This window comes from Colias croceus, chromosome 24 (genome assembly GCF_905220415.1).
Source record: "Colias croceus chromosome 24, ilColCroc2.1".
In the NCBI taxonomy this organism is placed as follows: domain Eukaryota; kingdom Metazoa; phylum Arthropoda; class Insecta; order Lepidoptera; family Pieridae; genus Colias; species Colias croceus.
This window is the reverse complement of record NC_059560.1, coordinates 6,144,349-6,264,543: the sequence shown is the minus strand read 5'-3', so window position 1 is coordinate 6,264,543 and position 120,195 is coordinate 6,144,349. Positions and strand designations below refer to the sequence as shown.

The 120,195-nt window shown below is 32.8% G+C and overlaps 1 protein-coding gene across 1 annotated transcript; it reads right to left on the bottom strand.

The window, feature by feature from the left end:
• Positions 1-1,417: 1,417 nt before the first annotated feature.
• LOC123702669 (octopamine receptor Oamb) lies at positions 1,418-114,684 on the bottom strand. Its single transcript, XM_045650431.1, has 10 exons — positions 114,576-114,684; positions 46,468-46,667; positions 35,295-35,437; positions 19,249-19,485; positions 6,021-6,228; positions 5,425-5,572; positions 4,901-5,174; positions 4,087-4,304; positions 3,368-3,526; positions 1,418-2,539 (listed from the first exon to the last, which is right to left on the bottom strand). Exons 2-10 carry the CDS (start codon positions 46,583-46,585, stop codon positions 2,536-2,538), a joined length of 1,509 nt encoding a protein of 502 aa, XP_045506387.1. The 5' UTR covers positions 46,586-46,667; positions 114,576-114,684; the 3' UTR covers positions 1,418-2,535.
• Between the last annotated feature and the right edge of the window lie 5,511 nt (positions 114,685-120,195).

Here is a 120,195-nt window from a genome sequence, read left to right as displayed (position 1 = left end):
TATATTAAAGTGATCAGCAAAATCAAAGTGTTAATTAATTAATATAAGGTCAGAAGTTTCACTTCTTACGTGTGTACTCTAGTACACGCACACATTGTTTTGTTAAAGAAAATACTTATGTTTAAATAAATTATGATTGAACAAAAAATTTGGCAATGTGTACACAGGTAAATAAATGAAATAAAACATTCAAATTGTAACATCTGATATATTTTTACATAATTCTTCCAAGGAAATTTCATGGACACAAATTATTTTTAGGTACATTGACTTAGTTACTTACAACATTGGGACATTAATTAATACTTATACCATTAAAATTAAGACGAATTTATATCATGTAAATAGTTACCTACTAAATAGTAAAATAAAAACAAAGAAAATGTGATCGATTACATTTAGGATTAATACCTACTAAGTATATGTAATAACGTATGCTAATATTAATTAAAATGCATGATAACAAAATATACCTATTTTGATCTGAAATTTAAAAGTGAGAAACAAAGAAGTTACATATAAAATTTTATAATTGCGAGTTGAAATCATTAATCGCCTCGCTATTCGCACGAAAGTGTAAATGCGTCTTAAACTTATAAAACGCTTAGACAGAGATGGAATAAAAACATCGCGTCGCAAATATCTTCTTTCCTTGTCTCACAATGTTAATATATATGTACATAATATTATGTTGTAACTATAATGAGCTCCTAGTTTCACTAAGACATTTATTATTGCAAAATGTATATAACTATCATTTTATATTATATACTTACATAGTTGATTAGATTATCTATGAGGTAGTCATTTAATGAAAATGAACCATTTCATATAAATTCTATAATTCTCAATATACATAGGTACAGTACTATACTTTACATTTTAATAAGTAAGTACCTAATAGTTCTACAAATTTTATTCATGAAAATCACTGATAGGATTACAATTATCACTTATAACAATAATTAAGTGACAGACAGTTTATTTACAGTCATAAGTACGAAATCTCAGAGATTAAACATCGATTTACAAAATGTTTACAATTTACAATACCTATATTTTACTCACTAATATTTTTAAAATTAATACATACTTAGCTAAGACATAATTATTTCACAACAGTCTTTTCATTAATGTAATTAAATGTTTGAGTATTAATTACTATGATAGCAATTATCTTAATATAATATATCTAAGTAACTATATGGATACAATTAATATATTTTTAATTTTCATTAACTATATTGTGTGTTTAATGCTTGTTTAATGTGATATAATACTTTAGTATTTTACAGAACAGGCAAGTGTAAAAATTAATAGGTACGTTTTTTTTATTTTTTTCATCAAATTAAATTAAATTCAATAATATTATACTTATTGGGTTAAAAAATAATTTTGTTATAATTTTCCTATAATATTATATTATTTTATTTATTCTTTGGTTATCATAAATAGACTAGAACCATTTTAGTTGTAATAATTTAAATTTAATGTGAACTAAGTACAATGTATATGTACCTACTAAATAGTTAAGCTCAGATAACCTGTCCACAATAATCAGGCAATTCAGGACTTTTTTTTTAATAATAACCAGGCCGTAATTTACAGATAAATATTGATTATTGATTTATTATTAGTTATTAGGTACCTACTAATGGTAAAAAATTTACGCCTTCGCAAATTTACTTGGTTTTTTTTAAACTTGCCTATATAAAACAGGCAGGGGCATTGTTTTTAATTTTATCATTAATAATAATCTTCAATTTTGATAAGTTCAACATTTAAAAATTAAAATTAAATAACAGGCCAAAAACAAATGCTGTTTACTATAACATTAATTTAAGTGAAATTAATATATTATTAATTATTATATTCGATGTTAACTACTTTTACAGAACTTTCAAGCAATCTCGATATAGGACTATTTGACTAGGTAAGTACTAAAATAATGCATTCAAATACTAAAGTAACAATGCGCTGTAGAAAATAATAATTATAAAGGGACTAGGATTTACTTCTAAAATTAAAAACACGAACAAACACATACGGACACACTTTTTACCGCTCTCTGAGTAGACAATTAATGTCAAAATAGGATTTTTTTTGATATTTTGGCTTATAGCATTACCTATTCCAGAAGTTAATTCCAACATGATAATATTGCAATTCAATTGCAACAATCATATCTTAAAACGTACATTTACGTACGTCGTACACGTACATCAATTGAAACGCTATAACTCATGATAGTGATCTAATAACACCCATAAAATTTCCAAAGACCACATCTTTAGTGAAAAGCAAAATTGGCTCGAAGCCATTTCATTCATTACAATAAAGGACGCTTTAACAATAATATTATACCTAACTACCTAGCTCTACAACATTTAGAATAGTGCTTTACACATGATGCATTTTAGTTCATACAATAAAATTTATATTATTATCTCTATATAATATTCATAATTAAGTTTTTAACTAAACACACGCGACGGAAGTCTTAAATTGAGCATTTTGCCGTCGCAGAGCTTGACGTCACCTGAAAAGAAAATTATGATATAAATGACTATTTAGTAAATGTTTAGTTCGTTTAACATTTTTGTATGTGTTAATTGGTTGTTAAGGAAAATGTTTCTTGCACGTGTGGTTCTGTGACATGTGCATACACTTATTTTTATTTATTTAACTCTTTAATAGTTGCTCAGATAGGTAACCTTAAAACTACTTACAGATAGAACAGATTACAACTATTTTGGCGGCCTTATCACTTAATAGTGATCTCTTCCAGGCAACCACGGAAAAAGGTAAACAAGCAAAATGATCACTAAGACTGTAATTTTAAGTGGATGATTAAAATTGATCGTGTTTAGCTTAGTTTCCACTTTCCAGACAGTACCCGGTAGCTATAAGAATTGTTATCAGGAGATTTTTAAGCTAGAGAAGTTAGTGCGATAAACAGCACTATAAATTGAAATCTTAAAATATAAAAAAAATTGATGTAATTTTGTTTTTTAAGTATTTTTTACGTGATCGGTGTACGCAAAACTACAAATCCCTTCGCGCTTAGTATACCAACAGTGGGACACTCTGTATATAACCTACGGAAATAATTAGATTAGCTTTATCACACAGGTATCATTAATTATTTGTGTATGTGATAGTTTACTTCTAACTCTATCTATAACACAAGATTCTACTGCATGCATTATTCTACTAATGCCTAATGTTAAAACATAAAATAATTTAACACTAGCCACTAGGTGTGTATTCCTAGCATAAAAGTTCACTTCTATATGCATCTATCACCTTAGTTTTTACAGGTTATATGTAGACTGTAGAGCCTTAACAAGAAGATATTTTTATATACCTATCAGCACTAGAAGTAGGAGCTTCTTCGTCCAGCGAATGTGAATGACCATGTACTGGTCTAGGCCGTCGGTTTATTGCATTATCTGTTCCATCTGACTCCCTTCGCGACCCGCCACCCGCGCAGAAGCACTTGCATATTATTCTCTTGAATGCGAACCTGAGAAAGAGTATTATATTCAAATTTATTTGGCTCTGATACAAATATGCAATAAAGATGGAACCTTTATTAAAAAATTAACTTTTTTGAAGGATAAAGAAACATTATAGGGTCAAGGAAAATATTGCAAGTAGAGCAAGCTGTAGAGCGGAGAGTAATCAAATGGTGCTTTTTATAGGTTAAATAAAATCATTGGAAAATATATTAAATGTTATAATTTAAATAAACTACACAAAGCTACCTAAACCTTGAGGAGATTTACGTATAATAGAAAAGAAAATAAAATTAAATAGCAAATAGCGTTTAGATATTAAAGACTTTTTAACGGATTTTAAACGCGATTTATTTATTTTACGGGGAGACTCCCCGTGACCACGCTCGCTGTAAAGTGTTCGAAACGTCGGGAAAATAATAGAATGAATAAATCGCGTTTAAAATCCGTTAAAAAGTCTTTAATTTCTAAATGTATAAATAATACTCGCGTAAAATCAAACCCTAGAAAATACTAGCAAAAAGCGTATCCAACGATTGTTCTCAAAATAACTGAAAATAAATCTCACCTGAAATCCTTAGAAAACAGCGCATATATCAAGGGATTGATGGCAGAATTACAATAACCAAGCCAGAATAGAATCGAGAAGATGATGGGCGTCACGCAGTCACCACAGAATGCTCGAACCACGTACACACTGAAGAAAGGAAGCCAGCAGAACACGAAGCCCCCGACGATGATGCCGAGCGTCTTTGCGGCTTTTGTTTCCATACGAAATCTTTTGACCTGTAAAGCAGATGAAGCAGGCTTTAATTACTGATTTGACAGGCATAAATTATGGTAATTCACTTATATCAGTTATAATTCGCACTGAAAAAGGCGAAATCTATACTAATATTATAAAGCTGAAGAGTTTGTTTGTTTGTTTGAACGCACTAATCTCGGGAACTACAGGTCCGATTTGAAAAATTATTTCGGTGTTAGATAGCGATTTATCGAGGAAGGTTATAGGCTGTATTTCATCACGCTACGGGCAACAGGAGTGGAGCCACGGGGGTGAAACCGCGCGGAGCAGCTAGTATTTAATATGATGTTACTTTTTTCTTGATGGCTTGTTCCCGTAGAAGCAATTAGTATTCAAATGGTTTAGGTATAGTCTTTGTGGTCTTTATACTTTATAATATGTTTGTATGAATCCGGAAAACAATGGCCGCTATTCACAGCTGCATAATATGTTCTATAATATGTTCTATTTAGTTCGCATTTTCAATTAAATTTTCGTCAAAAACTTTACTCTATCAGGAAGATAATCAAAGCAATAAGTGGTGAAACCTTTATAGTAATATTTTTCTATCCTACGTAATATATGATTTTATAAATACCTGAGCTTTAATATTTCTCTTTCCCATACGCCGTGTCCTTGGTTTATCCTCTAACTCATCATACAGAGACCCAGGTGTGAGGTGATGAGGTCTGACCCTCAATCTGCTTTCCGTTAATTCCCTACCATCTCTCTCATAATGAACAGCATATAAGGAAGGACTTGGTGAACGACTTGGTGACCTGGAGTTCTCTAAAGCTGGACAAATTTGTTCTGAAGAAGGATAGGAGATGGAAATTTTGATTTTCTCGTGTGCTCTGCGGGCGCTTGAATGCCTGGAATTTGGAATTAGTAAGTTATTGTAATTTTACAGAACAATTTGATTTTGTACTCTGTATACAATATGTTCGTTTTATTTTTATCATCAATTTTTTGTCATTTTTCAAAAGATTTAATTTACAATCTTTTTACATAAACCCAGTTGTTTTACATCTTGTTCAATTTAAAGCTTGTACGCGTGTGTATTTATTTAAACTAATATAAATGAGCAACAAAAAAAAAATAATAATAATGTATGTAAAATACCTTCTAATTCTTTCAGGAGATGCGCTCAAAGAAGTGCTAGTGGAATGATTAGATGCTGTAGACAGCGGGGAACCGTGCGGCCTTGCGGAACCTCTACCCCGGTGTATCCTGAGAGTAAGGCGGTTGTCGTCGAAGCGGTTTCCTAAACCTGAAGAATAAAATAAATAAAGAACATAGAGTCAATATAGAAATAAAGAAAACGGTAAAGATAAAGGGCACAGCAGAATAAGATACAGTTTGTCTTGCATCTATTATTTTAAAGTGACATGACATTATATTTTTAATCGTAGTGAATAGTATCAAAACTAACTCCACTTTCCATTAGTCAGAAACATCTTGTGAACAATTAATGTGCATTTGAAATAGATTAGATCTATTATATTATAGGTACGAAGTGCCAGGTAAAATGTCACTCTATGAAAATGTAAATAGAAACTAGCTACGTAAATTTGCCAAAAAGCAAACATAACTTCTTCTTCGAAATATTAACAACAATACGGTTTCTATCCAAGAAAAAGAAAAGTCCAAATTATACACGCAAACATTATTCATTACAACATACACAAACAAAAAGCACATAATATTATCTCGCTAACCTTTAGTAGTCCTAAATCCCTGGTTAATAGCCTTCGTGGTCCTCACGGCTGCTTTGTAAATCCTCCAATAGAAGAACAGCATCACGAACATGGGGATATAGAAGGAACCAAGTGCGGAGTAGACAACATAGCCAGCGTCGTTGGTCAGCTCGCACGTCCAGGGGCAGGGCGGGTGGATCTCTTGGTTACCTTTGAGTTCATCTTGTGGCTGGAATGAAAAATATTATATTGGTTATTGTGATCGTGGAAAATGAAGTATACAATTAATTACACAATAAAATAAATTAATTATAAATAAAATACAATAATCATCATCATCATCAGCCCAATTATGTTCCCACTGCTGGGACACACAGTCTTTTATACATTGTAGTGAGTAAAAAAAAAAACGATAAATTTCCTTTTTTGTTGGTTAAATATATATTTTAATAATATATTATTTTATAGCACCGACAGAATTTTTTCAAGTTGTAATTATTTATATGAAATTCATATTTATATCAAACTAGAGGTCCGCCCCGGCTTCGCCTGAGGTACATATTTCGCAATAAAAGGTAGCCTATGTCCTTTCTCGAGTATCAAAATATCTCCATACAAAATTTCATGCAATTTGGTTCAGTAGTTAAGGCGTGATTGAGTAACAGACAGACAGACAGAGTTACTTTCGCATTTATATTAAATAAGTATGGATTCTATGATAGTTCATTGTTCATCAAAGTAGATTGTAAATACCTTAGGTAAATACATTTTGGATTTTCATAAAGTCAAGATAATTAATTAATTTTAATTTTAATCCACTGCCAGTCATAGACAAAACAAATAAATATTTTCGTAGGTAATATTTATTTTCATTATAATTGACGACTTCGTTTGGTTATTTGATAGGCGTCTTACAAAATTAAATTATTTTCATTTTTTTCGATTAAGACTAAAAGGCTATTGTATTTTTTGCAAGCCATTGTTGTGTAACAGATTCAGTTCTTTCTCAACCCCTTTCTTTGTAGACAAAAGAAAAAAGTACCGAAGTCGCTTTTAATTATTTTTAAGATGCATATGTAAATAGGTCATGTTTTGAACAAAGCAGTATGAATAGTCACAATATTTGATTGATTTTAAAAGCCGAATAGTTCGTTTTGATAAATATTGTAAACATAAATGATTTTTGTATAAAAAGTGTTAATTTACATTTTGCAAAACCACGGGAGCAAAGCGTGGCAAAGCCTTGTAGTCAAGTCTTGTTTCATATAAAATATTATGTCTTCCCGTTCTTAATTTGTTTAAATTTCTGTATAAATCACTGGTATAAATGGTCGGATTTGACGTCTAAGTGTGCTTATTAAAAAAAGAGCGTGTATGCCGAGCACTCGTGTCAGAAGTGAAACTTCTTTGTCAAGATTCAAAGATACCAAAATCGTCGCTACTCCATGATGTGACCGGTATTGCCATGACGCTACCTTGAAATTTTACTCTCAATGCGCCTAAAGAAGTTTCACTTCAAAAAAATATTAGTGAAGTTGACAACTTGCAAACTATAAGCACATTATCTATTTATATTCAAGTAAGCTCTTATATTTACGAACATTGGTATTATGGTTGAAAAAATTAAGTTCTACGATATGTATTGCATAACCAAAGTTAATTTCGTCCTGAAATCGATGTCAATGATACAATTATACGTATTATACCCATTAACGTAGTGACGTAGTTTCATTCAGTTTAATAATGCATTAGTTTAGTTAAAGGTAATTTGTATGGGATTTTATAACGAATTGTTTAAGATTTAATTGTATACCTACCTAAGTATTGTTTTTAGCTGAGGTTATAACAGTGTTCATAAATTCGATGGATTTTTCATTTTTAAATCAATTTAAAAAAAGAGAGGATCGAAGTCGTCTCTATTTTTTAGGTGTTACAGAACTTTCGAATAGGTGGACCGATTATGATGATTCTTTTCTATTTGAAAGCTAGTTTCCTCCGGTTTTGGCATTATGATGTATAAAGTCTTGTTCTAACAATAATTTTAAGGCGTCTTGAGTGTTTTATGAGAAAAATTATGTTTTGTATGTAATAATTGTCACAAGTATAGAACTACACCAGCACATAATTGACGACAAGTGACTAAGTGAGCAAGGCACTTTCCTTAGGGTAAGAACTATAATATATTTCTAGAAACACGAGCGAAGCCACGTGCGTGCTTGTATAGAATAAATGCGGTGATTTCCAAAAGTCGTTTCAGGCAATTTGGCAACACATTGACTTCTCACCCTCCGATATTACAACATTATGTAAATTTTCATAACTAGTTTGTTGACCGGACTTTGCTTGTAAATGTGTTTTATTTTCTAGTGAAATTTGGTTTGATATTTCATAGTTTGATCGTCTCTAGCACAGTTCAGTAGTATTTGTGAGAAAGAGTAACAAACAAACACACCAACAAATATATCCATCCTCACAAACTTTCGCATTTATAATATTAGTAGGATTAAGGATTTAATATGAAACTATCTCTACATATTAGTTACACCTAACATCTGATTCCAAATCCCCATATAACGAAAACATATTAAAGTGATAATCAGGGTTCGCGAAACAACTCGATTAAAAGTGAAGAATAAATAAATAATTCATGAAAATCATAATTTTCACCAGCTTATCCTCCTCTCCATTGTGGTTCGCGAAAATCTGGGATTAGTCGCCTCTTTACATTATACTTTAGAGCTTAAGTTATATTCAATGTTTTGAAATATGTTACGAAAAAAAATTATCACAAAATTTTATAAGAACATTCTTTAAAAACGTTACTTATTTAGTGATTTGTGTTTGGACAGCTATTTTTGTAAATAGGTACACATAAAAAGACGTGTGGCACTCGGGGACTGCCGCGGTAAAGCTAATATTGCATAGCATGCCTTCAAGCCACACCTCCGTGCCCGTCGGAGTGGGGAGCGTGAGGTTTTTCGTTACGCAATTTCTGGATTCGGTCCCCGCGCTCAAGGCCCGCGATAGAAGTTATGCAATAGCTTAAAAATTACTCAATTAAATTTCGGGATTTTATTACATTACATTATCAAAAGAAATATACACATTTACACAATTATAGCAAAATTTTTAGGATATAATACTGAACATCCAAATATTATACTTCGCGTATAGGGTCATTGCGCCTGTTCGCGTCCACCTGCCTATTCGCGTCCATTTTGCGGATATCTTTTAGAAAATTCACGAAAATAAGTATACTTTATGTAAAATTGTAATAAGAAAAATTTCCGATAATACCTCAATGTATAAGAGACATGCACACATATTCAAAATATGCCTGCGCACCGCCTATCCTATTTAAAAAAAATATTTAATTTTGGCTATTAAACGAGAGAGCTAAAACGCGCGGGATTTTGAGAAAAAAATAGTGCGCAGCGTCGCGTTTGACGGTAAGTATCTTATTGTTAAATGTGAATTTTTGAATATGTAACTGTTTCTTTGCTTTGCTAACAAAACATGGAATAGTATGGATTATAAATAAGCTTATTTCTTTTACAATTAATAGCTAAAATAAGGTGGACGCGAATTACTACACCGAATTTGTACAACTTCCATTTTGCGTCCACGGTGGGCGCAAACTATACCTGTAGTGCATAACAATAGAACATATTGCGTCCACATTGTTTTTCATTACGTAGCAATGAATTGTTTGTTAAAATATGTAATTTAAAATAGATTGTAAATTTTTGACTAAGACCACAAGTTGATAATTTAAATTTTCATTCAAATTAGCAAATTTTTATGCTATTTTTTCATTTTAAAATGGGTATTCTAAGAACAGAATGAGACTAGTATTTTTGAGAATGAGAGTCTGTGGTTAAGAAAATAATATACAAAAGAGAAATTTAATTCTTTAGAAACTAAAAAATAGGGTAGGTAGGTAATCTTAATAGAACTGATTATTATTTATTTACATAACGTAACTTTGTTTTTTGTTAATTTTTGGTTCTAAGAATGATGAGAAGATAAATATAATTAAGTTTTTCCAGTTTCCTTACACAGTGAATTATATTAATAATAATGTTGATTTTAGGGTTCCGAAGTTCCGAACCTAGAAAGGAAAAACCGGAATCCTTGTAGGATCACTTTGATATCCGTCCGTCTGTATGTCCGTCTGCCGGTCTGTCTTTCTGTCAAGACCCTTTTTCTCAGTAACGCGTAGAGGTATAAAGCTGAAATTTATTTTGAATACTCAAGTCTACGGTCCCTTGAAGCAGTGAAAAAATCAAACTTATAAGCCAAAGCAATCAAAAGATACAGCCGTTTATGCTGCCAATTTTCGCAAATTTCGACATTCGCAAGGGAATCAAAACCTACAGGGTACTTTACGTGAACACAGACACTTGAAGTTTGGTGCGAAGCAACGTCTTATAGCACAAATAAGGGAAACATTGAAAAAATAATCATTTACAGTTAAAACATATAAAAAAAGACAGGTTAATACGGAACCCTCGGTATGCGAGTCCCACTCGCATTTGGCCGGTTTTTATTAAATAACTGTATTCGTAAATAAATAATTTATTAAAATCTAATTTTTATTTGCATTTATCTGATAAAATATCACCCAATACATTCTTAATTCCTTTTCTAAGCTGGTGGACGCGAACTGGTCCACGGGTGGACGCAAAAAGGCATTTTTGGACGCGAACTGGGTAAAACGCCAAATTCTGCTATTTGTCTAGATAAATAAAAACCACATGATATTTCCAACACAATTGAAAGTACATCTTAAAATAGACTATGTAATGAACACGTTACATAAATTTTGCGTTGCAATTTGTTCTGGAACATTTTTATTTTCTCCTTCAGACTTTCCAACTGCACTAAGTGGACGCGAACTGGCGCAATTACCCTAGAATACCTCAAGTTTTATAATACACAGGACCTGACAGTTGACAGTTGCAGTGATAGTTTGTTCTCATACATTTTTTATTATTAAAAATATTTTAATTAAGTTTTAAAAGTTAAAAGTGAATAAAAGTGAACTTATATTACCTAATTGTTCTAATAAAAAGTTATCTTGGTTGTTTTAAGTGCTTAAACATAACTGTGAGTACTCTAAGTAAACAGCTGACGAACAGCTGATCTTACGTGTCCATCCGAACAGCTGATCCCTTTAAAAATAACAGTCACTTTTAATCTCTGGTGTTCTTCCTTTCGTCCTAATGCTGGTGATATATTAATTCATGAACACTGTATGTGGAGCCAAACGAAATAGAATATATTGGATAATATAAGAATCAAAATTAAAATCAAACTAAGCACTGCGAAGCTTCCTTTCTCGCCATCTGGATTAAGGTTGAATTATTCTTAATCAAATATCAATACCATTATGGCTAATAAATGCAATGCATGCGGCAAATTTTTTGCGTCGGCAGATGGCGCTAAATGCAATAAATGCTGCACGCTGTATCATAAGCCATGTTGTAGCCCAGATGCCCGTTCGAATGCAAAGTGGATCTGCAAAGCGTGCAAAGCTAAAGCCAATAAAGCAGCGGAGACAGTATCTGCTCCTGAACGAGAAGCCGATGTTTTTCTGGATGTCGAGCCCCCCCAACAACAGGGGTCACCTTCTCTTGTAAGGGAAATAAAACTGCTGCGGTCGGAGCTGTCTAGCTTTAGACTTGAGATGTCTAGACTAACAACGTTGGTAGCTAGTTTCGGTACGCGTCTCGACGGCCTGGAGGAACGGGTATCGCAATTAGAAAGTAAACCGTGCTGCGAAAATCTCGAGTCTATAGACTTATTAAAAAGGCAATTAAATGAATCCCAACAGGAAAACCTACTTAACGATGTCGAGATTACTGGCGTAAGTGAAAGTAGCGGAGAGAATCTCTTACACGTTGTGATAACCTTAGCACAAAAGATAGGTTTATCTATTGAGGAGCGCGACATAGTAAACGTGCGTAGACGCGGTACACGGCGGCAAGCGGAAACCGACGGCGGAACGGCGCGCGCACGGCCCATAGTCGTACGTCTGACTCGCCGGCACCTGCGCGACGAACTGTTGCATGCGGCGCGCGTGCGCCGCGGCGCGGATACCGCTGGCACGGGAGTCGGTGGCGAGCCGCGACGATTTTATATAAACGAGCATTTAACATATGCAAATCGGAATCTTTTCTATATAGCACGAGAAAGGCTTGGGGGTGAAAAAAATTGGCGTTTTATCTGGACGCGTGGCGGAAATATTTATGCCAGAAAAGATAGTAAATCTGAAAAAACTACTATAAAATCACAAGATGATATCGATAGGGTTTTTTGTTTATAATATTGTTTGTATTATGTAAACTCGCAGATTGTGTTAATTTTAAGTCTAGTTATATTTTTATCAATACTCAATTTAATAACCAGTCTTACTCAGCGTTTATATTATTTTACATTATATTCATTCTTTCCTCTTCTCTCAAAAAAATAATGCATTTATTTTTTATGCACATAATTAGCTATGTCTGTGTTATATTAATGGCAGTGCAATATATTGTAGGTAGATATTTCTTAGTTTTTATATTCTTAAATTTAGATGCTTACAGTTATAAAACAAATATTGTTAGTTACTCTCAATGCTATTTAAATACATTTCCTGTGTACTCAATGAATGAAATTTTATTTTATTATGTACGTTGTGTCTCGGTTGGTACTTCATACTTTATAGGAACTATAATTATTAATATTCTTTTCTATTGGTCACGGAACATATTATTATATTATTTCGTATACAATTATTTCATTTCATATTGTGTAAACTGTGAGGATAATAATATAAAGTTAGTTCGGTTATTTATAATATTATATAGATTATATGCACTTGCCATAAATATGGTTTGTGGAAATTTTATATTGTTTTTGTTAAAACTAATATTTAGACTTCATGACAGTGGCGGGCTTTTACACTTCTTTAAATATTTCATTGAAACTTTTTTTCGTTATTCTTTCATACATATATATACTGTATATATCTTTACAAATTACTGTGATCGTCTTTATCTATCTACCATTTATTATATTGACATATTTTATTTAGTTCATTATATTATTTTGCTTGAGAATTGTGTTATATTATTGACTTAACAATGCCTATTAGAAAAAATCTCATAATTGGTTTCTTGAATGCTTGCTCACTGGGAACTGGACATGAGGAGCTATTTATTGCTATTAAGCGACACAATGTTGATGTTTTGGGGTTGAACGAGACCTGGCTAAGACAAGGAGAAGAGGCCCGTGCTCCCAGATTCTACGAGTATCGTCTAATACATAGCCCACGTCCACAGCAGATACGCAGTCGCGGTGGAGGCGTTGGTTTCTACATCAGAAAAAGTCTAAATTTTAGAACTTTACAGCATCCTTGTTGGTCTGATGTGGAGCAAATGTGGGTCGCAATCAAGGTGAGGGGTAAAAGTATTGTCATTGGTACTGGATATCGCCCCCCATGGTTTTCTGTCGACACCTTCTTTAACGCTCTTTACGATTCCGTAGTTAGTTTCTCATGGGCTGACCATTTAATTATTGTAGGAGACTTCAACGTAAATTATAGTGACAGTAAATCTTTAGGCTATCGGAACCTAAATGAATTTTTAGAACTCACTAAATTATCCCAATTTGTCAACGAACCAACGCACTTTACCACGCATAATGAATCATTACTTGATCTGGTGTGTGCAGATATTTCTGCAGAACAAGTCACTGTCGATCACATCAGTAATCTCAGTGACCATTCATTTATAGTATGTGAATTTAGTTTGGTCATAGAAAAACACATACCAAAAAAGAGTATATATAGGCCTTTAAAGAATATTGACTTATCTATTTTTAAAGATATTATGACTGGGATTAACTGGGACCTTATTATAGACCAAAAAGATGTAAATAAATCTGTTTCTAACCTTAATGACTTAGTTATTTCTATTTTTGACGTGTTTGCTCCGTTTAAAACAATAAACCTAAAAGATCATAACTATCCATGGGTTACATACAATATTAAGCAGTTAATGAAACGAAGAGATGAAGCTCATTACAAGTATAAAGTTTCGAAAATTAGCTCCCACCAAGAGTATTATAAAGATTTGAAAAGGGTTGTAATTGATGCTATGGAGCGCGAAAAAACTTGTTATTTTAATACTTTCGTTAACACTAATATGAGTAATCCTAAGATCCTTTGGAAAACTATAAAAAATAATGTTAATGTAAATAATGGGAATGATGCTGCGTTACCTGATCATCTTAGAAAACCTGACGAAATTAATAGACATTTTCTCGATGTACCTTTCGATATCACTGCACCCGATTCCGCGGTGGATTTCTTTATGCAGAACAAAAAAGGAGACTTGCAATTTTCTCTGAGAACTGTCTCACAAAAAGAGGTTTTAGAACATTTCAGAAGTTTGAAATCCAACGCGGTTGGCTGCGATGGCATATCGCTAGAAATGCTGAAATTATTGTTGCCATACATCATTGATATAATGACTATGATTTTCAACGCTTCCATCACATCGAATACCTTTCCTTATCTTTGGCGTAAGGCATTAGTAACACCGCTGCCAAAAAACAATAACCCAGTACATTTCAAGGATTTACGACCGGTTAGTATTTTGCCGTGCCTGTCCAAGGTCTTAGAGAAAATAGTCTGTGACCAGCTTAGAAAGTACTTAGAGTCCAACGATATTTTACCTAACCTTCAATCTGGGTTTAGGAAGTATAGAAGTACCACTAGTGCTTTGATTGATGTCGTCGATAACGTACTGGAGGCACAAGATAAAGGAGAAGGTACCATACTAGTCTTATTAGATTACTCACGTGCCTTTGATTCTATTAATATAAAGTTACTACTCTCAAAACTTACATATTACGGGTTTGATCCGAACACGGTTATGTGGTTTGAAAGTTACCTTACAAATCGCTCACAGGTCGTTAAAATAGGTGGAGATGATGCATGTACTTCTCAGTGTGTCCGGGTTACTAGAGGCGTTCCGCAAGGCTCCATACTCGGTCCACTGCTATTCATTTTGTACACAGCGGATGTCACGAATATCATAAAACATTGTAAATATCACATATATGCTGATGACATACAATTATACATTTCTTTTAAAGTGAGTGAGATGGACGTTGCCTTGATAAAGTTTCAAGAAGATCTAAATAATATTGTTTCATGGTCAAAAACTAACTGCCTCGTTTTAAACCCAAGTAAAAGTAAATACATGATCTTAGGAACCAGGTGCCAAGTTAATGCCATTGCAAGCCAAAAACCATGTTTGTCAATAAGCGGAGAACAAATAGAAAGGGTTATGGAAGCACGCAATTTAGGTGTAGTTTTTGACGAATCCTTACGTTTTCATAATCACATAATTAATATATCAAAAAATTGTTTCTATCGTCTTAAATTATTGTACAGAATAAGAAATTATCTAAATGTAAACGTTCGAAAACTATTATGCGAATCGCTGATCCTCTCAAAATTTAATTATGCTAGCACTGTCATAGGTCCCCGGTTATTAGCATCAACTAAAAAAATAATGCAGAGGGTACAAAATGCTTGCACTCGTTTTTGTCACAATATTCCACCCCGAGCCCATGTCACCCCGTATTTGAACAGTAGTAACACTTTAAAAATGGAGTATCGACAGCAAATACAACTAGCTACACTTTTATTTAACGTAGTTAAGTACAAAGTACCAGCCTATTTGTACAAAAAGCTGAAGTGGTTGTCGGAGTCAAACACGAGTCACTCAACACGGTACAGGAATGTACTGATGGAAGTGCCCCTCCACAGAACTGCAGCATTTAGGGGTAGCTTTAAATTTAGTGCCTCTAAGTGCTGGAATGACTTGCCACCACCGATCCGCAATAGCAACAATGTATTGGGCTTCAAAAACAGACTGAAGTTCCATTTGCTCTGCTTACAAAAAGGTTATGAGGTCGGGGCTCCAAACACGTGACTCGGTACGGCTCTGGTAATAATTCTATTTGTAGTTGTTGTTTATTAATTAAATGATGTATCGCGTATTAGTATTGTATCTTCTTTTAGAATGTATTATTGTCTGTTATGTAAGTAATAATTCTTTATAATATATATGATATGTTTCCTATCTACTATATTATATTATTATATATTATATTATTGCTTTTATTTTTATTTTTTTCTTTATTTTTTTCATAATAAGTACACTGCCACTGTCAGGATGTCAATGTGGTGTCCACTGAAAATCAGTGGAGAATCTAAGTGTCTTATATGTCCTTAGATTCTCAAACCACTGAGTGGATATTATCCATTTTGTGCCGTTGTAACTAGTTATAAGTTAATTTTATTTATTTTTTATGTATTAATGTGCATCGGTACAAATAAATGTATTTTCTTTCTTTCTTTCTTTCTTTCTTACACAATAGAAAACCAGCACAATTGTCCTGATTTCAATTGAAAATAAATTTTCCAGTAATACATTTCGTTGTAGAATTTTTTATATACCTATAGTAGCGGATCATGGAATACATTTAAAAAACCTCTCTAATTAATCTGTTGTGTAAATTCTTAGCTATAATAATAATTATGTTCTTACCAATTTGAATCTATACTAATATTATAAAGTTGAAGAGTCTGTTTGTTTGTTTGATCGCGCTAATCTCAGGAACCACTGGGGCCTTAGCCAAACGGCAAAACGCCAAGGAATAGAATACGCTATCGATAGAAATTGACATAAGCGTATGATGTTTTGCATAAGGATTCGGTCACCCTACCAACGACAACGACGACCACGAACAAAATTTTCATCCAGTCGCAATTAAATAAAATTGTGCAAAACACAATTAAAAATGAAATTTAAGAATTTCCTGTCGTATTGGTGTTTGGAAAAAAAAATTTTGAGATCAATGGATAAACAAACAGGTTTTTCATAGAAACGGTGGCTCCTAGAAAAAAATGTATTTAACCTTTTTTATAGATAATTAGATTATATACAATTTTGGTTCAGGTGATTGTATGATAAACTTACCGTCTCGGCGAAAATCGCAAAAAACCCTATTTCTTTTTATTAATTGACCTCGAATCTTTTTATTCCTGAGTACCACAATGACGGGAGATTTTAATATTGATTTTGAACAAATTTCGGCAAGATTGGAACTTTGGTCGTGGTCGTCTGCGTCGTTGGTAGTGTGATCGAACCATTACCAAAATGTCATGAGCTTATGTCAATAATTAGCGTTAGCAGTTTCTATTCCATGGCGTTACGTACGTTTGTCTAAGGCCGTCCGATTTGAAAAATTCTTTTGGTGTTCGATAGCCCATTTTTCGAGGAAGGCTATCATCATAGAGGCATTTAGGCATCACTCATAGAGGCATATTATAGGCATCAAACATTCATCATCATATTATCGGGCGGTAAAAAGTCAAGGAAACTTAATTTAGTAGCGTCAAAGGTAAAATCATAAATAACTAGGTCTTTTAAACGTTTCTTATTTTTCAGAGGTTTATACAATCCATCTAACTTTCTGAATCAAACTTTTTTTACAACTGCCAGGAACTGCATTAACAGGCGACCAAAGTCACGAACTTGAACCAACACGTGAAGAGGGTTGACAGCATTTCCCGTGATAAATTATCAACAAGCGATTACTAACCCAAATGCTAAAGGTCAAGATCGAAAATTGAATAGCAATGGAAACATTGAAATGGCTTTTGATTCGCTTGATTAACAAAATAAGCATCGATTACCGCTTTTCTATTTTCATTCTTTGCTTTCTCATCGCTTTTATCTGAATACTCATTTACTTTATCTTTTATGTGCCTTTACTTTTTCTCCACAGTTGAAACAGGGCTGGATTAAAATTTCTGTCCGGCTTTTAATGAAGGCCTTATAGAGAATTTTACTAGGGCTCGACTGTGAATCATTATTAACTACGATATTTTCCAGCCTTTTGAAGCTTGGGCTCCTAAGCTTTATTCGACTAACGGTGCATTTACATTAAACGAGCGAATGCTTATTCTAACACCACTATGTAAAAAAAAAATAAATAAAAAATTCTTTATTCTTTAAGACACGTACGTCGTACATCAATCATACATACATTACATAGTGCTTTATACAGTTTCATTTTTTTTAGTGTGAACAGTCAAATTTTTTTAGTGTGAACAAGCGTAGAGCATTCTTTCGTTGTTCTTAGTGCTTTCGAAAAGATTCTATGCAATGTTCTAATACTGAATACCAGTTTTCGTTTACACGTGCATACGAAAGAATGGTCTTGCTCTAGCTCTAGCTCTATGTTCGTTTGGTCTAAATGTACCGTTCGGTACTGGAGTGGCCTGATCAGAAATGCTTATTTAACAAAAGATGTGTTTTTTCTCCTTTTTGATTAGCGTCCGTAGCCAATGATGTTCTTTGGTATTTTACTTCAGAGACTTCGAACTTATCTCTATCTCTTTTATTGCGTTTAATGATATCGATTCTGTACAGAATATGTTTGTTTCTTCCGAAATATAAATTATATATTAGAGATGAAAAATATCGTGAGAGATATTAACTTCAACAGAAATTATTTTTCTTCGCAATAGCTAAAATAGTAAATTCCCGTAATTTGGGTAAGTATATTATGTGTTTGTAACAAGATGTGATCTTCTTAGCTTAAGCTCTGGGCAACAATCTTGTGATTAGAACTTTAACTCAAACATTTATTTATTCGACTGGACTTATTTTAAAAGCGCAAATACCTATCGCTAGCTAATCAAGCACCAGCGTCGAGCATATATAATTTATATCTGTCAAATGTCAACATAATTCGTTTTCCTCAACTTTTTCCTCACAAACATTTGCATTTAAAACAACAGCACGATTTCTAACCTCACCACTCACCCCTTACTAAAATGTCAAAGCCTCGTACAGGTGAATTACTTCCTAATAATACCTTACCCTGCGGCGGTAAGCAGATGACAAAGTACAGAACCCAGACACCCGCAATCAATGCTCGTTTCTTGCTCATTATAGACGGGTATCTAACTGGTCTGGTGACTGCTACTTCCTAATTAAAGGATTCAAACTCACACTTCTATCTTTCCAGCCAATCAGCGGCGGGAAGCAGATCACAAAGGACAGAACCCAGACACCCGCAATCAATGCTTTGGCTCGTTTCTTGCTCTTTATAGACGGGTATCTCAGATCAGTTGGTCTGGTCACAGCTACTACGTAATTACAGGATTCAAACTCACCCTTTTATCTTTCCAGCCAACCAGTGGCGGGAAGCAGATCACAAAGGACAGAACCCAGACACCAGCAATCAATGCTTTGGCTCGTTTCTTGCTCATTATAGACGGGTAGCTAACTGGTCTGGTGACTGCTACGTAGCGGTCGAGGGAGATGGCGCAGAGGTTCAGTATGGACGCTGTACACATCCACACGTCGACTGCCAGCCAGACGGAACACCAGACGTCTCCGAAGATCCATATCTGGAACATGAAATGTTTATTTATTTATTCACAAGACCAGTGGGAGATTAGTAAGAATAGAGGCTAAAGATGATTATTTTGTGAGATGATAATAAGAAGTAACATCGGGAACAACGGATGTAAATATTTTATGCAACAATATTACAGTCTCTTTACACAATAAAAACAATACGAAAAATAAGAATCTGTAAACAAATTATATACAAACGAATAATAATTGGAAAATTATCGACGTACTCAATAAAAATCCAATCCGAAGAGTAAATACAGTGAGAGTCCTCAACAGTTTAATCTATTTTCTGAATGCAAAATACGCTTTAACTAAAATTACATTGTAAATTACGATCGTGTTTAACAAATAAATAATATTCTCATGTTCAGACACGAAATATCTTTAAGAACTTTCATGCCTTTAATATCTGTATTATGCCTATTTATCGCTACATAAAAAATAGTTATTAATACTAGAAGAACGACAATATACACAGTGATATTGTCTATTCCAAATAGTCCTCCTCCAATTGGTTTAATGCTCTGAGCCTGTATACCTAAATATGATTTATCATTTAAGTCATTAAAAAATAAACTTTATTTTACATTTTTAAAACGTTAGCAAAATCGACAACAACAACATACTTCAAAAATACCTACAGGAAATATCTTACTTCGTTCGTTTAAGACAAAACACAGAAGATGAATTTCATCACTATTTTTAAAACCTATTTCTATTTAAAGTTAATTAAACATTGCTCTTACGAACTACAGTTTCCAATCGAACGTTCTAAAGATACGGACAAATTGAGAACAGGGAAATAAAATCTATCTCAATGTTATAAGACGTCTGTTGCGGTTAGGGATCTTTGGTGTATTTTCTATTTTGAGATCAGAAAAGAGTCTGTTACATTATTATTAGTTTTAAGACTTGTAGAAAAATGTGTATTTAATTTATTATCTTTTATATTATGTCTTAGTTTATTATGTATAAAAATTATAATGTTACTATACAATTTTGTGAACATCTAGATCTGTGTTTTGAATTAGCAATCAGAACTCGACTTTTGTCATAGTACTTATTTATATATTTTATAATAAAATTATATACTAATATATCGAAACAAGTACTATCTGTGTCTTAAGAGGGCTTATTCAATTTAACGCAAGTCAAAATCTCCGCGATCTATTACGATAGATCGCGGCTTGCGCTATCCTTTTACTATGAACAGCATAAGTCCACAGGAGAGCGCCGAGCAACATGTCCTCTCTCTGGAAAGGCTCGCTGCCGACTGATTTTAATCGGGTCGCGCGCAGTGTTTTATAGTACTTTAAAAAAAATTGTAGAAAAATAATAGAGGTACCTTAGTTGATTTTTTAAATTTTATCTTATAAGTAAGACGTTCTTTTATTGCAATATGTAAAAATTATATTAAACTAAGTCAAATATCTTGGTGAAAATAATCATTTTGTCGACTATAATTTCTAAAAAAATTCACATTGTTCGGATTTTAATTTCGTAAGTTAGGAGTCCAAAATAAAAAAATCTTTTAACTAACTATTTTAATAAGGATTTTTGCAGTTAGTTAAAAAAAATTGTGTGTTAGATCTGTCAGCGATTTCAGATATTTTTAGCTTCGAAATTGACACTAAAAGCGAAATCAAGTAATCATCGGCTCAGTTATCTTGATGGTATTCACAAATACTGTATTAATTGAAAAAAACTCTTAACTAACTATATAGACAATAAAATTTCCTAAAATTATTAGTAATTCATATGTTTGTAAGATAAGTGGTTGATGGACAATCTGGTTTGAAAAATCACATATTTGAGCCAAACAGCGCACGGACCGCGTACACGGCCTTAAAGTCCACCGAAAATATGAAAGAATTTCGCAAATTTAAAAAAAATTACACAATTAAAATACATTTCGTTATAACCTTTACAAATAAGTATTATAGGATTTCTTTATTAAAATTATAACAATAAAAGAAAATGCTCAATCCTGCTATTCATGTTTCGAAAATTTAAGTTGTAGTAAGTACTTTTGTTTATACTTCAATAATGCGCTGATTCCTACAATTTAGTATTGCCAAAGATTAACGTGTGACTAGATGGCGCAAAATAAAATAAACCACGAATTTAGCAGTTTTGAGATCTATGGATATTATGGCTTCATTGACTATATTATTTTAATCTACACTTTATAAATTTGACTACTATTCAGTTCTTAGCCAACACGAAAACCTTTCTGCATTTATTTTATGAGTCATTATTGCTTAATTTGTTGATAGCTATAATGCTGTGTATCATAAAATTTTCCATACAAATACCTTGACGGTATCAATATCTATACGAAAATGCCTCACGGGGAATAAGCTTCACGGGGCTGCTTGGTGTGTGAGGACTGAGGACCCATCTATTTACTTATTTCGTTATACGCAAGCATTATATTATTATATTTTAGAGGTTTATTATAGCCTTTTAACGGATGTTAAACCTGTCACGCTAGTACCTACTACGCTTGCTCTATCATAGTTTTCGAACTTTGTAAAAAGTGTAAAAAAAAAACACGTTAAAAATACATTAAGAATATTCAATGCGACATCTAGTATATCTAAGTTCTTGAATGACGCAGTAACTATACAAAACAGCCCCGAAAGTGTTATTTTGTGTTTTATTACCCGCCCACGCCGCTGTAAAACTGTACAATCGTTTTAAAATGTTTTACTACATTCGACTTTATGAAGTTTTAAGTAATGTTTTTAACAGGCTTTTATTAGCTTCACCTGTATGTTTGTGTGTGTGTGTAACCACATGTAACCGACTACTTTAATTTTTGACACACTTTAAACCGGATGAATTAATTGAAACTTTGTACACTTATCAACGATCGGTGACATTACAATATAATAATTTTATGAGGATAAGCGAGTATTTTTTCACTATATTAATTATTATAGTCAAAACAAAAAGGTCAGATCAAGTCTTGATAAGGAATAAAGAGTTTATTTTTAAAGGGATTAGAAGCGACTCTATGAGGAAATACTTATAAGTTCATGGCCAAATGTCGGAAATATTAATTGTTAAATGACCTAGTAACAAATATATGATATTGTTTCAGATTTTGTAAAGCAATAGCTTTTATAACACTTTATGATTTGGTTACATAGAAATAGAATACATGTCTATACAGGGTTAGTTGTAAAACACTGGCAACCTCGCAGGACAAGATAGCTAACATCATAAGCAACAACATTTGTTATACGACTTTTGATAATTTGTTAGAATTTATTTTCATACAAAAATAAATATTCATTTATTTTTCCGTTTGAATATTATAAACTCTACGCCTCCCAAAAATTACGTAAACAAGAAGCGAACGAGAGGGGGAATCGAACGTCGCGTCGTCTATCCAATAATGAATAGAACATAGACAAATGAACATAGACAAATATTAGGAGAGTACAATAAAAGTTTAAAAAATCATTTAAAAATAATTAATTGCGTTATGCCAAAAGTCGTAGAACAAATGTTGTTACTTATGATGTTAGTTAACTTGTCCTGCGAGGTTGCTGGTGTTTTACAAGTAACCCTGTATATCTGTGTTTTCCCTTTTTTTATACTCTATCTTCTCCTAGCTCCATTCAAGATCCATTAAGCTACTTATAACATTAGATTAATATTCATATTATTATAATATAATATTATTATGCTTAAACACATAATAATCACATATCGAATTCATAATATAACATTGATATTTTCAGCTTTACTTCCATAACGATTATTAAGTATACCCATCCTTAATAACAACAAACTTTTACTACTAAAATACTCATTTATTTCGCTTAACACGTTCACTGCGGCACAGAAATATCTGTACTTTCCATTACTGCGTTACGGGTCGTTTTAAACCTTGTCCTATACCAGAGATTGTGGCGGCACGAGGCATATTAAACCCCACCGCCCGTAGGAGACCAAAATCGTTTTTTTGGCGCCAAATAAGACAAAGTGTGCGGCTTTTGTCGTGATTATTATTAACAATGAGTTCATTAACCTAAGTCTACCGTCGCCCGTGGTTAGATTAGTTAGTTTAGATTCTAGGGGTAAAATAAAATGTGGGGTCTGATGTACCCCATACCGCACTGAACAATAGCAGTTTTTCATATAATTTAGTGATGGGAAAAGAAATATCGATTTTATTTAATTGTATTTATTTATCAAACTTATGGATGTTTTTCATTAAAACAGGCCAAACAATAGGTAATATTGTTTGCAACCAGTGCATTCTGTGAGAATTTTCTTTACTTTTTTGTCAGCCTCACGACTTGTTAAGAAGGTGCGGAGTTTTTAGTAACATCCTACACGTCTCCTCTTCTTTGATCCCTTTAAGAGATGATGTGCCTTGTTTGTTGTTGGCTTGTTGACTTGGGCAAGAGTTAAATTTTGATGAGCCATACACCGATTGCCGGGTGTTTTGGATTTGCCGCTAGTTGATTCAATGAACAAACACACTAATAGTAATCATGATTATCAACCTATTTGAAGAAAGTTACTCAACATGTCACATTCACGTTTCTATTAACGATATTTATTATAACGAGTAGTTAGGATGTTTGTAAATTACCTGTATCTACATTCAAGTCATTCTTTGTAAAAGCTTCAATAAGTTGTTCCACAAATAGTCTCGAATGCGTTGCACAACACTAACCGCGTGAGCTAGCTTAGGGTGCGGTACGAGGTGCGCGGTGGTACGAGGTGTTCGCAACCTCGTTCCGCACTGTGTTAGAATTTTTATTTGTTCAGTGCGGCACGAGGTCTAAGAAACCCGGTATTAAGGTCGGTATACCATTGAACTAGGAATCAATAGCACATCTCAGATATATAGATATCACTTTCCTACACTGAACCAGATGGAAGTTATGCCTCCCGCACGACAGAGAAGTTTACGTTTTTTCCTACCGCTATAACGACGAGACACGGACAGGGTGTTTCAAGCCCTGTTTCGCAGCTAACGTGTTAAATATTTTACGAAGCATTATCAGTAGTTGAATATAAAAACAGGTCATATTTCAGGCTGCCCTAATGACTTTTTTATCGATACAAATTATACGTTTACAAGTTTTGGGTCATTTCGCTTCGCTGACTGAATGTGACATTTATAGCGTTGTATCAAATGACCATTATGATGTGTGCTTTTATAATTGTGCTGTTTTCAAGTAAATATAGCAGACATATTATGAAATTTTCTGTTTTTGGCTTTCGTTGTATGGACGAGTGAGTTTTAAATTTATTTTCATATTGGGTAGGTACTGTATTTATATAAAACTCAATTGAGATATTTCGGTATATAATCTATACTATAATATTATACAGCTGAAGAGTTTATTGTTTGTTAATTGTTTGAACGAGCTAATCTCAGGATCTACTGGTCTGATTTAAAAAATTGTTTCGGTGTTAGATAGACTATTTATCGAGGAAGGCTATTGGCTATAGGCTATACAGTATACACATCACTAAGACCAACAGGAGCGGAGCAATGCGGGTTAAACCGTGGGCCACAGCTAGTGACGTATAAGATTATAATTTCTTTATGTACAGCTATTTATTAAACTACATATTTAAAATAGATACAATTTAAAGTTGTTTTTACCACTTCAAATTTACTGCTGTGATATAAAAAACGAAATTTAACACCCTTTTACGTACAGTTTAAGAATTTTATGCAAATAAGATCACTTCTAACTTCTAAGTGATAAGGCCGCCTAATAAACTATACTGTTTTTTTTTTTGTTCTGTATATTAGCAATAAGTTTTCTATGTATAGTTTTATTGAAGAGTAAAATAAAATAAATAAATAAAACACCACCATGAAAAGTAGGTATCGTAAATCTTTCTCAAACATAATCAAAGAAAACAATCTTCAATTCTATTGGTCCTGCTTTGGTGATATTTTTAGTTATTTAACCTAAAACAAATAAAATAGGGAGACAAGATAACGAGGAAATGAAATCGAAGGAAAATAATACTGGATTTCCGCCTACGGCTTCGGTCGTGTTTTCAAATAAAAACCCGCATAGTTCCCGTTGCTGTGGGATTAATAATGTAAAACTAACTGATTTTTTTGGAATGAAAATTGAACTTTGAAAAAAATTAAATACGCTATCTGAATACAAAACATAATATTTACAATGAATTTTAACAAACTAAACTTAAATGATGAATAACACAACAAAATATTACTTAGTTCAAAATGCATGGAAGTTATTGGTCAAAGCTAATAAAACACTGTCCTGAAAAGAGTCTTAGGCCGGTTGCAGAGCTTCAACGACCGTCAGTGCGTACCATCGGTCCTGACGATACGCATCAACAATGTGTATGACTATGACACTAATACGCATGACAATACGCGTGCGTATGGTCGCTCTAGCTATGAACGGTTTTATGAATTTCCATACATATGACAAGCGCGACTGACGTACGCACTGATGGTCGGTCAAGCTCTGCAACCGGCCTTAACCCTTAATTTGGTATAGTCCGGTGTGACGGACACTTATTTAAAATAAATCCTGTCAAGTTTTTATTTCATGTTCATCGATTTTTAATCGATTAAATGTTTATTTATACCATAAACAAATAGTAAAAAATTAAGCAATGATTGTGACAACATTGCATATGTCAGTTGGGACGCAAAATGTCTGCGAAAAGGCGGCCACCTGTTTTCCTCAAGGTATTTATAATTATTTTTCTTATTTTTTGTCGAAAAACGAATTGAATTTTATATTTATTTATTAGATCATAAACATATCAATCATTATTTACAAAAACATACACACTTTATTACATTTTTATGGTGTTTATTTGTAACCGAAATGTTTTGTCCGTCACAGCGGACATTGCTAATTGTATAGAAAAGTACCACTTTATTACTATGTCCGCTGCGGCGGACACCGTCAAAATGTGTGTGTGTGAGTTTGGATTTTTTTTCATTGCCAACAGCCTAATCGCGCAAGTACAATTATTGATTTAGTGCCGAATGAACATACACCTTCCCATGCTAGCGAAATATCAGATTCGGAAACTCAATTGCATGAAGCACGTACTAATTCTTCCACCCCCCTGTTTTCTCCTGCACCATCTGCACCATCTTCCCTTGCTAACGTAACAATACGTCCGTCGATGAAGAATTACACTCCGAAGATTCTGATAGACCTGCTGATGACCAGATTCTTTCGTGCGTGAAATTGGCGAGTCCATTTTTGAAAATGTTCAGTCCCTATCTGCTATTCCTTGATTGCTTGCAACGCCTATAACACCAATAGCTTCTTGATTAGCACCCCGAAAAATAAGATCTAGGAAACCACCTACACTCAAAGCCAAAAGACCAAAAAAACAAAAAAATTCAGCTGACTTACAATTATTGGAGAGTAACTCAATTCCGTCACCAAGCGACAATAGAAGAAGGTGAGGAGGATGATTACATAGACATGCCAGAAGATGATTCACCTTTGAGTTTCCTTCACCTTTTTTTCTCTAGATATTTTACTAGTATCGTAGAGCAGACAAACTTATATTCAGTTAAAAAAACCGGCAAGTCAATTAAACTAACAGAAGAAGAATTTAGAGACTTTTTTTTTAATTTTCATACAAAATAAACTTGAATTGGTTTTTTTTTAACTTCATACAAAATAAACTGTACTTCGGTATCAAATAGTTCTAAAATTTTCATTTCTGTATTTTTATTTAGTAAAAAAACATAAAAATAGCTGTGGTTTTTATTTTCCGTAATTTGGCAGTGTCCGCTGTGACGGACACAGGTTTTCCCAGCAGTGGGCTATGGTAGATTTTTTTTTTCATTTTTCGAGAACTTTATGACATACTCCTAAAACCACAAAATTGTCAAATTCATATATTTTGAATATTTTTATCGGTGCCAAATTAAGGGTTAAGGTTAATCATGTGGTTTTAAAGCAGTATTAATTCCAGTGTGGAAAAGTGATGGCAAAAAACGACGTACATAGCTCTGTCCTTTTTCCATGCTGGAAATAATACTGCTATAAGAAATCATGGTATAGATCTGTCTTCGATATAACCGAAGAACACAATCAGTTACAATTGCATTGTCCAATAAAACGCTATTATTAGATACTAAAGCTAAAAAGATAACGTAAATTATTGCTTTGTTAAATTTCTACTTCAATGCACTTTAGCTTGGAACTGGGGAAAGACGTTTTGTCGAATACTTTTGCTTTAAACATAAAATTATTTCGTGTAGGGATAATTTTATTTTATTCTTCTTTGGTATCGTTATGTTTTAAAGTTTGTTTTAAGTGATTTATGTAATAGTAGCTGTGCCCCGTGGTTTTACCCGCAGTGCTCCGTTTCTGTTGGCCTTAGCGTGATGATATATTATAAGCCTATAACCTTCCTTGATAAATGGGCTATCTAACAACAAAACAATTTTAAAAATCGGACGAGTAGTTCCTTATATCAGCGCGTTCAAACAAAAAAACTCTTCAGCTTTATAATATTAGTATAGATTTTAATTCAGACTTTGATGTTTAATTCAATTCGTTAATTATTATCATTGTACATTTTTCTGGGATATTATAACACGGTAAAATTACAATATTATAAATCTGAAGAGTTTGTTTGATTGTTTGAACGCGCTAATCTCAGGAACATATAATAAAAGTTTCAAAGTAAACACGAACAATGGCCTCAAATGATGCTTAATGAATTAAGTCTTGGTATAAATAGTACAGTTTATTTTAATATTTTTAATCACCGCATAAATCTCTAAGGAATTCATTTAAAAATAACGGAAGATTCCTTTCAATGCGAATCTGAGTACTAAATAGTACGAGAGCAGTGGTGGCTCAGTGGTGAGACCTCGGACTTCGAATCGATAAGTCCGAGGTTCGAGACCAGGCGAGCGCGCAGGAAATAAATTGATTTTTCAATTTATCTGCGCATGTTGTAACTTCACCACTGCTCGAACGGTGAAGGAAAACATCGTGAGGAAACCGACATGTCGAAGAATTTAAAAAAAAAGTTCGACGACATGTGTCATCCGCCAACCCGCACTTGGCCAGCGTGGTGGATTATGGCCTGTACCCTCATAGGAGGCCCGTGTCCCAGCAGTGGGAACGTATAATATGGGCTGATGATGATGATAAATAGTACAGTTTATTTTAATATTTTTAATCACCGCATAAATCTCTAAGGAATTCATTTAAAAATAACGGAAGATTCCTTTCAATGCGAATCTGAATTATTCATCATTTGTTATTCAACTGAAACAAGATGATAATTAAAAAAGGGTGCGTGGATTTTAAAAAAGCGTTTGACATAAGTAGTATATTTTTTTTTATACATACCTACTTAGTTTACTTACTGGAAATTTTTAAACTATAGAATGGTGTTGCTTACGAAGTACAGGGAAGTTTCTTGGCATTATCCGTGTAATCCATGTTTTGTACAACTATCACAGAGTTAAATAAATAAATAAAGTTGACTTGATATTATAAGAAATCTAGTTCAACAAATAAACATTTTAGTCCAGGTTTACATCGTATTTTTTCTTCTTATAAAATTGCTCTTTAAAAATCCACCTATCCTATTTTTAGGAGACTTTAATTAGGAATAGTTAAGTACTAATTAATAAATAAATAAATTAAAGAGAATATTCAAGAAGTATCAACAACAACGACAAATTCCAAAATGTCGCACAAAACAATTTTACACGTGGAAAAGTTCATCACTTCAATTCACTTTGTATAATCAATGCAATCGTAACAGATATTCTAATGGAACGATTGATAATAAAAATGGAGCAGAATATTCAATAAAATATCCAATAATATAATCACCAAGATACAAGAGGAAACGAAATCGTTACGTAATTTGTGAAACGCAAGACTTTATATTCCACTAGCTTTCGGCCCGCGGCTTCGCCCACGTTTTCAAATAAAAACAGGCATAGTTCCTGTTCCCGTGGGATTTCCGGGATAAAACCTAATGTCTTAATCCAAGTTACCCTCTATATGTGTGCTAAATTTCATTGTAATCAGTTCAGTAGTATTTGCGTGAAAGAGTAACAAACATACACACACATACAATACATAATTAGTAGGAAGGATAGGACTAACTGTACACCCCGGATTTTCCTGTGGTCGAAGAACTGATCGTACCAACTTAGAAACCTTCGTGGGTTCATGCACAACACTTTGCTGAAAATCATCACGTGATCATCATTGCAGTTTAAAATACTATAAGGGAACTTAGATAAATTATTATTTGCCTTATCTGCCTTCCTATTCCTATCAACAAGTCCAAATTTAAATGACCTGCATGGAAGGCACCAGCTTTCAAATAATGAAAAAATAGTCGAAAGTTCTAAGGTAAAAAACAAAAGGTTCGTAAGTAAAAAAGAAAATGAATAACGCGCGAAATTACTAAATACTCAAATAATGATCTGAACATCGTTATATTACCGAATAAAATAAACAAAGATTAAAATTACCTCCATAAAGATAGCTGAAAAGGAAAAATACAATACAACATCAGGACGTAAACGACTTACCCCAGGTAAAATGGAGCCTGAGAATGTAATTCAAATATTTACGATTCACGTAAAACATTAGCGTTGAATAAATAAACGGTCCAGAGTTGCGTCTCCCCTTGAAGAATACTTTGTAAAGTGCTTTATAGGCAACAGTAAAAAAAAAAAACATGGAACAGCCAACAGTATAAAAAAATTCGATGAAACCAAAAATCATTAGATTCAGATTTAGATGTGATTTATTAGTGACTAGCTTACCGCCCGCGGCTTCGCCAGCTTTGTCTAAAACCTAATAAATTATATACTAAAATCTTTCTCTTGAATCACTCTATCTATTATAAAAACAGCATCAAAATCCGTTGCGTAGTTTTAAAGATTTAAGCATACAAAGGGACATAGGGACAGAGAAAGCGACTTTGTTTTATACTATGTACCTACCTAGTGATGATGTAGTGACGTAACTAACACGATATTTAAACTAAAGCACTCAGCAGTGTGTTGCAGCAAGTTGATGTACAATGTACATATCCAATGGTGAAAGATTTTTTAAAATCATTGAAAGGAATAACACGCGTTCGAATCCCTAAAAAATAGAGCCTATAGGCCTACAGCCATCTTCTAGTACAAGTCTTGTAAAAATTAATCAGTTGACGAGACTTCATGATACATACAAAATAGTATCCAAACTTATACCCTATATTATACAATTAAAATGTCTTTATTACATATTATAACTTTATTCTAAACAAATATTATGACGACTTTTATTACATACAGAAGAAAAAGCATGGGTAGGCTCCGTTGAAATTATACAAATCCATTTAACTACGGCATTTAATCTGGTTTTAATTTCATTAAGCTATGCAATGAGTTTTCATTGTTATACGCAGTAAACTATGTATAAGATAGCTTCATTTAACTGCTTAATTAAAAGAAAACCAGTTCATACAAATCCTATCCTACTATCCTTTCTACAAATATTATAAATGCGAAAGTTTGTGAAGGATTTGTGTGTGTGTTTGTTACTCTTTCACGCAAATAATACTGAACCGATTACAATGAAATTAAGCACACATATAGAGGGTAACTTGGATTAACACATAGGGTAGGTTTTATCCCGGAAATCCCACGGGAACGGGAACTATGCGGGTTTTTCTTTGAAAAAGCGGGCGAAGCTGCGGGCGGAAAGCTAGTAATAATATACTTACTGCGCGGATTGTGCGACTGGCTTCGAAAGTTTTTAGCTTATTTTGTAGACTCAAAGCAATGAAAGTAGCTTATTTAAATGAATTTGTGTTGAATTGGACAGAAGGACAGACTTTCAAAGTTATATGGATGTTTTACCTACTTTCTTCTGTATTTCAATTTATTATAAACTAGCTTACCGCCCGCGGCTTCACCCGCTTTGTCTAAAACCTAATAAATTATATACTAAAACCTTCCTCTTGAATCACTCTATCTATTAAAAAAACCGCATCAAAATCCGTTGCGTTAAAGATTTAACATAGGGACATAGGGACAGAGAAAGCGACTTTGTTTTATACTATGTAGTGAATATTCTACACAAAACTTTAAATTCAATTTTATTCACTAACCAACATCGACTTTTTGTTAAAACTTTTTGCACCTTATCACCAATTCGAAAGATAATCACTACATTTACGCCGTCTGTGTGTCTGCATGCTTAAATCTTTCATACTACGCAGCGGATTTTAATGCGGTTTTTTAATAGATAGAGTGATTCTCCAGGAAGGTTTTAGTATATAGCGGTCGAAGTCGCGGGCAGACAGCTAGTCACTAATAACAAAACCTTTAAAAACACAGATTTACTAGCCATGTAAGTATCATAAGCCAAACACTATGAAACTATCATTATACAGTCAGTGATTTTTCGACCTACCCCTCTTAATATTAGAGGGAGGAAGCGAATAATGACGTCACGAACACCCCCGGAAACCCCGTATTACCATAGACGTACCTAGACGGAAATTGAACCCGTAAAACCCTTGATTTTGTAATAAAAAGAACACGTTTTGCACCCGTTTATGCTTTGCAAGTGAGAAATGTGATTCGGTTAATTTTTTATAAAAGGATTTAAATGTTTATCTCGGTATATCACCCATACATTATTACAAATCATATTGTCAAATATAATATCGCCAAAAAATTATTATTTAATTAATTGAAACGCAAGCTTTATCTTAGAAATATCTGATTCATTACTCTATTTTACTTTTTGTATATTTATTTACTTTCATTGAAACGCTAATATAATATACTATTCTCCCACGGATTCTACGAATGATAGTATGTTTCAAAGCGGTATATTATTACGACGTGAAAGGGAGACAAACAAACACACTGCCCATTTATGTTATTAACTTACTACCTAGTAAGGATTTATATTTAAATATATCCGCCTGCGGCTTCGTCCGCGTTATCAAAGAAAAACCCGCATAGTTCTCGTTTCTGTGGGATTAAAAAGTAGCCTATGTCTTATATTGGGTCTTCAGCTACCTACATACCGAATTTCATTGTAATCGGTTTAGTAGTATTTGCGTGAAAGAGTAACAAACATTGGATGGATGTTCTCACAAACTTTCACGTAATTCTCTTGATCCTCGACTAAAGGTTGCCTGGAAGAGATCGCTGCTAGCGATAAGGCCGCCTTTTGATACGTGTTTGTTTAATGTATTTTTTCGTATTGTTTCCTTGTTTTGGTGCAAAAAAGTATTTTTATTCATTCATTCAACTTTGGCATTTTTAATATTAGTAGGATATTATCCCTAATCCCACAAAGTGCTGATACGTAGTCGGAAACGTTTTATCTGTGACGACAATGCAAATAGCTAAGATGTAAACGTGTGGTGTAAGAAATATACGTATTAGGGAAACTTCACGATAAGGAAAAGTAGGAATATTGGATTCGAATCAAACGCACTAAATAGTCACATATTATAGCTTTAAGGAATATTTTTATGAAATTCACTTATGTTTGTTAAGCAATACATAGAGGAAACTGGAACAAACACACAAATATAAAACAAATATATAGAACTACCTTATAATGTACACATTCTCAAATGTATAAAGTAGATAAGAATGCATAATTATATGATAATAACTTCAGTAATTTAAATAATGGAAACCCAAAAGGTAATATCAAACCCGTTTTAAATTATATTTAGTTTACAAGATTGTCAAAACATAGATTACGGCCTAATAATACCCTACCTTTGGAACGTATAATGAACAATTAAAGATTAATATAAGGTAAAAGAGCGATCTATCTCATCGCCTAGTAAAGTTACCCTTAATAAATCGTTGAGAATTTATAGTTTTGTAAGACAAGGGTTCTCTTCTCTATCCAATTTAAAATAGGGCTTTGATTATTCTCTATATTAAAAAAAAACACTGTTACACATCTATATATTATAATATAACTCAAAGTGGCTGACTGACTGACTGACATAGTGACACAATAGTGATCAACATACAGCCCAAACCACTGGACGGATCGGGCTGAAATTTGGCATGCAGGTAGATGTTAAGACGTAGGCATCCGCTAAGAAAGGATTTTGAACTATTCTACCCCAACGGGATGAAAAGTTAGTATCATGAAAATTTCTATTTTCCTCGCAAGCGAAGCTGCGGGTAATAGCTAGTTTTCACATACAACGAAAAAATATTCGTCAAAAATTTCAGTCAAATTCAAGCATTGTACTTTATTTCCATTACACTTCTTTTTGAAGTGCCTTAAGTCGTTATGTTACAATTTGGTAACTGGTTAATAGGACAGGAGCAACGCTGGTAAAACGTTTAATAATAATTTATATCACTTGTAATAATCATTTTAAATGTAAACTAATTTCCTCACTATTAACAAAAACATCCCAAAATCTCAGAAAATGAACAAAATTAAAAGTCTTCAAAGAGGAAATTCGTAAGGTTCGTATAAATATTCATTATTACATCTTCAATTGAATTAAATTGTGGTAACAGATGTTACAAGTACTACCATTGTTCACTCGATAGTTTCTCGAATCGAAACTTCGAGATTCCTTGAAATTTCAATACAATTTTAATGGAATTTTGAACGAATGAGTTTCTTGGGAGACATTTCATGCGATTTTCCAGTAATTTACCAATCTTTGTATGTAATTGAATCTTTAGATAAAGTGTAGTGTGAAGTCCCATATCCCCTAGTGGGGTAAGGGTCAGATGCATTATTACATCTGTTTCACTGATCGATTTTCTTTAGGGACAAGTAGGTGATCACTGATCAGCCTTCTGTGTCCTGCCAGACCGAGACATTTTTTTTTCTTCGTCTCCACCGGGAATCGTACCCAGGACCCCTCGGTTCTACGCTCACGCGTCAACCACTGTACCAAGGAGCAATCTTTAGATAGATAAGTATAATTACTTGAATGCCATCTCATATTTAAACTGATAAATAAATTTAAATTAAGCTTGTTAAGAGCTTTAGAGCGTTAGTGCGAATTCCTGTATTAGATATGCAATCGAGATTGGAGATATCTTACATTTGCCAGAACAAAATCTTTTCTTGATAAATATTATGTAAAAATATATATGAATGCAACATATAGAAAATACAGAAAAAAACTTTTCTCCATAAAAAAAATATCTGAATGCAACATATTATAGTTTAGTAGAATCACAGAAAAAATATTATTTATTTCGCTGCATTACTTAGATCAAATAAATACACAATTTAGTTCAAAATAATTAAATAAATGTTTTTCTATTCTAAATTCCCATAGTAAGGGATGGTCTGATTAAGTTGTTTCCCTAATGTTTACTCGTCTGACATACGTGACGACTACCAATGTATAATATAAATGAACACTCATTACAAAGGTAAAATAGTAAGTTAGGGGATCCCATTTGTGGCGGAGAATTAATTTAATGATATTTTAAACGCCACAAATTATGTATTTATCATCGCTGGTTTAGTTTTGTTTATAATTAAGTAACTTATAGTAAGACTAGCTGTGCCCCGCGGTTTCACCCGCTCCTGTTGGTCTTAGCGTGATGATATATAGCCTATAGCCTTCCTCGATACATGGGCTATCTAACGCCGAAAGAATTTTTCAAATCGGAACAGTAGTTCCCGTGATTAGCGCGTTCAAACAAACAAACAAACAAACTCTTCAGCTTTATAATATTATAGTATAGATAGCACTAGAATATAATATTAAGTATAGATCAAAGTAATTAATTATTATTTACCTTAAAAACTTCCCTTGTCGCGGAGAAAGGCAGTACAGCAAGGCCCACCAGCAGATCCGCAACCGCCAGCGAGACTATGAACAGGTTCGTCACACTACGCAGCTTGGAGGAGCAGAGGACCGCCGCTATGACTAGGCAGTTGCCTGTAAGAGAATGTAGCATTTATTATCATTGTCATCACCATAATCATAATTATATTCATTGGCATTGTTAAAATGTTGTATTGATCATCATTATCATATTTTAAATTTTTATTTCGGAACAATTTTCACACACGGCACGATCTGATCCCATACTAAGCTTTTCGCTTGTGTTATGGAAACCAGATGGCTGATAAACATACATATATAATTTTAAATAAATAATTATACAGGGTTACTTGTAAAACACCGGCAACCTCGCAGGACAAGATAGCTAACATCAAAAGTAACAACATTTATTCTACGACTTTTGGCATAACGCAATAAATTATTTTTAAATGATTTTTTAAGCTTTAATTGTACTCTCCTAACATTTGTAAGTCTATGTTCTATTCATTATCGAAAGGACGACGCGACGCCCCCTTCCCCCTTTAGTTCGCTTCTTGTTTACGTAATTTTTGGGATGCGCGTAGAGTTTATAATATTCAAACGGAAAATTAAATGAAAATTATTTTTTTATGAAAATAAAATCTAACAAATTATCAAAATTCGTAGAACAAATGTTGTTACTTATGATGTTAGCTATCTTGTCCTGCGAGGTTGCTGGTGTTTTACAAGTAACCCTGTATAGATAATTACCTACCACCCAGACACAGAGCAAACATCTATGTTCATCACACAAATATTATTTGTCCCGGGTGGGAATCGAACCCACGACCTCTGGCTTGGAAGGCAGGCCCACTACCAACCAAGCCAATCGGTCTGTCGATATTTATAGTTATTTTCATAATTATCAAAAGAAAATTAATATTATTTCTGACTCAGGTCCTTTTATTATGTCTGCAGATACAATGACAGTTTAGTAATATACAAAGATTTCGTCTTTATATAGCTAGCTAGCAATTTTTATGCCTAAAGTTACTTTTGTTAGGGAGTGAACCTTCTGGGCGTACTATTATATATAATATATTTTATGCTACTTGTACCATACGTATAATACAACTAGAAAATGGCTATTCCCAAATAATATTATCCAGTCATGGGGATTGAACCCACATCATGTGATGCAAAACTCATCAATCGGCTCGCTTCCTCTCAAAGTTTCGGGAAGTCGGAAAGTTAATTATGTTTTGGTTAGATCTTCGTGGAAACGATAAAGAGGCTGATTTATTTTGTGGACATTTTGTGTATATTTAAGAAAGTTGAATAACAATGTTGATAGGTCCTGATTTATACACTAATAAATTAATAATCTTCGTAAAATTTTCAAATAAAAAAAAAACTTAAAAGCCATTTTGAATAAATTTTGTACAGAATTACGACGGTAGTTTTATATTACCATCAATCTTCTATACACATTATTACTTAGTAATTTATTGTATTACACGTTCCATTTTTCTAATAGAGTAATAATACTTCTATAGTATTATATATCCGCCAACACGCACTTGGCCAGCGCGGTGGATTATGGCCTGTACCCTCATAGGAGGCCCGTGTCCCAGCAGTGGGAACGTATATGGGCTGATGATGATGATGATGATGATGAGTATTATATTATCTGTCATGGTAATAAGAAATTATTAACATCAATCGAACGATAGCGAATATAATTTTATTTTGTTCCATGCAATTAATTATTATTAAAAAAAATTGATTGTTATGGTGAAGTTGAAATAAATTTACTAAAGATATCGCTAAAAATATAACTAAAAACTTTGCGAACAATATCTTGCAAGAACAAAGAAGAAATAGCGACACTGCCATCGATATTGTATCAATTAAACTATTTATAGAACCTTTACATGAAAGACATTTTAATTAAATATTAAATGAGTACAACGATTAAAATCAATACACCGTTACGGTGCATTTACATCAAACGAACAAAGAGCTATAGCATGCAAGAGCATTCTTTCGTGATCTTTTAGTATAAACGAAAACTCGTATTCAGTGTTATTCAGTTCGAAAGCGTTCGAAAAGATTCTATGCAATGTTCTAATGAATATTGCATAGAGTCTTTTCTAACGCACTAAGAACAATGAAAGAATGCTCTACGCCTGTTTACACTAAAATAATTTGACATAGCGGTGTTAGAATGAGCATTCGCTCGTTTGGTGTAAATGCACCGTTTATACATTGACAATAATACATTCTAAAGATGTCGGTTGCAGTCTCGGTTTTTCTTTATTCATGTCTATCATATTTTTAATCGAGTGATATGAAGACGATGTGAAACGATAAAATATGACTTGGTCATCTTTGATGATTCTGAATAATTATGCAACATTTTTTTTTATAACAATACAGTTTTGTTATTTACCTATTATAGTCTATGGCCTATGCTATTCTATTTTCAGATATTCAACTTTACTGTGTAAGACAGTTTTATAAACGCATTACGCTAACCATCTAAATTAAAAAATTGCATATGTATAAAGATGTAGGCAATTTTCTCACCTCACAATGTATGCATTTGTAGTAAAGAATATGTTTAAAAATAATTTATTTATACTACAATGTTTAATTTCCAAATACAAATAAATCCTATTTATTAAGATACTGAATCTGTAGATTCAACTTTTCGCGTAAACTTATTTACACAGAACTCTAGTGAAATTGTCAAAGCACTTTATAATTTATCTTCAACATTATCATTTGTTATCTCACAAATGCATGGATTAGATTTGATTGAAATAAAGAGGGCTTTTAGAAGCTCAAACATGTAATATATTAATAGATTATGATGTAGGGTTTAATACTAAAATACCATTTCCTCCTTTTATTTAATAACTAGCTGTGCTCTGCGGTTTTACCCGCAGTGTTCCACTCCTGTTGGTCTTAGCGTGATGATTTATAGCCTTCCTTTTAGATTTGAAAATTTATTTCGGTGATAAATAGCTCATTAGTCATTTATCGCGGAAGGCTTAGGCTATATTATATCATCACGCTAAGACCAACAGGAGCTGAGCAATGCGGGTGAAACCGCGGGGCACAGCTAGTTTAAATATAAAATTCCTTACACTATAATTAATCAACAATAGCTTTATACACGGTACTTCATAAATGTACAATAAATAGTTATTAAATAAATCAAAAAGCAACATTAAAATAAAAATTAAATTGTAATAGCGAACAAAAGCTCGGAAAACAAAAGAACAGTAATCATAATACCTATCTTGTTTAGTCGGTATTTCTGAATACATATGTGGTTTATATTTTTTATCTTACTATGAAAAGCAGTATTTTTAATTAAGGGGCATTCGGAGCGAGCGTTTTTAACGCCGCGGTTTATATTACTATATTTTTTAAGTTCACTTGAGATTACATATACAATCGTTGTCTTGATTGAAAAGCGAGAATATGTTTTTATGAATGCCCAATCGTATGTGTTAAAAGTACATAATATGTATCAATGTATATTTTTAAGTACCTAGATACTGTTGATTAAATATAAAGAATGGTAATATTGAAGAAAACCAGATAATCTACACGTATAGACAACTGTTAATAATCTGACAACTAACGTACACTTGCTATTTAAAATTAATTATATTTTTTGCATTAAATCTATATGATATAAAACATACTTCAATAAAAAACACCTCAATCTATTAAAAATTTATCTATCTATGTAAAAAAAAAATCAAAAGCAAAACAATGTTTTCGGTGCGTGCAATTTTTCGTAATAATTAAAATTTGCAGGAATAGGATATATTTTTGCAACTCTAACTTGATGTCGGAGGGCCTATTACTATCTTCTGTACTAAAATATTCGTAGAATAAAATAAAAAATACCACTACACAATTACACTGATTCATACAATACGATTTCATTTTACGCAATATAATTCCAAATAGATTTTATTCACCAAAGAAATATAGACCTATTTTATTTGGACTGACGTCATGTATCTTATACAAGGTTAACCTTTTCAGTGAGCCTACTGGGAACGGATAGTCAAACAACTATTCGGTTGATTGCTCAGATTTAGGTTGAAATCGTTGATTTTTTGCGATGTAAAACTATTTATTTTCATGAATATGAGAAAAGTTTTGGTAATCTAGCGGTGATGGATTATGATAACGGTTTTATATATACTTATATACGATTAATTGGACTATTGGGATTGGAAAATATTTATAAGGACAAAATATTTATGTAAGTAAATAAAGTTTATTATATTCAATGTTGAGTCCACAGGTCTACGGAGTCACCGTGCCAGCTATTTTGGATTGTAAAGTAAGTACTTATAGTGAAGGTAGTGTATTTCATGGATAATTTTAGAATAATCTACTTGAAGGTATCCTACAATAACATAATAATTTAAATAAAGCTGAACCCTATACAGTTTCCTTTGCGTACTGCTTACAACATAAAAAATACTTAAATTTTTGTAAGGTAACTGATACGTATACATTACAGTATATTTTATTTCATTCATGTAAAACAATTGACGGTTGATAGAAAACTAAATAAATTCACAATTTGTCGACGATTATAATTAATAGCAAATAACAAACGATTTGTTTAAATAACAATCGAATAAACAAATTGAAATTTAGTGATTTACTACTACTTTACCTTCGTGATAAAAAACTTGGCGAAACCTGCTGCAAAGGGAAACGAATTTATCGACGCTGAATGTGCTTCACAATACATTTCTTAAAATCCTCAGAAAACAGAAAAGCAAAGAAAAGGGGATTTGATAAATTCGTTACAACGGAGGTCGACTGGAAAATTGTAATTTCATACCATTGAGATATACATATGGAGACGACACCGCCTACATCACTTATGTTCCGCTCAACATACGCCCTATGGCGTAACTGCACGCTCATTTTTTATTGTTTTAAAGTGAAACGCATCAAATATGCCTTTGTGTGTGTTACGATATTGCACAAATAATACGGAAAAGTGCAAAGGAATTACTTTCATCGGTACGTACCTAACTAGATAATAATTTTTAAAACTTAGTTAAAGCAAAAAAAATGGCGCACAGATTTTGTTCGTGGTGTCTCCTCCATACGTAGTACTATTATCTCAATGTTTCATACCTTTGAAACCTTTCTGTGTTTACTCTGACTATGTTTGAATAGGATTTTATTTGTCACTCGTCAGGCTATCGCTGAATAACCTTTGTTGATCAATGGTTTTGTTTTGTAAACAATGCGCACGGTTTTGTAATTTTAATTCGGACAAACTCTTGTTACTCTTGGACAAAGGAATCCCATCAGAATATTAAAATGTGAAATGTGGGCTTGCTTCGTTTTGGAAATAATTAAAAAAAATAATTCTGGATTTAGAGATCAGTTTGTCATCACTTTCTTTTATAAATATAATATATTTATAAATAATAGAAAAAAAATCGATCACTTTATATTTATTAAGCACTAGCAGTCCACCCCGGCTTCGCCCGTGGTACATATTTCGCAACAAAAGGTAGCCTATGTTCTTTCTCAGGGTCTAAAAATTGTCTGTGCCAAATTTCATCAAAATCGGTCCAGTAGTTTATGCGTGAAAACCATACATACATACATAATTACAAACCTTTCCTCTTTATAATATTAGTATAGATTTATATGCCGTAAAACCAAAAATATTAAAATCACTTTCTTGTTTTAAATCTGTTTAATGTAATACAAATGTCAAACGTATCTGGAAAAGTTAGAGAGATATTCTTTGCCTGCTTCTGTTTATTGGCAAAAATCGAAAAATCTGTTGTATTTTAGTTTATTGCCAAGATAATATCGTCATCAAGGAGTAAGCTTATTTAGTAATATGGAACTGTGGACTTTGCTTTCAAAATTAAAATTCGAATAGAAAACCATGACCTATAATGCGAAGGTCTTGAAGCCATTGAGTCATCGCTTCTATAAAAAGCGTCTATGCCACTATCTTTATGCTCCCTTACCCCCGACCTACGATTATAGCTCGCTCTAATAGAAGTGAGACGTGACACTGTAGAAGTGTTGTAATTTATCCTATTATTTATGTATATTTATGAAATCGAAGTTAAGTATACATTATTCACAAGATCACCTTCACAAGAATCTCCTTGATTATTGTAATATTATTTAATTATGACCAATGAATAACAATAAACATTTTTGAATTTGACGACCTGCTAAAGAGATATTATCAAATACAAATTGAGCCACAAGAATAATAAAAAAATGTTTGACCAATAAAAAATTAGCTAAAAACTTATAATCTGATGAAATGATTTGTATTTGAGTTATACTTTGAAATGAATGAATGAAAAATACTTTATTGCATTAAAATACATATAACAAAGACAAGACTACAGAAACAGCAAAGGGTGGCCTTATCGCTAGGTAGCGATCTCTACCAGGCAACCCAACAATCAGAGGAAACATAACAATATGATGTGGGTGAGCAAAAATAAACTTTGATCTGAAAATAGACAATTCCGATATTTACATAGGTAGATATAGCTGGTCACTACGTTACATAGATAGATGACGTTAATAAAATTATACGACGCAGTAAAAGCGATACAGTGGATAAAACAATGTGTTTTAAATAACTTTATTAAACATCAAAGCTGATAGAGTGCTATCAATTGGTTACTATTTGTATCTCCAATATCGAGGTATATTCTGACTGCGTGCATTTTACTTTTTTTAATAAAAAATAAATAAATTACACTACCGGCATGCGTATCTGAATTCAGATTCAATAGGCGATTTATAATCTTAATTCCAGTGTGTTTTTGCATAAATAAATATACAGAAAGGCGTTTTGAACTAATATTCTTCATTTTTCAGTTCAGAATAATTAAGAACGCACGTAAGATATATTTTGTCACATCGATCTGATAAAAATCATGAATATGAACATAATGTACCTAATTTAACCTAACGCATAAACAATAAAAAAGATCCAAAATTATAATCTGAATCTAAATTAGAAAACCTAGACGAAATGTAATAAAATAAAGTCGCTTTCTCTGTCCCTATGTCCCTTTGTACCTATGCTTAAATCTTTAAAACTACGCAACGGATTTTGATGCGTTTTTTTAATAGATAGAGTGATTTAAGAGGAAGGTTTTAGTACATAATTTATTAGGTCTTAGACAAAGCGGGCAAAGCCGCGGGCGGTAAGCTAGTAAAGGATGAAACATACAAATGACCATATCGACTCGAAGATTCCAAAAACTACGACCTCAGCAAACAGTTCACCCAGACTGCGTCGCAAATATTAATAAAAGCATTTATATTACAAAAGTCTGAAACGTCTCAACTTACTAAAACCACAACGAAGAAAGTTTCAAAGGAAATTCGCCATAAATATACGAGAAACTTTGTTTCGTTAAGAAGTCGCTTGAATTGTGGCATTTCGGTAGACTTTGGTAAGTGAATGATGATTTATGGGAACTTTGATATTGGATGTAGACAGGGTAGGTATAGTGAAAAACGACTTTAAATTTGTTTTGAAGTTTTTGTTGGTTAAAGATAGGTACTTATTTGGAAAATTTGGTTATGAAAAAATATTCTAGAATGTTTGAGGTTAATAGGAAAAGTTGTTATTTTATAATGGTTAAATTTTTTTTTCAAATACATAAAATAATATATCACAATATTATCTATTATATGAAATTATACATTTTTAAGTTTTGGAGTAATAGCCACATAGGAAGCACGCTTCCCAGCAGTGAGAACGTGTATATGTGCTGATGATGATGATGAACATATGTAGTCATAATTCTAGCTGCGGTTTCCATACAATAAATTTTGTGGGTCATATTTTGTAACAGGATGGCGGTTCTACAGGGGTCTTAGTACGCAATGACAAAAAGAAAAATGATGGTCAGAACGCTGATACCGGATACCTTAAGATACTATAACGTTTTATATTAGAGAATCTTAACATAAAATATTATATAATCTTCACCGTGTGTGACGCGCTTAAATGTCACTTATATATTTAACTAGTTGAACACCGCAGATTCACTCCATTCATCCATAAACATGCGTATACTTACACCGTTATAATATTAATAGCGTTAAAAATACTTATACGATTGTAACAATGCTCTGTTTATATTTTTACATTAAACTAACATATTATAAGTATGTTTCTGTGTACCTCATGTCTTCTGAAATATAGTTAGGGCATCTCTTTGACGGATTATCGGAAGGAAATAGCTTTACGAAAATAACTTTTATCCTCTTAATACGTAAAACTACTTTATGTATTTCTTTTTTACGTTCATGGTTTCAAAAATATTAGGAGCATGTTCAAAGTAATAAATATTGTAATCCATACTAATATTATAAATATAAATGCGAAAGTAACTCTGTCTGTCTGTCTGTCTGTTACTCAATCACGCCTTAACTACTGAACCAATTTGCATGAAATTTGGTATGGAGATATTTTGATACCTGAGAAAGGACATAGGCTACTTTTTACCCCGGGAAATAGGATAGATTAATCCCGGAACATCCCACGGGAACGGGAACTATGCGGGTTTTTCTTTACTGCGCGGGCGAAGCTGCGGGTGGAAAGCTAGTATGAAATAAGTCATTACTTTACTGACCCATAAATTTAAATTTATAAAATTTCCTTTAAATTCATGTTATTTCATACATTAAGCAACAATGGAGTTTCTTGCCGGTTCTTCTCCAGAGATACTGCTTTCCGAATCGGTGGTAAATGTTAAAAATACTTTTGTAATGACGATTCGAAAGTGCTACTAAATAGTAGTCTAATTGAATAAATAAATGTTTGAGTTTGAGTTTGAATTATTTTCAACGAGTGTTCATATAATATTATCTATTGCTAGGTACACATTTATAAAATGAAGTAATTCATATCATACTTTACCAAAACTGGAACATTCGCAAAAACACAAAACAGTATAAAAATACTAACAAAAAAGAATCACCCTATATACACCGCGACGCTAAAGTTAAAAAAGCGGTAACATTTCATTCGCTTACGAATCGCACATGTATAAAATATGAGGCGCAAAAGCCATTTAAGAAAGTCTATTTACCTTATTAAAAATTGCCTCTTGTGCAAAATTTATCAAAGTGTTTCTATACCTACAGCGTACAATCTAATGTAATTTGCTAATGGTTCTCCCACTTCGGAATAAATGAATACGTTCACCGTTTGTTTAGAGAGCAGGCGTAAGGCGGAAAGATTCGCTTTTACTATATAGGTACATCGTATTAATTAGGCTCTTGTATCAAGAGCTATATTGAATACGTCTGGAGATCTTTCGTTTTTAACTCAATTTGCAGTCCATATTGAATACTTTTTGTGACGTTGTTTCGCTATACCTACTTGTAATTTTTGGTTGCTGAAAAACTAGGTAAATTTATGTTTTATCTGTGTTGTTTCCTACACTAATATTATAAAGAGGAAAACTTTTTTTGTTTGTTTGTAATGAATAGGCTCATAAACTACTGGACCGATTTTGATGAAATTTGGCACAGACAATCTTTGGACCCTGAGAAAGAACATAGGCTTATAACTTTTACTTGCAAAATTAGTACCACGGGCGAATCCAGGGCGGACCGCTAGTAAGAAATAAAGTCTTATACCAGGTAGTCAGATAGATGATACAACAAAATGTAAATCCAGAAGCAAATTACATTTCGCTGGAATTGTTCTTTTAAAGCCGACTAAAGACGCCATTTCTATTTGAGATTTTTACAGTGCAGCCTTCTTAACTATATTTAGAGTCGCCGACACGTTTAATAAATAATGAAACTTCAGAATACAAATAGTATGGATTTCAATTTACGTTGAAAATACTGTAAAGAGTCATTAAAGTAGTATAATTTTTATGAGGTTTACAAATTTTCACTTCTGTAAGCGGTCTCTATAATCATTTATTTACCCATCTGCACCAGAAAGATAGAATGATTTTTTATAATTTATATAGGAAATAATTACTGTATATATTTTCTTTGGCACACAATGCAAAAACGGCTTTATAGATTTTAACTTAAAGAACATATTTTCGTTGGTCAGAAAGAATATCAAACTAAGTAAATAATAAATAAATAAAAACACTTTATTGCACACACAAAACAAAACAAAATCAAACAAAAATAATACACAAACAATGGAGCTGTACAAATAGGCGGCCATATCGCTAAGAAGCGATATCTTCCAGGCAACCTTAGGATATTGGAAAAGTTTGAAAAAAATGAACAATTGGATAGTAGAAGGAGCATAGCGAAGCATTATAAAAGGTGCAAATAAAAATAGGAAATAAAAGTACATACACTCAGAATGTGTTAATACATATGGAAAGGTCAGATTTCCACACACCAGTTTTTTCGTGTTAAAAAATTTACTATCCACTTCGTTTGGTTTCACATACGAAATTATTAATACGATTATTGAACAACAAAACGCTACACGCAGTGACTCAGAACACACATCAATAGTGGAGTATCAACGGTTTTCCGTATGCTATTGGCATTTGCTCCTCTTTAGTTATTTTGAAGTAGAGAACAAAGTTTGCGTTACGGGAATAGTAAGTTAGTATTGACGTAACCAACTCGTTAATAGAATGTATTTTTGTGACTGAAGTTCATTCAATCAAAGAAAGGCTTACTGAAAATATTTTTTTTATGGAAACGAGTTATTACAGGCAATTTTTCTATTTCATTTTATCTGCATATGATATTCTAGCTTTCAGCCAGACAAGAGACAATTGAATGCTTACATAATATGATGAGTGCTGAGAAAATAACGCAACGTATAAATGTTATGCGTTGCTTAGTTTATTATTAGAAAGCGTTGCATACCATTTATTTTTATTTAACTTTTATTGCAGCTAGTTCATTACAATAAACGTGAGTATATTTTACCGCATCATAACTATTACGATATTCTATACTGCTAGCATATGTATCTGCGAATCGTATGGAAATGAAATATGGTGTTCTTTGGAAATCTAAATTCCTCACTAATGATAAAAACACAGACTTGAGGCAGCGCCGCGCACGCAGTCGACGCAGATACGTTGTTAAACTTCTTCGTATCTTACCGGTTATAACCAGTACATCGATGAGGGCGAGCACGGCAAGGCTCGCGACGCTCGTGGGTTCGTCCCAGCGTACGTCTTCCAGTAGCGCCGCGCACGCAGTCACGTTTAGCGAGCGCATGGTACGCGCTTGGCACGTGAGTGCGCGCGCGCGCGGCGCATCGCCCGTTCTTGGTTATGTTGCGCGCATTTTTGTGAACACCCTGTGAACAATATGGATTTTTCTTTAAACATTTTATAGTATAATTTTTTTTTGGTTAACCAATTATTGTTTCGAATAGATGTTTAAAATATTGTTGAATAAAATTAATAACACAGTTGACAGATATATATGTATTATACGTATTAATAAATACTTATCTAAAAACGGAATTACGCTGTATTATGGACTGTTCAACATCATGTACTGTATTGATAATAATAATTTATATACAACGTTAATTATATACAAGGTCGTATCATATTTATTTTATAACACAGTATATTTAAGATGTATACAATACAGAATAGAACAATTATTCAAATAGGTATTTATTTAGTTAATCCCTTTAAAACAGTTCAATCAAAAACCACAGTGCGGTCAGTGAAATAACGACGCAAAACCAATTCACTAATGGTGCATCAAGCAGTAATGAAACGTGTCCTTTTATTGTAGCTTTGAATAATAGGCACAAATGTGAATGGCTAGGTTGGTATAGATTTACAGTGGGTTCGATGCTAAAATAATTTATTTCCCTAAACTAAGACAGTTTCGAATCGTTGTATGAAATAAAAATTAGATCCTGTTCGAAAAAAAAATGAAAGCGTTTTCTATAGTAAATGCGAAATACAGTATGTATCACTTACTCGAATAATATAATAAATAACCTATAAATCATTTTAAAAAAAATCTTTATCCTAAGTCAAGAAATACCCTAAATTAATTAACTTATCAATCAACAAAACAACCTCAATAATATGTCTGTTTTAAAGATGAAAGATTGCATATTACAAACCAGAGGCACGGATACAAATAACCCCTAGTTTTTCATTAGTATATTGCGTTTTCTCTATTTACACTTCAGAAAAAATATTGCATAATGAACTTATTGTTTCAGTAACATTATTATACGCATGACATTATGTTAATACAATGCAATGTAGTTTTTTTAGTACCTACAAGCTTTGATAATTACTTAGGGATAGTATTATGCGCAAATTTCTATAGTATGAAATATAATAGAACAACATAAATACCGCACATATTTAACAAAGACCGACAATTAGACCGAGTTAAAAGTTTACATAAAACTTAATATTTACAAACATACGTATTTAATACTAGCGGTAGCCAATGCTCTTTCTCAGGGTCTAAAGATTGTCTGTGCCAAATTTCATCAAAATCGGTTGAGATGTTTAAGCGGGAAAGCGTAACAGTTACTTTCGCATTTATAATATTAGTACGGATTTTAATAAGCATTATTAACAAAGTCAATCTTCGTGAAGTATGTTCCGTGTACAACAGATATTATGAACAAACACACGAATTCCAAAAGGGTTACTATGTATTGTAGTTTGTATGAGCCGAGATGGTTATCTCTTCTGTTCAGAACACCTTGAATATAACGTAATATAAAGCCTATTGTGTTGGGCTTTTCATTTCAAACTTTACTATTCTGTTGTCTTAGTTAAAGTAGTTGGAGGAATATTATTTTAATGATTAGTCATATGATCCTATCCTACTATCCTACTAATATTATAAATGCGAAAGTTTGTGAGGATGTGTGTGTTTGTTACTCTTTCACGCAAATACTACTGAACCGATTACAATGCAAGTTAGCACACATATAGAAGGTAACCTGGATTAACACATAGGATAGGTTTTATCCCGGGTTAAATCCCACGGGAACGGGAACTATGCGGGTTTTTCTTGAAAACGCGGCGAAGCCGCGGGCGGAAAGCTAGTTTGCTAGTTATTTCCGATAAAATATGATTATTCCAGCATAGTAGAGTTTTCTTTCAGGATCACTGTTACATCTTACAAATTAATGTTTATAAATATTGAATTAAAATATTTTATACCCAACACTGAATTAAACTATTTTCAACGCATAGTAAAAGAAGCAAAATATTCGTCCAGTCTGTTATATTAAGCTATTAACTATTATGTACTATGTCCATATTCTGATTAAATCTATACTAATATTATTAAGCCGAAGAGTTTGTTTGTTTGTTTGAATGCGCTAATTTCGGGAACTACTCGTCCGATTTGAAAAATTCTTTCGGTGTTAGATACCCCATTTATCGAGGAAGGCCTATATATCATCACGCTAAGACCAACAGGAGCGGAGCAATACGGGTGAAACCGCGGGGGACAGCTACAGTTTAATATAAAATAGACGAAATTTGTTAAAAATATTGAAAATATCGAGATTCATACAGGGATAACTAAAAAAGATAGGAAAGGATGAATATTGTGCATTAGTTAATTGATTGATACTATCTGTTATCAATCATATTTTCAATGTATGTATGCAGTCTGAATAAGCTTTTGTATTGAATAAATCAAAAACTAGGTGTATATTATGTGATTTTTCCAATTTGTGCTACGAGCTTTTAATCATTTTTCTTAACATTATACTATCTTAACTATCTACTAGCTAATATTATAAATTAAGAGGTAAAGTTTGAAAATTTATGACGTTGAAGGTGGGTAATCTCTGGATCTCCTGAATAAAAAAAAGAATAGGAAATGTTTAGGATTTTATTCAATTACTGCTACGAGTGTGCTACGAGAGTTAATTATATTTTTTTTACGAAATAAAGTACAATTTCGATCACAATCTTGTGCTCTGAATAAACTTGTGTACTGAATGCATGTATAGGTACTAGGCGCACATATAATAGAAGAGGAAATGTGTTTTTTTTTTCAAATTGCTGCTATGAGGTGGTACTAAGCGCACATAAATAAGGGGAAGTGCGATTTTTTTAACTGCCATGATTGATAATTATTTATTTAAGGCAAAAGTACAATTCAATTGCAAATGTTTGTGCTCTGAATAAACTGTTGCATTGGATGCATCTACATGCATTTGGCGCATATAAAAGAAGAAAAAATGATTTTTCAATTCCTACAACGAACAATAGTTATTTTTTTTTGTGTAAAAATACAATTTCGATTACAATGTTTGTGCTCTGAATAAACTGTCGTACTGAATGCATCTAGAGGTACTAGGCGCGCATAATAGACGAGGAGATGTATGTGAATTTTCCAATTAACACCTCAGTTAATGGACGCGACGCTCGAGCGACTCAGCTGCATTTATTTTGTTTGATTCCATTTGATACAAATAATTGGTTTCGAACATTGCGATTCAGTAATAGAGATACTTTTTGGGTATTGGATTTTGAAATGAAACTAGAATTTTATAATGATTTGAGTTTTAAAATGTTTGAAGTATATACTTACCTAATTTATGTGTTTATACTTTGTATTGTGACCTCTTGATGAAACTGCATGTTTAGATTTCTTTAAAGAAAGACAATTCAAAAGGTGCTCGAGTGAATTGTGTGTGTGTGTGTTTTTTTTAAATCTAAACTCACTATACGTATAGTGAAATTATCAATCTTTTAGGTTTTATGTCACTTATTTTTGTAAGTTCCTTCATAATTAGTTATGACTTATGATAAGAATGTGGCCTGTTTATTTATAATAGTTTTGGAACGAAGTTCCTTATCGCGCATTTTGAAAGGGGGCTAGACGGAAAAAATTCTTACGAAAAGTTGTCACGACACTTTTTGCTAAGCCGTGCGGCCGCGGCGTGCACGTGGCTCTCTGTCTGTCTCTCTCTTAACACTTCGTTCCACCTGGATGTCTCTTGACATCGCTCAAGTTTTTTTAGGTTTTAATTCAATATATTATCACAGTATTACAATATTATTTCCCAATTGTAATACTGTGATATTATGTTGTGTTGTTGCTCATCTTATGAAGGTTTTCATTACTTTGAAGTATGAGTTTCTTGAGAAAACTGTTAATCATAATATTCACATCACTATGTTATATTATATATCTATTCTCATTTAAATTTAAAAAAAAGTAACATCTAATTTAGTCTTAACAGTAAATAACAACGTAGTGTAGGATGCCCTGTAGCAAGGTGGAGCGACGATATACGCAAGATTGCTGGTACAGAATGGCGGCGAAAAGCCGAAGACCGAGCCAAATGGCGTGCCTTAGGAGAGGCCTATGTCCAACAGTGGACGGAGAAAGGCTGAAGAGAGAGAGAGAGAGAGAGAGTAAATAATCTCAAGCCCCTAAAATAGCGAAATTAGTTAAGCTGTCACTGAGTTAACAATAATTCTGAGCATTATAGTTTCGTTCACCTTGCAATGGCATCGCGTGCTAGGAGCAATTCAGCTTTTATTTAGGCTATATCTAGGCACTAAGTGAGCTATATTTAGTTTCACGTGACCTATATTTAAATTGTAATGGCGGTAGAATACAATAGATTGTCACATTAGTACTGGACTAGTACATTTTTGTAAGAGGTATTTTTGTTTGTCTGTTAAAAGCTACGAAATTTATTAAATGCCATTTGGAAATTTCTTCTTCTCTTCACTTTTTTAGTGTGTTGTTATTCATTTTCGCCAAGTTATTGATTTACATCCTATTTCAAACTCAAACATTCATTTATTCAATTAGACTACTATTTAGTAGCACTTTCGAATCGTCATTACATAATTATTTTAACATTTACCACCGATTCGGAAAGCAGTGATCTATGGAGAAGAATCGGCAAGAAACTCCATAGTTGCTCTTTTAAAATCATGTAAATATTACAATATATGAAACTTATATCTAACTACATAATATATCATAATATGCCAATGAACTGTCTTGTGGTTTTTACGCGACAACCCTCCATGGGTTTTTATCGTCCATATATTCCTGAATATTGTAGTACGCTCTCTGAACTAATACATTTTTTATATAAGTTTTAAATTTAGAACTACTAAACTCTTTAATATTGTGAGGAATTCTATTGTAAAAGCGTATACCTTGACCCATAAATGAATTTTTAACTTTAGCTAATCGGAAAAATGGCATTTCAATTCTATTCCTGTTCCTTGTGCCATAATCGTGTCTATCTCCTACTCTTGTGTGTAAGTCGGAGCTTTTGTGTACATGCAAAATATTATTAAATATATACTGTGATGGTACAGTAAGGATACCAGTATTCTTAAAATGATCTCTTAGTGAATCCCGAGCACGTAAATTATATATAGAGCGAATGGCTCTTTTCTGTAAGATAAATATAGTTTCTATATCTGCAGCCCTGCCCCACAGTAGAATTCCATAGGACATAATGCTATGAAAGTAGCTGAAATAAACCAGTCTAGCCGTATCTTCATCGGTGAGTTGCCTTATTTTTCGGACTGCATATGCAGCTGAACTGAGCTTACCTGCAGCGGTGTTGACATGGGCTCCCCACTGTAGTTTCTCGTCCAATGTTAACCCTAGAAATACAGTAGACTCAGTAGGATGCAATACCTCCCCGTTCAAGGTAATATCTCTGTTCAACTTTTTTACGTTAGGAAGTAAAAATTCAACACAAGTGGTTTTTTTGGCATTTAATAATAAATTATTGGCATTAAACCATTCAGATATGTGTAAAAGAGCACTGTTCACTTCGTCAACATTTGGGTCATGCCTATCCACATTAAAAATTAATGAGGTATCATCTGCAAACAGAACTATTTCACACCTATCCTGCAAATAATAGGGAAGATCATTGATATATACCAAGAACAAGAAGGGACCTAAAATTGACCCCTGTGGAACACCAATGTTAATTGACGCACCGCTAGAACGTTCTCCATTAACAACTACAGTCTGTGTCCTATCATGCAGGTATGACGCTATGAGGTTCTGTGCTTTTCCTTTAATTCCATAGTGATTAAGTTTACGTAACAAAGTACAATGTTCAACGCAGTCAAATGCCTTGGAGAGGTCACAAAATATCCCCAGAGCATTTTTTGAGTTTTCCCATGCTTTATATATATGTGTTAGAAGTGCAACCCCAGCATCTGTGGTTGAGCGCCCCTTTGTGAAACCAAACTGTTTGGTGTGCAGTAAATCATTAGATGCAAAATGACTACTCAGTTGGTTTAATATTAACTTCTCGAATACCTTACTTAATGTTGGTAAAATAGAGATAGGTCTATAATTGTTACAGTCTTCTTGATCGCCCTTCTTAAATAGAGGTATAACTTTACTAAGCTTTAGTAAATTAGGAAATGTACCATAGTCACAACACTTATTAAATATAAAAGCTAAATTTTTCGCAATATTTTCTATGATATTATTAACTAAATTTACGGACATTCCCCAAAGATCACAAGTATTTTTTAGATTAAGCGTCTTAAAGGCAGTAACAATATCACTAGCAGTTACGTGTCGTAATTCAAATAATGCACTGCACCCCGCAACATGGTCCCTCAAAAAGGTTTCTGCAAGTGCTGAAGACGAATTTAAACTATTAGTAATAGTAACAGGGACACTACTGAAGAATTCTTCAAAAGCAAGCGCAACATCAGCACTTTTGTCAATAACCCTGTCATTATTTACAAGTTTTATAGTATTACTTGATTTGCTTTTACCCATTTCACCATTAATAATAGACCAAACTGTTTTAACTTTATTATCCGATTCGCGTATTTTATCTCTGATATACAATCGCTTCGCAGTAAAACAAACAATTTTAAAAGTTTTTGAGTAATTTCTAACATAACTAAGAAAAGATGGGTCTTTATTATATTGCTTCATACCATATAACTCATAAAGAACGATCCTACACCTATGTATGCTAGGTGTCGCCCATTTACTAAATGGTAAATCCTTGGTAATATTTAAAGATTTAACTTTGAATATTTTTTCAAATTCATTATGAACTAAATTGAAAAGATTTTTAAACATTTCACAAGGATTATTATTACAGGATTGATCATTCAGTACGGGCAGGTTTTTATTAATATTATCTCTAAATTTATTAATGCCTTTTTTACTTATAGGCCTAACATTAATTCTTTTAAATTCAGGTAAGCAATCCCATTCAAAAACTACTTTCTGGCCACAGTGATCCGAAGTGAGTGTATTGAGAATATTTTTCTCTAAATAGAAGCAGTCGCAGTATATATTATCAATACAGGTTGCAGAAGTAGGTGTAATTCGTGTGGGTTCATTAAAAAGTTTATACAGATTAAATGACTGAAACAAATTAACAATTCGTGTAGCCGTTTGTGTTTGTAAAAGTATATCAATATTAAAATCACCACATACTATAACTTTTTTTTTACTCCTACTTAAACGCTTTAATATTTCTTCCATGACTGTCTCAAACATATTATAGTCACTGGAAGGGGGTCTATAAACGCAAACAATAATGTAACGCTCCAGTTCAACACAGGACAGTTCAATGGTCCGTTCTACAGAAAGACTAACAATGTCAGTTCGTTCTTTACATTTTACACTATTGTGTACAAAAATAAGAGAACCTCCATGAATAGCATATGTCCTGAAGTATATACTTTTTAATGTATAATTATCAATATTTATTACCAACTGACATTGTTTAAGCCAATGTTCTGTTACACAAAAAACCTTAATTCTATTATGATTTAAAAATAATTCTATTTCTAATAATTTGCTAGCCAAGCCTTGAATGTTTTGATGTACAATAGAAAAAGTCTGCTTAGCTGTTGTCTTATATACTAGTTTAAATCTAGCTTAGGGCTAGATTTTCTGTCAACACAAGGTTGGTGTATATAATTATTATTACTACTACATAAAATTATAGTAGATCCAGGGTCTGATAACAAACATGTACCAGACTGGTTAATATTATATGCTATTAACATAGCAAGTTCTCGCTTATATCTAGATGGCAGATACACTGTATTCTTTGTCAAAGTAAAAGATTTAATACACAAATTAATGTCAAAGTAAAGAAATGCATCACGATGATGATTTGTTACATTATACAATTTTAAATTCATATTATGAATTAATCTATTTTGTTCTTGTGTCAAACCAGGTAGGTACGGCAATGTACACAACATAAATTTACATTTAGTCTGACTACTAATTTCCAACATTTTTTGAAATCCTACATCAATATCCTTGTTTTTTATATTTAAACTATCTCCATATAGTATAATTACAATATTATTCTTATTAAAGCTAAAATGATCAAGTGATTTGATTATATAATTAAATGAACTGTTCGGAGTGCAAATATTAGTGACTTTAAGCCCTAAATTGTTGAGCATAGCGCCAAAACCCTGACCAATACTATCTGACAACACAATAATTTCCTGCTCGGAAAGGTGTTTAGTTTTACTAGTTGAAATTGTTGTCACTGGTTTAACACTATGTATGTCTGTGCAGTCAAGCTTAAGGGGCGACGTTTGCTCATTGTCACTTTTTGAACACTGACATACATATTTATTGGTCAGCGACTCAAAGCGATCCATATTTTCATTACTCAACTTAATTAAGTCATCTGCCTGTTGTATATGCTCGTTTATTTGCATTTGGGCAGCAGAATACTTCTGGTTGACATCATTTAACATTTGACTTAAAGAGTCTATCTTCTCCTTTAATTCATTTGTTTCTACATCATACAAGATTTTATAATATTCTAGATCCCTATGATATTTGTCTAACTCTTGAACCAGATTTTTATTGACTTTCTCTAATTGAACTACATTTTTAAAAGAACTCTTTCTAACAATTGATTGGGTACGCTTGATAAACTTACTTAATCTAAGGTATTTTTTCAACTTCTTATGTGAAGAGAAATTGATTTTTTTAAAGTTTACAGAGCCACTTAACTGTCCACATTCAACTAATTCATCATGAAGACTACTTGGTGTGTTGCATTGCCGCTTGGGATTGTCCTCTTGCACTTCCATTAGGCTACATTCCAACTTAGCGATACGGCTAAGAGCCATCTCATGGTCACTAGAGCACTGCTGGAAGCTGTCCACAATGTCTTGGAGGGCTTTGCACTTGTCTTCACTATAAATGTATTTCATGTGTAGTTCTGCCAGCTCGGCCTTTAGAAGAGAGTTCTTTTTAATTATTTCTTGAATCTCTAATTCACTTTCATCCCGCTCTTGTATGAGTTTTTCACATAAAGATTGTGAAGTTTTCAAATCATGGAGTGCAGCTTTTAATTTATTCTCCATGTCCTTAGCTACTGCCTTGCGGGTCAGCATATTGTATTTTGTAGTTGCTGAAACAGATGAAAGAAAATGTATGAGATAATTATATATTTTGAATACTATTATGGTAGTACTGAATGTTGATAAGTGATTAACGGTATGATGTAGTAAAGAGTAAAGAATAATATTGTCTGGGGCGATAAGTTTTTGTCTTCTAAATTGCTTCCAACTTGTCAAGCAAAGTGAGACGGTAACTTTTGTGCCAATGTATTTATTGTGACGTAGCTCATTAAATATGAGCGGTGTTGGTAATACAAATGAATATAGGTGTTGTTTATAATTAAATATGAAAATATAAAACTAGTACTCCCCTGGTTTATCGAAGATATTTGAATTGGGATAACCGTTGACACGTTGACCTCCGCGTTAAAAAGTTAAACGTTGCGTAGATCCCATAGAAGGTGTGTTTCACAATAATTTTCACTTGTACATCAATGTAATGGTTAATAATTAATAATATTTTCTATTTAAGCACTATATACAATTAGTTTTAAATAATTTTATATTTTAAAATCTAACAGCTGATGTTAACTTTGCTGTTGACACCTGTCAAGTCACCTATTGCCAAACTGATCGAGTTTTTAACATTAAACACACATTTTTGTATCCATCTATGTGATCTGACTATAGATCAAAATCATATTCAAGAGTCTGTAAATACATTGGCAACTTATTACTTTGTATTCAAAATAAAAACGCTAAATTGGAAAACAAAAAATAACTAAAAACCAAAAATTAATATTTCACAACAGACCCCTAAAACATCCCGCATCAAGTTGCAAACCGAATTATAGTGTCTTTATTTTTTGCTTTTCAAATCGTTTGTAGCATCGATTCGTAATTTATGGAAATTGAGAACCGAAGAGCGATGCTTGCAATCCATTCGACGTTCTAGAAACAAGATTTTTATATAAGCTACGGAACTCCTGTGTAGTAAATTCTTTCTTTCTTTCAAATATCCATACTAATATTATAAATGCGAAAGTAACTCTGTCTGTCTGTCTGTCTGTTACTCAATCACGCCTAAACTACTGAACCAATTTTCATGAAATTTGGTATGGAGATATTTTCATACCCGAGAAAGGACATAGGCTATTTTTTATCCCGGGCAAATGACGCAATCCCGGATATCCCACGGGAACGGGACTACGAAGCCGCGGGCGGAAACCTAGTATGGTATATATTTAAAGAAAGAGACAATAACAATATTGACTGACCGGTTGGCTTGGTTGGTAGTGCAACCTTCCAAGCCTGGTCGTGGGTTCGATTTCAAAACGGGCGAAGCCGCGGGCAGAAAGCTAGTACATTATATTCCATCACTCTACCAAATTTCGTTATGATCTTACAAACATGCATCCATAAAAATATCAGGTTTTACAACCCAATAACTTTAACCGTCTCTTCCCAATATTTTCCCATCTTATATATATTTACACAATTCCCTTAATGCTATGAAAACAAACATAAATTCCTATATTCGTTTTAACATTTTTAAAGCTAAAGGAATCTTAGAATATTTACGACATTTGTACTATTTTTAGTTCAATACGTCTTGACCACACCGGACATTACGAATACATTTCGGAGAAGTCATAGATATCGGATATTAATCATATAGATTTAGTTTGAATTTCGTATTCGATAGATTTTTCTTAACCTTTGATAGAACTCCATAAATTGTATAAATTTGCACATTATATATCGCAGAATCAAGTAAAAAAACAAGAGGTTTACTTTTTTATGTTTCATTCTCATCGCATGGAAACACCTTTTATATTATACTAGTACCTAGTTCCTGAGATTAGCGCGTTCAAACAAACAAACTCTTCAGCTTTATAATATTAGTATAGACTAGAATGAGAATGGAATATTGTAATAAGCTTATGTAAGAAGCTTTTCTAACAATCTGAACTAAACACGAAATTATGTTTTTGTAAACTCTTATTATTTTACTAGCTTTCGCCCGCGACTCCGTCCGCGCGGATGTCGGTCTTCGCGTGGATGGTTTATTTCTCCGTTTTGAGTAACTCTGACATCTTATAAATATCTATTGGACCCAAATACGGCTAGGCCTATAATAATACGCAACGTGTGTTCGCGGTTCTACAGAACAACGTCTATGGATAAAACTGAAAAATTAAGTTTAATTTTTTTCTACGTATTTTTCCAGGATAAAAAGTATCCTATTTTACGCCCAGGATAATAAGGTATAATTATACCAAGTTTCATCGAAATCCAACCGTTAGTTTTCACGTGATGCCTTCACATACAGACAGACAGACAGACAGACAGACAGACAGACAGACAGACAGACAGACAAAAATTTTTTTAATCACATATTTGGGTTTGGTATCGATCCAGTAACACCCCCTGGTATTTATTTTTTCAATATTTTCAATGTACAGAATTGACCCTTCTACAGATTTATTATATGTATAGATGTCACGTTGAAATTATAGTTTAATTTCTATGTAAAAAAAAAAACATTCTTCAAAATATTAATACCTCTATAAAGGTAAAATGAAATACCTTCTTAGCAATTTAAACAAAAAGGCCATAAGGATTAAATCCTTATGGCCTCATTATAGTACAAATAATTTTAATGTTCATGTAAAACAATTATTCTAACATTCAATGAAAACATTTTATCCCGGTTGCTATTATGTTCTCTCCAAGGTCAAGTACACTGCGTGTACTCACAAATGGTCATTGCTTTTGTATAAGAAACGGACCCACTTTGATGATAATAAAATATGAAAAGTGCATTCAAGATATCGCTAGCAAACGTTTATTCATAGAAATTCTATTTCTATGCATATTTTTGCTTCTAAGATTTTTATTGAGTTCAAATTATCGTACTAGTATGTATTGGAATCTATACGGCTAGTTATGTAAATGTATAAATGGCGAAATCATGTTAAAAAATTTTCTAAACTACTATGTTTTACCCGAATTGTTCCGCTCCTATTGGTCTTAGCGTGATTATATATAGCCTATAGCCTCCCTCGATAAATGGACAATCTAATCCATACTAATATTATAAATGCGAAAGTAACACTGTCTGTCTGTTACTCAATCACGCCTAAACTACTGAACCAATTTTCATGAAGTTTGATATGGATATATTTTGATACCCGAGAAAGAACACAGGCTACTTTTTATCCTGGGAAAATGACGTAATCCCGGAAATCCCACGGGAACGGGAACTATGCGTGTTTTTCTTTGACTGCGCGGGCGAAGCCGCGGGCGGAAACCTAGTAGTGAAATAATTTTTCAAATCGGATTCGTTGTTCGTGAGATAAGCACGTTCAAACAAAACTCTTCAGCTTTACAATATTAAGCTGTTTCATTCCGTTAAAAGTATTTCCGTCAGATCAATCAGAATGAAAATATTGAATAAAACAACATTATTATAATTAACCTCATTATTCGATACCATGATTTCATTATTTATACTGCAAACATGAATGATGCACTGCGATCCAAAAATATATTGAAATTGATGACGTGTCCGATTTTAATCGTATAAAATAAAATGCCTGATATTCTACCGTTTTATATTACTTATTTTAGCTCCCTGATTTTACAGCATTATGTTTCATAGCTACTGGACATAATATTTCTTACTAGGGGTCCGCCCCGGCTTCGGCCGTGGTACATATTTCGTAATAAAAGGTAGCCTATGTCCTTTCTCGGGTATCAAAATATCTCCATACCAAATTTCATGCAAATTGGTTCAGTAGTTTAGGCGTGATTGAGTAACAGACAGACAGACAGACAGAGTTACTTTCGCATTTATAATATTAGTATGGATTTAGTTTAAATTTTATATAATTTAATATTGTTCCTTCCAAGAGCAAAACTACAGAGTCTCTTGCCGGCTCTTCTTTGTAGAAACTGCTTTCCGAACCGATGATGGTTAATATTAAATTATGTATTTTGACGACTCAAAAGTGCTTCTAAAGGAAGTCTTGTTGAAGGAATAAAATGTTTGATTGTAAGAAGTGCTGGAAAAAGAAACACGTTAAATAAAATCGTATGTGTCAGAGGAGGTATTCTACCTTGTATTCTACTAATATTATAAAGGATAAACGAATTGATATGAAACTTTAAAAATATATAGCGTGACTAATACATGAGCTACCTATATTAATACTTGTTTTGTTTCCGCGGGTCATTAGTTGTTAATAATTTCCTAACTATATGATTTTGTTTAAAGTTTAAAGTCAATATGAAACTTATTAACTTGCCTAATTCTTAATAGTTCATAGGTACAGTTTTTAATCTACAACATTATACGATGTATTCCCCAGAGGCAACAAACACTTGTATTAGAGGTCTTAATGAGAGTACTCTTTATTTTATCAATGTCAGGTCAAGAGAGTAATGACTCGTGAAAAATACACGTTTATTTATACAAAAAAATGAAAATTTTCCTTAAGAAATTCCGGAGATTTTTTAGGTTGGGCACGTTTTGTGGTAGATAGTGAGATTTAGATGGGAGCAAATATTCGTGGAGGTCAATTTTTATTTATCTGTGTAATCCGTTTAAAAAAATTATGAGAACCATTTCATTGTTTTGTCAAGGTCAAATGGTTATTCTGTTTTGTGATCAGGATAGAAAAAAAAAACAAAGTAAATTTACGTTAAAAATCTACGCAGGTAGTTCTATATTATACAGAAACTATAGATAGGGAGGCGAAGAGAGGAATTTTCTGCAATACTCGAGCGTGGCAGTTTAAGATATGAGAGATACCTTAGACCTAATAGAACAAACTTTTTCACTATTTAGCTCTATATGTAGTGACGCGCGCCTAGGATAGACGATCAGATTAGTAAAAAAAAATCGATAGTCTGAAATACTCAAGCGCGTCAAATTAAGATATTGGGGGTTGATTTTAGTGTTTTAAGACTAAATTTAATTAATCTGACCATAAGTCCTTGACGCCGCCGAGTTATAGGGTCTCGAACTTGTAAAAAAAAAAACGTTAACCCGGCATTCTCGAGCGCGATTTTTTTTATTTTTATTTTGAAGAATATAATCTAAAACTTACTAAAAACACAAAATCTGCCGGTTTCCGCATGACCGGAAGTCTGGAGGAGCCATTTCGTCTTCCGAAAAACGCGTTGCAGCATATAAGTCGCGAACTTTACTTTTTCAAAAAAAAAAAAGTTTAAATAAACAAAAAAGCTAATTTTATTTTACAAAAAAAGGTCTCTTTTCATTTTTGTCCAAAGTTTAATTTTTTTTTACTTGAAGCATCATAAAAACTCAAACTCCCGGTTTTTTGAGTATATCTCGAAAACTGAGGGCGGTAAGAAAAATTGATATGAAATAACGATGATTAAAAAAAAGAAACCCACAAACCTTTTTCGGTCAGATTATGAGAACCCACCAACATTTTTATCAGATTAAGAAAATATGCTTTCAGGATACCTAGATAAACCTCCCCTATGAAAATCTGACGCGCTCGAGTATTTCAAAAGGACTTTTTTTTTCTGCATTTTCAAAAATTCATCGTAACTTATCGTCATGCCGTAATCGTCAGTTTTTTTAAGGGGAGCTTTCTTGGGGCCTAATTAACACCCCTTCCGAAAATCTGACGCGCTCGAGTAAATTTTTTTTGTGCATTTTTGACGAATTTATATGCCTAGCCCCACCACGCAAACCGGCAGATTAGTATACCGTTGTTATCAGAGGGACTTGGGGCATACGTAGTATGAATATCTGACGCGCTCGAGAATGCCCAAGTAACTGTTTTTTTTTACATTTTTGAAAATCCGTACACGCCAAACCCACCGCTAAAATGGTTTTTACCATAGAAGCTTTTCTTTTCGAAATTATTTTCTCTTTCGATTTTGATAAGTCTCGACGACGCCGTTGAATTACGCCATTTAGCTACCTCGCCTCCCTATCTACTAAGAATTTCCGTCGTAATTGTGACTGTAAATCTTAATTGTGACTACGAAAAAAATAAAAGATAAAGTAAATAGTTTCACCAACTAATAAGTAGGTAAGCAAAATAATTCAACTCAAAATCTACGCACATCGTTTCAGATTTTGCCGAGCCTTTAATAAGTGTCATAATTTATATAGTCTCAATTCACGCGAACGTAGTCAAATACCTAATATGATAAAGATGTTTTCCCATAAATCCAAACTTTAATATGTAAACAATTGTCATTAAAATAGCATATAAGTTCATTGAATTATCTAAGAAGCTAGGTGTCTCCTAACCGATCAAAGGAGAAGGTTTAGATATATTCCTGTAACAATTTAGGTTCAGTGAATACCCTATTATGCCTTTGGTTATAGGAAAATATTTCATACTCTTCAATACACTGATTTTGGGCCTAATGAGAAAAATATTTATATATATATTTACAGGTATTTTCCCCAATTTGGAGGGACATCGCTTGGGATATAAAATTGATATTGACGCACAACGTTATAATGCTTTTAGGAATAGACTTTTTAAGTGATTTCGTAAACTAGCTGCTTCTCCCGGCTTTGCGTGTGTTTATTTGGATATTAATAATATATGACACACAGAGAAGATTATGCGTATCAAAAAAAGAGCGTGTGTGCCAACTGCCTATCACACGTATCAGAAGTGAAACTTCTTTGGCAAGATTCAAATACTACAATCGTTGCCTTACACCACGACGTGACGAATTGCCATGACGCGACCTTGAAATTTTACCCTCAACGTGCCTAAAGAAGTTTCACTTCCAAAAAAAAAAGAAACAGATGCAAAATCACGGTTTTCCGATACTCAATATTATTTTAGATTTTCAAGGATCAATTTATACCCAACTAGCTAACCGCGAACCCGCGGCTTCGCCTGCATGGTCGAAGGGAATTCCCATAGGTATTTTCACTGCGGTAAAAAATATACTATGTCAATCTCTAGCTTCTTCACTATTTCAGGCACGTAGTTTTGAAAATCGCTGGACTGTAAATTTTTCCTTGGATATAAGAAATAAAATGTTACAAAGAAAAGCGTAGAATGTTAAGAATGTTGTTAATAAAATAGATCGTTTATATTAAAGGTCAAACTAAATTTTAATTTAATCCCTTGAAATAGGTACTTAATATTATAGAGGTGAAAAGTTTTTTTGTTTGAACGCGCTAATCTAAGGAGCTACTGGTCCGATTTGAAAAATTATTTCGGTGTTAGATAGCCCACTTATCGAGGAAGGCTATGAATTTATATCATCACGCTAAGACCAGCAGGAACGGAGCAATGCGGATGAAACCGCGCGGCACAGCTAGTTTTACATAGAAACAAGCACTAATTCTTTTTATAACCAAGTATATTTTAACCCTTAGCAGGTATCGTGGGTCAAATTTGACCCAGAAGCGAACTTTTTCGGTTATAATTCTTTAAATATTTATGCAACGACTGTGCGCTTCTAAGTATTCTCAGTGCGTCGCTAGCTGCAGCGGGGGGTAGATGTGCAGAACTGTGACTTTCTTAGGAGCGGAGGTAAGTAGCTTTCTGGGTCACGTTCGACCCACGACACCAAATAAGTAACTTTTTTCATTGAGTGTAATTACTTACTTTTTTGGTTTTATTGTTTATTTGTACTACATTGGAGGGCTTTTTGAACGACAGACAAATCGAGGAGTTGATGAACGACTTAAGTGATGATTTGGAATTAAAAAATGAAAGAATACCAAATGTAAACTAACTTTGTGACGACGAAATCATCAGCGATCGAGACAATCCCTAATCTGTTAGTTGCTTAGAAGACAGTGTATTTGGAGTAAGTTCTGACGACAGTGAAAACGAAGAGGAGATACGAGAATAATAGAAAATATACGAGGAACGAAAATACGAGAGATGAGAGTGAATAAGATGAGGATGATAGTTGTTGGTAGAAGTCATTTTGGTTTTGGTTGTCATTTTTTTTATTTTATGCTGATTTCAGAAGCAATTTGTTTTTTTGTTATAATAAAGATATGAGAAGTGCCATAAATATATTTTAGTTAAAGTTTTTCTAACATTTTTATTTTTTTTTGATGTTTTAAGTTCACATTAACCAAAAAGTGCCAAAAAATAAGGTTATTTACAAATGCGTGTAAAACATGATATTTTTTTATATTCTAAAATTAAATAAAGTTAATTTTGTAAAAAAATATTGTTTATTTCTTATCTAACCATATTTTATACAAATAATAAAAAAATCTACGTTCTACAACAGATTGTTTGGTATGGGTAGAATTTGACCCACGATACCGGTATTGTTGCCAAAAAAGGCGATACCAGCTAAGGGTTAAAACAGAAGTAAAAAATGCGTAATAAAATATCCGCAAAAGACAAATGATCCCTTGAAATATGACGAAAAATCAAGAAGAAATAGGAACCGTGAATATTGTGTTTTATATTTTTTAGGTTAAGACATTGTTAGGCTTTTTGTATTCATTGTTATAATGAGGGGAGTAACGAGGGTCCAGGGGATAATAAAAAATGTATGATGTCCAGTTTAGAGGTTAAGGTTTCATGGAAAAAAAATTGTAAGGACGTTATTCACAGGCTATTCTTTGTGTCTCAGCTTCGTAGAATATATTTTGTCGTACACGCATGTACTGTATGTACAATGTATTCAGTATAGTAATACGGATAGTGGTATATTATTCTTATTTCTTATTCTTACTAACTTCCGCCCGCGACTCCGTCCGCGCGGATGTCGGTCATCGCGTGGATGGTTTATTTCTTCATTTTGCGTAACTCTGACAATGATATCTTATAAATACATATGGGTCATTATACAAAAATGGGGTAACTCAATGTCACCAGCCAATTTATACAAAGTCTTATTATATTTTAATCAAATAACAATCTATTTTAAAACAATAAAGCGTCCTTTATTTGGTCACTCACTTTCACTTCTTTATTTAAAATACAAATTGATAAAAAAACAAAATTAATACTTAAATAATCAGTACTTTGGCATGTCACAACTCCGAAAACCAACAATCAAGTGACTATTTTATAAACATTATCATTGATTAGAGAAAACTTACTAACTCAGGACAATCTTTGATAGACATAGTATTATATAGTATAACTTTCATAACGAAATGTTTAACATTTTATTTAAAAAATAAAAATAAACTTTGTCATCGTTTTTATTGGTCAGTCCGTTGTGTGTTTTTTAAATTTGAAATTCTCGCTAAATATCACCAAGTCGAGGTCAAATCCCTGTCTAAATATTAATGTTGGTAATGAAGTTACTTGTGCATCCCATATTTTGATGGCCGTCATAACTGTACCAGCGCTAGGGTTGTGTTTGTCCTCTAAATTCGTGCTGCGCCAGTCAACATTTCAGTCCTATGGTGAGTCGTTATTTTATTGTTAAACTGATTTTTATTTTCATTCATACATGGTTAAGTATGATTTGTAAAAATATAGTTTGTTGATATAAGAAATAAGGCAAAAAAACATAATTTGTGATTATAATCTCATATTAAGTCCCTTTTTATCAATCCGCTGGCATCAGTCCTATGTCAGATATCGCGCCAGTGGACTGACGCGACCCCATAGTACTGATGATTCTATCGTTTTTGAGAACTTTTACCTTGATTGCTATTGGTATAAGCATTTCTATTTGATATTTCAGTTTAAAACATCATGCGCCACGCTAAAAGAAACCGAATTTGACTAGGGAAGAAACATTTAAAAAAGAGTAGCAAAGAAAAGAGCTATAGAAACAAACTACTAATAATCTTATTTAAAAGATCTTATTTTATTTTAATTATTGATTTTGATGCTTTCAGGGCATAGCTTGTTATATGAATTTATTAGATAAATACGTAAACGTATAATATTGTGAAGTAAAATTACCTCAAAATAACATAAAAGTTAATTATTTTAATAACATTATAAAAATGTCAAAAGGCTCTTATGAAAACTCAGATGAGACTTTCATTCAAGCCTTTGGTTAAAAACCATGAACCATTTTATGAAAATTATTACTTTTAACATAAATAATGTTAGATTTTTAGGGCTCCGAACCTCAAAAGGAAAAAAACAGAACCCTTATAGGATCACTTTGTTGTCCGTTTGTCTGTTAAGACGTTTTTTTGAAGCGCGTGGAGGTATCAATTTGAAATTTATATTGAATACTCAACATTAAGAACCCTTGGGGCTGTAAAAAAATTAAACTTATAACGCAACGCAACTAAAAGATACCTACATCCGTTAATACTGCAAATTTCCGCAAATTTAAATATTCGCAAGGGAATAAAAAAATACACAGGATGCTTGCCGTGTATACAGTCTTAAAATATGGTAAAAAGCAACGTCTTATAACACAGATAAAGGAAAAATTGCTAAAAGTATAAATTTTAAGTTACAAACATAATAAAAAATAGGTTTGTTAGGAGTCCAACTCGCACTTGGCCGTTTTTTTGTTTCTATTGTTTGTGAATTACTTGAAATATTAAGTAAAACTAAGTCAAAGTAGTAAGTTAAGTAAGAGAGTAAGAATATTCACGTTGCGTTAAATGTCAGAAGGCTGTTTTGAAAATTGAGACATTGTTTTTTCCCAGTATCACAATATATTATCAATTATCATTTTTAAATGTAACTAAGTGATTTTAATACTTAAAAGACATGTGCCATTACTAAAACTGAGAGATTTGTAGTAATTTTCATTGAATTTCTTTAAGAATATTACAAAATTGTGTTTTTTATCAGTACTATGTTAGCCTTGTCAGTCCCCTGGAGGCCAAATCCATAAAATTTAAAATATCTCACAATCTACTTAAAAAAGTGGCTGGCCCGATTTGGAACAATATATTCATTAGATTAGCTATCACATACACCCTAATTTGTAATAATCTGATATAAAAAATATAGTAAACAAAATATCCTTAAAAGTTACCCCATTTTTGTATAATCACCCATATATATTGGACCCAAATACGGCTAGGCCTATAATAATACGCAACGTGTGTTCGCGGTTCTACAGAACAACGTCTATGGATAAAGCTGAAAAATTAAGATTAATTTTTTTCTACGTATTTTTCCAGGATAAAAAGTATCCTTTTTTACGCCCAGGATAATAAGGTATAATTATACCAAGTTTCATCGAAATCGAACCGTTAGTTTTCACGTGATGCCTGAACATACAGACAGACAGACAGACAAAAAATTTTTTAAACACATATTTGGGTTCGGTATCGATCCAGTAACACCCTGGTATTTATTTTTTCAATATTTTCAATGTACAGAATTGACCCTTCTACAGATTTATTATATGTATAGATAATACTATTGATAATACAGTTTCTACCGATTCTAACAAAACGCTTGCAACATTTTAAACTAAATTTTGATGCACTTGTAGTTTACTACTGAATCCTGGTTGAGACAAAATTTCTCTATCTAAATATAGATACATAAAAAAAAATCACTTGTAACCTATGATATATAAAAAAGCTAGATACGTTACCCGCTCTCAATTTTGGCAAGAAAAAACTCAGGTAAGTGCCCGAGTTTCACTTAGTCACGCACCATTCAGCGTCGTGGCTGGACGTTCTTTTTGTATTTTAATCGGCAGTTGTTATTACGAAGTACATGAGTGAGACATGTATTATGTCTCGTGCGTGAGAGTGAAAGAGAGAACAACTGTATTGGTGATAATGCGTTAGTAAGTAGGTATGTATTAATTACGCTGTTTTTTAGTGCAATGATGTTGGCGTATGCCGCGTCTACTAGTATAATAGGTCATTGCTTGTAACAAAATATGTAAACCACAGCTTATAAACAACTAAAAGAACCTAATACTCTTTGCAACAATTCTATAATTATTAGCTTAGTTATCATTTCTCGTATAGGACAAGCAATTTCCTTGTGTGTTAAGCACAAACATGTACTCTCAGAGCACTATTTCCTTAAGTGGTACATAATTCACGACATCGGAGACCACAAACCACTATTAGCATACATTATGCCTTATAGAAGTTGCATTATGGTCTATGGTTACTTATGGGAGTTCCTGTGGACATGGAACAGATGCATTAGAATAGTATGAATTCAATGTCTGTCTAAATAATAAAAATGAATCGCCAAATGTGTTGTTAAGCGCAAAACTCGAGAACGGCTGTAACGATTTCGTTATTTCCTCTTATAATGTTCCTTGAAGTACGAGGTCCTTATGGAGAGAAAACGTAGCCATGTACCACGAGCGAATCCGGGGCGAACCGCTAGTGTAATATAAAACAAAGTCGCTTTCCGCCGTATGCGTGTATGTATCTTTAAAACTAAGTAACGGATTTTGATGGTTATTTTTATAGATAGAGTGATTCAAAAGGAAGGTTGTTGTATATTATAATTTTTTAGGTTTTAGACAAATCGAGTGAAGCCGTGGGTGAAAAACTAGTAAATGGGAAAGACAAGAAACATTATAAATAGTTATTTTCGGAATATTAAGTACCTTTGGGATCATGACAGGTCAAGAGAAATTAGACTCGAAGGCACACCCCGGACACTCCATACAAAATTATCGTTTTGACAGTCACACTGTAGAGACTGCAAATGTGTGTGTTAACGCTTTATGGTTGGTACATTTTTGACTAGCGTAAAAAAAATTCGCGTTTTTCTGATGAAATACATCCGTAAACAGCACAATATCTAACCATTTTCTACGAAAAACGATAATCACAAATCCAAAATAATAAAATTACTTTAAGTCAATTTGATTAATGTTGTCAATCTTCGTTGCGTATCGTCCCTGTAGAAAAATATGGACCATTTTATGTCTGATCGTGCGGGGTGAGGTAAGTGTTTAATTTTGGCGGGAGGCGGAGAGTGTCCGTTCTGTAGCGTTTAGCTACTATTATGTATTCTGTGTCGAAGGTACAAGTCCCTTTAATATTATTATGTTAAACTTTACATTATATTTTTACTGTAAATATGTATATTTATAAGAAACTTATATTTGCAGCTAGCTTTTATCCTAAGTCAAAATTGTAATTAATATCTTTCGTACTCAAAAATATACATAGGTACTATATACATAGGTATAATTATGTATATTTCAATCATGTATACATATCTCTATATAATAGCCCATGTGTTATTTATATGCATAACCTTTTTACTGTAAAGTTTCACCCACATCCGTCTAGTTTTGTTTGTGAAATATGGAGTAACAAACATACATACATACATCCGTCTTCACTGACTTTCGCATTTTTAACATTCGCACAGATGAAGTTAGTAAGTATATTAAGTAGGATTAATATGAAAATTCTTTGTTTTCCCTTTTACATTATAAAAGTATAGAAAATATCAGATACAAAAATGCCTATTTCTTCCTATAACAACAATATTTAATGAGTCCCAAAGGGCCAGGTTAGGGTTCGTTTCTCTTATAACATTACAATAAAAGATAATAGAGCGTTATTATTGTAAACTGTTTCGCTTTTGCAAAAACTAAATAAAAATATATTTTCTGGAGCCCTTATTTCCATAATATTGGATTTTTTTACCAACTTGTATTTATGTAAAATACGATCATTTTGATAAATATATATAAATAATAAATATTAATGTTTTTAAACTTATTGCCCAATTTTCTATTTAATAATTTCATGAAAATAATTTCCTTACTAGATAGAGATTACCGTGTAATATTACGAACAATGGAAACATGGGTTTATTTTATTTTCTAACTAGCTTACCACCCGCGGCTTCGCCCGCTTTGCCTTAATCCAAAATTATATACTAAAACCTTTCTTTTGAATCACTCTATCTATTAAAAAAAACCGCATCAAAATCCGTTTCGTACTTTTAAAGATTTACACATACATATTATATAGGGACAGAGAAAGCGACTTTGTTTATACTAGCTACCTATGTAGTGATTACGTAAATAAAAAATTCAAACTCTTTACATCGTAGACGAATAAATAACCTTTTACATGACTGAGAACTATTAAAACAATGTAATATTTAGTGTAAGTACACACCTTACATAAAAAGTCTGATTTATACTAGACATTTGTATGATAATTTTTTTTTTAATTGTTACTTAATCGCGGCCTAAATTAACATGTTTTTATTTCTTAACCTATTTCTACAACTAGCGCCATAAGAATATTGATTTATCGCGTAGGTACATTATAAAATATCGACTATAAGCTATTGCTAGCTATTGTCTTTTACTAGAAAAGGTATTTGCTTGAATAGATACTTGAGATATTTGCTTGGAGGTTCTATATTTTCTATTACTTTTGTTGTTTTTCTAATATTGACTCACTTAGGGAGTGGTAAGTGATGACAAAACATCTTTATATCGAGAAAATAGGTGTGTTAATGTGAGACAAGCGTAATTTTTGTAGATATATATCTGCTAACTAGCTCTGCACCCCGGCTTCGTTTGTCACTGTCGAAGATTGGTAGTACTAATACAGAAACCTTAGACTCATGCAAAATACTATGCTAAATATCATCATAATATAATCAAATGCATGGATTACAATTCTCTAAAGGACATATTATATCATTTTTATTTCCTATCATACAAAAATTGATCACCAAAATATGTAATACGCGTAAAGACGCAAGCGTAAAACTCGAGAAAGGATCGACAAATTCGGATAAGTATTTTTTTTGTTATGGCACATGGAAAGATCTCATGGAGAGAAAACATTAAAAAGGGTTAGGGCAAAAAATGCCTGCCTGGGCAGCTAGTATATAATGTATACCTACTTTTAAGAAATAGCTCTGTATAATTGGCGCATGCTGTGTTAACCTCTAATTATTTGTTACTTTATCGCAAGAACTATAATATGTTATGTAATATTTATATTTAAGAATCATTGTTAACAAATGTTGGTTGACCTAATAAATAAATAAATAAATATAGATGTCTCCTCAAACCAATTATCGTTTTTAAAATATTATAAACCTACTTGAATGGAAATAAAACAATAAATTGTTTTTTCCCAAATCTTTAATAAAATCACTTGATATACTTTTGGCACGGTAAGAAACTTACAAGCGCAGTTATAAAAGTTCAATGTCTCTTGTTAAAAGTTTGTAACTACCATCATGTAAAGAATATCCTCGATATAAAGAGATATGGAAGATTTGTAGAAAATACATGACCACCTTTGTTTTATTTTATTTTGACTACGCTGAATATATAATTAAAAACTATATTATGTAAGTATGTGTAATCAAAATAATCACAAATGATACCTAATAATATAACTGTGATTAGTGGAAGACTTTTAACATACAGGAGCAAAGTGTATAACGTACAAACTAATTATATAAAAAAATCAGACACAGACAATTATGTATTACCTAGTTAGTCATTTTAGCTATCAACAAAAAAAATCGAATGTCACTTTTTCCCGCCTTTCACAAATTTTCACGCATCATTTGAAGTAAAACTTCTTTATGCACGTTGAGAGTAAAATTTCAAAGTCGCGTCATGGCAATACCATCATGCCATGTAATGCGACGATGTTGGTATCTTTGAATCTTGCCAAAGAAGTTTCACTTCTGACGCGAACTCGGCAAACACGCTCTTTTTTTCCATAGTGACTTGTTAAATTATATAAAGGAACGTTCACATACAATGTTGCCCTGCGGCGTCGCACGTGCTCTCGCTGAAATGTCAAACGGGTGCCTGGAGCGTATTATTCGTTATTGTTTTTATTTGCGTTTTATTAATGTAAGTTTTTCTTTGTGAAGGATGGGGAATATCAATGAAAACGCATTGTTACTGTATATTTACATGTTTATTATTTCTTGGTGAAGAAGTATTGCTATAGTATGCTATATAATATTTTTGAACTGAGAGTGATCGTAACTTTAGTATTTTTCTAGCTTAGACAGACAGAGTTACTTTCACATTTGTATTATTTATTGTTTATTTATTTACCTGATGACAATATTTTGCTATAAATTATTCACATTATTTTATTCGTTTTAGGACCAATTTAATTTTTCAATCCTTAGTTAAAATTTATCCGTCCAATAAAGTAACACGAACATTTAAACAGTCAAAAACGGACAATTAGAATATATTTTTGAAATGGTAGTTTAATACGTTATTCGATGAATAAGTTACCAAACCTAACCAAGGATTGAAAAATTAGCCGTAAACCTAGGTTTTATTTCACTGACAGATAAAACTAAAGAAACATAATTTAATGTAGAGAAGTAGTGAAACCGGACATTTCTGTACTATAATGTATTAAAAATCGTTACGTAAAAAAATACTCTTTATTCAAGTAATTATTAATATTCCTCAAATGATTTTTGTAGAAGATTCCAAAAGTAATATATTTTATTTGTATATTTTCTATACGATTCCACTGATACATTTTTTTTAAGTTTCAGGACGTTTGTTATCTTTTGTGGCTTGAAAATCTTTTGATTATTCCAACAAAAAGTAACCATAGAAATAAATTGTAAGGATTTAGGACAGATTAATATCGTATTTTTTTCATTATGTCCGCTCTAATTGAAATGAACGTTACAATAAATATATATATTTCGTATATTAAAATGTCGGTATTGAAAAAATCACGAAAAAATAATAATTACATATATACAGTAGGTATAATGAATTAAAGTGATTTACTTACTATAATATTTTTACCTTAGAGCTTTCTAGGTTTAAATATTTTTTGCATATGTGACACGATTACTTATAATGAGAACCTGTAAATGTGTTAGTGCACTTAATCTTAACTTACCTTCCTATTGACTGACCGATTGGCTTATTAGTGACCCTGTCTTTCAAGGCAGAGGTCGCCGGTTCGATTCCCACCCAGGGCAAATATTTGTGTGATGAACATAGATGTTTGCCAGACACAGATGTCTGGGTGTTAATTATCTACCTATATAATAGTATTTATATGTATAAAATTATATATGTATATTTATCAGCCATCTGGTTTCCATAACACAAGCGAAAGCTTAGTATGGGATCAGATCATGCCGTGTGTGAAAAATTGTCCTGAATATTTATTTATTGTTATTTATTATTTACCTACTGGTTCTACGATACTTAAAATAATCGTGACAAAACCTATTTTCTTATACCTCTACCATGTAGTCTATTAGTTTCTGCTACGCCCACCCATCAATTTTCTGACCACGAGTTAAGCTGCTTAACTCAAATATCTTCCCAGTTAATAAATATACCTAGGTCTCTTCATTTATACTGTAGCGTCGACAAGCCAATTTATGAGTTATCGAATTCTAAGTGAACGCTAAGAAAGTTCACACGGTAACTCATATATAAACAGTTCGTGCGCTATGCACAGACAGTTACGGGCTTGTCGGGACGCGGGTGGGTCGCATTAGGTCGAATATTAATTACATACGGTTAAATATATGTAGTTAACGAAATATAACCTTTGCGTAGTAATTTCATCTTTTATTACACCCGCACGTAACAAGACCCTCCATTGGTGACTCCCGGCGAAAAGTGAACATTATTATAGTGAATTGCATAGATATCGTTTGTTAATAATTAAAAATGAATCCGGCAGTTCCAGTTCGAGCAGTTTCGTCGGTACAGTATACCCTTCTCGAGCAGTTAGCACAACTAAAGCAGCGGGTAAACCAGCTGGAATGTGCAGGCTCGAGAGGTAAATCGTTTAGCGGTCGAAGGTATGGAAATAGCACGCATCGTTCCGCATCTCAAAATCACGATCGTGCAGGAATATCAAAACAGAGAAGACCAAATTGGTTATGTTATTACCATTACCGCTATAAGAACAATGCCAGCAAGTGCTTTCAACCTTGTGTGTGGCGGAAGCAGCATCTATTAAGTTTTTAGTGGACACCGGCGCAATCAGAAATGTTTTAATTTTACCAGTGTCGAAAAATAACCGATCCGCGAGTGAGTGTACTGTGTAGTGATTATTACGATAAAAAATCGAGTTTAGAAATAGATAGCAGTCTAGAGTATGTAAGTAAATTACGAGATACTATTAGGAAATATCAGTCAGTAGCTATTAGGCAGAATGTAAGACGGAACATATTTATTCACCCCGATTTAGAAAAATGCGATTATGTTTTTGTAAGAAACGACGCAGTGCGTAAGCCTTTACAACCAACATACGACGGTCCTTATCGTGTGCTGAGTCGAGAGGAAAAGGTATTTTACATTCAAATGACTGGCAGGAAAGTTAGAATATCTGTAGACCGTCTAAAACCTGCATATTATTTGAATGATGATAGTGATACGACATCTGGGGCAGATACTGAGGTTCCATTACAAATTCCAAGTAGCGAATTGCCTAATACACATACCACGCGTAGTGGAAGAGCTATACGATTACCAGTACGATTTAGGTAATAGTATTGTATTTGTAATTGTTTCAACTATTTTAAATTTATTAGAATTACGATGATTATAAGTATTCATATAAGACTTCATAGAAATGTATAATAAATACTTAGTAATCAACACATCGTATTTAATAAATAATAGCACTTATGAAATTTGAAACGAGTTCATTGTTAATGTTTTAACGTTTTAAGTATGGTATTTCAAATTTATGTTTGTGTTGAGTTTTTATTGAATTTACTACTTACTTAGAAATTTAAGTATACTTTTGATTTATGGCTTTTGAGTGTATGGTAATAGTTTTTGTAATATTAAACGACACAAGTGTAAAGAATGTATTGAGATTTGAAATGTTGATGTTACTAAGTGTTAAATGACGTGTAACAATTATCGCACGCAACTTAGAAGACCCAACCGAGTTTTTGTGATAACATAAATAGTTTAACGAAATTAGGTGTTAACTGTTAACCACTTGTATACGTTATGATTGATTTATATTGTGAACATTTTTTTATACTTTATATTGTAAACATTTTGTAACCTTATATAGCGACACTTTATATACACCCATCTGTTTATTGTTTAGTTTAGTTTTATTGTAAGTTTTTTTACTTGTATACCCTTTTTTATTTTTAAGGGGGGAATGATGTAGCGTCGACAAGCCAATTTATGAGTTATCGAATTCTAAGTGAACGCTAAGAAAGTTCACACGGTAACTCATATATAAACAGTTCGTGCGCTATGCACAGACAGTTACGGGCTTGTCGGGACGCGGGTGGGTCGCATTAGGTCGAATATTAATTACATACGGTTAAATATATGTAGTTAACGAAATATAACCTTTGCGTAGTAATTTCATCTTTTATTACACCCGCACGTAACAAGACCCTACAATACTAATATCTTGTAATTGAATGTCCATTTATGTTAAATCCATGTCACTCCACTGTCGTTCTCAAAGAAAAAACAACATTTTAAACATTCATCATCAGCCCATATACGTTCCCACTGCTGGGACACGGGCCTCCTATGAGGGTACAGGCCATAATCCACAACGCTGGCCAAGTGCGGGTTGGCGGATGACACAATATGTCGTCGAACTTTTTTTTTTTTAATTCTTCGACATGTCGGTTTCCTCACGATGTTTTCCTTCACCGTTCGAGCAGTGGTGATGTTACAACATGCGCAGATAAATTGAAAAATCAATTTATTTCCTGCGCGCTCGCCTGGTCTCGAACCACGGACTTATCGATTCGAAGTCCGAGGTCTCACCACTGAGCCACCACTGCTCACCATTTAAACATAGCACCTAATAAAATATAAACTAGGGGTCGATTTGATTTTTAATATATAACTTTTAAAATGATATAGCTTTTTGCTATTAGCCAACAGGAGATTTTTTGAGTATTTGAATTATATAAAACTAAACATTAAATTAGCTAGAATAAAAAAAAAAACATGAAACCTACCCCACTGACACATACCCATATAACAAAAAAGTCACAAAATCAATATTTCATGAAGGTTATAAAAAAAGTAAAAACAATTTTCTGAACCCAAGTCAAACTCGCGGGTCGAGAGGTGTCAAGTGACTTTATTTTTAAACCTTTTACATCTCTTTTGTCCGCTTTATACATACATATATATTATATATAGCATAAGTTTATAGTTAAAATATTACATATTATATTATGAACGTATGATCTTGAAAATATTTAAAAAAAGAGCGTGTGAGCGTCGAGCGAGCACACCTATCAAAAGTAAATATTCTATGGCAAGAATCAAAGGTACCAAAATTGTCACCTTATTCCATGACGTGACCTTGAAATTTTACCTTCATCGCGTCAAAAGAAGTTTCTCTTCAAAAGCTCAAGCCTATTATTTCATTTTTTTAAGTACTGATGATGATGAAAAGAAAAAGATGTAAATTTTAGACTTTTTATTATTTAAATCGATGTAGTTAAAAAGATAATTTCTATGTGTACAGAACTTCAAATTAATAGACGCTCTCGTCAACCGAATACTAACGAAATCTTTTGCTAAAAATAAATTTAAAATCTTTTTAATATAACAAGAAAAAAGATCAACAACCTCACTCAGTCAATCACCTGTGTATTGTATAAAGTTAAACTTTACTTTTCAGCATGGCTTTTCAGTAAGTTGATATTTCATAAAATGGAAGGAATTATAAATTTATTATAAGTTTAAACATCTACTATTAACTTGTTATAAATTTTAAATTGTCCAATTATTAATTATGACAGGGTTTATTTTTACTAGCTTTCCGCCCGCGACTTCGCCCGCGTTTTCAAAGAAAAAAACCCATAGTTCCCGTTCCCGTGGGATTGCCGGAATAAAACCTAATTTCATTGTAATCGGTTCAGTAGTATTTGCGTGAAAGAGTAACAAACATACACATACACATCCATCCTCACAAACTTTCGCATTTATAATATTAGTAGGATAGGATAGGATAGCATAGGATAGGATAAATTTTTCGTTCTGTGATAATATTATAAAAATGAGAGGGTAGAGTTAAGAAAACCTTCTCTATGAGTATCTCTCAAAAACAGCCAAAACATATAAATAAGTATATAAATATTAAAATTATCAATAGCAATTTAAGGCTGTGTTTATTATGAAATAAAGTACTTTTGCTGTTTTCATACTATTCGTTTTTCATCCATCTCCACCTATGATATTTCTGTAACATATTTTTAAATATTTTCTTGATTTTATCCTTCCGTTAGTATTAATAAATGTATTCACATGTAACGTTATAACATATTATAATGTGCTCAATTTTCTTTGATTAACGTTCTCAGGATGGGGTCTAGGGGCCTGGAATCTCGAGATTACGTCATTTCCGTGACATAATAACCTATGACGTCACTCAGTGGAGTGGAATGACAGATACGGTGTTGGGTATTTTGGCATTAAGCTGTTAAAGTGTTCTTGTGATTTTATGAGTAACTAGCTGTGCCCTGTGGTTTTACCCGCAATGCTCCACTCCTGTTGGTCTTAGCGTGATGATATAATATAGCCTATCTTGCTCGATAGATGGGCTATCTAACATCGAAAGAATTTTTCAAAACGGATCAGTAGTTCCTGAGATTAGCGTGTTCAAACAAACAAACTCTTCAGCTTTATAATATTAGTATAGATTTACATGATACGTATAGAATGACTGGTAAGTTACTGGTGTTCAAAGTTTGTTTGTTATAAACAGAGAAGTGCGTTTGATAGGTTATACATTAAAGAAACTTCTTTCCGAACCGATTTCAAATGGTAATATCATCCTATGACAATAATTATAAAGCTCTTCTAAAAGAAATAAGATAAACTTATGTAATACGTTCCCACTGCTGGGACACGGGCCTCCTATGAGAGTACAGGCCATAATCCACCACGCTGGCCAAGTGCGGGTTGGCGGATGACACAATATGTCGTCGAACTTTTTTTTTTTTTAATTCTTCGACATGTCGGTTTCCTCACGATGTTTTCCTTCACCGTTCGAGCAGTGGTGATGTTACAACATGCGCAGATAAATTGAAAAATCAATTTATTTCCTGCGCGCTCGCGTGGTCTCGAACCACGGACTTATCGATTCGAAGTCTGAGGACTCACCACTGAGCCACCACTGCTCACCATTTAAACATAGCACCTAATAAAATATAAACTAGGGGTCGATTTGATTTTTAATATATAACTTTTAAAATGATATAGCTTTTTGCTATTAGCCAACAGGAGATTTTTTGAGTATTTGAATTATATAAAACTAAACATTAAATTAGCTAGAATAAAAAAAAAACATGAAACCTACCCCACTGACACATACCCATATAACAAAAAAGTCACAAAATCAATATTTCATGAAGGTTATAAAAAAAGTAAAAACAATTTTCTGAACCCAAGTCAAACTCGCGGGTCGAGAGGTGTCAAGTGACTTTATTTTTAAACCTTTTACATCTCTTTTGTCCGCTTTATACATACATATATATTATATATAGCATAAGTTTATAGTTAAAATATTACATATTATATTATGAACGTATGATCTTGAAAATATTTAAAAAAAGAGCGTGTGAGCGTCGAGCGAGCACACCTATCAAAAGTAAATATTCTATGGCAAGAATCAAAGGTACCAAAATTGTCACCTTATTCCATGACGTGACCTTGAAATTTTACCTTCATCGCGTCAAAAGAAGTTTCTCTTCAAAAGCTCAAGCCTATTATTTCATTTTTTTTAAGTACTGATGATGATGAAAAGAAAAAGATGTAAATTTTAGACTTTTTATTATTTAAATCGATGTAGTTAAAAAGATAATTTCTATGTGTACAGAACTTCAAATTAATAGACGCTCTCGTCAACCGAATACTAACGAAATCTTTTGCTAAAAATAAATTTAAAATCTTTTTAATATATCAAGAAAAAAGATCAACAACCTCACTCAGTCAATCACCTGTGTATTGTATAAAGTTAAACTTTACTTTTCAGTAAGTTGATATTTCATAAAATGGTAGGAATTATAAATTTATAATAAGTTTAAACATCTACTATTAACTTGTTATAAGTTTTTTAATTGTCCAATTATTAATAATTATGACAGGGTTTATTTTTATACTTTCCGCCCGCCGCTTCGCCCGCGTTTTCAAAGAAAAACCCGAATAGTTCCCGTTCCCGTGCGATTTCCGGAATAAAACCTATCCTATGTGCTAATCCAAGTTACCCTCTATAAGTGTGCTAAATTTTATTGTAATCGGTTCAGTAGTATTTGCGTGAAAGAGTAACAAACATACACATACACATCCATCCTCACAAACTTTCGCATTTATAATATTAGTAGGATAGGATAGGATAGCATAGGATAAATTTTTCGTTCTGTAATACCTAATATTATTATAAAAATGGCTAGAGTTAAGAAAACCTTCTCTATGAGTATCTCTCAAAAACAGCCAAAACATATAAATAGGTATATAAATATTAAAATTATCAATAGCAATTTAAGGCTGTGTTTATTATGAAATAAAGTACCTACTTTTGCTGTTTCATAGTATTCGTTTTTCATTCATCTCCACCTATGATATTTCTGTAACATATTTTTAAATATTTTCTTGATTTTATCCTTCCGTTAGTATTAATAAATGTATTCACATGTAACGTTATAACATATTATAATGTGCTCAATTTTCTTTGATTAACGTTCTCAGGACGGGGTCTAGGGGCCTGGAATCTCGAGATTACGTCATTTCCGTGACATAATAACCTATGACGTCACTCAGTGGAGTGGAATGACAGATACGGTGTTGGGTATTTTGTTAAAGTGTTCTTGTGATTTTATGAGTAACTAGCTGTCCGCCCCGGCTTCGCCCGTGGTACATGTTTACGTTTTCTCTACATAAGATCCATCCTCGTACTTTAAGAAATATAATAAAAAAAGAATTATCGAAATCGGTTCAGCCGGTCTCGAGTTATGCGCTTACCAACACATTTTGCGATTCATTTTTATATATAAGACTAGCTGTGCCCTGCGGTTTTACCCGCAGTGCTCCACTCCTGTTGGTCTTAGCGTGATGATATAAAGCCTTGCTCGATAAATGGACTATCTAACACCGAAATATTTTATCAAATCGGACCAGTAGTTCCTGAGATAAGCGCGTTCAAACAAACAAACAAACTCTTCAGCTTTATAATATTGGTATAGATTTACATGATACGTATAGAATGACTGGTAAGTTACTGGTGTTCCAAATATGTGTGTTATAAACAGAGAAGTGCGTTTGAAAGATTATACATTAGAAACTTCTTTCCGGACGGATTTCAAATGGTAAATATCATCCAATGACAATTATAAAGCTCTTCTAAGAAATAAGATAAACTTATGTAATAAGTATGTTTGAGTTTGAGTTTTGTTGTGACGTTTATAGTACTCCAAAAGTGATAATGCACATAGAAATCTTCGTCACAGTTCGGTAACTGTCATATTCCTCGAGCATCTGAAGACAATATGTATATAGAGTGGTTAAATGCATTTTCTTCATGCATAATTTAGTAAAATTTGTTTAGTCAAATGAAATACATTTTGGAAATACGACAATTAATGAAGATTTGCATGTGCATTATTACTTTTGGAGTACTGTACCTTAAATGTTTGTTTCTGCAGAGAGTCTACAGAAAACAAAAATTCATGTAGCATTCGGGGACTGTCGCGGTAAAGCTATTGCCAAAGAGTATAATGTATAATAGCTATTGCATGCTATGCATTCAAGCCACACCTCCGCCCGTCGGAGTGGGGAGCGTGAGGATTTTTTCGTTACGGAATTTCTGGATTTGGTCCCCGCGCTCAAGGCCCACGATACAATCTATGAAAAAGCTTAAAACAAATATGAGCTGATGATTCTTTTTAAATAATGCATAAAGTATGTATGTATTATATTTTGTCTGTGGTTATGCCTATAACATTATTTCGTTACATGCCATCGTCATATTAGCATGATGAAAGCTCATAAAAGCAACAACATTTTCTATAAAATGATGTAACTTTATTATACATTGATTAATTACATAACCTTGTTTGTGAAGAGCAAGAATTAAATGTCAAATAATAATAATTTTGAAGACGAGCGTAACTCAATTAATACCCAAAGCAAACTGTGTTATATTTAAGAGAAAAAACCTTTTTTTTGGTAATAATATTATGGGCCGCTTTTACCATTTGCTTATATTGGTGTCTGATAGCATATTTAACAATTTTTGATTCATATTTTCATACGTAACTTGTTTTTAGCTTACATATAAGTTAAACAGATAATATAGGGAATGTAGCATTTTCTTGCGTATGATTTAATGCGAGTATTGTACATTATATACATATACTTTTATAAGTATTTTAAACACGATTTATTCATTACTAGCTGCTCCTACCCCTGTTGGTCGTAGCGTGATGATGATGTAGCCTACCTATAACCTTCCTCGATAGATGGGCTATCCAACACCGAAATAATTTTTCAAATCGGACCAGTAGTTCCTGAAATTAGCGCGTTCAAACAAACAAACAAACTCTTCAGCTTTATAATATTAGTTTAGATTTTATTTTACCGTCACAGGTCTCTACGTCACCTTGCTTATTGTAAAGTGTTCGAATCGTCGCGTCGGGTTAAATAATATTCACTACATTATAAATCGCGTATAAAATCTGTTATACAGTATTTAAATCCTTAATATAATAATTATAGATAATATTAAATATATTATTATGTGTTATTAATTATTGTACTTTGATCACAATTCCTACAAACCTCTTCAACAAGCTAAGCTCTTAGAAAGAAGAGAAGCTTACAGCGTTACATCTCTATTTATTAAAATACAACTACTTAATATTTAAATTAATTTAATCACAAGTTTTAAAACTCATAAAAACGCGGCCGAAGTAAGATGGAATTTTAACCTGCCAAGAAAATTTGGGCGTTGCGCCAGACGCATAAATAATTACTATTGCATAATAATCTTATTAATTGATAATCAAATTGAATTGAATGAAAATGAATAGTAGATAGTAGATAAATTATTAATATGGAATAATAAATTATTACGGTGTGTTATCTAAAATAATATTACGAAAAGCTACCTGCAAATTGATTCTTTTGTTTATTTTAGGTATTCGAATTAAGTCGAAAACTATACGGTCGATCTTAAAAATTATAACTAATATTAAGAAATATAGAATGATACCGTAACAACTATTATTTTATTCAGTAGGAGGCTTTTTAATTTAGTCATATCAATCTGAATTTAAATTCCTGATGTATTAATATAACTGTTGGAAAAATATTTATCAGTTAATTCACGTCTTTATTAAAATAAAAAAAGACGTGTGGCAAACGGGGACTGCCGCGGTAAAGCTATTGCCTTCAAGCCACATCTCCGAGCCCGTCGGAATGTGGAGCGTGAGGTTTTTCGTTACGGAATTTCTCGATTCGGTCCCCGCGCTCAAGGCCCGCGATAGAAGCTATGCAATAGCTTAAAATTATTATTCAAGGTCCTGTACAGACAATTTTGCGGTAACAATTAACATTCATTCATCTTAAGAAAATTTTGCATATAAAATACTATTACTGGTGCTATAATAATCATTATTATTCTAGGTATAAACTCCGAAATAAGTTCAACAATCTTCAAGAATATGTACCTTCAAAACATCTCCAGACTCCACAGATAATAAATATATATACAAAAACTTTCTAATTTACGATATTAATATGATTCCAAAGAACGTGTTCGATGAATTAATTCATTAATTAACGAATAAAGTAATTAACAAATAATTACTTAACGGTTTTCGTAGAAAATTTATTTACTAAGAACTCGTTAAAGCTTAAAGGGTGAATAAAACATCTTGTATCTTAATTTAAAGAAAATGCCGTAAACACGTATACTTTACTAATTCTAAGAATCATTCTGAAGTTTATTTATAAATTGATGACCTTTTAAGTGGATTCGTATTAATTGAATTACTTTTAAAAATTCAAGTTTTTTAATCGATCCCTTAAGAGTTGATATAGTGTGATAATAAAATTACCAGTAATGTATCTAATGAACAAGCTGTGCCGCACGGTTTCATCCGTGGACGAACTCGCGGTAAAATCTAGTATTTCTATGGTTCATGTCTTTGGTACATAAGCTACATAACTTTCAAGTAAGTATTATCAAAATCAGTGCGGTGATTTTCCTGTAAAAGAGTACACAACGAGAACATACATACATCCAAAGTTATACATGTATTTATTGAACTTATATTCATCATCACAATCTTTTGCATTTGTAATATACTAGCTTACCGCCCACGAACCTAGTAAATTATATAAACCTTCCTCTTGAATCACTCTATCTACTGAAAAAAACTGCATTAAAATCTGTTGTGTAGGTATAGAGATCTAAGCAAACATACATACAGACAGACGCGGCAAGCGACTTTGCTTTATACTACACATGTAGTGATGTAATTATACAAATTAATTATTTGTATACAATTTGCGTTAAAATGAAGGTATAGCATGTGTTTATTTTAACAAATATGAAATAAACCAGATACATAATATAAGCACATATAAGACAACATAACATTTCGAGTGGCATCCGTTTGATCCTAACATACAAATGGTACATTTCAATAAATAATTACAATATATTCCAATTTGATATCAATATAACAATATTGTAATATGTATAATAATAATTTAGGATCTGTGATGACAAATAAAGACAAGTGATAACTGCGTTAAAAACAACCGACTTCAAACTTGCAACAAATTCACACAAAAATGCCCATAAAATAAAAACTACTGGGCCTATCCGAATAAAATTTTTATGGGACCAATTCGACACCATCCCGCATCGAACAAAAAAAGAATCACGTAAATCGGTTCATAAACCTCGGAGTAATCGGTATACATACATAAAAAAAAACATACCGGCCGAATTGATAACCTCCTCCTTCTTTGAAGTCTGTTAAAAAGTTCAATTATAACATTGCTAGATTTCCGCCCCCGGCGTTTCAAAGAAAAAAAATATTTTCTAAATATTTAGAACTTAAAAAAACACAAACACAAATTGTTACAATGCCTTTTAAAATCCACAACGGTAAAATGTTTTCTGTCAAGTAAAAATAGCAACGCTAAAGCGTTTCTTAAAACCGTTTAAAAAAGAAACTTTTAGCCAAACTAAAGTAGCGGTTTCGACGCTATTTAGTAGGAAGTTAAATCCAAGTGCTTTAAAACTTTCTTAGCACTTCAAAACTGTACGGTTAAGGAGTTTTCTCTTTACTACAAAATAAATGTTTGGTATCCCAAAAAATAGGTAGAAGATATACTACGTAGATCCATTTATTCATTACTAGCGGTCCACCCGGCTTCGCCCGTGGTACATATTTCGCAATAAAAGGTAGCCTATGTTCTTTCTCAGGTTTCGCTATTTTCCGACGAGTTCGACTAACGCCCACGCGACTAAGCCGCCGGTACCAGCGTTCACACCATCGTTTTTTTTTGTCATTGCGTACTAAGACCCCTGTAGAACCGCCATCCTGTTACAAATGACTCGAAATTTTGTGTCAGTATCTCCCGGTCTAGTACACATTATACCAAAAATAAAGTCCCCAGCCGCATCTGTCAGTCTGCTAGCGAAAAAATCAAAATTATTGCACCGATTTTCATTCTACTTTCATCAATGAGAAGTATGGTTATCAAGGTAGGTTTATCATAATTTACTAGCTGTGCTTCGCGGTTTTACCCGCAGTGCTCCGCTCCTGTTGGTCTTAGCGAGATGATATAGCGTTATAACCTTCCTCGATGAATGGGCTATCTAACGCAGAAATAATTTTTCAAATCGGACCAGTAGTTCCCGATATTAGCGCATTCGAACAAACAAACAAACTCTTCAGTTTTATAATATTAGTATTGATTAAGTTTGGACATCGCGGGTAAATCCGTGGAAAGACTGTAAATAAATATTCTTGCAATAACGACTTTGCCCTATATGCCGCTTTCACGTCGGAACATACGGTTTTCTAAAATCGTTGTGTACGTGGCCTAGTTCGGCTTAACTAGATAAGGCCTAATGCAATTTATCAGACGATGTTCAAAGTAAGTTTACCCGGCTTGTACATCGCGATGCAGGCTGACTGCATCGGAAGATGTTGCTATTTGATATACCTAAGTTTGAATAAATTTTGTTCAAACTGCCTTTTTGATCGCGATAAGGCCGTGTACGCGGTCCGTGCGCTGTTTGGCTCAAATATGTGATTTTTCAAACCAGATTGTCCATCAACCACTTATCTTACAAACATATGAATTACTAATAATTTTAGGGAATTTTATTGTCTATATAGTTAGTTAAGAGTTTTTTTCAATTAATACAGTATTTGTGAATACCATCAAGATAACTGAGCCGATGATTACTTGATTTCACTTTTAGTGTCAATTTCGAAGCTAAAAATATCTGAAATTGCTGACAGATCTAACACACATTTTTTTTAACTAACTGCAAAAATCCTTATTAAAATAGTTAGTTAAAAGATTTTTTTAATTTGGACTCCTAACTTACGAAATTAAAATCCGAACAATGTGAATTTTTTTAGAAATTATACTCGACAAAATGATTATTTTCACCAAGATATTTGACTTAGTTGAATATAATTTATACATATTGCAATAAAAGAACGTATTACTTATAAGATAAAATTTAAAAAATCAACTAAGGTACCTCTATTATTTTTCTACAATTTTTTTTAAAGTACTATAAAACACTGCGCGCGACCCGATTAAAATCAGTCGGCAGCGAGCCTTCCCAGAGAGAGGACATGTTGCTCGGCGCTCTCCTGTGGACCTATGCTGTTCATAGTAAAAGGATAGCGCAAGCCGCGATCTATCGTAATAGATCGCGGAGATTTTGACTTGCGTTAAATTGAATAAGCGCTCTTAAACTTAAAAAAATATATGCTAAAATCTTCTTCGAGAATCACGTTATATAGCGACAACCGAATGGCTTTGTTGTATCATTTTATTATGTAGTTAGGTTTTTGTTGATAGTAGGTACAAATTACTAATTATACCTACGAATAAAGAATAAATCGAATTAACTTTGAATTAAGTAACTACGCAGAAAATTAAAGGAAGAATTAATAAAAATTTAATCATGTTTTTTTTTCAAAGTAAATTTCAAAACTGCAATATACTAACTTTAAATCACTTTCAACAAGTATTAAAGTAAACTTAATCATATTCTCAAATTCAGCAATAAGGTTCTTTTAAATTACGGGTAGTATTAGCATACAAAAATATAGCTTATAAACTGTCAAGCCAATTTCAACTCTATCCCATGCGCATAAAGTCCCAAATCGAATGAAAGTATTGTGTCAAATGTCCATACTAGAAATTTGAAACTCGATGGAGAGATATTTCATAGATTAAAGATCTCGTAGACAGTATAAATGAGTTTTTACTTTGATCCAGGCATTAATCATATTTATCGTGCCCTTCTGTTTTTTAGTTTTCTAAACTTTTTAATAAACTGTTGAGAACACGAAACTTTGATTGCAAATACTGTTACATAAAAACTTTACTTAATATTTTTTTCCAAACAATTTAAAAACAATAAATATTTGTTAAAAGTTTGCGTATTTGTGCTATTTTTAATTTAATTTCCTATTAGTATAGTTGAATTTTAATTTAGTGAAATTTCCATTCACAGTCCAATATAAATTACAGTAGCTAAAGGCATATAAATCTGTTATTTTATTTATACTGTTCCCGAAGGTATTCTGTTTTCCATCGCTAATAATATCAAGCTATATCGGGTATATTTAATTAGGTTTAGCTTACATCATCGTTTCTGCTTTCTACTTGTTTACTGTAAATGATGATATAAGTACATTATAATAATTATAGTCACTTAGGGATTAAAAATAAGCATGAAGAACATTAGTAAAAACATTACAAATTAGGAGGAAACTTTAAGTTCGGTTATTTTGTAGTTAAACGCTAACATTAATGAAAAGTTAAGTGTAAAAAAGGATAGCTCCTTTTGTAAACTTCAAAATGGTTGTTTTACATACTTCACTTTCGCTTTATGTTATGGAAAGTTCCCCGACAAACATACCATCTATTTCTCATATAGGTCGCAAGAAACACGCAAAAATTCCGTAAATAATCAGATATAATATTTTGGCATTAAAAAAAACGGCTGTTATAGAAATAAATAATTTTTATGTATGTACAATGTATATTTTTATGGGATAAAATTCAGTTCTTCCTTCATTCGTTTTTAATTTATGAATTATTCCATTTCTCAATACGGAAGTCACCTAAAAGTTGGATCAAATTTCCGCGGAACAGAAACGATAGGCTTTTTACATTAAGGGTCGAGAATTAAAAGGACCTTTTATGAAAATTAAAATTATTATATATTTATTACTTTTTTTCCAGGAACAATATCAATAATGGATTTATATTGAAAAGAAGAAGAAAGAATAAATATTAATGTTTATTTTTTGAAGTGAAACTTATTTAGGCACGTTGAGAGTAAAATTTCAAGGTCGCATCAATACCGTCACGTCCTGGAGTAAGGCGACGATCTCGGTATATTTGAATCTTGCCAAAGAAGTTTCACTTGTGACATGTTTGCTCAGCACACACGCTCTTTTTATTTCTTCTCGGGTCAGTTATATTTTCCAATGAATGGCTTTAAAACTAATTATATTTGTAAGAAAAGTGAATTAGTATCATTCTTGGATGTTAGATGTAAAATATGAAACAAACTTGTTAGATCGTTGATTTTATGAATGATTCAAGAATGTAATAATACAGATATGTGTTGGACGCTATTAATAAAAAATAAAATATTATCACTTATCTTAAGTGTTGTATAATAATAGTAATATTCAGGTGCTTTTACTTATGTTTATACATATAGTTCTATTACCTACAGGTGTTTAGTCTTCACAGGTATAATACTTTTATTTATTACATAAAACTTTGCCCAGTGTACACACGTCCTTATAATTCATACAAATCCCCGTTTGACATTAGTATTGGAATCAGATAGGCCCATCTGACCTACTTTGATATCCGCTACAAATTCACCATAGGTATATGATAACTGCATACAAATCTCTAGCAATAACTATTGATGGTTTAAATGCGTTTCAATTTAACTACATATTGCTACGTTGCAATGCTACGAAGCGTGGTTACGATATAGCTACGAAATGTCACCACAAAGTATTGCTACGAGATATTGACTACGAGGAAGTGCTACGAACGGTTCTAGAAAAACCATTCAAAACTGTGTAAAAATAATGAGTTTTACATATTGATGTCTTCGGTCTATAATTTTTATTAACTCTAATTATGTGAGTCTGATTACTTTGGCATTAGGTATGACTAGTAATTATGACTACTATTCTAATAATTACATTATGAATCTTTCATTATACGATAAACGTGAAAGTTTTTAGAATGTATGTACGTTTCTCTTTTACGGGAAACCCATTAATGATGTAGCTTATGTACCAAAATAGCACATAAACTATAGAAATACTTGCTTTTGCCCGTGGGTGAAACCGCGCGGTACAACTATTAGGAATGTAAAAGTGTTAAATAAATAAATAAATAAATACACTTTATTCAGCACCAAGTAAATACATGTAAAAAAAAGAAACAGACAATACAGTGTTAGTGTGTAAAGAAAAGTATATTATACTAGCTCACCGCCCGCGGCTTCGCCCGCTTTCTCTAAAACGATTTGAGATTTAAACTATCCTATCTCTCAAGTTGGATCGAACTGCACATGGTGTGCGAATTTTATTATAATCGGTTAAGATGTTTAGGAGTCTATTGAGGACAAACATTGTGACACGAGATTTATATATATTAAGATAGTTTTTGACGCAAATCAAGACAACTATAAATCATATTGTTTGCAGATTATGCAATATTCTCCTTAGCTCAGAGCAGAATAACAATAATATGCATCTTATTAACTTGATGTTGGCAGAATTTAACCTTAATAAGGCAGCTCTATAAACAGATGACGGAATAAAATATAATGCAATAAATAACTAAAGTTACACCAAGGCTGCGTTTCTGTAGATACCAGGCAAACAAAGCTCATTTTAATATTAAATTTACATAACTATCCTACTAATATTATAAATGCGAAAGTTTGTATGGATGTATGGATGTTTGTTACTCTTTCACGTAAAAACTACTGAACCGATTACAATGAAATTTAGCACACATATAGAGGGTAACTTGGATTAACACATAGGATAGTTTTTATCCCGGAAATCCCACGGGAACGAGAACTATGCGGGTTTTCCTTTGCAAACGCGGGCGAAGCTGCGGGCGGAAATCTAGTAGGTACATAAAATATGATAAAGAATTCTTATATATAAATAGTTTTATAGTGTCGGTTATTAGAAGCGCTTTCATGCTATTGTATACGGAATTTCCATGATAATAATAATTTGCACTTTTATGTATCATCATTACATAGTATAAAACAAAGTCGCCTTTTCTGTCCCTATGTCCCTTTGTATGCTTAAATCTTTAAAATTACGCAACGGATTTTGATGCGGTTTTTTTTGACATTACATTACAAGAAAGATTCAAGAGGAAGGTTTTAGTATATAATTTATTAGGCTTTAGCTAAATCGGGCGAAGCCGCGGGCGGTAACCTAGTTATCCTATATATTAATCCTATATCTTGCCTTTGAATAACTCTTGTTGTATTATATTAATTTTGAATGTACCTATGGTATTATAAATATCTAACTATTAAATTTTTTGAAAAAATCGTTTTGATATTTATACAAATCCTTGTTTGACATTAGTATTGGAATCCGTCTGAATAGCCTCTTCTGTGTATTTAGTACACAAAATATTTTGTTTTTCACATATTATATTTCAGTAAAAAGTAAGTAGATATGAATTAGGTTGATGCAAGAATTAGTTATCAGTACTTTTAATAAGAATGTAAATCTAGTTCCTAGATTTGCATGGTTTATTAGAAATGTGAATAATTTATAATGTTTCCCACATGTCAAGTCGAGATAAAGACTAGTATAGTTGGGATAGTCGGCAAAATAGTGATCCCAAAACTTGGAACTTGAAAGCAAAATTAGTTTTGCAAATGGCCGCTCTTGCATAAGTTCTGTTGTAATGAAATACTCTGGGATAAGATTTGAAGTAACGTTAAGATTAAAGTTTTATTCGAAGTATTGTATGAATCTTCATAGTATAATAATTATAACCAGTATAGTAATTTTTTAATAATTGAAATTAAGTAGTAGAGTATATTCTAGTGGTTGATTTTACGCGAGTATTATACATTTTGAAATTATAGATTTTAACGGATTTTAAAGCGAGATTTATTTATTATATTATTTTCCCGACGTTTCGAACACTTTACAGCGAGCGTGGTTACGGGGAGACTGAAACAATGTTAATGCATACATGCTTATATATAAGACAATCGTTTCCCTGTTAAATATAAACTAAGCTGGCTCTATTCTCAAAAAAAAAATTCATATTTGTAATAATTTTCATCGATGCTTCACTCCATCAATAGATCGTAGTGGTATAATTATTATTAATACCCTACATTGTTCCTTGAAGGCTATAACATTTTTTTTGTGTTTCTCTGATATTTCCCGTTTTATTTTTATAAATCTATTACGGCCATTTTACTCATTAGGTAAAGTACTTTCGATATCAGTTTAAAGTTTTTTGTTATCTGTAATAGGTACTTACGGAAAAATCACCTGTGCACACTTAACGATTACACCCTGTATATTATAAATAGTTATCTTACAAGAATATGGCGTATTTAGTGTTAACCTCAATATAACCTAGGTCTATCACATATTTAGATTGTGGCTTGTAACCACAAGACATTCGTCAAGACAAGATTAGATTTGTATAAATCGAAACGCCTACATTCAAAATATTCAATGCGACGTCTGGAACTAGAACTGTTTCAGAATATCAGATAAGCTACATTATAATATTATATGCAATTGATTGACATAATAGTTAACAGCTATTTATAAGAAAAGGAAAAAAAAAGTACTTGCGCACGAAGGGTTCTGTACTATAGGGATCCCCCTTAATTTGTATTTTTTAGTATTTGTTGTTATAGCGGCAACTGAAATACAATATCATTTGTGAAAATTTCATCTTTCTAGCTATCACGGTTTATGAGATACAGCCTGGAGACGGACACAGACTTTCGCTACGGAATCCTAAAAAATATTGTATGCAACTTGGTATATATAGCGCTACCAAACGGTAAAAGAACTATTTATATAGGACCAGTATTTTGTGAGTAAAATCGTAATAAACAAATGAAAAAGTAAAATCTTTCGTCTGTATAATAAATATGCTTAGAAAAATATTATATACCTACCAGTCTTCCCGTGACCACACTCACTGTTTTCGAAACGTCTGGTTAAAATCGCGTTTAGAATTCGCTAAAGCCTTTAACACTGCTGAGCCATGTTTATAAGCTGTTTTCGAGAGTCATTACGAATCGTCTCGAACGCAGGCTTGATGACTTCCAGCCTCCCGAACAAGCCGGTTTCCGAAGAGGCTTTAGCACCATGGACCACATACATACGCTGCGGCAGATTATACAGAAGACGGAGGAGTATAATCTGCCATTATGCTTGGCGTTTGTGGACTATGAAAAAGCCTTTGATTCGATCGAGACTTGGGCCGTATTGAGGTCTCTTCAGCGTTGCCGCATTGACTATCGGTATATCGAAGTGTTGAGAAGTTTGTATGAAAACGCCACTATGTCAGTCCGGGTTCAGGAGCATTGCACAAAGGCAATTCCTCTGCAGCGCGGGGTCCGACAAGGAGATGTTATTTCTCCGAAACTGTTTACCGCTGCTTTGGAAGATGTCTTCAAGCTCCTGGACTGGCAAGAACTTGGCATCAATGTTAATGGCGAGTACATCTCTCACCTTCGATTTGCCGACGATATCGTAGTCATGGCAGAATCCCTGGAAGACCTCAATACAATGCTCGGTGGCCTCTACAGAGTTTCACAACAAGTATGGGCCTTAGCATGAACATGGATAAGACGAAAATCATGTCAAATGTCCATGTTGTGCCCACTCCGGTATCAGTTGGAAACTCTATTCTCGAAGTTGTTGACGAATACGTTTACCTGGGACAAAGCGTCCAATTAGGTAAGTCCAATTTCGGGAAAGAGGTCAATCGTCGAATCCGACTCGGCTGGGCAGCGTTCGGGAAACTACGCAACATCTTTTCGTCCAAAATCCCTCAGTGCCTGAAGACGAAAGTCTTCGAGCAGTGTGTGTTACCGGTGTTGACTTATGGATCTGAGACGTGGTCGCTAACCGCGGGCATGGTGCACAAGCTTCGCGTTGCTCAACGAGCTATGGAACGGGCTATGCTCGGGGTTTCTTTGCGTGATCGAATCAGAAATGAGGAGATCCGCAAAAGAACTAAAGTCACCGACATAGCCCACCGTATTAGTAAGTTGAAGTGGCGCTGGGCTGGGCATATAGCCCGCAGAACCGATGGCCGCTGGGGCAAAAAGGTTCTAGAGTGGCGACCACGTACAGGACGTCGCAGTGTGGGACGGCCTTCAACGAGGTGGACAGACGACCTGATAAAAGTGGCGGGGAGCCGCTGGATTCAGGCCGCTGGTGATCGGTCGTTTTGGAAATCTTTGGGGGAGGCCTATGTCCTGCAGTGGACGTCTTGAAAGGCTGGAATGATGAAAGCCTTTAATTTCTACACTATATGTGTATATTATATTTAATTATCAACTAACACATTCACACACCCACACATACAAACATACATATTACACGCGCACACATACATGCAGACAAACACTCACTACACATACACTGGTCACGTATTAATAGGTCTATATTATTTTAAATAGAAGTAGATATTAAGTTCAGTCTATTGTTTTGTTTTTTCTCTTCTTGCCATTTGTTTATTATGTTAAGTTATAAATGTATTTAAGTAGTGTCATCCGCGAGGGGGGCTAGTGATCAGCTAGTGACAGGTCTTTCACAGACCTATTTCAGACACTAGTCCTTCACAACGTAAATGCTACACGTTTACATATTTTGTTCTATTGTAATAGTATAAGTTGTGAAGGCAAATAAATAAAGTTTTTATTTTTTATTATTTATTTATAATTTTATAGTTGTAATAAATCAATAGTATTACCTAATTTAACGAATTGTTACATTTGTTACAAGTAAAATATTCATTATCAGCCCACTTTTTCCCACTGTAGGGGAACGGGCCTGTCATGTAGACGAACTACAATGTAAGAAATATTATATCTCAAGAAACAAACATTTCAAAACTGCTTCAAAAGCTCAAACAATTTCAAGTTTATCTTATAAACCGTGGATACAAATCTTAAAAATGTTAAGCTTGTACCCTGAATAAAGACGCCAATTTCTTAAAGCAAAGTATTTGAACATTAAGATGTTCGAGCGAATAATTGTACATTTTCCCAGCTCAATAATGTTAAACGTTTAAATTTAATAGCGTTTTTATAGCTTGAAAAATGTTTGAAAAGAAACTCTTCATCCAATATTCGATAATAACGAGTTCTATAGATAGAATAGATGGGATCTATTGGATTCGAGACTACGGGCATGGAAAATTTAATTTGTTTATACTTTACTGTTACTGAAGACAGAAGCGTGATAACAATATACTTGAAAGTTATAGATATTTTCACAACGTGGCGTAAATCACGAGAATAAATTTACAGCATTTGCAAGTAGGATTACGATTAGCCGTTTTATTACAAAAACACGGACCTAATAAAATCATGGTCTTAAAAAAATATATTTTAGCGTAAAGCGTTAAACTATTATTAGACAAGGACAATAGATAAAGATGAGTTTAAACCTCTGTTAAAAAGTTAAACCATGACTTTATAATAATTAAACTAGGTCTATTATTATTATTATTTTTTTTTAACCGACTTCAAAAAAAAGGAGGAGGTTATCAATTCGGCCGGTATATTTTTTTTTTTTTTTTTTTATGTATGTACACCGATTACTCCGAGGTTTCTGAACCGATTTACGTGATTCTTTTTTTGTTCGATGCGGGATGGTGTCGAATTGGTCCCATAAAAATTTTATTCGGCTAGGCCCAGTAGTTTTTATTTTATGAGCATTTTTGTCTGTACTCGATGACTAAATTGGAATGTAGCAAGTAACTTTGATTCACTTCCCGGTAACCGATTGAGCTGAAATTTTGTATACGTATGTAAATTGGATAGCGATGAAACATTATCATGACATAGAGCTGATTTGATGATGGAATCGGAAGGTGGCCATAGGAACTAGAGATGCACCGAATATTCGGTTCCTATCCGGTATCCGGCTTATCCGGCCCTTTTTTACTATCCGGCCGGATACCGGATGGTAATGTACTATCAGGCCGGATACCGGATAGTAAAATTGGTAGATTTTATAAATAGAATCGAAATAAAGACAGTTGTAATTGAAGCTTTTTATTATTTTTTACGAAATTTTTTTTCACTGACACGATAAAAGTGTCTCTACCAAGAACTGTGACCGCGCGAACGTTCACTACGAAACAAGTCAAAACCTGCACTGCACAGGCGGCGTGCCGGTGCGCGATACGCACCTACGAAACTCAAAATGCCGTCGGCCGAATATTCGGCGGCCGGATACCGAACATTCGGCTGGTGGTCAGCCGAACATCCGGTATCCGGTATCCGGCCAAACAACTATTCGTTGCATCTCTAATAGGAACTCAGTAATATATTGACTCAACTTTATCGAGTTTGGGCTCGTTTGATTCGTGTTGAAAATTACACTAAAAAGTATTAAATAAAATTAACTGCGTTAAAAACAACCGACTTCAAAAACGGAAAAGTAAAAAATAAAAAAGATTTGATATTATTAATTACTACATATTATTTAGATGTGCTATTTATTAAATAGGTTTGAAGTCGGTGCCAAACACTAAGCACTTAGTATTAAGCCCGTGCACCGACATCAAACCTATTTAATAAATAGCACATCTAAATAATATGTAGTAATTAATAATATCAAATCTTTTTTATTTTTTACTTTTCCGTTTTTGAAGTCGGTTGTTTTTAACGCAGTTAATTTTATTTGTTATAAGACGGTAAAATAAAATTTCACTTTATTATAATTTGTATCTATTCGTAAATTATCTTCATGCATTTTACGTCTTTATTACCTCATATTTTATTTTCATGAACTAACTATGATGAAGTATCAAGCCAATGAAACGACTACATTGTGAAATACTCTGTTATTTATGACTAACTAACTAAAGACGCGCCTATAAAACGCCTAGAGTTTAAACCTCTGTAACTAAGCTACTTCTTGTTTATACAGTGATATAAACAAAGTTTAAAAGTGGTTCATTCCGATGCAGCTAAAGTTTCAAGTGTTCGAGCCGTTTGTATTGCGTCGGCTTAATTACCTCGGAATAACTTACTGGAACATTGCGTCAAGCCTCCGTATAATAGAGAGAAATGTAGACTGGGCTTACGAAACTATGATAATTATATTATGTGTGTTGTTTACGTACATTTTTAATTATATCAATAATTGTTTGTCGAATAGAAAACTCATTCTTTATTAGTAATAGAGAAAAAACTTCTAAATATCTATAAAAACTTGTTCATATTGGACATCAAATTGTTATAAACAGATAGACTATTGAAAAACTTATGAAGTCCATAATATATTTATAATATTAACTAGCTTTTCCGACAAACGTTATTCTGCCTTACTCTTATTAGGGGAATGAAAAATAGATGTTAGCCGATTCTTAGATCTACCCAATAGGCACATATAAACATTTCATGAGAATCGGTCCAGCCGTTTCGGAGGATTATGGTATCTTTGTGACACGATAATTTTATCTATATAGAGAGAAAGATATATGATAATTTAAAATTAAATAGCAACCTTTCTTATATAGGCATCTTCTAAGTCTAAAGACTTACATAAACACTATTATTACGATCCAACCTAAAAAAAGATAATGAACTTGAAGGTATTTTTTCTTAATCAGCGAACACACAAAGAACTAATTTGAGTACCATCACATTTTTAGTTTGCCGAGTCGAATGACGTTGGTGTCAAGGTTAGAGATGGAGGTCAGGCGGGTTAGCAGATTGACCGGAGTGTGTTGAAATATATCGGTTAATTAAATGTGTTTTAAGGCTTTTTTAATTGTTAGGTATTAGTTTTCTTGTTTTATGTTTAGTTAAAATTAACCAGAGTTCGTTTTTAACATCATTTTTTTTCAGTTAACTATCCAATTTTATAAATTGATATATGAATCTGTATTAAATTAAATCAAATATTTTTAACTTAATAGCTTTGATGGTATTTATTTTTTATTTATTTATTACTCTTTAATAAAACTATACATATACCAAACATGGGAAACTTATTACTAATTTATACAAAACAAAAAACAGTAAGTACAGTTTATTAGGCGGCCTTATCACTTAGAAGTGATCTCTTCCAGGCAACCTGGGCAAAGGTATTGTTTAATTTAATTTATAACAAGCATTACAAAAAGAAGAAAAAAGGCAGTAACTCTGACACTAGTCATGATTCACGCAATAAAAATGACAAAAAGCTTCATCATGACCATTCCTTTACGTAATTGCTTTTAATTAAAAGTAAAAGCGGCTATTATACACCAAATATTGTTAACACAAGGGTCTGGGCAATTACGTTGATATTGTAATAGTGAAGTGGGTTCTGATTTCGACCTTCGCACATTCTTTACCTAATTGTGAGGCGGATTGGATCTATCAGTAATCGAATGAATTAAGCATTGATTTATCACTACATTGTATACAACAAAGTCGCTTTTTCTGTCCCTATATACTATGTATGCTTAAATCTTTAAAACTACGCAACGGATTTTGATGTGTTTTTTTAATAGAAAGGTTTTAGTACATAATTTATTAGGTTTTATACAAAGCGGGCGAAGCCGCGAGCGGAAAGCTAGTAATAACCAAGCAAACTACGAGTTGAGGAACAATGTAGTTTTGGGAGATTTTTTGTGTTTTTAGGGTTCCAAACCTCAAAAGGAAAAAACAAAATTCTTATAGGATCATTTTGTTGTCCGTTTGTCTGTCTATCAGCTTTGTCTGTCTAAGCGTGGAGCTGAAATTTATATTGAATACTTAAGTCAAGTCTACGATGACTTGCATCTGTGAAAGTCAAACTTATAAGCCAAAGCAATCCAAAGATACAGCCCTTTATGCTGCAAATATCGCAAATTTAGACATTCGCAAGGGAATCAAAACCTACAGCGTACTTCCGGTGAACACAGAAAAATTTGGTAAAAAGCAACGTCTTATAGCACAGACAGCCGTGTTCTTCGAAAGAGTGACAAACACAACATTTTCAAAGATGAAGGTTTAACGTATATTAGCAGCATAATATGTAGAATTTACTTTTTAATAATCTTTCTGAACTGATTTAATAAAACATTATATTATGTTTATTTCTGAAGCCATTTTGAATGCATACATGACAAAACGAATAAAGAACTGCTGTTTAATCTATCGGAAGTTTCTGCAGTAACCTATTATTAGGCTTTGAAAATAGGTACTAGATTTCCTTCGGTTAGAGCTAACAGAGGCAAGGCAAATAAAATTCTTGAATAAGCTCTTCCACAAATAGTCCGTAAGTATTTGGTTTTTGTTCGAGTTCCTACGCACAATTGCAAATGGAGTTTTCGAGTTAAAATTACAATTGAAGATAAAGTTTTTGATGGATAGATAATTTAATTTTTATGCCTTTTGTGAAAGGTATAGAGTTTATAAATATTTTTTACTAGATTTCCGCCCGCGGCTTCGCCCGCATTTGCAAAGGAAAACCCGCATAGTTCCCGTTCCCGTGGGATTTCCGGGATAAAAACTATCCTATGTGTTAATCCAAGTTACCCTCTATATGTGTGCTAAATTTCATTGTAATCGGTTCAGTCGTTTTTACGTGAAAGAGTAACAAACATCCATACATCCATACATCCATACAAACTTTCGCCTGTATAATATATATTAGATATTTTAGAAATAAACATATATACGAATTTAACTCATTTATTTAGTTAAGTAAGGTAATATTAAATGCCAAACGACTCACTATTTCACGGTTCTTTCGTATTTCATTATATTCAAACATTCATTGTATTTAGTTTGCAAATTCTTAAATATTTTAATAATATAAGTTGGGATAATTATTAATCTAGGAATCAAGCAATAACCTATATATAGTATATTTGTGAAAAAAGCGTGGGGTGCCATGTATTTTAAAGATTTAAGCATACAAAGGGACATAGGGACAGAGAAAGCGACTTTGTTTTATATGTACTTAGTGATATCTTTATTACTATAATCTACGAATACTTTCATTGCTAACTAAATACAATAATTATTACATCACTGCAACTGTGACAATTTTAGTCATCTCCTTGAAATACGTCCTGAATGAAGCAGAAATTCTATTTTTGCGTTTCTGGCGAATACACAAAAAGCGGAATTAAACCAATAAACAGATAAAGGAAAAACGCGAAGAGGCGAAAAGCAAATGTAATATATAGTTTATCAAATTTGCCGTTTGTTACACGAGAAAACATCAACGGGAGAAAATAATTTGATATACTTGTTGGTTTTTTAACAGTGGTGTTTTTTATTAACACATCTACACTAATATTACAAAGAGGAAAACTTTGTTTGTTTGATTGTAATGAATAGGCTCATAAACTACCGGACCGATTTTAAAAATTCTTTCACCATTCGAAAGCTACATTATCCACGAGTAATATAGGCTATATATCATCACGCTAAGACAAACAGGAACGGAACCACGCGGGTGAAACCGCGCGACACAGCTAGTCCATATTAATATTATAAATGCGAAAGTAACTCTGTCTGTCTGTCTGTTACTCAATCACGCCTTTACTACTGAACCAATTTTCATGAAATTTGGTATAGAGATATTTTGATACCTGAGAAATGACATAGGCTACTTTTTACCACCCCGGGACATAGGATAGGTTTTATCCCGGAATTCTCACGGGAACGGGAACTATGCGGGTTTTTCTTTGACTGCGCGGGCGAAGCCGCGGGCGGAAAGCATATTATAAAAGTAAATTATAAAACCCTTTCTTACCTAATTGAAAACTCATACTAATAACAGAGGTAATACTATACTAGTCTACTTTTAAAACAATAGATTTTTTAAATTTAATTAATTTAAACATGATTAAGTGAATTAGTAATTAGTGCACATTCATACTTGAAATATATAGAGCTTAATTCAGCTGCATCAATCATTATGATTTAGTGTTCAACGCAATAGTAATGATATACGATGTAATACTTAATAAGTAATTATTTTCAGTAGAACGATTAGATTTTTGTAGTTTATTTGAGAAATGAAGAAAGAAAATAAGGAATAAGGTTGGTAGAAATCACTTGAAATAATAAAGAATTTGCTTAAAATTAATAAGAAAAACTTTAATTAAAATATAAACTGTTGGTTTCGTTTAGAGTTTAGACAAACATAAATATGCAATAGGATAAAATTGCTCAACAGATTCGCGTACATGCGTACAATGGAACGTATTTTGTATATAGTTTAGGCTGGTTGCAGAGCTTGACCGACCATCAGTGCGTACGTCAGTCGCGCTTGTCATATGTACGGAAATTCATAAAACCGTTCATAGCTAGACCGACCATACGCACGCGTATTGTCATGCGTAATTTGTGTCATAGTCATACAATTGTTGATGCGTATCGTCAGGACCGACGGTACGCACTGACGGTCGGTCAAGCTCTGCAACCAGCCTTAAATTTTACGATATTATATTTTCGGACGGAACAATCTCTTATAATTTAAAAACATATTCAACAATCTATATCCAAACTAAATTTTAAAATCGTTATACAGGGTGTTTTTTTTTTTGCTAAATCACTTCGTCCGTGCGCAAATAAATTATACCAAGTAGGTGATATTAAAGCCGTTCGGCTGTGAAATGGCTCCCGGTGACACCACATCGCACAAATAGAATTTTCTTCAATACTTTGTAACTATCCTGATATAATGAAATTTAAATCATCCTGTAAATGATCTGTTTATTAATCAGCTTTATAAAAAATGTTTTTTGTTTTAAAATGCAAATTTGTTGTATGCTATTTGATGAAGTTTATATTTTAAGTAGATTAGGGCATGGAATACAATTATTTTGTACCATGCAAGTAAAGCCGCGGGCAAAAACTAATTAACAACGAATGTTTTCCTAATTTGATATAGAATGGCAACAGTGATAAATTAATTTAGAATGTTAATCATGAATTTATTTTTTCATAAATAACCTCAAATTAGGTATTTAATCTATTAACAAAGCAGGTTAGATCTAATTTCATCAGCTAGAAGAATATTTACCGACAGCTCTCTGTTAAAAGTAATAAAATCTTCGTTCCTTTGATCAAAAGTTTCCCAAAATCAGCTTCATAATAAAAAAACACTGCCTGAATTTATTTCAGCTACGTCAACGGAATTTGAGAAAATCCACGCTTGTAATCTTTGAGAAACTTATTTTTATCCAAATTAGCAATTTATCATGCTCCGATGAGTTAAATGATCAGGTTTTTAATACGCATTTTTTGCATTTTGTAGAATGTAGGGAATTCTAACGGTACGGTTTTTTAAAGTAATCCGTAGTTAAACCACATTATATAGTTACATAAAACTGTGCATTGAATTTTTTTTTTGAAATACTGGGGGCAAGATCTACCATCGATATCGAAGCCAAAATATGTCCGGGCTAAACTCAAAAAGGAAACTCTCAAATTACTTACAGGTTGGGTCAACATATAGGCTATATATCATCACGCTAAGACCAATACGAGCGGAGGAATGCGGGTAAAACCGCGAGGCACAGCTAGTTACATAAAATTCGATATAAAAGTCAGGTGAGAGACCCGACCGCCCTTGCAATGAAAGACGATCTCAAAATATATCTGCCTTTCGAATAACGTCTGCGTAAACATTCGCTAATAACATTTTTATGATATTGTTATTTTTATTGCTATTATTTACATGAAATGTGACCGTTATTATAAATACCATACGCGTTTATACGAATTCTTGGTTTATTTAGGGAGTAACTACACTAAAACATTTTCGATATTAGGTACTGGGTATTTTCTTTGCTGCAGATTTTATAAATTTTAAATGCATGAAAAGGAACATTATTTTAGTATGTACATAATAAAAAAATATATAAATAAATAAATTAAACCGATATCTATGATGCACAAAGTAAAACCGTTCCAGTGTCGTCCATTACTTATTTTACGATAAAGATACATGTGAATCCAAGTCATTTGACTGTAAACACATACATTTCAGTCCAAATGAACAATGACCTAATATCGCAAAAAATTAAACCTCGTGCCGTTTTATTACGAAGTAAAAAATGAAAACTTAATTCGAGTAATTTGTTTCTAGACGTGTTTTCTACGAAAGCTTGAATTACTACGAAATTGTGCGGTTTATGTCATTAAAACGCTATTTTTCTAAAAAACAATGCCAATACTTCTAGTTAAATGTGTGGGTTTGTCCGCGTACCGCCTACAGAATTTGTTTCTAAACACATTAATTTTGTTCAGTATGATTTAGCCCAAATCCCTTAAGTGCTTAACTTTTTATCTATATCTAGGAATACAAATACATATTGGGTTTTGTTTATTTAAACGCGCAAAACACAGGAACTAATGGACCGATTTCAAATATTTTTCAGCATTTCAAATATTTTGTCCGGCGGAGCGGACCGCTAGTAAGTTATATTTCCATGGCTCTTTCTCTTTTTATTCCATTGCTCTCTTTCTCTTTTTATCTCTTTCTTTTATACTTATCCAGTTTACATCTTCCAAATGACATAATTCCTCAAATTTATAACATTCTTAAGCTATTGCATAGCTTTTATCTCAGGCTTTGAGCGCGGCGACCGAATGTAAAAATTCCGTAACGAAAAAACCTAACACCCCCCACTCCAACCGGTACAGCGATGCGATGCTCTGCAATAGCTTTACCGCGGCAGTCCTCGAGTGCCACACGTTTATTTACAATTATTTACGCAACCCAATCCCAGATTCCCAACAACGCAACCCTACAAGCCCCTAACCTATAACGACACAGTTAACTCGAGTTAAATACCTTGTTTATTGAGAACCATATATCAGCCTAAAGCATGGGATGTTTTGGGCCCGACCAAAATTGATACCAATCGTGTTTCAGACGTTAATGACCATGGCTATTACACCGTTTTCATTTGGTACAAGTCATTAACTTATTTACGGTACTTAACACGCTTTTATTAGCTTCATCTGTATATTTGTATGTAACCGACTCCTTACTTGATTTAACCCAGTTAAAACGGACAGATTTATTAGTTACTAGGTTTCCGCCCGCGGCTTCGCCCGCTCAGTCAAAGAAAAACCCGCATAGTTCCCGTTTCCGTGTGATTTCCGGGATTGCGTCATTATCCCGGGATAAAAAGTAGCCTATGTCCTTTCTCAGGTATCAAAATATCTCCATACAAAATTTCATGAAAATTGGTTCAGTAGTTTAGGCGTGATTGGATAACAGATGGACAGACAGAGTTACTTTCGCATTTATAATATTAATTAAAGTATGGATTTCAACACTTATTGTTGATCAGCGACAATACAATAATTTCATATAATTAACGCATGCGTTTAGTTATTTTTGATTTACAACCTTATATATTAAAATATTATAAACATTCACATATTATTATTTTGTGTTAGTTAGGTCAATCACACCAAATCAATCACAAGCAAGGGCAATTAGCTTTTTCTTGGTAAAATTGATAAAAATAAAACAATTCATTCATTGTGTTATTTTCAGATGGTACCACCTACCATCTTCAGTAACGCTTTCCTTCATCAATTTTAACAACAATATTACATACTAGCTTCCGCCCGCGGCTTCGCCCGCGTTTTCAAAGTAAAACCCGCCTAGTTCCCGTTCCCGTGGGATTTCCGGGATAAAACCTAGCCTATGTTACTCGTGGATAATGTAGCTTTCAAATGGTGAAAGAATTTTTAAAATCGGTTCAGTAGTTTATGAGCCTATTCGTTACAATCAAACAAACAAACAAAGTTTTCCTCTTTATAATATTAGTGTAGATTATTATACTTTTATTCACTAGTAGAAAGCTTCGTACAGAAATCGCTTTCCTTCGCTATGCGTTATTATACGCTTCTATACATTTCAATTTGCTAAGTTTATTACTTTGCAATTTGCAATCATTGTGTATGTGTGAGTGTGTCTACACGAGTGTGTGTGTTTACTTATAGGAGTCTTGTAGGTGTAGTTTTACTGTATTGTGTATTCGTGTACCTATGTGTTTCGTTGTAGGTGTGTGTGAAACAGTTCACAGTGTGTGCGTGTGTACCGCATGTACGTATGTTGTTAGTCTTATAGTAACTTATTCGTTGAAATGCCTGTATAAAAATACCAGCTTTCCGCCCGTGACTTCGCCCGCTTTGTCTAAAACCTAATAAATCATATACTAAAACTGAAATCATTCTTTATATATCCTTAAACATTCTATGTATTAAAAAACCGCATCAAAATCCGTTGCCTAGTTTTAAGGATTAAATCGCTTAAGATAGCCACCCTGGACCGCCGCTACACTACTTTATTTACGACTCTCACATTACACGAATATTCGCAGAATATCGAATATCCAACCCCAGAATAACCGTTATTTTTATCGAATAGCCTCGCTTTTAATTTAGCTGTATTTTTTCTCACAAGCAACATTTAATTTGTCAAGCTAATTACCTTTTTAATCTGTGCTAAAATGCTCCGCATTATGACGCCATTTTGAACATCTTTTGATGTTCTCAATTCAACACTGGAGAGGTTAACTATGAAGAATGAAGATATATAATATGAATTGAGATGAGTAATAAAGAAGAGTTTAAATGGATAATTTAAAATGATAACTGCGTTAAAAACAACCGACTTCAAACTTGCACTTGCAACATTTACAAATACAGACAAAAATGCTCATAAAATAAAAACTACTGGGCCTATCCGAATAAAATTTTTATGGGACCAATTCGACACCATTCCGCATCGAACAAAAAAAGATTCACGTAAATCGGTTCAGAAATCTCGGAGTAATCGGTGTACATACATTTAAAAAAAACATACCGGCCGAATTGATAACCTCCTCCTTTTTTTTGAAGTCGGTTAAAAATAGAGTTATGTTTGACTCATATATTGACGAGGTTACTGAAGGTTTAACTGACCTTTATTTTTATTTTTTTATTTATAACGTTTTTTATTCGGTTATTGAAGAATCAAATATTTCGTCGTTTATTATGCAACTGTTTTTATTGAATTATTGATTCATAGTAACTCACATTATATTCGAAATTAAAATCATCTAGTCCTACTACTATTCTGGTATAATTTTATGACAACTACCAAGCATTATTTAGGCCATAAATTTACCTAAATATTGGAACCAACGGCTTGTTACCTTAAGCATTTCACTTTAATTAAAAAACTTCATCTTAAAATCCTTCTAAAACTGTAATATAATTTTATGATTCTACCTGACTTTATTTAGATTACGTTAGCCAAAATGTATACAACTATACTGTAAAGTAATTTAATTATCTGCGGCCAAATACTTGAATAATATTCAATACTAGCTGTGCCCCTAGGTTTTATCCGCATTGCTCCGGTCCTTTTGGTCTTAGGGTGATGATATATAGCCTATACACTTCCTCGATAAATTGGCTTTCTAACACCGAAAGGATTTTTCAAATCGGAGTAGTTCCTGAGATTAGCGCGTTCAAACAAACAAACTCTTCAGCTTTATAATATTAAAATATAGATTGTTAACGTTAAAACGTCCTGACCAGCATATTTACTATTAAAATTAGTACACAATAACAGAACCCAACACATTTAAATAAACAATCATCTAAAGACCCGTGTACAACAAAAACCATCATATTTCAACGCCAGACAATAAAGTTATCATAAATTAGGAGAAAAACATTAATGTAACCATTACAATTGCTAGTTTAGTACAACCAGGAACATTAAGCGTGCAATTTAGATCAGATAGCAGTTGTTCTGGCGTTCTGCCTGTTTTGTACATAACGTAGGTATTTACTAACTAGTAACTACTGTGTTTTTGGCACAAATTGAGCGGTGCCCGGTTTATGTTTAACGTTGGTTTAACTGTTTAGCGGTAATAGGATGTTACTGTTGTGGTAGAGTTTTGTAAAAGACGATGTATGCGTGTTAGTAATTTTTTGAAGGCGTCAACACATTTGCAATTTAGAGTAGTGGATTATGATGCGTGGGTCATTATCATTATTTGTACTTATTTGCTCTTAAAAATGATTGAATAATATACAGGGTGTCCCACTAGTACTAGTATACCAAGAGTGGGACACCCTGTATAGGCTAAACTAATGTTATTCATAAGCCACAACAACAAAAAGCAAGGCGTGTCAGCCAAAATCCGTACGATAAAGCAAGATGGAAACTTTTGTTGTGACATAATACCAACATACATTTACCGCACCCATCCATTGTTATTTTCTATATACTCCGAGTTTCAAGTTTTCCTGTTTGCGATAGTCTCTTTGATCTCTATTATCAGCGATATAGTTTTAGAGATACAGGAAAAGACTGATTTCAAAATGGTAAGATTTCTGTGTACCTATTTGTTAACAATTAAAAGGCTCTAAATCAGTTAATTAATAATCTACACTAATATTATAAAGAGGAAAACTTTGTTTGTTTGATTGTAATGAATAGGCTCATAAACTCCTAGACCGATTTTGATGAAATTTGGCACAGACAATCTTTAGACATGACATAGGCTACTTTTTATTGCGAAATATGTACCACGAGCGAAGCCGGGGCGGACCGCTAGTATTAGATAATCCTATTCGATCGATAGGTACGTCTATTCTTTTTGTTGTCACCTAAAAATGAATTTACTCATCTTGAAGAATTTTAACGTATGGATAGCTTAAGACCATTGAAGAACGTGTTAAAAAAATTAGGTTTAAATATTTTGTTCTTTGTTTCAAAATTAGAAAAAATATTTTACAGAATTCTTAAAAGAAAATGGTTGATAACTTCAGATTCAGGCTATACTGTAAAAGAAGTAAGTATTGCAAGTAATTATTGCTTATTAATATCAGTAAAAATATACCACATCAATTAAACATAATCTAAGGTAAATATTTTGGTTATCCCTACTAATATTATAAATGCGAAAGTCTGTCTGTCTATTACGCTTTCCCGCTTTAAACTCTCAACCGATTTTGATGAAATTTGGCACAGACAATCTTTAGACCCTGAGAAAGAACATAGGCTACCTTTTATTGCGTAATATGTATCACGGGTGAAGCCGGGGCGGACCGCTAGTAAGTTATCGACCGTAACTAATATAGCAAAAACTTTGATATATTTTTTATAATTGTTTTTGACTTCATCAAATGTCTCTTTCACACTGAACTTAGTAACATGGAAAGGGCGGGTTCTGAGTCAAATGATTGACTGGTTTTAGACAAAAAATCCGCCATCTTTTAGTTTTCATATAAATTATGAAAAATGTAACGACTCTTCCAATTCTAGTGATATCAATACATTTATTTCTTGCAATCTTGTAAAATACTAATTAAACTGTTAAATAATACATTTGTTACTTGAAATACCTAACTCAAACATTTATTTATTCAATTAGACTTCTTGTAGAAGCACTTTTGAATCGTCATTACTTATTTTAACATTAACCACCGATTCGGAAAGCAGTATCTATGGAGAAGAAACGATATGAAACTGCATGGTAGCTTTTTTTAAATCATATTATCAATTTAGTCTATACCTTATGTTGAGTAGTGCCTTTCCCCCAAGGTTGCCCAAAATAATAAAGCCTTTCCTTCAATGAATTTATTGCTCTTCACAATAATATATAAGTGTTATTTATGCTAGCCGTTATGCACTACTGACTTTAAATTCTAATAAATCTAAAAAGCGTCGGGGAAACAATGTGGACGCACACATATACAAAAAGCTCGATCAGCGAATTGTACATGTGTGTCCCTACACCTTATACTATTATAAAGCTGAAGAGTTTGTTTGTTTGTTCATTTGAACGCGCTTATCTCAGGTACTACTAGTTCGATTTGAAAAATTATTTCGGTGATAGATAGACCATTTATCGAGGAAGGCTATCCATACTAATATTATAAATGCGAAAGTAACTCTGTCTGTCTGTCTGTTACTCAATCACGCCTTAACTACTGAATCAATTTGCATGAAATTTGGTAAAGAGATATTTTGATACCCGAGAAAGGACAGGCTACTTTTTATCCCGGGAAAATGACGCAATCCCGGAAATCCCACGCGCTTTTCTTTGACTGCGCGGGCGAAGCCGCGGGCGGAAACCTAGTAGGCTATATAATATCATCACGTTAACACCAATAGGAGCGAAGCAATGCGGGTAAAACCGCGGTACACAGCTAGTAGTTAACTATTACATTTTAGGTAACTTGGAATACCTAATTTAATACAAAATATCCGTAATAATATCACCGATTATTCGTAATTAAAGTGATGTTAGATGGCGAAAGCGGAGTTTTGTTTGTCTTAAAAACCAATCATACTAAGGGCCGATTTTTCAATGCTTGGATAAAACTTATCCGTCCAATAAAGTATTACACGATAATATTAAAATGTCACGTAAACTGTCAAATACGGGCAATTAGAATACGTTTTTAAAATGGTAGTTTTATACGTTATTCGACGAATAAGTTTTATCCAAGCATTGAAAAATCGGCCCTAAATTGACTTTTGTTTTAAATGAGTTTAAATATTCGATAAATCATTTGAAGTTGGTCTATATACTCTATATACCTACTATATATATCTCTACTCTACTCTATATATACTACTGTTTTACAGTCGATTTTCTCGACTGATCTTATGAGCTACCGCGTCCGTCGTCCACATAGAGCCAGCCGTCGCGCGGAAAATTCTTAGCGAGGATGTTCGCTCTGTGTGGACCAGCCTAATGGACAATTTTGAAAAATGTTGATATTATTTTTTTAGAAAAATATAGTATATGGGATATCATCATAACAAATGAACTTCCTTTTTTTTACAAACGTCAGTTTAATAAAAACAACTGCGACTGACATATTATTGTTTTTAAGTACGTTTGTGTTTGATTCAATTGGTTATAGCTTAAATTGAATACATTATTATAATTATACATTTTTGTTGATGATGATGATATTGAGACAATATAAAATGCATATATTATTAAAATTTTAACGAAAAGCCTATATATTGAGGTAGAGCTTAAAATGCTGCAACCTATTTCTATAATAAAGTGTAAAGTAACCATTGTGCCCAACATAATATAATTTCTATTCATTTATTTTATAAAGGAAAAATGTCGGTTCTGCATAATTAGATTTTAATCTATGTCAGTTAGATTTATTCACCCAATTGTAGAGGCATAATCAATCACTGCTACCTTCCATTTTATTGGCTATTCATACAAGTCTAATTATGTACAGTCAGCTATAAAGTTTATTCGATAAAGTTTATAGCTGACTGTTTATTCTTTACTCGCTGACTGTACAGTGTACGTGACTTTCAGTATTTTTGCATTTGACATATATCTTGTCTAGGGTTAATCTTTTGTTATATTATTTTGATTGATGTTTTGCATTTTATGTAGATTCATAAGAGAAATATCAATTATAACGATCACAGGTCGAACACAGATTTGAAGCTTAACAGATTTATTTATTTATTTATTTATTTATTCATCTATACATCTATTAGAATTAAAAAAAATATTAGATCAAACAAAATGTATACAAGAAGTTAGATTTTTCTTCTTTACCCTGCTTATAAAGTATTCAATACAATGTTAAACGTATTATTTACACACGAATTATTATGTGTACTTATTATTACACAGACACAGTGTTTGATAATTTATTAATACCGTTAATTTCAATGAATTATTATTATTGCCAGTTTTTATGAGAAAGGTAAATAAAATATAATGGTAAGCCAGCCCCTGTTGCGGATGTCGATGCCAACGCGAAAGGAAATTGCGAATATAGCACGTTAAATATAGGTTTCTTTTTAGGTCATAATATATTGGTATGGCGATAAAATATCTTCGAGCATTGCTAAAAATATATGTATGTATACATCTATCACCTACATGTAATAAAATCGTAGGAAAGCCAAAACTGTTCATTGAATATTTTTTAAAAGAACACTTGGGGCGTGATCTACAATTGATATCGAAGCCTGTAATGTGTGTATTATATAGATTTATTGTACGAATATTTTATTCCATTTTATTCATATTTTGTATCTTCTGCAATAATTATGATCAAAAATTCAAATTCAAATTATAATTATAATTATTTTCAAGAATGTTGTTACAAATTACAGATGTTTTGCTATATTAAGTGGCTAATACATTCTACCCATTGATTTGGTGTGTAAATATTATAACACTAGCTTCCAACCGCGACTCCGTCCGCGCGGAAAAATTGAGAAAAATAAAGATTCATTTTTTTCTACGTATTTTTCCGGGATAAAAAGTATCCTATTTTATGCCCAGGATAATAAGGTACAATTATACCAAGTTTCATCAAAATCGAACCGTTAGTTTTTACGTGATGCCTTCACATACAGACAGATAGACAGACAGACAGAAAGACAGACAGACAGACAGATAAAAAATTCACATATTTGGGTTTGGTATCGATCCAGTAACACCCCCTGCTATTTATTTTTTCAATATTTTCAATGTACAGAATTGACCCTTCTACAGATTTATTATATCTATGTATATAGATTTATAAGTATTGTTATTTGTTATAATTACAGTTAGCAAAAAAACATTGCATTTTGCTATTGTGAAAACACATCAATAATATCGCATATCACTACCTACATAGTACTAAGTCGCTTTCTCTGTCCCTATGTCCCTTTGTATGTTTAAATCTTCAAAACTACGCAACGGATTTTGATGCGGTTTTTTTTAATAGATAGAGTGATTCAAGAGGAAGGTTTTAGTATATAATTTATTAGGTTTTAGACAAAGCGGGCAAAGCCGCGGGCGGTAAGCTAGTCAAATAATAATGCATAGATAATTTTGAACGCCTTCATGAAGGTGTTCCTTCCTTGAATGATTATTAAAATTTATAATAGTACTAGCGGTCCGTCCCTGCTTCGCCCGTGGTACATTTTTACGTTTTCTCTCCATAAGAACCATCCTCGTACTTCAAGAAATGTAAAAAAAATAATTAACGAAATCGGTTCAGTTGTTCTCAAGTTATGCGCTTACCAATACATTTTGCGATTCATTTTTATATTATAGATGTTTGATATAAAAAAAAAACAATTTAATTAAACGTTTATTAAAAAGCGGTTTTGATTAATATTCACTTGATTTTAATTATTGGTGTAAAATTTAATAATTTAAACTGTATAATTATAATGAAACACTTCTCTGAAATCAGTCTTTACAATAAATAAATATTTTTATATACAACTTGATACTGACCACATAACAAAATTTAATATCTAAATACACATTATGTTGAACTTTTTAATCATCTGTCCATTTACTTCGGCTAATATTTAAAACTTTCTTTTTTGATAGGACTTTCAACGGAACGTAGACTATGTTTATCTTGTAAAAAGATTTAGTAGTAATATTATTTATTAGAACTAAGTCGTGGGCGTTTACAAAATTACACTAAATGACGACCAGTCACGACATACCAACGTCAGATATTATATTAATCACAGAACAGTAATGTTCTTACTGTTCTGTGATATTAATGTATAAAAATCGTTGTAAACAACAATAAATATATGCAAATTTATAATATAAATGGGAATGTGTGTCTGTTTGTTATTCTTTCACGAAACTAAAGGAATGAAAATAGTTCAAGCCTATGATAAAGATAGGCCACTTGATTTTTCGAGAGTTAACCCCTATCCTACTAATATTATAAATGTGAAAATTTGTGAGGATGGATGTGTATGTGTATGTTTGTTACTTTTTCACGCAAATACTGATGAACCGATTACTATGAAATTAAGCACACATATAGAGGGTAACTTGGATAGGATAGGTTTTATCCCGATAATCCCACAGGAACGGGAACTATGGGGGTTTTTCTTTGAAAACGCGGGCGATGCCGCGGGCGGAAAGCTAGTTTCGTTGTTTTGTTCGCGGTTGAAACTGAGGGTCTTAAAATATTTAAATAACATAATATGCATTAATATATAATAAATACATACATAGATACAAACATAATGCATACATATTACATACATCTTTTAAGATTGTATTACATTGTTACAGAAGATTTTCCAGGTACACCTAAGGACCATACTATTTGTTCTATCTTTCGAGTTGTCTGTTTAGCATACATTATACAGACAATGAATTCCATATGCATATTAATGTATCCAAAAATGCAAGTATATTGCAAGATACGTCAAGCTCATTTGCATTACAAAATACAAAATACGAGGTATAAAATACAGAGAATTTGGAAAGATTATACGGAAGTTTCAAATTGTTTATGTATAACATGACAGAATTAGATAGATGATGTTATATTCACCGTGTTATAAAATATTATAAAGGTAATAAATAATTTGTTTAGTTTATACTTTAAAATTTCTCTATCTATAATATAAAAATGAATCGCAAAATGTGTTGGTAAGCGCATAACTCGAGAACAACTGAACCGATTTGGTTAATTCTTTTTTTATTACATTTCTTGAAGTACGAGGATGGTTCGTATGAAGAGAAAACGTAAAAATGTACCACGGGCGAAGCCGGGGCGGACCGCTAGTTAATAATAAAATTGTAAAAAAATACTTACCTATGTTACAATTTGAAAAAAAGCAAAAAAAAAAAAGTATGTTAGTGGTATGCGATAATGCAAATATTTCCTATATTTTAATATGATAATATTGCCTTACAGAAGATACATTTTTTATATGAGTACGTTTTTCCTTAGCTTCTCGGCTGAAGTTGGAAGTGAATAATTAATAACGTAAAGTTCTCCGGTATGAGATAGGAAGTAATTTGTCGTCTCTAAAAAGATACAAAAAAGTAAAATTAAAGTCAACGGAAAATGTATTATAACCAGGCTCTTCGCTAAAATTATAACGAGAAAATATATGGGTGTCTGCATGTAGATTGTAGATGTAGATTATTATTTTTTATTAACATTTTTTTAATATTTCATTGACTGCAAAACTGTTTAACAGAAGTTGAAAGGCACTAACTGTAATGAGTAATATGGGATAATATTTTTCTAGTAGCCAACCTGAGTGTACCTCAACAAATCTATACATATAATAAATCTGTAGAAGGATCAATTCTGTACATTGGAAATATTGAAAAAATAAATAGCAGGGTGTTACTGGATCGATACCAAACCCAAATATCTGTTTGTCTGTCTGTCTGTCTCTATATGCTGATATCACGTGAAAACTAACGGTTCGATTTCGATGAAACTTGGTATAATTATACCTTATTATCCTGGGCGTAAAATAGGATCCTTTTTATCCTGGAAAAATACGTGGGAAAAAAAATCTTAATTTTTCAGTTTTATCCATAGACGTTGTTCTGTGGAACCGCGAACACACGCTGCGTTACCCGCAGTGGATTCTTTTTTTTTATAAGATGTCATTGTCAGAGTTACTCAGAATGGAGAAATAAACCATCCACGCGAAGACGGACATCCGCGCGGACGGAGTCTCGGGCGAAAGCTAGTGGCTAAATAATTCAAGAAGCAAACCCCATTATTTTCAAACAAAAACATCTTAGGATATAGACTTCCAAACACTTCAGCTCAATAAAAATCCGACCACAAAATTCTGTTTAACTGGTAGTGAACTTGCCTTTTATCTTTATCATTTTTCTTCAAAGACACTAAATTGTTATAGCCCACGTTTTTATGCCCATGGGGAATCTTTCTTTCGCAACCATTAACTTTTTGACGGACTTTTAAATTTTTTTCCCTAACCTCAATACGTTTTTGACAATGTTGAATTTTGCGCTTGGTGACTTCGATTCTGGTTGTATTTTTGACAAAAGTCAAATCTACGGGGACTTTATTATGAAGCCTATTTAAGATTACGTCAATAAAAGTTTCTTAAAGAAAGTATATATCTTGCTCTTTTACTTTGAATCCTTTTATTTCTAAAATGTCCAAAACTAGTATTATATTAACAATTGCATAGTAAAATCGACCAGGTACATATTATAAACCTTCTCAATAGGTATTCAAAACTAGCAGCCTCTATATTTCGCCACAGCCTCCTTGGCTTTAATGCCATCATACATTTTAAGAGGATTTACCAAAGTCTGAGTTCTATCTGCATAGAACTTCCAAATCCTATGTCTTCATACATCAACATAAACAGCTTCAAGTTAAGACTATTTCCTACGAGATCGTGATCGTGAACTTCCGTGTTCCCCAAACAATGATTTCGGAACCTTCAAGCAGAAAGCCTACCTTAAAATACTACTTCGATTGTAAAGCCGGTAACACGTTCGCAGTGTTCCTAATTCTGTGAACTGTCATGGGCGGCGACCACCTACCATCAAGTGACTCGACTGCTCTATCGTGGGGTTGCAATAAAAACACGTTAACAGTTCTTTTGTATCTAACGTTATTTATAATAAATGGACCATTACTGATGACCGTGGCTCATTAAATCACTTACCTATATTTTTGTTGAAATTTGTAATTTCTGGATCTACTGAATTGATTTTAAAAAAAATGCCAATAGACAGCCACGTTATTTAAGAGTGTCTTCTATACTAATATTATAAAGCTGAAGAGTTGGTTTGTTTGAACGCGCTATCGATTTGAAAAATTCTTTCGGTATTAGATAGCCTACTTATCGAGGAAGGCTATCGGCTATATATCATCACGCTAAGAACAATAGGAGCAGAGCAACGCGGGTAAAACCACGGGGCGCAGCTAGTAGGCTATATTTTATTTTTTTAAACTGGATATAGCCAAGACCAGTAGCTTGTCGCTATATTAAGGTGATGATGTTTCTAAAACTACACTAGAATTTGCCAGAGCCCATCGTTGATAAACTGAATTTTTATGACCTTTGAACTTTATGACCTTTGAATTTAATAATCGCGCATGTGCTTAACTTTATAGTATCATGAGGAGATATTTCAATATGTTGCTTCTCTTCCGGGAAACGATTTGAGATTTACTAATATTATGGTTTCTTAGAATTGCAAATAGCCGTGTCTTAAAACCTTACGTTATTTTAATATTACACGTAATTTAGCTTTCTTCTATATATCTCACTCCTTGTACTTATTAAACGTTTATTTTTTAATACATAAGTTATTGTCTTGTTGCATAAAAATTAATATTTTATAGAAAATATAATTTAATAATATAAAAATAATATAATTTCAGGAATTTAATGTTCAGTATAAATTCGGATTTAAATGTTAAAAAACATTTTTGTATTAAAACTTCGATGTAGAGCTTTAGAATTTTTATCTACCGTGGTTTACAATAAAACCCCGAAATTTTATTCTTATATCAATACATTTATAAAAACAAAGTTCCAGGGGAAGATAAAATATTAATTTAACCATCGTAAAAGTTTAAAAACTATAAAAATTATGCATTATAAAAAACACGAAGCAGATAATCGTTTCACTCTATTCACCAACACTTAAATCTAATTTTAAACAACAACAATAATAAAACAACAACATACACAACACCTTACCAATATTCCACGCCACAACACAACACTTCACAACACTTTGAGAACAGTTTAAAACTTACGATGAACTTTGTAAAATTACTTTCGACGCGGCCAATTCTAACGATACTCTTCCACGAACTGAAAGCGCGCGGTTTTCACGCATGCGCGAGCCAATTCATGAATTCAGTACGAATGTATGAATCACATTATTCTATAGTTTTACGACTGTATAGATAGTCTTAGTAAGCGATTTGTATGGAGCATTGAAAGCTGGACATATATGTTCCGTGGTTTTACCCGCATTGCTCCGCTCGCTCCTATTGGTATAATCGTGATGTTATACAGGCTCTATGCATTCTTCGCCTCCCTTCTGACAAATAAAATTTTCATTTTCATTTTCATCCTCATACTCATCCTCATCTTCATCCTCATTCTCATCCTAATCCTCATCCTCATCTTCATCTTCATCTTAATTTTAATTTTTCTCGATAAATGGACTATTTATCAGTGGAATAAATTTGCAAAACGGACAAAAAATGGCCGTGGGGGCTAATAATAGCGAGTTTATCAAGCAAACATACAAACAAACTCTTCAGTTTTACAACATCAGTATTGATTGTGACTAGGCTTTAAAATGAAGAAGTTTTAAAAACAGTCGCTAATATAAATATAGAGTGAACTTTTAAGACGGATTTAATACAGTGAATATTATACGAATGATAATAATTTATATGGTGAGGTAGATGTATGTTACTCTACATCATTTGGTCGGATCTATGCTATATCGTACTTGTAGATTATTTAGTATTTACTAGTATTTTATTAGTAACTTACCGCCCAAGGCTTCACCCGCTTTGTCACAAACCTAATAAATTATAATATACTAAAATCTTCCTATTGAATCACTCTTTATATTAAAAAACCGCATCAAAATCCGTTGCGTAATTTTAAAGATTTAAGCATAGAAAATATAAGATAAGTTAGATAGCCCATTCATCGAGGAAGCCTAGGCTATATATGGAGTGGAGCCACGCGGATGAAACCGCGCGTAGCGCAGCTAGTAAAAGATGTAAACATTTCTAAACTTTACTACAAAAATTTTGCGAGTCAGTCAGTCATTTACGAGAAGTAGGTAAGGAAGGTACAAAATAGTAGGCAATTTTTTTTGTTTATTCTCTCATATAGCCAAAGACAAGAATTCAAACTACGCCAATCCCTATCATCAATATAGCATATTATCTATTTATTATTTAAAGCATGCTACTCACACACTTGCCGCAGGGGCAATACGGGTTGCACGGCAGTCGGAGCAATTAAGAGTCCAATTTACACATTACAATTAAGAAGCCAATTATGGATTTAATTCCAATATTGCCCCTGCTACAGAAACGTGAGTAGCCGGCTTTATCATCTTATTGAAAATAGCGTTGATTAACCTAATTACAAAAACAGCGGGCAGAAGGTTTTGTTTCATTCATGTCTATTATGGACGCACCTTATTTCTAATATTTATCAATACTTGGATAGCCTGTTAGTGGACTGGACCTTCGTATTATAAATAGGTACTGTCTTCAGGTATTCCACTGCACGTGTGCTAGTCATGAATCATACGTACGACAAATCCGCATTATAAGGAAAAAACTGTACATTGTGATGTTTAGAGAGACCACGTAAGTATACTATCATATGAGTTAACGACCTATGTATGAATATAAGATGATTACAGGATATACATATGTTGAAAAATACCTAGCTTAGTTACCGCGTACATTAATTTATAACCTATCTAGATTATAAATTGGTCTGAAAGATCACTGTTGTGTGACTCTCTCCTTAGACAACATAAATATTATTCAACTTGAAGAGTACTTTTGAATCATCATGTTGCATTTTTTGTTAGTTATTTACTCTAAAGAGAGTCCATCAGTAAAACATTACGTAAATTGCATCGGCCCCATACCCACTTCATATCTAATATATATATAAATCTCGTGTCACAATGTTTGTCCTCAATGGACTCCTAAACCACTTAACCGATTATAATCAAAATTCGCACACCATGTGCAGTTCGATCCAACTTGAGAGATAGGATAGGTTTTATCCCGGAAATCCCAGGGGAAAGGGAACTATGCGGGGTTTTCTCTGAAAACGCGGGCGAAGCCGCGGGCGGAAAGCTAGTCTACTATATATTTTTACTGGACATTGAACACAGATTGTTGAATGTTCCTTTTTCACAATCAAGTATTTCAAATTCAACAACTATAGCAGAATATTGGAAATCGTATTTTCTTTGTGTTCGTATGAATTGAGCAGCGTTTTCTATTTTAACCCAAAGTTTAACAAAACTTAATAGCAAACTTGCCTATGTTGGAATTTCCAGTTTATATAAATTTACATGATATTTGAACCTTTGAGTCATACGGAAAGGTGTATAAGAAACTAGCGGTCCGCCCCGGCTTCGCCCGTGGTACATGTTTACGTTTTCTCTCCCTAAGAACCATTGTCATACTTTAAAGAATATAAAAAAAAGAATTAACCAATACGGTTCTGCCGTTGTTTTAGCGATTCCTTTTTATTATATAGACATGTAGTTCAATATATCACTGCCAACTTTAATTCAATTAATTTTCATTATTTTTAAAGAATAGGAAAATTTTGGTACTTTCGGCGGGATTCGAACCAGCGTCCTTCATCGTAACACCTGACCTTTATCACTTGGGGGTTCAAAAATAGCTTAAAACCTACCTAGTTAGTTGAAGGCATAAAATTCTTAATTATAGCATAATGACTATATTCGGTTTATTTTAAAAGATAATAACAAGTGATAACTGCGTTAAAAACAACCGACTTCAAACTTGCACTTGCAAAATTTACAAATACCTACAGACAAAAATGCTCATAAAATAAAAACTACTGGGCCTATCCGAATAAAATTTTTATGGGACCAATTCGACACCATCCCGCATCGAACAAAAAAAGAATCACGTAAATCGGTTCAGAAACCTCGGAGTAACGGTGTACATACATAAAAAAAAAAAAAAAAAAATATACCGGCCGAATTGATAACCTCCTCCTTTTTTTTGAAGTCGGTTAAAAAGCTCTTTTCATTACGCTTTACAAATAGTTGTTTACTATTTAGGAAAGCAAATTGCATTCAACTCTAGTTGAATGAGTTCATTGAAAAGTTCTTAGAATACGATTCTTTTTGTTTTAGACTAGGTTTCTGCCCGTGGCTTCGCCCGCGCAGTCTTAGAAAAAAACGCATAGTTCCCGTTCCCGTGGGATTTCCGGGATTGCGTCATTTTCCCGGGATAAAAAGTAGCCTATGTCCTTTCTCGGGTATCAAAATATCTGCATAGCAAATTTCATGAAAATTGGTTCAGTAGTTTAGGCGTGATTGAGTAACAGACAGACAGAGTTACTTTCGCATTTATAATATTAGTATACGCATGTTCTTATTTGGACGAGTGCTAATAGTAACAGTAATAGTAAAACATTAAAAGAATTATACTAAATTCCTTATGTTTCCTGTTCAGTAGTTTTTAAGCTGGACTCGATCAGACATAGACACAACAATAAATACACTAAGTTGGTACACAGATACTTTTTATTATAGGTATTTATAATATTAGTATAGATACTATCACGTTAAATATCAATGTACATAATATAGACCGGGAGATATTGACACAAAATTTCGAGTCATTTGTAACAGGATGGCGGTTCTACAGGGGTCTTAGTACTCAATGACAAAAAGAAAAATGATGGTGTGAACGCTGGTACCGGCGGCTTAGTCGCGTGGGCGTTAGTCGAACTCGTCGGAAAAATAGCGATTTGTAACACAAAAATTTTAGAATTTACCGATAGCCCATAAAAAAGAAGTAGGCGGTAGTGTCATGCCATACTTTTCCGGTGTGACTTACAGCCCGCCATACCGACGCAAATGTGTTGATTTAAAAAAAACAATTCAACCATTTGTACCAGGCTAACTTTTGCACAGGTAACCATCGTCGTGCAGCCATTTACGAAAATCGCTATGCCATACTTTTCGGACGATTCCAAATGGTCACCATACCGAAAAAGTTTGGCGAAAAAAAAAATTTTTGCAGATTTTTTTACAAATGACTCGAAATTTTGTGTCAATATCTCCCGGTCTAATAGGCTTGTAACATTCAAAACTAAATCTTCCATTGACGTATCGCTGCTACATTCCGCGCATTTTTATTTTTATTAGGCCCTATAAAACAATTTGAGAGGATCATTTCATCTGCTAATATATATGAAATACGCTAGCTGCGTTTAAAACATGAAAAAGTATTGTATTATTAGTTTATATTTGACTCGGCTTTACCTTCAAAACTGTTGAAGCGATTTCATTTTTATTAGAAACGGTTGAAAGAATTTAAGTGTTTCTGATCTACATTCTTCGACAAACAATTTATTTTTAGAGAAAGAATTTAAAAAATATGGTAGCTTAAACGAATAAGCACTTTCTGATGCGGTTTTAAAGGGAAGACGTTGATGAAGAGATATAATTAATTAATTGATTTAAATTATGTTTGACTGTAACGTAGACGTTCGTAGCTCTTAAAATGTAGATCATATTTCAGACTCCAAAGCAAGTGCGTGCTTTTTTTCGAAATAATTGTTAAATCAAGACTGATCTTTTTTTAATCCTTGCGAAAATAGAAAAAAAAAACTTAACAATTCATAAAACATATTCCAATCTTATTTATTAAAAAATAAGTGGCCTGTGTCATCAACACAATCCACAAGTGCATCAAACCAACCTTTTATATTTTTTAATCAATCATTCAAAAAAATAATCTGATAAGAATACATTACATATTACATGCTATCAAGCACTCACTGCCATCTGCCAAACCACCTTGGCACCTTGCTCCAACACTATGCCAAACTATTTGTTTGTTATATTTATGAAACAAGCTGTAAAAATGTTTAGCCGTAGTCTATTTTCGTTCCTTATAACTATAAATGTACGTAGATTATATAATATGAAACCATATTACTTTTTTATACTTTGAGAAAACATAACAGGACAACGTCTATCGGGGCTGTTGATCTATATCTATACACATTATAATAAATCTGTAGAAGGGTCAATTCTGTACATTAAAAATATTGAAAAAATAAATAGCAGGGGGTGTTACTGAATCGATTTCAAACCCAAATATGTGATTAAAAAAATGTTTGTCTATCTGTCTGTCTATATGTGAAGACATCACGTGAAAACTAACGTTTCGATTTCGATGAAACTTGGTATAATTATACCTTATTATCCTGGGCGTAAAATAGGATACTTTTTATTCTGAAAAAAATACGTAGAAAAAAATTAATCTTAATTTTTCAGTTTTATCCCTATGGATAGAGCCTATAAATAACGTCTATACGTTGTTCTGTAGAACCGCGAACACACGTTGTGTATTATTACAGACCTAGCCGTATTTGGGTCTAATAGAATATATTTATAAGATGTTTTTGTCAGAGTTACTCAAAATGAAGAAATAAACCATCCACGCGAAGACCGACATCCACGCGGACGGAGTCGCGGGCGGAAGCTAGTTTGGTAATAAAAGCGTACTCCTACATAGATTTTTTTGTGTAACGATCAATATTGGAT

Bases quoted from the DNA above. Each gene is read 5' to 3' on its own strand.
- LOC123702669 (XM_045650431.1), bottom strand. From the start codon at position 46,585: ATGCGCTCGCTAAACGTGACTGCGTGCGCGGCGCTACTGGAAGACGTA. The intron at 35,438-46,467 runs GTAAGATACGAA...ATTCTCTTACAG, and splicing joins CGATGTACTGGTTATAACCG to GCAACTGCCTAGTCATAGCG. The intron at 5,175-5,424 runs GTATTTTACATA...TCCAAATTCCAG, and splicing joins TCTCCTGAAAGAATTAGAAG to GCATTCAAGCGCCCGCAGAG.